The 128,169-nt window shown below is 40.2% G+C and overlaps 9 protein-coding genes, 1 long non-coding RNA gene and 3 pseudogenes across 12 annotated transcripts; 5 read left to right on the top strand and 8 right to left on the bottom strand.

Annotated features, from left to right (window-relative positions):
- Positions 1–7,826: 7,826 nt before the first annotated feature.
- Positions 7,827–8,768, top strand: Or11a4 (olfactory receptor family 11 subfamily A member 4). The gene has a single exon (NM_001001425.1). It carries the CDS (start codon positions 7,827–7,829, stop codon positions 8,766–8,768), a length of 942 nt encoding a protein of 313 aa, NP_001001425.1.
- A 6,216-nt stretch (positions 8,769–14,984) lies between these two features.
- Or1o2 (olfactory receptor family 1 subfamily O member 2) lies at positions 14,985–15,914 on the bottom strand. The gene has a single exon (NM_001001424.1). It carries the CDS (start codon positions 15,912–15,914, stop codon positions 14,985–14,987), a length of 930 nt encoding a protein of 309 aa, NP_001001424.1.
- RT1-M3-2-ps (RT1 class I, locus M3, gene 2, pseudogene) lies at positions 20,458–21,441 on the top strand (annotated as a pseudogene).
- Or11b1-ps1 (olfactory receptor family 11 subfamily B member 1, pseudogene 1) lies at positions 23,790–24,500 on the top strand (annotated as a pseudogene).
- Positions 27,197–28,093, bottom strand: Or1o2d-ps1 (olfactory receptor family 1 subfamily O member 2D, pseudogene 1; annotated as a pseudogene).
- Positions 35,150–39,317, top strand: RT1-M3-1 (RT1 class Ib, locus M3, gene 1). 3 transcript variants are annotated; one of them, XM_008772688.4, is made up of 7 exons: positions 35,150–35,277; positions 35,469–35,738; positions 35,941–36,216; positions 37,181–37,456; positions 37,561–37,674; positions 38,871–38,904; positions 39,133–39,316. In XM_008772688.4, the coding sequence occupies exons 1-6, from the start codon at positions 35,205–35,207 to the stop codon at positions 38,879–38,881; spliced, it is 1,020 nt and encodes a 339-aa protein (XP_008770910.2). In that variant the 5' UTR covers positions 35,150–35,204; the 3' UTR covers positions 38,882–38,904; positions 39,133–39,316. The 3 variants fall into 3 exon arrangements, with proteins under 3 accessions (XP_008770910.2, XP_063135029.1, NP_075210.2); NM_022921.2 differs by having other exon boundaries at positions 35,178–35,277; positions 39,066–39,317; XM_063278959.1 differs by having other exon boundaries at positions 37,561–39,316.
- A 4,577-nt stretch (positions 39,318–43,894) lies between these two features.
- Or1o2e (olfactory receptor family 1 subfamily O member 2E) lies at positions 43,895–44,824 on the bottom strand. The gene has a single exon (NM_001001423.1). The coding sequence runs from the start codon at positions 44,822–44,824 to the stop codon at positions 43,895–43,897; it is 930 nt and encodes a 309-aa protein (NP_001001423.1).
- A 20,938-nt stretch (positions 44,825–65,762) lies between these two features.
- Positions 65,763–66,653, bottom strand: Or12d14c (olfactory receptor family 12 subfamily D member 14C). The gene has a single exon (NM_001006599.1). The coding sequence runs from the start codon at positions 66,651–66,653 to the stop codon at positions 65,763–65,765; it is 891 nt and encodes a 296-aa protein (NP_001006599.1).
- A 5,101-nt stretch (positions 66,654–71,754) lies between these two features.
- Or12d2c (olfactory receptor family 12 subfamily D member 2C) lies at positions 71,755–72,681 on the bottom strand. The gene has a single exon (NM_001001422.1). The coding sequence runs from the start codon at positions 72,679–72,681 to the stop codon at positions 71,755–71,757; it is 927 nt and encodes a 308-aa protein (NP_001001422.1).
- A 561-nt stretch (positions 72,682–73,242) lies between these two features.
- On the top strand, positions 73,243–80,846 carry LOC134483840 (uncharacterized). Its single transcript, XR_010060934.1, has 2 exons — positions 73,243–75,768; positions 76,448–80,846. It is a non-coding gene; the product is annotated as an uncharacterized LOC134483840 (long non-coding RNA).
- Positions 80,847–88,216: 7,370 nt separating this feature from the next.
- Positions 88,217–89,143, bottom strand: Or12d2b (olfactory receptor family 12 subfamily D member 2B). Its single transcript, NM_001001421.1, has one exon. The coding sequence runs from the start codon at positions 89,141–89,143 to the stop codon at positions 88,217–88,219; it is 927 nt and encodes a 308-aa protein (NP_001001421.1).
- A 14,215-nt stretch (positions 89,144–103,358) lies between these two features.
- Or12d2 (olfactory receptor family 12 subfamily D member 2) lies at positions 103,359–104,285 on the bottom strand. Its single transcript, NM_001001397.1, has one exon. It carries the CDS (start codon positions 104,283–104,285, stop codon positions 103,359–103,361), a length of 927 nt encoding a protein of 308 aa, NP_001001397.1.
- A 12,381-nt stretch (positions 104,286–116,666) lies between these two features.
- On the bottom strand, positions 116,667–117,608 carry Or12d13 (olfactory receptor family 12 subfamily D member 13). The gene has a single exon (NM_001001119.1). The coding sequence runs from the start codon at positions 117,606–117,608 to the stop codon at positions 116,667–116,669; it is 942 nt and encodes a 313-aa protein (NP_001001119.1).
- Between the last annotated feature and the right edge of the window lie 10,561 nt (positions 117,609–128,169).

Genomic DNA, 128,169 nt, shown 5'->3' with positions numbered 1-128,169 from the left:
GGGGAACATGGGGCATAGGAAACACACAGACCATCATATCCTATCCAGAGTGGTGCATGTCAGGGGACAGAGCAATAATGGCTAGCAGAGTAGGTAGTAAATGGCACCACGGCAGTCAAAAACCATGTAGTTGGGACTGAAGAGAAGGTTCAGTGGTTAGAAGCATTAGCTGTTCTCACAGAAGACTCAGGTTCAGTTTACAGCACCAAATGGCAGCTGACCACTGTCTGTAACTCTCGTTCCCGAGAATCTGATGCCCCCCTTCTGGATTCTTTGGACATTTGCACATGCACATACTCAGGCCCATACACATGCATAAAATAATAAAAATAAATCTTTTAAAAGATCATGACAGCCAGAGGAGAAAAGATAGTCCTGAGTGTGGCAGCTGGGAACTGAGCCTGGTCCTATGGGGATTTAGAAAGTTGGAATGGACACAGAATTGTATGGGGGGCTTAACTAAGGAGAGACTGCAGAAGAAAATGCATGCAAGAGTGTGAAGGTTTGCAACCAGGGCTACAAGGAACATGACAAAGACATTGCCCTGGAATAGCAAGAAGGCAGCCAGTAGGAAGAGGGAGAAGAAAGTAGCTGGAGTTGTGGCAAATTGCAAAATCACAGAACGAGGAAGTCAGTAACTACTGTGTGGTTGACTTTCTCCATTCACCTTGAAGGTCTCGGATATTCTTAGATACATGAGCTCATGAAGCCATACATATATGAACTCACCTCTGTAGGCTTAGATTTCCCAAAACCTACTTTAATAAAGGTTCTTAAACACTTCAACCTCCCTTCTAGCCCACCACCCACCACAGGTAGTGGGAAAGAACAGTTAATAGGAAACGGGAGTTGTGGACCTGTTTAGATAGAGTTCTTTGGGAGTTGTGGACCTGTTTAGATAGAGTTCTTTGGGAGTTGTGGACCTGTTTAGATAGAGTTCTTTGGGAGTTGTGGACCTGTTTAGATAGAGTTCTTTGGGAGTTGTGGACCTGTTTAGATAGAGTTCTTTGGGAGTTGTGGACCTGTTTAGATAGAGTTCTTTGGGAGTTGTGGACCTGTTTAGATAGAACTCTTTGGGGGTGATTTCAATCTTTGTTGTTAGTAAAACACTAACACAAGTCAGCAGCCGCAGTCCATTCTACTTGGCAATTATCCCTCATGAATCAGCAATGGTGGTTTGATCCAGAAGAAAGAACGAAGCTCGGCCAATGGGCCTGAGTCAGAGGAAGTGGCAAGAAGTCACTGGAACATCATAAAAAGTTCTTTGGAGAGTTACTCTCCGTGAAGTCACAACAAGCAAAGACTATCGAGGTAGAGCAAGGCAAATCAATGCTCCTCCCACCCCCACTGTCTAGGGTCATATTTATATTCCTTCTAAACATTACATGTCCTCTCAAGTGTCTGCTTCAGCAAAACATCCTCTCACCTGGGTCTGCTTCAGCAAAACATCCCTTCACCTGTCCGACCCAGCAAAACGTCATTTGACATAACTTGAGCTTCCAAAGAAACCAGAAATTTCTGCTTCACATCTCTGCTCCTCCTCTTGGAACACACGTACGCTCAGAGTAGTTTTGCATTCCCCTTTAACCCACTTCTCAGCTCTCTCTCTATATTTCAAAATAGAGTACTCTAAAAGTAGAGTGTTGACTGTTCAGGGCCATTTCTTGCCATTCACTAGAATGCCAGTTTCCTGGTATTCTATTCAGATTGATTAGGGAAGACCACACCCACAGTTTACTAGCCTAGCCCACTCTTGGAGCATTTCCTGCTGACTTTTTCATTTCCTTTCCTCTCTTCTGTCCTCTCCATTCCTTCCTTCCAACCATTCTAACCTCTCAAAATAAGGGCATTATTCTGCTTTGAGCTATTAGAGGGCTCCCTAGCTCACAATCATTGCTTCAGGCACCGTTCCATTTCTGATCCGTTCTATGGGAGAAAGCCAGTGTCTTCCAGGCTCCAGGCAGGAGAAAAGAGATATGGATGCTTGGATGATGCTTAATTGGTTTTGTGCGACATCTATTGCCACCATCTCTTTCTCTCTCCCTCTGTCTTTCCCTATCTCTGTCTCCTCTACTTTCATGAAAAGGGAAAACATGCAAAGATTCACATCGGATTTTACATCAGTCAGATCGAGGAGACTGACAGACTAGAGGGGTGGTGGTTGATTTAGAGGCCATTACATTTTTGTCTCTTTTCCATTTGTTACATTGTATAAAATATATATGAACCCCAAGTGCTATGGGGCATGAGTTACAAGTGCCTTTGTTGGAGAATTACTGGAAGGAGTCTGGGAGTTGGTAGTCAGATGTCTTGGGGACTGCAGAGCATTTTTCCCTAATGGGACAGAAAGGAAAGTTTCTTGTAGCCATTTTAATTTCTGCTCCAGTTTTGGTCAAGCATACATTCAGGAATTCTTTAAAAAAAAAAGTAATAACGCCTCAGTGGGGATGCTTCACTTTGTTCATTTAAGGCTGGTCTGCAGTAAATCTATAATTTGTTCTCAAGGGCCTCTTCTGCCAGCCTTCCCTTATGATAAAAAGCTCACAGTGAGAGGGCAGGATGGCTTGGGAGCAAGAAGAGGCCATGGAGGCTCAGAGACGGAGGGTGACAAGGGAAATGTCTCTAACCACGGCTCTCCATTATTCCAGGCCGAGTACAAAACGGAAGGAGCTGAAGTTGGGAAATTGAGCCATTCTGAAGTCTTCAAGCGAACCTTATCTCATCTTCTCCAGTTTTGTCTGTGGAGAGCAGGCTGCTTTCTAAGGCTTCCCAGGTGAAGTCCTATTCCTGTATAAAGTTTCACTGCCTAGTTCATAGACCCTTTAAAAAAGCTGAAAGGGTATTTCGACAGACATTTCCCTCAAATTAGTAACGCATTTCCATTAACCCAGAGAGCACAAAAGCCATTCTGTAGCAAGCGTTTTAGGAAATCCCCTTCGATTCCTTCAAGGTCCTGTTCCTGCTGGTTCCACCACAGAATCCTTCAAAGAAGATTCCAATCTTTCCTCTGCGTTCCTGGTCATGTAGAGAAGCGGGTAGGCACCCGTGCTCCCCAGGCGCTGGTTACTGTGCTCCTCTGGACATACAGCAACTGATCTCGCCTTGACTCTTGTTCTTCAATCTCACGGTATGGGAAAACTTGAGTATGCTTGAAACGACATGATTTTTCCATTTAAAGCCTTTGAAAGTTATTTATTGTTTGGCAATTTATAAAGATAACATGTGTTAGCAGATACTGTTAAGTATAATAAGAGAGTAAAATTTTCTTATGGTTTAAAGGCAAATTACAAAGTGTAATTCAGCATAGCTTCCTGTAAAATATGTGTTCTTAAGTGTCGCCTGAACTCCTTTGCCAGAGTGGTGGTGATTTTTGCTGAGGGCTCTCTGCTGTCCCAGAGTCACTGTTGGTGGGGTGAGTGCTGAAGCTCTAAGTTAGGGTTGTTTTGGTGTCCTTGCTCATTAGACAATTAGAGAGGTGCTTTTCAGTATTTTCACTTTCTGACAAGTTGATATGATCAAAGGCATGCTGATTCTAAAACTGGAATCCATCCACCCATCCTGGGAGTTTCACAACTGCAAATTCTTTAATATCTGCTTAAGCCTATGCTAGCAACACACTTCTCTTTCCCCATTGCCTCTGCTATATCTTCCTCATTTTCCTGCAGTTTTTAAATCTCACTACTTCTCTTCTTCCTCTTTTTCCTAACTCCCCTACTCTTTGGACAGTAGGACTGGTTACGTCATGTTCTGAAAACCCTAAGTTTCTTCCTTTTCTATATGAAAACAGACTCTGTGTTGGGAACTTAAAACATGCTGAAGACCAGGACCATGAGAGCTTTTCAGGACTGATTAGTATACTTCCTGTCTGAAGAGTACAGACTGCAGATTTGATCTCGAGCAGATCAAGAAGTCATCATGGAGTGAGTGAGTGCACAATTCATACCACACAGGGCTACCGACGGAACAGTGGGCAGAGGGGACCAGGGAAAGAGCTAGAGACGGCAGTAGACTCTGTAAATCATAGGACCCCAGTCTAGTGAAGGCACATAGATTTGGATTAGAGGAGAAGTTATTTTACACATGAGGTATTTGTTGTAAGACTTTGTTCTTCGCTGTTGCAGACTGAAATTTTATTTCCTGTGATGCACGCCTTTAATCCCAGCACTTGGGAAGCAGAGGCCAGCCTGATCCACATAGCAAGTTCCAGGGCAGCCTGTGCTGAATGAACTTGGTCTTGCTTCTAAGAGGGGGGATATTGTAAAAAGAAAACCTGTGACTGTGTCTTATCATACCATCTCAGTGCGTTCTCTGTCTGTCTGTCTCTGTCTCTCTGTGTCTCTGTCTGTCTGACTCTGTCTCTCTCTGCTTCCCTCTGTCTCTCTGTTCTCTGTGACTCTGTCTCTGTGCCTCTCTCTGTCTCTCTTTGTCTCTGTCTCTCTCTGCCTTTGTGTGTCTGTCTCCTCTCTGTTTCTTTCTTTTTCTCATAGACTCTGTCTCTTTGTTTCTGCCTTTTTGTCTGTCTGTCTGTCTGTCTGTCTGTCTGTCTGTCTGTCTGTCTGCCTGCCTGCCTGCCTGCCTGCCTGCCTGCCTGCCTGCCACTCTGTTATGTTATCTTGGCTCTGGGCTTTCCTAATGTTTAGTTTCATCCTGGATATTCCACTATGCTGTCTGTCTAGAAGTCCCCAGCCAGGCTTTGAAGCCAACAGGGTAAAGTTGTAGATATAATTTGTTACCAGCAGAGGGGGGCCATGCTCCATTAGTGGCCACCTCTCTGATTCACCTGATTCTTGGTCAGTGTGATTCTCAAACTCCCTAATGCTGTGCATGACCCTGTCACCAACCTTAAAATCACTTCATTGCTACTTTATAACGATGATTTTTGTTAGTGTTATGGATGTCTGATACAAAAAAGAGTTGTTCACCCCGAGGGGTCGCGACCCAGAGGTTGAGAACCATTGCACTTTCATTTCCGTTAGAGATGAACTTCCCTGGGAAGCTCCCCTGTGACATTTCGTGCCTCAGAATGTAGCCATAGTTTTCTCCTATCTGGCATACTCTTCTCCTTTTCCATTTCACACAACTGTAGCGGGCTACTCAGTACCCCGATCCCAGAACTATTTCATTCAGGTTTAATTCATCAGTATGTTACAATTATCTGCTGATGTGTGTATCTGTAATATAATGCACCTTAAGCAATGGTCTAGTTTTTTCCTTTTGTTTTTGTTTTTCTTAAGGTTTATTTATTTATGTATTTGGGTATTTTGCATGCATGTATATCTGCACACCAGAGGACAACATCAGACGGGTGTGGGCTGCCATGCGGGTGCTGGGAATTGAACTCAGGACCTTTTAGAAGAGCAGTCAGTGCTCTTAACCACTAAGCCATCTCTCAAGCCCCCAAGGGTCCATTTTTATTTGAATGGGAATCCTCAAGTTTAAAATAATATCCTCTATACACTCAGTTTTACATTGCTAAAGAAACAAGCTTAGTCAAGGAGACCTAAGGGGTGGCATGCAAGTTAGGCTTTTTGATGATTACTTATCATCATTAGTGTTATCAATTATTACATCTCTGAGGATGTAGCACTGGTGCTATAAAGGAGTGGAAATTACAATTCCATGCAATATATAGATGCAGCCTGTGGCCGAGGGTTGAATCTGTATGTTTTCTCCTGAGACTCTTGCCTCTGAGCCATTCAGTTTCACCTTCTTAGGCAGCCTTTGTAGGGCGTTTGTGTTAGACAACTTGAATTCCATGCTATACGTGATATATACTTTCATTACTATTATGGGGTAGAAACAGTTTAAATTTTATGAGAATGTGTGCATGGTTTGCTCTTGCTTTCTCCTTAATTCTCCGTGCTCAGCCAGCTTATTTAGTCTCTCTGCAGTACAAACCATTCATCACTTGGTCAGTGTGTGAAGTCCCACCCAGCTATACAAGGATTGCTTCAGCTGTTCAGAAGTGCTGTGCGCCACCAAACCTCTGCATCAGGGTCACAGCACCCAGTTCACTGTCTTCTGCCTGGCCTACTGTTATCCAGCCTTTACAATTTAGCTTAGTATAGGCTTAAAAGCTACTGCCTAAGGGAAGCTTCCTGGAGCTAGATTCCCTCACCCTCTTCCCCACAACCCGAGTCTGGGTTTCTTTTCCTTCTGATCCCACAGCTCCTACACTCCCCTTCTCACCTTTACTTATCGCATATTAACTAAAACCTCTAGTGAGCTAAAGAAATGGTAGTTGTAGAAGGTTATTTTGATAAAAGATTCTAAATAATAGAGACAAGAAGGCTACATAGGAGTGGAATATAGAAGAAGAAATGATTCAAAATCAAAGGAATTGGCAGGACTTGCCAAGGATCAGCCTTGGCGCAGAGAGGGGTTCTGAGAGAATGTGTGTCTGGGAGTGGCAACAAGAAACAACTCATGGATCTAAGCTGATCATGGATTCAAGCTGACGACCGGTGTTGTGCTTAATACAGTGTTTCCAGTCTGCTTCCCTCTGTTTTGCTTTCTCTCTGGAGACTTCTCTGTCTATATTCTGCCTGCTTGCTATTCTAAGAGATCTCTGTGTCCATGTCCTGCTTGCTTGTGAGTGTGTGTGTGTGTGTGTGTGTGTGTGTGTGTGTATGTCCTCTAAACAGCTCTCTTTTCATCCTAAAAAAATTCTCTGGATAGCTCATCTCCTGTAGAGTACAGATTCATTCAGCCTTTTATTTTACATAGCAACCCAGTCATTTACTCCAGGTTTTCCTTTTGATTATCTTATGAATCAGCATCCTGTGATCCCAGCCCTTCGACTCTTGGGAGACAGCAAGCATACATTCCCCCCCCCCCTTAACATTGCAAAAGAATTCTGAGATCTGTCTGCCTTTGTTAAGCACAGATGATAAACTAGTTGGGTGGGACCTTGCCTTGAAATTTCCATTTCTGCTGCACCTGGGCCTGAACCTGCTGTGTCCCAGGCTGACCTTGAACTCAGGAATCTGCCTGCATTTGTATCTATCTGCCTGTCTTTCTATCTTTCTGACAAGCTGGCTCATAGTGTATGTATCTCTGTTCCTTTAGATTCATAAAGCCTCTCATAATTCATATTGCATAGTTGAGAAGTTATATATTTTCAAATTCATATTTTTTAGAGTGCTTTTCCGTAGTCTTAAGGGTCCTGAAGGGACTGAAGGTCCTAGCATTTACCATTTTGCTGTGACATAGTCACACCCTTGACTCCTGGACTCCAGTTCTTTGTAATTATCATGGAGTCATTAATATTAACAAGGAGGACATTCCCTTCATTGCTAATTGGCCCAGAAAATCAACAGTCCTGAGGCTTACACCTGAACCAGGGTCAGGAGCCATATGACTGTATCCCCACAAGGGCCATCTCAGGCTCAGCAGGGACTTCAGAGACTGCATAATGGAGACCATAATGGGCTGTTCAGGTAAAGATGACTAACAGTGATCATGGAATCCCTACATAATTCCTCCGTAATTTTTAATTCTTTTATAGCATTGATGGCTGTGGTTATAGAACATAAACGTTTCTTGTCAAGGGACACACAAGATGGTCACCACAAAAAGTTTTGCTTTCTATTGAAATCTTGAATGTGGATAAACTCTCCTAGGCCATTAGGTGTATGCTACCTTAAAAAGCACGGAGAAAGTGGAGATGAAGTGGTGATAGTTAAGAGAAGAAAGATAAAGCCTATTTCAATCCATCCTCATGTTGAATACCCTGCCGTCATTTTGTTTTAGCCCCATCGATCTTAGAATTGCAACAGAAAACAGAGACAAACTACTGCCAAGCCAAGCAGAAAACCGAATATCCCATGGAAATTGTCTCCACAGGAAACCGAACTGTCTCTGAGTTTGTACTTCTTGGCTTCCATGAAATCCCTGGGCTGCACCTCCTGTTTTTTTCTGTGTTCATTATCCTCTACGTCTCCATCATCACAGGGAACATGCTCATTGCCGTGGTGGTTGTGAGCTCCCAGAGGCTTCACACACCCATGTATTTCTTTCTGGTGAACCTGTCCTTCATAGAGGTGGTCTATACTTCTACAGTGGTGCCCAAAATGTTGGAAGGCTTCGTACAGGAGGCCACCATATCTGTGGCTGGCTGCTTGCTCCAGTTCTTCGTCTTTGGCTCTCTTGCTACAGATGAGTGTTTCCTGCTGGCTGTCATGGCATATGATCGATATCTTGCAATCTGTCACCCCCTACGATACCCACTCCTGATGGGGCCTCAGTGGTGCCTGGGATTGGTGCTCACAGTCTGGCTGTCTGGCTTCATGGTAGACGGACTAGTGGTTGCTCTCATGGCCCAGCTGAGGTTCTGTGGCCCCAATCTAATTGATCACTTCTACTGCGACTTCTCACCTTTGATGATCCTGGCTTGCTCAGATACTGGAGTGGCCCAGGTGACTACATTTGTTCTCTCTGTTGTCTTCCTGACTGTCCCCTTTGGGCTGGTTCTGATGTCCTATGCTCAGATTGTGGTGACTGTGCTGAGAGTTCCTTCTGGGACCAGAAGGACCAAGGCCTTCTCCACGTGCTCCTCTCACCTGGCTGTGGTGTCCACATTCTATGGAACACTCATGGTCTTGTACATTGTGCCTTCTGCTGTTCATTCCCAGCTCCTCTCCAAGATCATTGCCCTGCTCTACACAGTGGTCACCCCCATCTTTAACCCTGTCATCTATACCTTGAAGAACCAGGAGGTACAGCAGGCACTAAGAAGGCTTTTCTACTGCAAACCGACTGAAATGTGAGCTAAGAAGAAAGGCAGTAAAGATTTTCTATTGGTCTGTCAGTGTCTTGATTAAAAAGTCTTCCACAATGCGCTGGAAATGAGTAACCATGCTTTTTCTCAAATTCCCCTTTTGGTCTTCTGAAGCATGCCCAGGGGGAAAGATAATAGTTAAACAGTTTTCTAATGTTAGTTTAAAAGATTGTGTAAATCATCGTGAGTTGTTTTCTGAATGCACCGTAAATAGTGCTCTTGTTTGATCATCACACAGTGAACACATATACTGGATTGCCACTCTGTAGCCTGTTGCTGTATGCAGCACTGATGCTAATAACTAATGAAAACAAAGTTATAGAAACAAGGCACCATTACAAACACAAATCTAGAACAATGTTCATCTATGTTATTGTAGTATGACATTTGAAGAGTTCTTTCCTATTGTGTGTATTTGGATTGAACATACAAATTAGACAGTTGAGCTTGCAGTTTGCTTTCCCACAAAATGATATGTCATATGTATCATACATGTACACAAACAACAATAATAAATTATTTTAAAAGGAGACCTATAATATACTTTCTGAAGGATAGAATAAAATTATATTCTTTCTCATCCTGCTCCTATTGACCTGGGTTATTGTCAGACTTATCAACTTCCTGACCTCTTACTTGTTATTTAACTTCTGTGAACTCCAAAGCTCCCTTAACATGATTTGTCAGTGGCTTCTAGGTTCAGTTAGAGGAAAGATATCAGAAAAATACAGGAATGCTTTAATTCACGAGATCTCCAGAATAAACAATGCAGTAAAACCTATAAGGAAATCAGGGGCTGTTGTTACTAAACCACTGGTAGGAATTCTAACAATAATCACATGAGTGTAGTGCTAATCCCCCAAGACTGGAAGTCTATGGCAAAAGCAATACTAGAACCTGTGTTCCATTTACAATGGCTTTCATGGTGAGAAAAGAGGCAAAGGAGACAGCAAGACAAAATAGAGCCAGTGGTAGAGATATTTCCAAAGATCAGCTGCTTGGTGAAACTCGATTTGCTAAGATATGAGATAGAGGTGCAGGCTGTATATGATGAAGAAACCCTGGCATCTTGTCCCTTGGCAGCCTTAAATGCCTAAGACAAACTCTCAGAACCAGGGAAAAGAATTGAACCATTTCCTCAAGTCATGCAAAGTCCAAAGGAAACATTTCCTGACTTTTTGCAGAGGTCAACTTCTGCTGTAGAAAGAAGTATATCAGATCCATCAGTAAGAAAGGCAACAGTAGAATCCTTCGCCTTTGAAAATGTGAATGCTGAAAGCAAGGAAGTAATCAGACCGTTGGGGGCAAGGTCAACATCAATAGATGAGTGGATTAGATATACAGCTGATGTTAGGCCTCGTTTGCCTGATAGGACCTTACTAGGAGAAGCTGCCACTAGAGGCCTTGAGATGACCCAAAATTTCAAATGTTTTAATTGTGGTAAGTAGGGTCATCTCAGAATAAATTGCAGAGAAAGCCAAATTAATCCCAAAAGGGAGCCTATGCCTTTTGGAATATGTAAAAGATGTAGCAAAGGCTGGCATTTGACTAGGGAGTGTAGAATAACAATAGACAAATGGGCGATACCTTGCTAAAAAACAAAACAAAACAAAACAAAACAACCCCAACAAACTCCCAGGGGGGGCCTATTGCAGGTCCTAACACCAGACAGGAAGCATTCTCTTCCTCAGGACAATTAAACACCACTGCTCTAAAAAACAGATGTTGTGAGATCAGATAATGAAGCTGAGGCAAATTCTATAGACAGTTCAAAAAAACCTAGAAGGGGGCCAAAACCAAATATTTTAGCAAACTTCTATAGAGGATCAAAGGCCCATGCTAAGAATACTAGTATACAATATTGAGATTGAAGGAATGGTTGACACTGGAGCAAATGTCACCATTTTCTCTTCAAAATCTTGGCCTGCAAGTTGGCCACTTCAAGAAGTAGAAATCCAATTTCAAGGAACTGGAACTTTTTCCCAAATAAAACAAAGCACCAGATGGCTTAAATATATAGGACCTGAAGGTCAGATAGGAAAATTAAGGCCATATGTGGCTTATATAGCCATTAGCTAATGGGCAAGAGATCTGTTACAGGAGTGGAAAACACAAATTAATATCCCCTCAGTTTCAGAGGCTGGCCACAAAACTGGTCAGGCTCCTAAAAAATAAATTAAAGTAGTTAAGGAATGTTATCAAAGGCAGTTACAGACTGTCCAGGATGTCTATAAACAAGATACAGCAGGAGTTGACAATTTAGCTTTACCTCATGGAGACACTGCTAAGACACCAATGGTCTTACCATTAAGGTGGTTGATGACTAACCCATTTGGATTGATAAATGATGTATGACAAAACAAACAAACAAACAAACAAACAAACAACAAACCTACAGGCATATAAAACAGCTAGTCAGGAGCAGCTGGAGGCTCAGCATGTAGAGTTCATCAGCCCTTGGAATTCTCCGGTATTGGTCATTAAAAAAAAAAAATCTGGCGCCCTTCAACAGAGGAATGGATACAGAAAATGTGGTACATCTACACAATGGAATATTACTCAGCTATCAAAAACAACGAGTTTATGAAATTCGTAGGCAAATGGTTGGAACTGGAAAATATCATCCTGAGTGAGCTAACCCAATCACAGAAAGACATACATGGTATGCACTCATTGATAAGTGGCTATTAGCCCAAATGCTTGAATTACCCTAGATCCCTAGAACAAACGAAACTCAAGACGGATGATCAAAATGTGAATGCTTCACTCCTTCTTTAAATGAGGAAAAAGAATACCCTTGGCAGGGAAGGGAGAGGCAAAGATTAAAACAGAGACTGAAGGAACACCCATTCAGAGCTTGCCCCACATGTGGCCCATACATATACAGCCACCCAATTAGACAAGATGGATGAAGCAAAGAAGTGCAGACAGACAGGAGCCGGATGTAGATCGCTCCTGAGAGACACAGCCAGAATACAGCAAATACAGAGGCGAATGCCAGCAGCAAACCACTGAACTGAGAATAGGTCCCCCGTTGAAGGAATCAGAGAAAGAACTGGAAGAGCTTGAAGGGGCTCGAGACCCCATACGTACAACAATGCCAAGCAACCAGAGCTTCCAGGGACTAAGCCACTACCTAAAGACTATACATGGACTGACCCTGGACTCTGACCCCATAGGTAGCAATGAATATCCTAGTAAGAGCACCAGTGGAAGGGGAAGCCCTGGGTCCTGCTAAGACTGAACCCCCAGTGAACTAGACTATGGGGGGAGGGCGGCAATGGGGGGAGGGTTGGGAGGGGAACACCCATAAGGAAGGGGAGGGGGAGGGGGATGTTTGCCCGGAAACCGGGAAAGGGAATAACACTCGAAATGTATATAAGAAATACTCAAGTTAATAAAAAAAAATAGAAAAAAAATCTGGCAAATGGAGAATATTGACAGATCTCCAGGCAATTAAAAGATTATTCAGCTAATGGGTTCCTTGCAGCCTGGAATCCCATTGCATTCCTCGTTGCCTAAGGAATGGCCTATCGTAGTGATTGATTTAAAAGATTGCTTTTTCACAATTCCTCTACGTGGACAAGATAAGGAAAGGTTTGCTTTCTCAGTACTTACCTTCAGTAGAAGTTGTCCAATAAAAAGATATCATTGGAAAGTCCTGTTACTAAAGAATGTTAAATAGCCCTGTCTTGTGTCTATATTATACAACAGCCATTGGAGATGATTCAAAATTTCCCGAATTCATTATTCATCATTATATGGATGATATCCTATTAGATGATTCAGATATAAATATCCTGGAAAGAATGTCTGATGAAATAAAGAAAAAATTGCCTTGCTGGGGATTGTAAATTGTCCCTGAAAAAAAATACAAAGAGGCAATTCTATTAATTATATAGGATATAGAATAAGTCTGCAAAAGTTTAGACTACAAAAAGTGCAAATTAGAAGAAGCCAATTAAAGACTCTTAATGATTTTCAGAAGTTACTGGGAGATACTAACTGGTTTCGGCCTGTGATAGTCTTGGCTTCTCAAGAGCTAAGCAATTTATTTTAAGCCTTACAAAGTGATAAAGATTTAAATAGTCTGAGGAAATTATCAGCTGAGGCCTGGTAGAAAGGAAATTGCAAGATACATATCTAGATTGTACTGATCCAAAGTTGGCCTGCATCTTAGTTATCTTACCTCTACTCATTCCTCTACAGGAATTCTCATGCAAAGGGAAGATTATATCTTAGAATAGATAAACAGAGTTTTTTTTTTTTTAAAAAGATTTATTTATTATATGTAAGTACACTGTAGCTGTCTTCACACAAACCAGAAGAGGGCATCGGGTCTCATTACAGATGGTTGTGAGCCACTATGTGGTTGCTGGGAATTGAACTCAGGACCTCAGGAAGAACAGTCGGTGTTCTTAACCACTGAGCCACCTCTCCAGCCCAACAGAGTTTTTAAGAAATTAAAAACCTACATAGAGAAGGTCTCTGAATTGATACTAAAAGGAAAAATGAGACACTGACAATTAGCTGAATTGGATCCAGCTGAAATAGTGGTACCTTTTACTAACACAGAGATTGCCTCATTATGGGCACAAGATGAACAGTGGCAAAGAGTATGCAGTAATTTCTTGGGAGAGATTAGCAACAGATATCCTAAAAGCAAGTGACTTCAATTCATAAAAAGAACTAACTTGATTCTCTTATAATAAAGAGTTCCAACTTCTGAGCCCCAATATTTTCCAATGATGCTAATAAATCAGGAAGGGTGGCTAAGAGTCCCTATAAGTTGGTTCGAAAATCTGAATTATATGCAATGCTCATGGTGTTATCATATTTTTCAAGAGTCTCTTAATATAGTAACTGACTCTCAATATGCAGAAAGGGTTGTTTTACACATAGAGACTGCTGACCTTACTCAGGATGATTCTGAATTGACTTCACTATTTACTCAGCTACAACAAATGATTAGAAACAGGAGTCATCCACTACATATAACACACATAAGATCCCACACAAGTCTGCCAGGCCCTCTGGTGCAAGGTAATAATGACATTGACCAGATATTGATAGGAAGTGCACTAGAGGCTTCAGATTTCCATAAAAAATCACATTAACAGTAAAGGTTTAGAGAAAATTCTCTATTGCTTGGCAGGCAGTCAAGGAAATTGTGAGGCAATGTCCTACTTGCTCATTCTATAACCAAATTCCATTAGCTTTCAATTGGACAAAAAGGAGGAAATGTTGTGAATTGCCCTGGTGTTGTTTGTATTCTGATATTAATTTTGTTTCCTCAAGAGGGTTGTCCCAACCAGTAGTGCATCACTTACTCAGGTGATTTCATGTGAAGCTTCTCCCCATTCTAACTGGTCAAATGAAGGCTAGAGCCTGTGATTGGGCAGTAGAAGGGAAAGGTGGGGTTGGAGGTTTTAGAGAATAGAGGAAGGGTAGGGGATGATGGAGGAGAAGGACAGAGGAGGAAGAGGTGGAAGAAAGATGGGACAGAACCACCTGGCCTGGAGAAGCCTTGTAGCTGGGGAACAGATTAGGGTAGTGATAGACCCAATCTAGATGTACAGCTTATAAATATGAAAATTGAGTTGTGTGTTTTTGCATGGGCTTATTGGGGTTGGATGCTTACTTCAACAAATTGCAACAGATGTTCATGCATCAGGAATATGAGTCTAAGAAGACCAATTAAAGAATATCAAACCCAACATAGTATTCCTTCCAATAGATCATTTTATATGTTACTTGTCTTGCTGCTGTGGCAAAACACATGGCAAGCAATTTAGGAATGAAAGTTTCATTTTAATCATGGTTTAAAGAATACATATAACACATCAGGATGTGGAAAGCATAGAAGGAGGATGGGGTCACTGGTCACACTGCAGGTATGATCAACAAGCAAATAAAAGATGAATAATGATAGTAAGCTAGGTTTTTCCTTTTTCCCTTCCTCAGACTAGGATGATTCTATGGAATGGGTGGTGCACCCACATTCAAAGTGGATCCTTCCTCCTCGGTGAAATCTCTCAAGAGACATGCTCACAGACATGTCCTTAGGTGTGCATTGAAGGTGATTCCAAATCAAGTCCAGTTAACACTGAAGATTAGCCATAGCAGTCATGTAGTTCTCCCATGAGCCGTGGTGGTAACTGACTCACGTTGCATGTGTGTTAGTGATGTGGGCTGTGATCCTTCCTTAGTCTGGAGACTTCACCATGTTCAAAATCCTTCTCAAAGAACTCTTAACATCCTTATTTCTCAGACTGTAAATGAAGGGGTTCAGAGTGGGAGTTACCAAGGTATACATGACAGCAGCTACCACCTCCCCAGAGGAATAAGAGCTAGATGGGGGCTTCAGGTAGGTGGTAAAGACTGTGCTGTAGAAAAGGAGGACTACAGAGAGGTGGGAACTGCATGTGGCCAAGGCTTTCCGTTTCCCCTGTGCTGATGGAACCCTAGCCACGGCATAAAAAATACAACTATAAGAACTTACAATGCAGAGAAGTGCACTGATTCCGAAAACTCCAGCCAAAGCCATCATTAGACCCTCATTGAGGTGAGCATCAGAGCAGGAAAGCAATAAGAGAGGCCCAAAATCACAGAAAAAATGAGGAATCATTTGATTGGTGTGAAAATATAACTGAGAGAGCAGCAAAGTATGGGTCAGAGACACACAATGAGCTACTCCCCATGACCCACTGACCAGAACCCCACATCTACAAGGAGTCATGAGAAGTGGGTAGAGTAGTGGGTGGCAGATAGCAGCATAGCGGTCAATAGCCATGACTGCTAGAAGCAGGTTATCCATGTCCGCAAAAACAGCAAAGAAGTACAACTGAGTCAGGCATCCAGAGAATGAGATTGATCCATCTCCAGTCCACAGAGTCTGCAGAATTTTGGGAGCTGTGGTGGTGATGAAGCAAAGATCCACGAGTGAGAGCTGACTGAGGAAGAAATACATGGGGGTGTGGAGGTGGACATCAGCACCAATAGCTAACAGAAGGAGCAGGTTCCCTGAAAGTCCCAACAAGTAGAGAACAAGGAAGACGCTAAAGAAGAGTTGCCATTTCTCTGGATCCCTGGACAGTCCCAAGAGGATAAAGCCAGGAGCTTGACTGCAATTCATCCTTGGTCTTTTGCTTCAAGAAGAAATTGGTGTGAAGACAATTCACTAGCTTCAAGGAAGAATTGGCATCAACCTAGACCTGGTCCCTTGGCAATTTGTCTCCCTCACAGCATTGAGCAGTGGAAACTAGAATAGGAAAGGGAGGGACAAGACTTGGAGTTCATCAAAAATAGCTCCTCAAGAAACAAAGTCAATATTTTGAATGGCTTCCAGGAATTCTGTGGGTGAACGCGCTGCTATTTAACCATTCTTTCACAGGATAGAGTAAGCAGTTTCCTGTGAATCTTTTTGACTGCGATTCCTTTGAAGATAGAGCCTGCATCTTAGTACTTAGTGCTTTGCTGACAGTGAGATTTCAATAAATGTTCCTTTCCAACCATAGAGTCTCCAGTCTGGTTGCAGCTCTAGGGGACTAAGTAGAGTATGGCTGTCTCCTGGGTGACCTACTGTACCACTGTTGCCTCAATGAATGCGTTGTTCACAGTGCTGCCAAGGGAGTTCCTTCAAAAACCATAATCCTGTTACTTATTTGTTTAAAGGAAGTTACATGGATAAGCATAATTTTAATGAAACTGTATAAGATGCCTGGTTTGGCATCTAAGGCTCTTATTGGTTTGATCCGGCAATGCCTCATAAACAATATTGTGCCTCATGGCCCACATTCAAGGAGTTATCAGCAAGATTCACATTTCTCAGTACTAATTTTGTGTCTTGGTCAGTTTCTCCTGGTAGCATAATACTACAAGCTAAGTAATGAAAAAAAAAAAGATTTATTTTGGAACAAAGATCAAGTAAAGGAAGAGCTCCCTTTTGACCGGTTCTGAGACAGCAGAGAACAACACTCAGGATGATGTCGGAAGTGTGTGTCTGTTTCTTCTGGTAACTCTTCTAAAGTCACTAGTATCTAATCTTTGTGTGTTTATCTAACCCAAAAGACAGCCAAAGGTTCCACCACAGTCAGACTCAGTTTCTCTAATCTCAGTACCTCACTGAGCTGTGTTATGACCCTCAGAGATAGTACGTGGTTTCAAATCATAGGATTTACCCTTGCCTTCTCAGTTTCTCTCCTAGGAAGTCTTATGCTTCTTTGATTAGCAGATGTACCTTGTATCTTCCTAGATTACCACACTTGTGATATGGAGGATGTTACCATATATATTTTGTTTAAATGTTTAGTAAAGTTTTTAGTATTTGCTTCCTTCACAAGGAAATGAGACATACTATGATAGAGCAAAGCAGAATCTAATTCTCCTCTTCAAAGTATGCCTAGGGCTTGGCATTAAAAAAAAAGAAATACTTGTCATGAAATGGATAATTGCCTAGTAGTGATTGGAGGCAGGAGTGGGCACTGCATTGTCCCCTTCTGTGGTTCATTTTAATAGTTCAGCAAAGAAACACTTTTGCTCCAGGCATTGTCCTGCGGGTGTGACTTGAACACATGGTGCATCCATATCTTTCATTGCCACATCTGTAAATGGTGTTATAACATTGTTCCCCACAAACTGTTTTACATTTCAGCCCCTTGATCACGTTTTCTTTTCTTACCTTAACTGGACACTTTCTCATCAGTTCAATCAAAGCTTATTCCATCGACAGTGTAACTGGCTACACTCATTGTATTCTAATTACTATAATTCCAGGTGCAAACATTTCAGGTTTGCCTTGACTCTATTGCTCAAATACCTCTAGTGTCTCTTCTTTCCAATTAATTACATGTACTGCTGTACTGTGCCTGGTTACTGTGAACTACTAGGTGTGCCTCTGCCCACCTCTTCCACCCCTTGCTGGGCAGTCTTCTCTTTCTAGCTGGTCACCCATAGTTTTTCTAATTCTCACTCCTGACATCGTGCAATTCATAAATATTTCAATCGTATAGCATTCATCAAAGTCATCTAGGAACCATATTTAACTGTTTGAGATCACCAAGACAGCACGCGAAACTAGTAAAAGACCATTTAACTCTCTAATAAAGATGTGAAGAGGTTGGTAATATAGAGAAGAACTGGTGCATTCCCAAGATCACGAGAAAATAATATTTCTGTGTCTCTGGATATATATAGGTACCTGCTAGAACTGTGAAGTTCCAGTAATTATATTTCACCCTTGATCTTAGGGACCTGACTGAACTTGAGAATCAAGTTGGCCTGATTAACAGGAAGAAAATGTGTAAGTCTTTTCTAATGTACAGCTTAAGAGGCCTCCTAGGGAAGCAATGAACCATAGAAGGTCATGAAGTAGAAATCTCACAATTCTACTCTCAGTTATTCTAAGTATAGGTTCACATTTGTCTCCTTTGCCACAGCATAAAAATCATTGGAGATTTTTAAAAATTACAGTATATTTTTTCAAGTCTTTGCAATTCCTATACTATACAAAGGTTGGGTGGAATTAAAATGGTCAATCTTTTAGCCATAGGCAGCTGGTAGAAAAGTAATGTTCCTAATGCATTTGCTAATAAGTATAAAATACATATGGAGTCTTAAAATGATTTTATTTCCATTCATGTCCAAGTAAAAGTCATCTTAAAACCCACCTAGGATTACAGTTACCTGTGTCTAAAGTTCCGAGCTCTCCAGTGCCTCCCATAATATTGGAAGATCTAACATGCTGTGGTGAACTAGAAGATGCTGAACCACCTTCCCCCTCTTTCCTTGTGTATTTCTCTCTGCTCTTCAACTTCTTGTGTCAATGATACTGACCTCCAAGGCAGCACCAGTTCTCCACTGGGGTGAATATTCTGACACTTGATAAACTAACATGGTTAATTCCTTTGTTTTTGTTCTAAACTCTGTTTTTCTGACTCTCCCATGTAAAAACACTCACTCAAAGACACACACACACACACACACACACACACACACACACACACACACGCTGCCATATATTTACAACGTATCACATACTTGATCACACAACTTATCCTGAGGTCTGAAAATTCCAAACACACCATGAGTGCATGCCAAAAAATAATAATCTATTAACAAATTAGGAAAAGAAAAGATTTCCAGATAGTGAGCCTTCTCTGGCTATGGTGTAATTTTCACAAACTGCAGTCAAAGGTGGCCCCCAGTTACCCTCACTCACCCATTGCTGTGGTCTGAACTTCCTTTCATCAGAATGGGGGAAAAGACCCTAAAAGTCCATGTGAAGGCACATTCCACACAAGCCAAGCTCTCAGGAGGTGGGTGAACTAGGCTCTCTGCACATATGTAACAGCTACTCAGCTTGGTCTTCCTGTGGGGTTCCTAACAGCGAGAATGGGCTGTCTGTGACTGTTACCTGCCTTTGGATCCCTTTCCCCTCACTGGGCTGCCTTGTCTATCTTCAGTAGGGGAGATGTTCTTAGTCTTCAGTGCAACTTGAAATGCCTAGGCAGGTTGATATCCATTGGAGACCTCCCCTTTTCTGAGAAAGGCAGGGGAGGGGTGAGGGAGGGACTAGGAGGAAAGGAGGGAGGGGAACCTGTGATAGGGATGTAAAGCAAACAAGTAACTGAAACAATAGTTTCTTAGAAAAAAATAGTTCAAAATGTTCACATGGACTACATCGAGGTTTTCACACTAGCTTGGGCTTCAGCACACCTTGTCTGAGGAAGGGTGGGAATGAGGGAGTGGGAGAAGGGAGGGAAGAAGGGGGAGGAGAGAAAGACAAAAAGAGGAAATGAAAGGAAAATTTCTGCCGATATCATATTTGCTGTTAGTCTAAACAGCTGTGCATACTTTAGAATGGATATATGAACCTACTTATAATTACGATACTTAATCTCAGCAGGTCTCACTTTGTGTTGTGCCAGAGGGAAAGGCAGAGTGAACCCTCTCATACTTCCCCAGCAGCATCTTGGGCATTAACATCTTGGGCACTAACATCATGGGGTTTTCTCTCCAAGGAATCATTCTGTCCAAATTTCATTCCCATAAGAATCAATTTATTTATTTTCTTTTTGTTCTAGTCATTCTGTTGATGTTAAAAATAATAAAATTTTGGTAAAACCCTTTGCCAACTGGAAGGGAGAAAAGTGTGGTAATAGTGTCAAAGATTGGGCAGCACCTCAGCAGTCACTGAGAAACCCATCATTTATTAAGTGCAAAAGGCCAGGAAACTTAGAGCAATATACTGCAAGTTGAAAGGATGAGCTTTATGCTGAGTTCTACAGACCCTGTGGATCATTTATGATCAAACATGGAGATGGAGCCAGGCACAGTGGCACACACCTTTGATCCCATCTCTTGGGAGGCAGAGGTTGGAGAATCTCTGTGAGTTCAAGGCCTTCCTCATCTACAAAGTGAGTCCAGGACAGTTAGGGCCGAGAAACCCTGTCTCTAAAAACCAAAGAAGACAAAACCACATGGAGACTGAGCGATGTGGGTGAGAGTTTGGCTAACGTAACCTTGGGGACTGCTGTCTTTATACACGCAGGGCAGAAGTGGCAAGTGGGCCTATTGAAATACTGCAAACCATCTAATTCAATTGTGACATTGTGATTAATATTATTTCTGAGTGCAATATTGAGTAATGCTATATTTTATATCCACTTACCAAACTGCTGCTGCTGCTGGTGGTGGTCAATCTGGTTGTTACCCAAACAGGTGCTAGTGAGTTTAGGGGTCCAGAAGGAGATAAGCTCTGAGGGGAGGAGCAAGGGCATCGGGACCAGACCCGCTGGATCCCTTTTCTACAGTGTGCTGTGATGTGCTTCCTGCCCCATCCCCACCCCATTGCTTGCATACTGGCCTGGGGTTATCAGTGAAGGGTTTGGATGTAACCCTGCACCACCCCCAGGCCCACATTCACTGTGCTATTTCCACACTGCCCTGTCACAGCCGGGCTGCGGGGAGCCTCATTACATCTCGGTCTGCTAAGTGTACGACGTGCAGTTTCAGCACTGTGATAGCATTGCCAAGATACCAAGGATGGAGCCACCATGTGTACCTTGAATGGAGAAGGAAGGACCAGAGCATTGGGAGGAGCTGAAACTCAAGGTTGAGAACACTGCACAAAGAGCATGAGCAGGCCTTCAGACCCTGATCTGCTACTCCAACCAGAGTGAAGGCGGTGAGTGAGGTCTGGGTTGGACTCCTCTATGTCCCTACTGCCAAGCCAGATTAGCCCTGTGTCCCAGGTTTGAAGTTTGGAGTTGGGCTTCAGAGAACTCAGTAACCCTTAACTGGTTTCACTCTCAGTTTAGGCCAAATTCCTAAGTGTGGGCAGATTGCGATGGGGTGGCCCAGGCTGACAGCTTGGTTGTGGCTAGGTTCTCACATCCTGGCAGTGGATGGTTGCCTGCGAGGTGGGGCCAGACATGAGACTTCTTGGAGCACACTATCAGGAAGCATATGATGGCTTGGATTACAACACCCAGAATGAGGACCTGAGCTCCTGGACTGCAGCAGACATGGTGGCTCAGATCACAAAGAGCAAGTTATGTCAGAAGGTAGAGCAGAATACTTCAGAACCTATGTGGAGGGAGAGTGCCTGGAGCTGCTCCACAGATTCCTGCAGAATGGAAAGGAGACTCTGCAGGGAGCAGGTATGGGGAACAACTAGGAACCATTTTTAGTAAGCAAAGATATTCTCTCAACCATACAAGTGAGGTCCTTGTTGTCTGTGGAGGGAGGAAATACTGGATCAGCTGGAATACTGCATAAAGAAGAGAAAGAGCGCTACTGGTTTTCCTTTGATTTTGAAATTTTTTATTTATTTATGTTTTTGGATATTTTATGTATTTAAATTTCAAATGTTATCCTCCTATTCCTCCCCCATCCCCTATCCACTCCCTGTCCACCTGCTTGTTCCCACTCCCACCTACCCACTCCTGGGTCCTATAAGAATGCAAGTTGAGCAGGCCATAGGGTGCAAGCCAAGAAGCAGCACTCCTGTATGCCCTGTAGATCAGCAGTTTGAGTTTCTGTCCTGATTGCCTTCAATGATGAACAGTGCTGGAAGGGTAAGCCAAATAAACCCTGTCTTCCCCAACTTGCTTTTGGTCATGGTGTTTCTTTATAGCAATAGAAACCCTAAGACAGCATCAAGTAGGAGTCTTCAGATTTCCCATCTCTAGTCCTGATTGGGTTGAGCTGAGAGACTCAGCATCAGTGGAGTGTGTCCTCCAAAGACATTGGGGGTGAGCAGAGAACCAGGCTTAAGGGAGGCCATGGTTCACAATGAGTTGCAGACTGGATGGAAGGGTTTTCTCTTTCCATCTGGGACAGATTTAACTATTCTTCAAGGAGGGTCAGTCCTGGGGATAGACACTCTCTCATGTTGGATCAGGAAAGCCAGTAGCACTCTTTCTCCTCCTTATGCAGTATTCTAGCTGATCCAGTATTTCCTCCCCCCGCAGACAATAAGCCTCACTTGTATGGTTGAGGGGACATCTTGGCTCATGTAAAGACCTTTAGTTACATTTTGAAGAGGTGTTTACTTAAGGTGTATAAAGTATCACGGAGGCCACCTTATCCCATAAAATAGCATATAAGTTTGCATCCACAAGATCTCGGATACACTAATGAAAGTCATATTGATGTAGCATTGTGAGCAACATAAACTAAGAAGCAGAATCACAAACAAATGCTCACCTTGCCTGAGTCTATCTATCTATTGTGCATGGGGCCATGGAAAAGAAAAGCTGTAATCAGAGTGGAAGGTCCCTGCTGAGACAGATTCCAGAAGGCTTTATTACACTTCTTTTGTATCTCATGTGTTTTGCATTCTTCCCTGAGTCTGCAGTCCTAGTTTTAGTAGCTTCTTTGGGCTAGGATTAAGACTTTTCAGAGACCTTCATTGCTCTGCTGCCTTTCTGGCCTCTTGCCCACTGTTTTTTTCCACAGGAGAAAGATGAGCAGTTTATACTCAGACTGTCAGTGAGTATGGTGGGATATGGTCCCTGATACGTGATAGAGTAGACAGGAGTGCATGGGGCAACACTGTCAGCTCATTTTGTGGAGTTTGATAAAGTCTCATTTGTTCTGTTTCAGGGAAGAACAGTGATTATGGTTCTGATGCTTCTCTGACCATTTAGAAAGATAAGACCTTGCAGGGCCGAACCTGTAGAATGTGATAGAACAGAGGATAGCCTCCTGTGTTATGGGGACTCTAAACATTGGGACATTTTGAGTTTAGTTCTTAGAGTATCACCATTTCCAGAGAATAGGCTGAATATCTTGTTTTCTTCCCTGGTATGAAAGCACTGCTTTGTGAAGGACTAGAAGGCAAATAGGACCTGTCTCACAGGCAGCCAGAAGGAGTGTCTCAAGGGCAACCCCCACAGTGACACAGTTCCTCTGGCAAGTTCACACCTCCTCCAACTAGGCCACACCTATTCTAACCAGGCCACACCTCCTAGTAGGGCCACTGCCTGAGCCAAGCATATTGAAACTACCACAGAGATTCTCACAGAAAACAACTGAACCTAGAACAAAATCAACCAGTCACAGGGATCCTGGCTCCAATGGATACACCTACATCCCAGCTCCTGTGTCTATGGTCCAGGGAACATCTCAGAAGGAGGTAAGAAGATTGTAAGAGCCAGGCTATCAGGTGGTCTGTTCTGAAAAAGTGTCTGCTAGAAATGGCTCCATAAAAAGACAGGAACATTGGCAATATCTACATGCAAGGGTGAAACTTGTGTGGGCTCCCACCCCTACACAAAGAACTATGGACAGCTGATAACTTCTGGAGGAAGAAGAATTCGACTCTCCAGGAATAAATCCACACTGGTTTTCCAATGCAGGGTGGCCAGCCCTGAAACTATATATAATAAAGAACAGAATGGACTCAGCAGATTATATATATGTGTGTGTATAGTCATGCATACATATTTGCACATAAATACACATGTATGTATGTAACAATAACATTCAAAGAAAAAATGGTTAGCAAGTTGATCTATATCTTGAAATCTGACACCCCCTATGATACCCACTCCTGATGGGACCTCAATGATGCCTGGGATTGGTGCTCACAGTCTGGCTGTACAGCATCGTGGTAGATGGACTAGTGGTTCTGATGGTCCAGCTGATGTTCCGTGGCCCCAACCTAATTGATTACTTTTTTTTTTTTGAGCTAGGGACCAAACCCAGGGCCTTGTGCTTGCTAGGCAAGTGCTCTACCACTGAGCTAAATCCCCAACCCCCTAATTGATTACTTTTACTATGATTTCTTACCCTTGATGGTCCTGGCTTGCTCAGATACTGGATCCAGATGACTACTTTTCTTCTTTTTAATCTTCTTGACTGTCACCTTCGGACTGGTTTGATGTCCTATGCTCAGATTGTGGTGACTTTGCTGATTGTTCTATCTGGGAGCAGAAGGACCAAGGACCTTCAGCACATGCTCCTCTCACCTGGCTATGGAACACTCATGGTCTTGTACACTGCGCCATCTGCTGTCCATTTCCAGCTCCTCTCCAAGGTCATTGCCCTGCTCTACACAGTAGTCACCTCCATCTTCAACCCTGTCATCTATGCCTTGAGGAACCAGAAGGTGCAGTAGGCGATAAGAATGCTTCTCTACTCCAAACCAAATGAAATGCAACCCAAGAAGGAAGGCAGTGAAGTTTTTCTATTGGACTGTCAGTGTCTTGATTGAAAAGTCTCACACAATGGGCTGGAGATGAAGTAACTGCGTTCTTTCTCAGAATTTCACTTTAGGTCTTAATTGCTATGCCCAGGGGAAGACGATAATTAAACAATTTTCTCAAGTTAGTTTAAAAGAATATGAAAATTACCGTGAGCTGTTTACTGCATACAACATAAACAGATTGATCATCACACAGTGAAAAATACATGTACTGGATTGCCATACTGTATAGCCCACTGCTGTCTGTAACATTGCTGTGAATGATTAATTAAAAGAAAATTATAGAAATAAGACACCAATACAAACAGAACTCTAGAACAATGTTCACGTGTGTTATTGCAGTATGACATTGGAAGGGCTCTTTCCTATTGTGTATATTGGTTTGAGCATGCAAATTTTATGGTGGAACTTGCAATTTGATTTCCCACAAAATGAAATGTCATAAGTAATTTTATAAACATACACACAATAACAGCAATAATAAATTACTTTAAAGGGAATCCTGTAATATACTCTCCATTAGAAGATAGAATAGAATCATATTCTTTCTCATCATGTTCCTATTGTCCTGGGTTATTGTCAGACCAGCTTCTTGACTTCTTACTTGTGATTTGAGTTCTGTGAACACTAAAGATCCCTTTAACATGATTTGTCAGTGGTATCCAGGTTCAGCTGGAGGAAAGATATTAGAAAACGTCAGGAATACTTTAATTCACTACATCTCCAGAACAGGACATGCAGTAAAATCTATAAGGTTATCAGGGGGCTGTTTTTACTAAGCCACTGGTAAAAATTTTTAAAATTATCCCATGATTGTAGTGATTGCTGTAGATATTCACGCGTCAGGAATGTGAGTCTAAGAAGACAAATTAAAGAATATCAAACCCAACACAGTATTCTTTCCAATAGATCACTGTATTTAGTACTTGTTTTGTTGCTGTTGCAAACCACCTGACAAGCAATTTAAGAATGAAAGTTTCATTTTATTCATGGTTTGAAGAATACAATACATCAGGACGAGAAAAGCAAGGCAGGAGGGTGGGGTGGAAGCTAACATTGTATCTGTGGTCAACAATCAAAAGCAGATGCATAATGATGGTAAGCTAGGTTTTTCCTTTTTCCACTCAACAGTCTAGGATAATTCTATGGAATAGAAGGTGCCAGGCACATTCAAATGGATCTATCCTTTTTGGTGAAATCCCTCTAGAGAGACCTTCACAGAAATGCCCAAAGTGTGTTTAGGGTGCTTCCAGATCCAGTCAAGTCAACACTAAAGATTAGTCACAAGAATCACATAATTCTGGTCCTTGCTCACTACAGTGTAAATTGCATGGGATTCCTCCTTCTGTGCTCCATGTGATGTCTACATTCCTGAGAATGGTTTGGAGCAGCTAAAAGATGCCCAATAGTTTTTGAATGATACATAAATGAATTAGTATTTAAAATAATGTTTTATTACTTGATTTTCGGTATAGAGAGCTCATAGGAAAACTTGTAGTCATTTTTCGCCTTTGACATTTTAGTTCATGGTAACTGCACTCAGGTAGTTTAGCAAACACTTCGACTTGCTGAGTTATAGCTTTTTTTTTTAGTTTCTTTTTTATTATTATTATTTTTTTATTAACTTGAGTATTTCTTTTTTTTTTTTATTAACTTGAGTATTTCTTATATACATTTCGAGTGTTATTCCCTTTCCCGGTTTCCGGGCAAACATCCCCCTCCCCCCTCCCCTTCCTTATGGGTGTCCCCCTCCCAACCCTCCCCCCATTGCCGCCCTCCCCCCATAGTCTAGTTCACTGGGGGTTCAGTCTTAGCAGGACCCAGGGCTTCCCCTTCCACTGGTGCTCTTACTAGGATATTCATTGCTACCTATGGGGTCAGAGTCCAGGGTCAGTCCATGTATAGTATTTAGGTAGTGGCTTGAGTTATAGCTTTTTAACCCGTTTCTTTAACACTAGTTCTACTAGATTTGAACAATAATAAAAGCTGTTTCTATGAGAACAAATTTTGCTTATGCTAGTAGTACTTTCATACACATATTTTAAAGTTACAAGACATTTGTTAAAATATATAATAATATACTAATTGCTTAACATTAATTGCAATGTACAAATTTATCTATTGTTACTTGCTTTGATGTTTCATGGATTGTCTGCTATCCCAATATAGTTCTTAACCTCCACCTATGCAAATAATAATCAATGATTAAATATATGTGCTATTCTATTTTGAGAATAATAGTTCATTAAAAATGCTACTTGTAGGATGTAAGGCTTACAGGAGTTAATTCAATAATTCCTTAGACATCTGAAAACAGATCATTTCCTGTTTCTATAACTCTGATATCAATGACACAATTAATGACATGTCAAAGTTTCAATGACATACTTTACTTAGTAAATGAAAAATGATGATGTGTTTATAGTAAGGTGGTATCTCACATTAAATTTGAAAAGACAAAAAAAAATCATGTAATTCTCCCCTGAGCCTGGTGTTAACTGACTCACTTTGCATGTATAGTAGTGATGTGTGGGTGTTATATTTCCTGAGTGATCCTTACTCCCGAGACTTCTCCATGTTCAGGATCTTTCTCAAGGAACTCTTTTTTTTTTTTTGTTCTTTTTTTTTTTCGGAGCTGGGGACCGAACCCAGGGCCTTGCGCTTCCTAGGTAAGCGCTCTACCACTGAGCTAAATCCCCAGCCCCTCTCAAGGAACTCTTAACATCCTTATTTCTCAGACTATAAATGAAGGGGTTCAGAGTGGGAGTTACCAAGGTATACATGACAGCAGCTACCACCTCCCCAGAGGAACTTGAACTAGATGAGGGCTTCAGGTAGGCGGCAAAGATTGTGCTGTAGAAAAGGAGGACTACAGAGAGGTGGGAACTGCATGTAGCCAGGGCTTTCCTTTTCCCCTGTGCTGATGGAACTCTAGCTACAGCATAAAAAATATAACCATAAGAACTTACAATGCAGAGAACTGCACTGATTCCTAAAACTCCAACCAGAGCTGTCAACAGGACCTCATTAAGGTGAGTGTCTGAACAGGAAAGTGTTAAGAGAGGCCCAAGTTCACAGAAAAATTGAGGAATCCCTTGATTGGTATGAAAAATTAACTGAGAGAGCATCAAGGTTTGGGTCAGAGACACACAATGAGCTACTCCCCATGACCCACTGACCAGAACCTCACATCTACAAGGAGTCATGAGAAGTGGGTAGAGCAGTGGGTGGCAGATAGCAGCATAGCGGTCAATAGCCATGACTGCCAGAAGCAGGTTATCCATATCTGCAAAAACACCAAAGAAATACAACTGAGTCAGGCATCCAGAGAATGAGATTGACCCATCTCTAGTCCACAGAGTCTCTAGCATTTTAGGGGCTGTGGTGGTGATGAAGCAAAGATCCACGAGTGAGAGCTGACTGAGGAAGAAATACATGGGGGTGTGGAGGTGGACATCAGCACCAATAGCTAACAGAAGGAGCAGGTTCCCTAAAAGGCCCAACAAGTAGAGAGCAAGGAAGATGCAAAGGAAGAGTTGCCATTTCTCTGTATCACTGGATAATCCCAAGAGGGTAAAGCCAGGAGCCTGAGTGCAGTTCATCTTGAGTCTTTTCAATAAAGAAGAAATGGTATGAAGAAAATTCTCTCACTGCAGGCAAGACTTGGCCTCAACCCAGACTTGGTCCCTTGCCAATGGGTCTTCCTCACAGCATCGACTGAGCAATGGAATCTAGAATAGCAAAAGGAGGGACAGGATTTGGAGTTCATTAAAACTAGCTCCCTGGAAAATATCATCCTGAGTGAGCTAACCCAATCACAGAAAGACATACATGGTATGCACTCACTGATAAGTGGCTATTAGCCCAAATGCTTGAATTACCCTAGATGCCTAGAACAAATGAAACTCAAGACGGATGATCAAAATGTGAATGCTTCACTCCTTCTCTAAAAGGGGAACAAGAATACCCTTGGCAGGGAAGAGAGAGGCAAAGATTAAAACAGAGACTGAAGGAACACCCATTCAGAGCCTGCCCCACATGTGGCCCATACATATACAGCCACCCAATTAGACAAGATGGATGAAGCAAAGAAGTGCAGACCGACAGGAGCCGGATGTAGATCGCTCCTGAGAGACACAGCCAGAATACAGCAAATACAGAGGCGAATGCCAGCAGCAAACCACTGAACTGAGAATAGGTCCCCCGTTGAAGGAATCAGAGAAAGAACTGGAAGAGCTTGAAGGGGCTCGAGACCCCATATGTACAACAATGCCAAGCAACCAGAGCTTCCAGGGACTAAGCCACTACCTAAAGACTATACATGGACTGACCCTGGACTCCAACCTCATAGGTAGCAATGAATATCCTAGTAAGAGCACCAGTGGAAGGGGAAGCCCTGGGTCCTGCTAAGACTGAACCCCCAGTGAACTAGACTGTTGGGGGGAGGGCGGCAATGGGGGGAGGGTTGGGAGGGGAACACCCATAAGGAAGGGGAGGGGGAGGGGGATGTTTGCCTGGAAACCAAAGAATTATTATTAAGTATCAAATAAATTAAAAAAAAATAAAAAAAATAGCTCCCTGGGAAGACATAGAGTCAATTCATTGAATGTCTTCCGAGAATTCTCTAGGTGAAAGCTATGCTATTTATCAGGTTTTTTTTTCCCCCACAGAATAGAATAGCCAGTTTCCTGTGAATCTTTTTTACTTCAATTCCTTTGAAGACAGACGCTGCATCTTAGTTAACTTAGTGCTTTCTTACAGTAGGATTTCAGTAAATGTTCCTGTTCATCCAGAGAGTCTCCACTCAGCTCTAGGAGACCAAGTAGAGTACTGCTGTTTCCTGGGTGACTTACTGTGACCGTTGTTGCCTCAATGAATGGGTTGTTCACAGTGCTGCCAAGGGAGTTCCTTCAAAAAACATGTTACTCATTTGTTTAAAGGAAGTTACATGGACAAGCATAATTCTTATGAAATAGAATAAGTCCTTGTGTCTTCTAAGGCTTTTATTATTTTGATCTGAGAATGCCCCGTGCGGTCTATTGTGCCTCAGTGTGCACATTCAGTGAGTTATCAGCAAGACTCACATTTCTTAGAACTAATTTTGGGTCTTGTTCAGTTTCTGTTGCTAGCATAAGATTACAAGCTAAGTAATGAAAACAGGTTTATTTTGGATCAAAGATCAAATATAAGACAGATGAACTCCCCTTTCGATGGAGTCTGGGACAGGAGAGGCCAACATACAGGACGATATAGGAAGTGAGTAGTTGTTTAATCTGGTAACTCTTTTTTTTTTAGGTTTACAAAATACATTTACTAATCATTCAGTTGACCATCAGAACACAACATTAGCACAGTGTGTACAGGTCCAGGCTCCTCTAATCTGGCAAAGGAAGATATTCAAAAAGGTTATGCCAAAGTGAGGAGTGAAAGACTGTTAATACTGTGTGTTTGTATTTAACCCCATATATATATACATATATATATATTCACAAGTATTCTACTCTGTTTAACAATCTTAAGTATTCTGTGCACACTAATTTTGCATCAAATGATCATGTGAAGGTAAAAGCAAAGCGATGTTACACGCTTGCAGGTGCAAATAAAAAATTTCCGCCAAACAGACCCAAATACCGTTCTCTAACGTGAAAAATTGGGGCAGCCTCTTGCAAAGGCAATACCTTCTACATAAATGAAACAAACAGAGAAGAGCTGTTACATTCCTACGATCATGAGGGAATAATGTTTCTGTGTATCCGGGTATATACAGGCACCTGCTGGAACTGTGATGTTCCAGTAATTATGTTATTTCTTCCATTCTCTTAGGAACACGACTGAGTCCAAGAGTCAAATAGTCTAATCAGATTAACAAGAAGAAAATCTGTAACTATTTTCTAATGTATGGCAGAGGAGGCATCCTAGGGTAGCAATGAACCATTGAAAGTTGTGAAGTAGAAATTTTACCAATCCCACAGCCAGTATTTCTAAGTATAGATCCACATTTCTCTCTTTAGCCAGCGCATAAGATCATTGGAGAGTTTTTGAATTACAGGAAAAATTTTCAAGTCTTTGCAATTTCTATACTATACAAAGGTTGGGTGGAATTAAAATGCTCAATCTTTTTAGCCACTCATTGGTATCGTAGGGGACTGGTAGAAAAACAGTGTTCCTAATGCATTTGCTAATAAGTATAAAATGCATATGGAGTCTTAGAATGATTTTATTTCCATTCTTGTCCAAGTAAAAGTCATCTTCACGCCCACCGAGGATTACAGTTAACTGTGTCTAAAGCTCTGAGCTCTTCAGTGCCTCCCATATTATGTGAAGATCTAACACGCTGTGGTGAACTAGAAGATGCTGAACCACCTTCCCCCTCTTTCCTTGTGCATTTCTCTCTGCTCTTCAACTTCTTGTCTCAACCATACTGACTTCCAAGGCAGCACCAGTTCTCCACTGGGGTGAATATTCTGACACTTGATAAACCAACATGGAAAATGCCTTTGTTTTTTTTTTTTGTTTTTTGTTTTGTCCTAAACTCTGTTTTTCTGACTCTCCCATGTAAAAACACTCACTCAAAGACACACACACACACACACACACACACACACACACACACACACTCACACACACACAATTATTGCCCTTCCCTGTTATCAAAGGACTGTATCTTAATTTGGTGTATGAAGTCTTACAACATATCTTCAACTTAAATGCAAGTTCTAGGAAGAAACAAAAATGCTTTCTAATTTTTTTAATACTGTAACCCCAGAATCCAAAAAATACCTATCACTTTTACCTGCCCTCTGTGCATTTACTGGTCTTGCCATCAGCTTAATAGAACCTATTCAGTGTTTGTTAACAAACTTCCTGAGGTCATATTTATCTTTTATTACAGTTTGCATCTCCATTTTATCCATAAGATTCCCCTGACTATGATGCTAAATTTAATGATCATCAGAAGACATAACAGACAATCACACCAGTTCAGCAAAGCAATAATTAACCCAATAATCTGGGGGAAGAAATGTTGCTATTAGTTATTTTCATCCTATCCTTGGGCCCACTATCCTCAGACACAAGTGATCTATGTCCTGGATTGAGTAAAAGACTTCAGCAACAGTGGAACAATGGTTTTGGCATTCTGTTTTTCCTGCAATGATGCATTCAGATTAGTTAGCATCAGAAGCACTGTGGAAATTTCATTACATTATCAGTTCGTCAAGCCAGACAGCAAGGAGATGCTTTCCATGAACACATGCGGAGCAGAAATGTTGGAAATGTAACTGTTGATGGTGGGGCATTTCAAGAATCGTACTAACAGGCATACATGGCCAAGGATTTGGGATTGTGTACAGGAAATGATGCAAGACGAATATCCTACTCTAGTTCACAGACTTTTTTCATTTTTCTGATAATAAAATCATCCTTATTCCTTTAAAAACACTCCCACAGAGTCAAGTGTTTGTTTAACATCAAATATAACCTAACTTGATACCAACCCTGGAACAAAACTTGCTTCTCTGATAGACAAGACTTTAACAGATAATTCAGAGAAGAGATAAATGCTCTAGTTCTTTGCTCTCTCTCTCATTCTTGCATAACACATGTACCCATATTTATCACCAGATCACTAAAGTCACACACACACACACACGCACGCGCACACACACACACGCACACACACATACACACACGCACACACACACACACTTCCATATATTTATCTTGAGATCTGAAAATTCCAAACACACCATGAGTGCATGCCACAAAATTAAAATCTATTAACAAATTAGGAAAAGAAAAGATTTCCAGATAGTGAGCCTTCTCTGGCTATGGTGTAATTTTCACAAACTGCAGTCAAAGGTGGCCCCCAGTTACCCTCACTCACCCATTGCTGTGGTCTGAACTTCCCTTCATCAGAGTAGGGGAAAAGACCCTAAAAGTCCATGTGAAGGCACTTTCCACATAAGCTAAGCTCTCAGGAGGTGGGTGAACTGGGCTCTCTGCACATATGTAACAGCTACTCAGCTTCGTCTTCCTGTGGGGTTCCTAACAGTGAGAATGGACTGTCTGTGACTCTGTTACCTGCCTTTGGATCCCTTTCCCCTCACTGGGCTGCCTTGTCTATCTTCAGTAGGGGAGATGTTCTTAGTCTTCAGTGCAACTTGAAATGCCTAGGCAGGTTGATATCCATTGGAGACCTCCCCTTTTCTGAGGGGAAAGGGAGGGGAGGGTAGAGGGAGGGACTAGGAGGAAAGGAGGGAGGGGACCTGTGATAGGGATGTAAAGCAAACAAGTAACTGAAACAATAGTTTCTTAGAAAAAAATAGTTCAAAATGTTCACATGGACTACATCGAGGTTTTCACACTAGCTTGGGCTTCAGCACACCTTGCCTGAGGAAGGGTGGGAATGAGGGAGTGGGAGAAGGGAGGGAAGAAGGGGGAGAAGAGAGAGACAAAAAGGGGAAATGAAAGGAAATTTTCTGCCGATATCATATTTGCTGTTAGTCTAAACAGCTGTGCATACTTTAGAATGGATATATAAACCTACTTATAATTACGATACTTAATCTCAGCAGGTCTCACTTTGTGTTGTGACACAGGGAAAGGCAGAGTGAACCCTCTCATACTTCCCCAGCAGCATCTTGGGCACTAACATCATGGGGTTTTCCCTCCAAGGAATCAATCTGTCCAAATTTCATTCCCATAAGAATCAATTTATTTATTTATTTTCTCTTTGTTCTAGTCATTCCATTGATGTTAAAAATAATAAAATTTTGGTAAAATCTTTTGCCACTTAGGAGGGAGAAAAGCGTGGTAATAGTGTCAAAGATGGGGCAGCACCCCAGCAGTCACTGAGAAACCTATCATTTACTAAGTGCAAAAGGCCAGGACACTTAGAGCAATATACTGCAAGTGGAAAGGACGAGCTTTACGCTGCGTTCTACAGACCCTGTGGATCATTTATGATCAAACATGGAGACAGAGCCAGGCGTGGTGGCACACACGTTTGATCCCATCTCTTGGGAGGCAGAGGTAGGAGAATCTCTGTGAGTTCAAGGCCTTCCTCATCTACAAAGTGAGTCCAGGACAGTTAGGGCCGAGAAACCCTGTCTCTAAAAACCAAAGAAGACAAAACCACATGGAGACTGAGCGATGTGGGTGAGAGTTTGGCTAACGTACCCTTGGGGACAGCTGTTTTTATACACACAGGGCAGGAGTGGCAAGTGGGCCTATTGAAATACTGCAATCCATCTAAAGAATTCATTTGTGACACTGTGATTAATATTATTTCTGTGTGCAATATTGAGTAATGGCATATTTTATGTCCAGTCATCAAAGTGCTAACATCAATAGATTCATTAGACCGCATCTCAATATTTTTGTTTTAAGACTGCCTTTATTTTCTACCTGCCAGAGCTGTTTTCCCTACGGTGCAGCCAAATTGCCAACTGTGTTAATGAATCTGCATCCAAGTCAGTGTCCTGTCCCTACACTGACTTCAAGAACAGTCTCTTGTATCCCCAGTGGGATGGGAGGACTTTATAGCTTGCACATAAGTAAAACTCAAGGGCTTCCACTCTTTACAACCAAAAGGTTTGACTGTAAGTGCTCTTGGAAGATTTCTCACCAGAGCACCAATGAGCACTTAAGAGAGGAACAGAGGATCCCCTTTCTAGTGTGTTTAGTGACCAGATTGCAGACTTCCCATCTTAAAACTATGTTTTGCAGAGGTGAAAACTCTTCTCTGACTCTGGTATCAACAATATTTCCTTTTCTTTGTTAGTCAAAGCCATACATAGAACTTTCCTCTTTTAATTCATTTTCATTCTCATTTTCATATCCTCTCTCTCTCTCCCTCTCTCCCTCTCTCTCTCTTCCTCTCTCTCTCCCTCTCTTCCTCTGTAGCTCTCTGTCTCTCTCTTTCTCACCTCCCCTCTCTCCTTCTTTTTTCTCCCCCTTTCCTTCTCTCTTCCTCCTTCCCCTCTCCTTCCCTTCCTCTTTCCCTCCTTTTCTTCCTATCTCACCCTCTCTTTTCCCGTTCATTTTTTCTTCCTTCCTTATCCCACAGTGGTATTGACGCCTTCGCTGAAGACAACCTTGAACTCCTTCCAAAGCCTCTCTGGCCACGTGTCCTAGAGACTGGGTTTACAAGTGTGTGCTCCCAAGTAGAACCTTAACACTTCTAATTTCCAAATGTGATCATTATTTGCAGACCTAACCCATAAAAGTCACCAGAGGACCTGGGTTTTACTTCCAGCACTCATGTGGCAATCAATAGAACCAGTAACACCAGTTCCAGGCTGTCAGATACCCACTTCCTTCTAACCTCTGCTGGCACTAGGCACTCACGAGGTGCACATACAGAAATATAAGCAAAACATCAGCACACATACATTTTTTTTGTTTGCTTGTTTTAGAGAACATACTGATCCTGGAATATTAGAAATGTTCTAGGAAACATGACATTAAGTACTCAGTGTAGGAGAACAGAGGTCAAGTCCAAGGCTAGGTTTCAGGTTTGATCCTTCCTGGTAGGAGTCAAAGGAGGGGGAAACCCAGCATCAGAAATTCCCCCATTTCCTCTGAGGTTTCACTTTTGTTAGTCAAACTTTGTTGGGTAGTTTTGCATGGATACTGATGACGCTTCCCCGCTTCTCATTGTAATTGGGTGGAGTGTACCTAGAGCATCCAATCAGGGCTACCACGGGAAGGATGGCGACCTCAAACAAGTTCTCTCTCCTGCTGATGGTGGTGGTCGCTCTGGCTGTTAGCCGAACAGGTGCTGGTGAGTTCAAGGGTCTGGAAGGAAATAAGCTCTGAGGGGAGGAGCATGGGTGTCAGGACCAGACCCTCCGGATCCCTTCCTCACCTGTTCCCTAGCGCCGCTCCCTGCCCCACCCCCACCCTACCCTACCGCTCGTGCACTCTCTGGGGTTATCAGTGAAGGGTTCTAATGTAACCCTGCGCCACCTCCAGGCACACATTCACTGCGTTATTTCCACACTGCCCTGTCACGGCCGGGCCGTGGGGAGCCTCAATATATTTCTGTCGGCTATGTGGATGACAAGCTGTTTCAGCGCTGTGATAGCGTTGAGGAGATTCCGAGGATGGAGGCCCGTGCACCTTGGATGGAGAAGGAAGGACCAGAGTATTGGGAGGAGCTGAAACTCAAAGTAAAAAGCATTGCACAAAGAGCCAGAGCAAGACTTCGGACCTTGATCCGCTACTACAACCAGAGTGAAGGCAGTGAGTGACCCCAGGTCTGGGTTGGACTCTTATATGTCCCTACTGCTAAGCTAGATTAGCCCTGTGTCTCAGGTTTAAAGTTTGGTTGGACTTCAGAACCCTCATAAACCTTTAGTTGGTTTCACTTTCAGTTTTAGCCTAAATCTTGCTAGTGGGCAGATTGCGATGGGGTGGCCCAGACTGACAGCTTGGTTGTGGCTAGGTTCTCACATCCTGCAGTGGATGGTTGCCTGCGAGGTGGGGCCAGACATGAGACTTCTTGGAGCACACTATCAGGCTGCATATGACGGCTCGGATTACATCACCCTGAATGAGGACCTGAGCTCCTGGACTGCAGCAGACATGGTGGCTCAGATCACGAAGAGCGAGTTAGAGTCAGAAGGTAGAGCAGAATACTTCAGAGCCTATGTGGATGGAGAGTGCCTGGAGCTGCTCCATAGATTCCTGCAGAATGGAAAAGAGATTCTTCAGAGAGCAGGTATGGGGAACAACTAAGAACCACTTTTAGAAGCCAAGATATCCCCTCTACCGTACAAGTGAGGCTTGTTGTCTGGGGAGGGATCAGCTAGAATACTGCATAAGGAGGAGAATGAGTGCTAGTGGCTTTCCTGATCCAACATGAGAGAGTGACTGTCCTCAGGGCTGACCCTGCTTGCAGAATAGTTGAATCTGTCCCGGATGGAAGGAGAAAACACCCTGAAATAAACAAACGCACACACTTCCATCCAGTCTGCAACTCATTGTGAACCATGGCCTCCCTCAGGCCTGGTTCTCTGCTCACTCACCCCCAATGTCTTTGGAGGTCACCCTCCACTGATGCTGAGTCTCTCAGCTCAACCCAATTAGGACTAGAGATGGGAAATCTGAAGACTTCTACTTGATGCTGTCTTAGGGTTTCTATTGCTATAAAGAAACACCATGACCAAAAGCAAGTTGGGGAAAGACAGGGTTTATTTGGCTTACCCTTCCAGCACTGTTCATCGTTGAAGGCAATCAGGACAGAAACTCAAACTGTTGATCTACAGGGCATACAGGAGTGCTGCTTCTTGGCTTGCACCCTATGGCCTGCTCAGCTTGCATTTTTATAGGACCCAGGACCTCCCGTCCAGCCATGGCACCATCTACAATGAGTTGGGCCCTGAAGCATCAATCACTAATTAGGAAAATGACCTATAGACTTGCCTACAATCTGATCTTTTATTAATGGAGGTACCCTCCTCTCATATAACTTTAGCTTGTGTCAAGTTGACATAAAAACTATTTAGTACATTAACCCTGATTTTAGAACATTCCAAGGAATGGATTATGCTAGGTACCAGAATCGGTTCCTGTATGGTGCTTACATTCCTTTTGTAGCCTAATTCTGACCATCCCAAGGATGCTCACATGAGCTCCAATGACTCCCTTAAAATGCTTTTTTCTCCCAACACTTCCCCACCCAGATCCCCCAAAGGCACATGTGACCCTTCACCCAAGACCTGAAGGTGATGTCACCCTGAGGTGTTGGGCCCTGGGCTTCTACCCTGCTGACATCACCCTAACCTGGCAGTTGAATGGGGAGGACCTGACCCAGGACATGGAGCTTGTGGAGACCAAGCCTTCAGGGGATGGAACCTTCCAGAAGTGGGCATCTGTGGTGGTGCCTTCTGGAGAGGAGCAGAAATACACATGCCATGTGGAGCATGAGGGGCTGCCTGAGCCTCTTGTCCTGAAATGGGGTAAGGATGGGTAAGGGTAACAGAACTAAGGAAAGAAGGAGCCTAGATCAAGATCAGGGATGAGAACTGGGGATCGGGACCCTCACCCTCCACTTCTTTCCCAGGAGGATCGTCTCAGTCCTTTGTCGTCATCATGGTCATCATAGTAATCATTGTTATTCTGGCTCTCCTGGGAGGTGTGCTCACTGTTGTTTTGGTGTACAGGAGGAGGGGTGCAGGTAAGCAAAAGGGTAGCCTGAGTTATCTTCCTCACTTGTGGACTTCAGGTCTTAGGTGGAATTGGCCCTGCCTTTTCTGTAGGAAGACCTTTGACCCACCACCTCAAATGACACAATGGTTTATTTTACTTAATCATTGTATTTTATTGTGTATTTATGAGTGTATGATATAGGTACTTGTGTGTATAATGTAGTTATGTGTTCAGTGCATGTATGTATGTGTGTATATGTATGTTTGTGTGTGTACATGTGTACATGTGTGTATGTGTGTGTGCTTGTGTGTATGTTTGTGTGTGTATGTGTATATATGTGGGTGTATGTGTGTGTTTACGTGTATGTATGTGTAAGCTAGAGGTCAATACTGTGTCTTCCTCTATCCTTTCTGACTTTTCTTGAGATGGGATCTTACTAATTTGATTAGAACAGCTAGCCAAAAAAACTCCAGGGATTCTCCTATTTCTGTTTCCCTGCACTGAGATTATAGATGATAGATGTGAATCAACCAGTTGCAGACAGACTGGATATACACACAGTTTAAACAGTTTACATCTAAATCCAAAATAATTTAATCTTAAAAGATCAAAATTCTGGGGACTATTTTTTGACTCATGTAAAGACCTTCAGTTACACTTTGAAGAGGCGTTTACTTAAGGTGTGTAAAGTATCACAGGGGCCACTTTATCCCATAAAATAGCATATACATTTGCATCCACAAGCACTTAGGTGCACTAATGAAAGTCACACTGATGTAGCGTTGTGAGCAACGTCAACTAGGAAGCAGTATCACAAACAAACGCTCACCTTGCCTGAGTCTCTGTGGTGACAGTCTACTATGCAGGGGGCCATGTGAAAGAAAAGCTGTAATCAGAGTGGAAGCTCCCTGCTGAGAACAGAGTCCAGAAGGCTTTATTATACTTCCTGCATATCACCAGATTTTCAAATCCTTCCCTAAGTCTGCAGTCCTAGTTCTAGTAGCTTCCTTTGGGCCAGGATTAAGCCTTTTCATAGATCTTCACGGCACTGCTGCCTTCCTGGCCCCTTGCTCATTGCTTTCTTTCCATAGGGGAAAGATGAGCAGTTATACTCAGACTAGTGGGATACGGTTCCTGATATGAAATAGAGTAGACAGGAGCCATGGGGCAACACAGCCCGCTCATCTTGTGGAGTCTGACCATGTCTTATTTATTCTGCTATAGGCATGCTCTGATGCTTCTCTCACCATTTAGAAAGGTAAGACCTTGCAGGGCCTAACCTGCAGTATGTGGTAGAACAGAGGATAGCCTTTTGGGTTATGGGGACTCTTAAGGGTTGGGACATTTGAGTTTGGATCTTAGAGCATTACCGCTTCCAGAGGATAGGCTGAATATCTTCTGGTTTTTTTTTTCCCCCAGTATGAAAGCACTGAGTGTGTGGGACTGAGTCTGTTCCCCATAACCGTGTTACCTCCCTTTTCACCAGTACCACAGTGGAATCTGGGACTTCTTCATGCCTTGTGGAACTTTAGTTTTCTATGAGCGGCTTCTTCCCTGGTCAAAATAAGAATGTATATATAACTTTATTTTTTTTTACCTTCTTGTTATAAGAAGTTGGTTGTGTTATTAAAATTTGTAAATTTGAAAGGGAATAAAAGTGAACTTACAAACCCCTTGTGTTTAATGCACTCAGTCTGTTGTGGGTGGTTCAGAGGGCAGCTAGAGTGCAAACTGTGGCTGGGATTTAACAGTGGAGAGTCTTCCACGGACTTGGATGTTTTTATGTCCTCTACCATTGATCTTCAGGGTAGGAAATGGATTTGGACCAGGATGCCATGTGAGTTATGTATTCAGCATTGATGAAATTGCTTAGGGAATGACTAAAATGAGAAACGGAACAAAGACTGAGCCTTACAGACTAACAGTTTTATATCAGCAGTTATCTGAAATACAGTGATGGGTTATATTCTATTTTGTATGGATTTGGTTTTTATTTTTAAATTTAGTAATTTTAGTGCTTCGAGATTTAATGTAATTTGCTATTTAGTTCTGGTTTTCCTGCGGGTTACAAATAGATTGCCTTAAGTCTCATAGGAGACTTTGGACTTGGGTATTTTAAACTGTGTCAAGAGTGTGATAGAGGGCTGGAGAGATGGCTCAGTGGTTAAGAGCACTGACTGCTCTTCCTGAGGTCCTGAGTTCAAATCCCAGCAACCACACGGTGGCTCACAACCATCTGTAATGAAATCTGATGCCCTCTTCCAGTGTGTCTGAAGACAGCATCAGTGTACTTATATATAATAAATGAATAAATCTTAAAAAAGAGTGTGATAGATTATGGAAACTTTTGAAAATAGACTAAATGCATTTTACATTAGGATATGGCCACAAGGATATGGGCCCCATGGTGTAGAATGTGGTGATTTGAATGAGAATGGCCCATCTATGCTTGAATATTTGAACATTGGTCCACAGATGATAGAACTTGATAGGTGTCTTCACCTACAAAATAAATTGAATTGAGCCAAATTAAAGTATAAAGGCAGGTTCATTGGGAGCAGCTCTCAGGTGGGTTCCCTCGGTTCGTAGCTGGGCTTATTAGGGTCTTTTTGTAGGGGAGGGGAGGGAGGTGATGACATGCTGGCTAGGTACTGGGCTTATTGCCTTATCAGGTGAGTTTTTAGGGCCCTATAGGGTGGTCTTAAGTCCAGTTGACCACTTTGGAATCCAGAACTTGGAGCTGGCTTTATCTAGTATTCTATGAGGGCTTTTGCAAGCATGGGCTCCTGGTCGAAAGAGAAGGGAGGGGACCCCTTGGCCCCTACTATCTTGGCATTGTTCCCAAACTCCAGTGTATCAGAACTATTTGAGAAGGATTCAGAGAGTAGGCCTTGTCCAGGTGGTGGCACTACATCTCTTTAATCCCAGCGCTCAGTAGGTAGAGGCAGGTAGATGTCCCAAATGAAGGCCAGCTTTGTGTGGACAGCAAGTTCCAAGGTAGCCAGGGCCACACAGAGAAATTCTGTCTTGGATAGAAGGTGTAGAGGAGGACGGGGAGGAGGAGGAGGAGGAAGAGGAGGGTGAGGAAGAAGAGGAAGAGGAAGGTGAGGAGGAGGAGGAGGAAGAAGAAGAGGAGGAGAAGGAATCCTTGTTGGAGGAGGTGTGTTATTGGGGGCAGGTTTTGAAATGCTCAAATGTCCATTCCTCCACTGGCATTAGAACCTACTTCTTCAGGATTCTGGCACATATTGAACACCAGCTGAGACAGCCAGCCTCCATTCTCCTGTACTGAGGGTTTTTTTTTAAAGGGAGTGAGGGTCGTGGTTGGGTTTTAAAAAAATGAGACATGGAGACATTTGTATAATATAAGGTTTTAGCATTTTCTTTGGGGCAGTCTCCTGAGATAATCATCCCAACTCATCCCTTCTCCCATCCACCTCCTGTCAAGCATGTAGCTCTCAGATGGCCTTCCTGTTCTGCTTCTCTTCCAGCTCCAGCCTCCAGTTCTTCTTATTGTTGCACAGCAGTGGCTAACAGGGAAAGACTAAGGTGCCATAAGTGTGGTACTCACATATTGGTGGCAACCAAATGCTGTCTAATTGGACTTAAAGTCTGCTCATCAGGAAGAATGTCATACCTTGTACTGGAAACCTATCCAGCTTACCAGGGCTAGTGAGGTCATAGATCTTAGTAAGAATCTACTGTGGCCACTTTGGTAAACCAACATAATTCACGTTGGTAAACCAACATAATTCCTTACTACATTCGAAATTTTATCCTTATACCTATAGATAAGTGTAGCTACTACCCTTCATCAAAAAACCCTTTTTTTACAGTAAATGGAGACTTAGTTATGGTTTCTACTGCTGTGAAGAGACACCATGACCAAGACAACTTTTATAAAGGGCAATGTTTAACTGGGGCTGGCATACAGGGTCAGAGGTTTAGTCCATTTTCATCATGGCAGGAAGCATGACTGTCCAGACAGGCATGGTGCTGGAGGACCTGAGGGTTCTACATCTTGATCTGAATACAGATAGGAGCTGCCTCACACTTAGCTAGAAGGAGGGTCTCAAAGCCCACCCCACATTGACACAGTTCCTCCAGCAAGGCCAAACCTATTGCAACTTGGTCATATCTGCTTTAACAAGGCCACACTTCCTAATAGTGCCACCCTCTGGCCCAAACATATTTAAACCACTAGAGACCATTACAGAAAATCACAACTGAACATAGAATAGAAATCAACTGACTACAGGGATCCCAGCTCCAATGGATAAATCTACATTACAGCTCCTGCCTCTAAGGTTCAGGGAGCATCTCAGAAGGAGGTGGAATACCAGGTAGTACATTGTGAAAACATGTCCCCTAGAAATGACTCCATAAATAAGACAGGAACGGTGACAATATCAACATACAAGGGGGAAATTTGTGTGGGTTCTCACCACTAGACAAAGAACTATAGACAGCTGATAACTGTTGGAGGAAGAAGAATTAGAGGCCTCCAGGAATAAGTCCACTCACTGGTTTTCCAATACATGGTGGTCAGCCCAGAAACCATATACACATAAACAACAAAAATGCACTTGGATGATATTATATATGTGACTTTATAAACTCACATATACACACATACACACATATATACATACATACTTATTTAACAATAATAGTCAAAGAAAAATGGTTGTCGAATTGAGAGTCAAGAAAGGACCAGGGAGGGTAAATTGGAAAGGGCTGAAGCAGTGATTTTCATCCTTCCTAAAGCTGAAAAAACTTTTTTCTTTTCTTTTCTTTTTTTTTTTTTGGAGCTGGGGACCGAACCCAGGGCCTTGCACTTGCTAGACAAGCGCTCTACCACTGAGCTAAATCCCCAACCCCGGAAATTCTTTAATATAGTTCCTCATGTGGGTTTTTGACTGCCAACCATAAAATAGCTTTGTTGCTACTTCATAACTGTGATTTTGCTATTGTTATGAATCATAGTATAAATATATGATATGGGGGATGTTAGTTTAAAAGATTATGTGAACTACTGTGTGTTCTTTCCTACATACAGTGTAGTGCTCTGAGATGATCATCACACTAAAGACATGTACTGAATTGTCATTCTGTAGCCTGTTGCTGTATATAGCACTGGTGCTAATGACTAACGAAAACAAAATTATACCGTCAAAACACTGATACTTAAATCTCTCCTATTGTGTGTGTTTGGTTTGAGCATGCAAACTTGATGGTTGAACGTGCAATTTGCTTTCCCAACAAATGATGTGTCATAAGTAACTCCACACACACACAAACACACACACACACACCAATAAATTATTTAAAAGGAAATCTACATTGTACTCGTCATTAAAAGATAGAATAAAATTATACTCTTTCTCATCCTGCTCCTATTGACCTGGATTGTTGTTAGATTCACCAGCTTCCTGACCTCTTACTTGTGATTTAACTTTTATGAACTCTAAATCTCCCTTTACCGTGATTTGTCAGTGGCATCCAAGTTCAACTGGAAGAAGGATATTGGAGAAAGACTGAAATACTCAACTTCACTAGATCTCCAGAAGGAGATGCAGTAAAGCCTCTGAGGATATCGGGGGGCTGTTGTTACTAAGCCACTGGTAGGAATTTCAATAATTATCACACGATTGTGGTGATTGCAATGAATATTCATGCATCAGGAATATGAATATAAGAAGACAAATTAAAAGATAACAAACCCAACATAGTATTTTTTTTCTAGAGATCATTTTATTTGTTACTTGACTTGTTGCTGTGGCAAAACATCTGCCAAGCAATTTAGGAGTGAAAGATTGATTTTACTCATGGCTTGAAGAATGCAGTACATCAGGATGAAAAAAGTACAAAAGGAATATGGGGTCCTAGGTTACACTGCACATGTAGACAACCAGAAAAAACAGATGAATAATGATAGTAAGCCTGGTTTTTCGTTTTTTCCTTTTTCTTTCCAAGATTATTCTAAGGAATGGATGGCTCCTCCCACATTCAAAGTGGATCTTTCCTCCTTAGTGAAATCTCTCCAGAGACATCGTCACAGAAACTCCCAGATGTGTGTTTGAGGTGATTCCAAATTGCCCATAGGTATGCACTGAGGGTAATTCCAAATCCAGTCCAGTTAACACTGAAGATTAGTCACAGCAATCATGTAATTGTACCATGGGCCATGGTGTTATCTGACTCACTTTGCATGATGTGGGAGTGTGGTCCTTCCTGATAGATGATCCTTATTTGTGAGACTTCTCCATGTTCAGGATCCTTCTCAACGAACTCTTAACATCCCTATTTCTCAGACTATAAATGAAGGGGTTCAGAGTGGGAGTTACCAAGGTATACATGACAGCAGCTACCACCTCCCCAGAGGAATGAGAACTAGATCGGGGCTTCAGGTAGGCAGCAAAGACTGTGCTGTAGAAAAGGAGGACTACAGAGAGGTGGGAACTGCATGTGGACAGTGCTTTCCTTTTCCCCTGTGCTGATGGAATCCTAGCCACAGCATAAAAAATACAACCATAAGAACTTACAATGCAGAGAAGTGCACCGATTGTAAAAATTACAACCAAAACTATCATCAGGATTTCATTGAGGTGAGTATCTGAACAGGAAAGCAGTAAGAGAGGCCCAAGATCACAGAAAAAATGAGGAATCTCTTGATTGGTTTGAAAATATAACTGAGAGAGCAACAAAGTATGGGTCAGAGACAAACAATTAGTTACTCCCCATGACCCACTGACCAGAACCCCACATCTACAAGGAGTCATGAGAAGTGGGTAGAGCAGTGGCTGGCAGATAGCAGCATAGCGGTCAATAGCCATGACTGCCAGAAGCAGGTTATCCATGTCTGCAAAAACAGCAAAGAAGTAAAACTGAGTCAGGCATCCAGAGAATGAGATTGATCCATCTCCAGTCCACAGAGTCTCCAGCATTTTAGGGGCTGTGGTGGTGATGGAGCAAAGATCCACGAGTGAGAGCTGACTGAGGAAGAAATACATGGGGGTGTGGAGGTGGACATCAGCACCAATAGCTAACAGAAGGAGCAGGTTCCCTGAAAGTCCCAGCAAGTAGAGAGCAAGGAAGATGCTAAAGAGGAGCTGCCATTTCTCTGGGTCCCTGGACAGTCCCAGGAGGATAAAGTCAGGAGCTTGACTGCAGTTCATCCTTGGTCTTTTGCTTCAAGACGAAATTGGTGTGAAGACAATTCAGTAGCTGCAGGCAAGACTTGGCATCAACCCAGACCTGGTCCCTTGGCAATGGGTCTCCCTGAGGCATAAACTGAGCAATGGAAACCATAATAGCAACGGGAGGGAAAAACTTGGAGTTCATTAAAAATGGTACCCTAGGGAAACATGAAGTCAATTTGTTGAATGTTTACCAGGAATTCTCTGGGTAAAAGGTATGATATTTAACAATCGTGTTATATGACAGAATGAGAAGTTTCCCATGACTATTTTGATTCTGATTCATTTGAAGACGGAGGCTGCATATTATGTACTTAACTCAGTGCTGTGCTGAAAGTGGGATTTCAATAAATTCTTCTGTCCTTCCTGTCTACTACCCTTGTTGCACCTCTAGGAGACTAAGAAGACTACCACTGTTTTACTGGTGATTTTCTGTGATTAATATTGAGCCTCAGTTAATGTGTTGTTCACAGTGCTGCCCAGAGAGTTCCTTAAAAAAGAATCATATTACTTATGGACTCACAAGAAGTTACTGGGATACCGTATTTTTTTATGTAGTGTATATGCTTTGTGTGCCTTCTATGGCCCTAAATACTTTGATCTGGGAATGCTTCATTTATTCCATCATGCTCACTGCCCACATTCAATGAGTTATTAGCAAAGTCCACATTTCTCAGTACCAATTTTCTGTTTCTGTCACTTTCTGTTGCTTGTGTAGTGTTACCAACTAAGTAAAGTAAAAACGATATATTTTGCATCAAAGTTCAAGTAAAACATAAAAGAACCCCTGTGATGGAGTCTGAGCAGAGAGCAACACTAGATGGGGAAGGTTTCTGTGTGTGACTTCTGGTAACCCTTCTTAAGCCCCTACTGTCTAATCATTGTGTATGTACCTAATCCAAAAAGAACCAAAAGTTCCACCACAGTCAGACTCAGTTTCCCTAATCTTAGAACCTCATTGAGCTGTGTTATGACTCTGACAAATAATATATGGTTTCAAACCATAGTGTTTACCCTTGCCATCTCAGTTTCTCTCCTAGGAAATCTTAGGCTTCTTTCATTGGCAGATGAACCCTGCAACTTCCTAGATTACCACACTTGTGATATGGAGGATGTATATTTTGTTTAAATGTTTAGTGAAGTTTTAAGTTAGTATTTGCCTCCCTCAGAAGGAATTGGGCCATACTATGATAGAGAAAAGCAGAATCTTATTCTCCTCTTCCAAGTATGCCTAGTGCTGGGCATAGAAAAACCAAACAGAAACACTGGTTATGAAAAGGGTCATTGCTTAGTAGTGATTGGAGGCAGGAGTGGGCACTGCGTTGTCCCCTTCTGTGGTTCATTTAGTATTTCAGGAAAGAACCACATTTCTCCCAGTCGTTGTTGTGCTGGTGTGACTTTAACACATGATGGTGCGTCCATGCCTTTCATTCTCACATATATAAATAGTGTTATAAACTGCTCTCCACAAACTCTTTTACATTTCAACCCATTGATCACCGTTTCTTACCTTAACTGGACATTTTCTCATCAATTCAACCAAAGCTTATTGCATCAAGAGAATAACTGGCTACACTCATTGTATTCTCATTCTGTAATTCACTGAAAAGATTTCAGTTTTGCCTGGTCTTTATTGCTCAAATACCACTAGTCTCTCTTCTTTCCTCTTAATTACATATACTGTCCTGTCCCTGGTTACTAGGAACTCCTAGGTATGCCTCTGCCCACCTATTCCACCCCTAACTAGGCAGTCTTGTCTTTCTGCTGGTCACTCAAAGTTTTCTAATTCTTCCTCCTGACATCATGTGCTCTTGTTAACATCATCCCCATTGTTCTTCTTGCCTGATAATTCTTCATCTTTAGTCAAATTTTACCAGGACTACAAGACTATGTTGTAATTTTTCTTCTTCTCCATCATTAAACTATTGTTGAATACCTTAAAAGGAGAGAACATATAGCAGGTCTCCCTATATACAAGAAAATTGAAATAATTCCCTGCATCTGATGAGACCACGAAGGATTGAAGCTGGATATTAACAACAACCAAAACTAGAGACTCTACAAAGTAATGGAAACTGATCAACTCTCTATTGAATGAAAATGGGTCATGACAGAAAGAAAGAAATTAAAGATTTTCTAGAATTCAGTGAAAATGAACACACAGCATAGCCAAACTTATGGGACACAATGAAAATGGTGCTAAGAAGAAAGTTCACATCATTAAGTGCCTGAATAAAATAATTGGAGCAATCCCATACCGGCAACTTGACAGCCTACCTGAAAGTTCTAGAACCAAAAACTCTAATCATGCCCAAGAGAAGTAGACAATGGAAGAGGGGGAGGAAAGATTTTTGGAGTGGGGGGTAGAGGACACCAGGAGAACATGGCTCACTGAATCATTAAAGCAGGGTTCAGATGGACTCACAGAGTCTGAAGCAGGAAGCACAGGTCCTGCATGGGTTTACAGCATGTTATCAGTGCATATGTTATGACTGTTAGCTTGGTAGTTTTTTGGGACTCCCAAGAGTGGGAGCAGATGTGTCTGTGATGCTTTTGCCTGGTCTTGGGACTCTCCCTATATTGCCATGTTCAACCTCAATATGAGGGTTTGCCTTGCCTTGAATTGTGTGTGGTTACATCTTGGAGGCCTGCTCTTTTCTGAAGGGAAACTGAGAAGGAATGGATCTGTTAGAACAGGGGTGCAGTGTGTATATGGGAATAGGAAAGCTGAAGGGAGGAGAAGCTGAGGTCAGGACGTATTGTATGAGAGAATACTCTATTTTCAATAATAACACATATGGTACATGTTCATAATAAGATTTTAATCACTAATAAAGAATAGTGAAATAAAATTTTCAGGGAAGTGAATGATCTTCAGAAAAATGTATTAAATGAAGTGATACAAGCTCAGAAAAGTAGAAACCTCATGTTCTTACTCAAATGTGAATTCTAGCCTGTAATGTACACATGTATGTGCTTGAATTGGTGTAAATGCAGATAAAGCCTTCAAAACTATAAGGGGGACCAAAGGAGAAAGAGAGAGAGAGAGAGAGAGAGAGAGAGAGAGAGAGAGAGAGAGAGAGAGAGAGAAAGAGAGAAACACAGAGAGAGAAACACACAGAGAGAGAAACACACACACACACAGAGAAACACACACACACACAGAGACAGAGAGAAAGAGAGAGAGAGAGAGAGAGAGAGAGAGAGAGAGAGAGAGAGAGAGAAACACACACACACAGAGACAGAGTGGGAGACAGACAGAGAGGGAGAGAGACAGACAGAGAGATAGACAGACACACAGAGACAGAGACAGAGACACACACACAGACACACACACAGACACACACAGACACACACAGAGAGAGAGAGAGAGAGAGAGAGAGAGAGAGAGAGAGAGAGAGAGAGAGAGAAACAATCCAGTCTTTGTGGTGCATTAGGAATATACATTCTTCCCACAAACTATATGGGGAGTTAAATTCCCGCATATGGGGCAATGTTATAATTTTACTTGTTTCTGGTTCTTTTTTCATACTGCACAGTAAAGATCATCTAAGGCTCAGAATCAAACTTTTAAAAACAGAGCTGGGTCATGTTACACTAACTGTAAATGATGAGCTATATGTATGTGAAAGACAGAAGACATACGTTGGTATGACACAATTTCCTTTTTTTGCCTTTCTTTTTTCATTTCTATGTTCATTAATTTTTGATGCTCACAATAGGAGGTGGTCCAATGGATAAATGTTTTAGAGTAAGGAGACATGAGTTTTTCAGGAATATGTTTTTAAATGAGAATGAGAACCTCAAAGACTCACAAAGCTGAGACTCACCTGGAGACGCTGTTAAGTCACAAATGTCACACTCCAGCCCAGAAATTCTTACTTAGGAGATGTGGGAATCTGTATATATTTATATATAAAACATATTGAATGTATTGTATCTCAGAGCAACTGAGACTCAGCACTGAGGTTATCTGAAAACTACTGCAGCATCTCTGGTTGTATCTAAAGACTTAGCTTCTGATGGGCTACATAGTGATATGTGACGAATACCCTGGCTTGAAGAGCTATTACCTTATTTTTCTATTTCTTATGACATATTTATTCAAAAGCTCCTGTCTCAATTCCTAGTTACCTTCTAATCCAATAGTTTTAATTCAATTCTTTCTTGGACTCTTTTAAAGCAAGCACTTATGCTTGTATTTCCCAAAATAACTCTCATCAATGTCAGATTTAAATTTCAGTCCTTTAAGTTATTTGATTTTTTTTTCAAAAAGACAGCTCAATTGAAAAGCCTTTGTTTGACACTGTGGTTAGGACAAAACGGCAACCAACAGATTGGGAAAAGATCTTTACCAATCCTACAACAGATAGAGGCCTTATATCCAAAATATACAAAGAACTCAAGAAGTTAGACCACAGGGAGACAAATAACCCTATTAAAAATGGGGTTCAGAGCTAAACAAAGAATTCACTGCTGAGGAATGCCGAATGGCTGAGAAACACCTAAAGAAAGTTTCAACATCTTTAGTCATAAGGGAAATGCAAATCAAAACAACCCTGAGATTTCACCTCACACCAGTGAGAATGGCTAAGATCAAAAACTCAGGTGACAGCAGATGCTGGCGAGGATGTGGAGAAAGAGGAACACTCCTCCATTGTTGGTGGGATTGCAGACTGGTAAAACCATTCTGGAAATCAGTCTGGAGGTTCCTCAGAAAATTGGACATTGAACTGCCTGAGGATCCAGTATACCTCTCTTGGGCATATACCCAAAAGATGCCCCAACATATAAAAAAGACACGTGCTCCACTATGTTCATCGCAGCCTTATTTATAATAGCCAGAAGCTGGAAAGAACCCAGATGCCCTTCAACAGAGGAATGGATACAGAAAATGTGGTACATCTACACAATGGAATATTACTCAGCTATCAAAAACAACGACTTTATGAAATTCGTAGGCAAATGGTTGGAACTGGAAAATATCATCCTGAGTGAGGTAACCCAATCACAGAAAAACACACATGGTATGCACTCCTTGATAAGTGGCTATTAGCCCAAATGCTTGAATTACCCTAGATCCCTAAAACAAATGAAACTCAAGACGGATGATCAAAATGTGAATGCTTCACGCCTTCTTTAAAAGGGGAACAAGAATACCCTTGGCAGGGAATAGAGAGGCAAAGATTAAAACAGAGACTGAAGGAACACCCATTCAGAGCCTGCCCCACATGTGGCCCATACATATACAGCCACCCAATTAGACAAGATGGATGAAGCAAAGAAGTGCAGGCCAACAGGAACCGGATGTAGATCGCTCCTGAGAGACACAGCCAGAATACAGCAAACACAGAGGCGAATGCCAGCAGCAAACCACTGAACTGAGAATAGGACCCCATTGAAGGAATCAGAGAAAGAACTGGAAGAGCTTGAAGGGGCTCGAGACCCCTTATGAACAACAATGCCAAGCAACCAGAGCTTCCAGGGACTAAGCCACTACCTAAAGACTATACATGGACTGACCCTGGACTCTGACCCCATAGGTAGCAATGAATATCCTAGTAAGAGCACCAGTGGAAGGGGAAGCCCTGGGTCCTGCTAAGACTGAACCCCCAGTGAACTATATTGTTGGGGGGAGGGGGGTAATGGGGGAGAATGGGGAGGGGGAACACCCATAAGGAAGGGGAGGGGGAGGGATTAGGGGGATGTTTGCCCGGAAACCGGGAAAGGGAATAACACTCGAAATGTAAATAAGAAATACTCAAGTTAATAAAAAAAAAAAAGAAAAGCCTTTGTTTATACTTCAAACCTTTGTCTGACTTTCAAGGTACCTACACTACTCTCCTGATTTCTAGTGATCTTTCTGACTCACTCTCAGTCTCCTAATCTGGTTTCTCCTGCTGATTTAAATTTCTTTTAAATTCACTTTTTTTTAAACCTCTTTTCTATTTCCACTTTCGTGCTTCACTCTATTCAAGTTTTCAATTCTGGCTTTTTCCCTCAACATCTCTCTCTCTCTCTCTCTCTCTCTCTCTCTCTCTCTCTCTTTCTCACTCTCTTTCTCTCTCTCTCTCATATATGCATGTATGCATATGTACATAGTATCAGTACTTCATAAGAACAATTTTACTGTGAGAGATGTTTTCTTTTAGGTCAGGTTATTTACACACAACTTCGGAAATTCACGTGCAAATGTAATGATGTCCTACCTTCTATGTTCCAGTCTGAAATATGAGCTCGTATTCCATAAAATACCACACTTCACACTTACCCTTCTGACTTCTCTAACATCCACTCATGAGTGATGAACTTAGAAACATTTACTCCAGCCAATGTTCTTAGACCTAAAAGCATCCTGCCCTTTGCATGTATTGCTGAGACCATATCTGAGGGTAGACATGATGGAGTCTGCATGTCTAGTCTGTACTACCTCTCTTGGGATCAGAAAAGGTTACTAATACAAAAAAACCTTTCTGACCTTTGAGAGTCAGTTCCCAAAGTTACTCATTAGCAGCAATCTCTAATGAATTTCTACTGAGAATATACCTGTAGATGTATTTGAAAAATAAAATTACTAATTAGCTGTAAAATATTAACCTCAATACAGATGTGAAAGCAGAAAGATATTTATAGCTAATGGTGTATTTATAGTCATTAATCTACGTTTTAACTAAGGAAAACCTGAATCGTTTACATGTGCTGATATTTCCAGGCAATAGCTAAAAGGATTCCCTTCTAACTGATGTAGGAGTTTTAAAGTGTACTTTTCTAAATATATATAGACTCAGAAGTGTGTCACAGTCATTAATCACGTACCCTTAGATTCTGACAGCATTGCAAACCTAATTCTTTTTTTTTTTTTATTAACTTGAGTATTTCTTATATACATTTCGAGTGTTATTCCCTTTCCCGGTTTCCGGGCAAACATCCCCCTCCCCCCTCCCCTTCCTTATGGGTGTTCCCCTCCCAACCCTCCCCCCATTGCCGCCCTCCCCCCATAGACTAGTTCACTGGGGGTTCAGTCTTAGCAGGACCCAGGGCTTCCCCTTCCACTGGTGCTCTTACTAGGATATTCATTGCTACCTATGGGGTCAGAGTCCAGGGTCAGTCCATGTATAGTCTTTAGGTAGTGGCTTAGTCCCTGGAAGCTCTGGTTGCTTGGCATTGTTGTACTTTTGGGGTCTCGAGCCCCTTCAAGCTCTTCCAGTTCTTTCTCTGATTCCTTCAATAGGGGACCTATTCTCAGTTCAGTGGTTTGCTGCTGGCATTCGCCCTGTATTTGCTGTATTCTGGCTGTGTCTCTCAGGAGCGATCTATATCCGGCTCCTGTCGGTCTGCACTTCTTTGCTTCATCTATCTTGTCTAATTGGGTGGCTGTATATGTATGGGCCACATGTGGGGCAGGCTCTGAATGGGTGTTCCTTCAGTCTCTGTTTTAATCTTTGCCTCTCCCTTCCCTGCCAAGGGTATTCTTTTTCCTCATTTAAAGAAGGAGTGAAGCATTCACATTTTGATCATCCGTCTTGAGTTTCGTTTGTTCTAGGGATCTAGGGTAATTCAAGCATTTGGGCTAATAGCCACTTATAATGAGTGCATACCATGTATGTCTTTCTGTGATTGGGTTAGCTCACTCAGGATGATATTTTCCAGTTCCAACCAATTTGCCTACGAATTTCATAAAGTCGTTGTTTTTGATAGCTGAGTAATATTCCATTGTGTAGATGTACCACATTTTCTGTATCCATTCCTCTGTTGAAGGGCATCTGGGTTCTTTCCATTTTCTGGCTATTATAAATAAGGCTGCGATGAACATAGTGGAGCACGTGTCTCTTTTATATGTTGAGGCATCTTTTGGGTATATGCCCAAGAGAGGTATAGCTGGATCCTCAGGCAGTTCAATGTCCAATTTTCTGAGGAACCTCCAGACTGATTTCCAGAATGGTTTTACCAGTCTGCAATCCCACCAACAATGGAGGAGTGTTCCTCTTTCTCCGCATCCTCGCCAGCATCTGCTGTCACCTGAGTTTTTGATCTTAGCCAATCGCACTGGTGTGAGGTGAAATCTCAGGGTTGTTTTGATTTGCATTTCCCTTATGACTAAAGATGTTGAACATTTCTTTAGGTGTTTCTCAGCCATTCGGCATTCCTCAGCTGTGAATTCTTTGTTTAGCTCTGAACCCCATTTTTTAATAGGGTTATTTGTTTCCCTGCGGTCTAACTTCTTGAGTTCTTTGTATATTTTGGATATAAGGCCTCTATCTGTTGTAGGATTGGTAAAGATCTTTTCCCAATCTGTTGGTTGCCGTTTTGTCCTAACCACAGTGTCCTTTGCCTTACAGAAGCTTTGCAGTTTTATGAGATCCCATTTGTCGATTCTTGATCTTAGAGCATAAGCCATTGGTGTTTTGTTCAGGAAATTTTTTCCAGTGCCCATGTGTTCCAGATGTTTCCCTAGTTTTTCTTCTATTAGTTTGAGTGTGTCTGGTTTGATGTGGAGGTCCTTGATCCACTTGGACTTAAGCTTTGTACAGGGTGATAAGCATGGATCGATCTGCATTCTTCTACATGTTGCCCTCCAGTTGAACCAGCACCATTTGCTGAAAATGCTATCTTTTTTCCATTGGATGGTTTTGGCTCCTTTGTCAAAAATCAAGTGACCATAGGTGTGTGGGTTCATTTCTGGGTCTTCAATTCTATTCCATTGGTCTATCTGTCTGTCTCTCTACCAATACCATGCAGTTTTTATCACTATTGCTCTGTAATACTGCTTGAGTTCAGGGATAGTGATTCCCCCTGAAGTCCTTTTATTGTTGAGGATAGCTTTAGCTATCCTGGGTTTTTTGTTATTCCAGATGAATTTGCAAATTGTTCTGTCTAACTCTTTGAAGAATTGGATTGGTATTTTGATGGGGATTGCATTGAATCTGTAGATTGCTTTTGGTAAAATGGCCATTTTTACTATATTAATCCTGCCAATCCATGAGCATGGGAGATCTTTCCATCTTCTGAGGTCTTCTTCAATTTCTTTCCTCAGTGTCTTGAAGTTCTTATTGTACAGATCTTTTACTTGCTTGGTTAAAGTCACACCGAGGTACTTTATATTATTTGGGTCTATTATGAAGGGTGTCGTTTCCCTAATTTCTTTCTCGGCTTGTTTCTCTTTTGTATAGAGGAAGGCAACTGATTTATTTGAGTTAATTTTATACCCAGCCACTTTGCTGAAGTTGTTTATCAGCTTTAGTAGTTCTCTGGTGGAACTTTTGGGATCACTTAAATATACTATCATGTCATCTGCAAATAGTGATATTTTGACCTCTTCCTTTCCGATCTGTATCCCTTTGATCTCCTTTTGTTGTCTGATTGCTCTGGCTAGAACTTCAAGAACTATATTGAATAAGTAGGGAGAGAGTGGGCAGCCTTGTCTAGTCCCTGATTTTAGTGGGATTGCTTCAAGTTTCTCTCCATTTAGTTTAATGTTAGCAACTGGTTTGCTGTATATGGCTTTTACTATGTTTAGGTATGGGCCTTGAATTCCTATTCTTTCCAGGACTTTTATCATGAAGGGGTGTTGAATTTTGTCAAATGCTTTCTCAGCATCTAATGAAATGATCATGTGGTTTTGTTCTTTCAGTTTGTTTATATAATGGATCACGTTGATGGTTTTCCGTATATTAAACCATCCCTGCATGCCTGGGATGAAGCCTACTTGATCATGGTGGATGATTGTTTTGATGTGCTCTTGAATTCGGTTTTCCAGAATTTTATTGAGTATTTTTGCGTCGATATTTATAAGGGAAATTGGTCTAAAGTTCTCTTTCTTTGTTGTGTCTTTGTGTGGTTTAGGTATAAGAGTAATTGTGGCTTCGTAGAAGGAATTCGGTAGGGCTCCATCTGTTTCAATTTTGTGGAATAGTTTGGATAATATTGGTATGAGGTCTTCTATGAAGGTTTGATAGAATTCTGCACTAAACCCGTCGGGACCTGGGCTCTTTTTGGTTGGGAGACCTTTAATGACTGCTTCTATTTCCTTAGGAGTTATGGGGTTGTTTAACTGGTTTATCTGTTCCTGATTTAACTTCGATACCTGGTATCTGTCTAGGAAATTGTCCATTTCCTGAAGATTTTCAAATTTTGTTGAATATAGGTTTTTATAGTAAGATCCGATGATTTTTTGAATTTCCTCTGAATCTGTAGTTATGTCTCCCTTTTCATTTCTGATTTTGTTAATTTGGACGCACTCTCTGTGTCCTCTCGTTAGTCTGGCTAAGGGTTTATCTATCTTGTTGATTTTCTCAAAGAACCAACTTTTGGTTCTGTTGATTCTTTCTATGGTTCTTTTTGTTTCTACTTGGTTGATTTCAGCTCTGAGTTTGATTATTTCCTGCCTTCTACTCCTCCTGGGTGTATTTGCTTCTTTTTGTTCTAGAGCTTTTAGGTGTGCTGTCAAGCTGCTGACATATGCTCTTTCCTGTTTCTTTCTGCAGGCACTCAGCGCTATGAGTTTTCCTCTTAGCACAGCTTTCATTGTGTCCCATAAGTTTGAGTATGTTGTATCTTCATTTTCATTAAATTCTAAAAAGTTTTTAATTTCTTTCTTTATTTCTTCCTTGACCAGGTTATCATTGAGTAGAGCATTGTTCAATTTCCACGTATATGTGGGCATTCTTCCCTTATTGTTATTGAAGACCAGTTTTAGGCCGTGGTGGTCCGATAGCACCCATGGGATTATGTCTATCTTTCTGTACCTGTTGAGGCCCGTTTTTTGACCAATTATATGGTCAATTTTGGAGAAAGTACCATGAAAAGCTGAGAAGAAGGTATATCCTTTTGCTTTAGGATAGAATGTTCTATAAATATCCGTTAAGTCCATTTGGCTCATGACTTCTCTTAGTCTGTCGACATCACTGTTTAATTTCTGTTTCCATGATCTGTCCATTGATGAGAGTGGGGTGTTGAAATCTCCCACTATTATTGTGTGAGGTGCAATGTGTGTTTTGAGCTTTAGTAAGGTTTCTTTTACGTATGTAGGTGCCCTTGTATTTGGGGCATAGATATTTAGGATTGAGAGTTCATCTTGGTGGATTTTTCCTTTGATGAATATGAAGTGTCCTTCCTTATCTTTTTTGATGACTTTTAGTTGGAAATTGATTTTATTTGATATTAGAATGGCTACTCCAGCTTGCTTCTTCTGACCATTTGCTTGGAAACTTGTTTTCTAGCCTTTCACTCTGAGGTAGTGTCTGTCTTTGTCTCTGAGGTGTGTTTCCTGTAGGCAGCAGAATGCAGGGTCCTCGTTGCGTATCCAGTTTGTTAATCTATGTCTTTTTATTGGGGAGTTGAGGCCATTGATATTGAGAGATATTAAGGAATAGTGATTATTGTTTCCCTTTATATTCATATTTGGATGTGAGGTTATGTTTGTGTGCTTTCATTCTCTTTGTTTTGTTGCCAAGACGATTAGTTTCTTGCTTCTTCTAGGGTATAGCTTGCCTCCTTATGTTGGGCTTTACCATTTGTTATCCTTTGTAGTGCTGGATTTGTAGAAAGATATTGTGTAAATTTGGTTTTGTCATGGAATATCTTGGTTTCTCCATCAATGTTAATTGAGAGTTTTGCTGGATACAGTAACCTGGGCTGGCATTTGTGTTCTCTTAGGGTCTGTATGACATCAGTCCAGGATCTTCTGGCCTTCATAGTTTCTGGCGAGAAGTCTGGTGTGATTCTGATAGGTCTCCCTTTATATGTTACTTGACCTTTTTCCCTTACTGCTTTTAATATTCTTTCTTTATTTTGTGCGTTTGGTGTTTTGACAATTATGTGACGGGAGGTGTTTCTTTTCTGGTCCAATCTATTTGGAGTTCTGTAGGCTTCTTGTATGTCTATGGGTATCTCTTTTTTTAGGTTAGGGAAGTTTTCTTCTATGATTTTGTTGAAGATATTTACTGGTCCTTTGAGCTGGGAGTCTTCACTCTCTTCTATACCTATTATCCTTAGGTTTGATCTTCTCATTGAGTCCTGGATTTCCTGTATGTTTTGGACCAGTAGCTTTTTCCGCTTTACATTATCTTTGACAGTTGAGTCAATGATTTCTATGGAATCTTCTGCTCCTGAGATTCTCTCTTCCATCTCTTGTATTCTGTTGGTGAAGCTTGTATCTACAGCTCCTTGTCTCTTCTTTTGGTTTTCTATATCCAGGGTTGTTTCCATGTGTTCTTTCTTGATTGCTTCTATTTCCATTTTTAATTCCTTCAACTGTTTGATTGTGTTTTCCTGGAATTCTTTCAGGGATTTTTGCGATTCCTCTCTGTAGGCTTCTACTTGTTTATTAATGTTTTCCTGTGTTTCCCTAAGTGTGTTCATGTCTTTCTTGAAGTCCTCCAGCATCATGATCAAATATGATTTTGAAACTAGATCTTGCTTTTCTGGTGTGTTTGGATATTCCGTGTTTGCTTTGGTGGGAGAATTGGGCTCCGATGATGGCATGTAGTCTTGGTTTCTGTTGCTTGGGTTCCTGCGCTTGCCTCTCGCCATCAGATTATCTCTAGTGTTACTTTGTTCTGCTATTTCTGACAGTGGCTAGACTGTCCTATAAGCCTGTGTGTCAGGAGTGCTGTAGACCTGTTTTCCTCTCTTTCAGTCAGTTATGGGGACAGAGTGTTCTGCTTTCGGGCGTGTAGTTTTTCCTCTCTACAGGTCTTCAGCTGTTCCTGTGGGCCTGTGTCTTGAGTTCACCAGGCAGCTTTCTTGCAGCAGAAAATTTGGTCTTTCCTGTGGTCCTGAGGCTCAAGTTTGCTCGTGGGGTGCTGCCCAGGGGCTCTCTGCAGCGGCAGCAACCAGGAAGACCTGTGCCGCCCTTTCCGGTAGCTTCAGTGCACCAGGGTTCCAGATGGTCTTTGGCTTTTTTTTCTGGCGTCCGAGATGTGTGTGCAGGGAGCAGTCTCTTCTGGTTTTCCAGGCTTGTCTGCCTCTCTGAAGGTTTAGCTCTCCCTCCCACGGGATTTGGGTGCAGAGAACTGTTTATCCGGTCTGTTTCTTTCAGGGTCCGGCAGTGTCTCAGGCAGGTGTCCTGCCGCTCCTGGGCCCTCCCCCACGGGAGCCCAGAGGCCTTATACAGTTTCCTCTTGGGCCAGGGATGTGGGCAGGGGTGAGCAGTGTTGTTGGTCTCTTCCGCTCTGCAGCCTCAGGAGTGCCCACCTGACCAGGCGGTTGGGTCTCTCTCTCACCGGGTCTGGGAGCAGAGAGCTGCTGCGGGCCGGGATCCGCGGGTGTGGGACTTCCGGTAAACACAGAACGTGCCCGGTCCTAGAGAAATTCTGCTTCCGTGTGTCCCAAGCTCACCAGGCAGCTTTCTTGCAGCAGAAAATTTGGTCTTACCTGTGGTCCCGAGGCTCAGGTTCGCTCGTGGGGTGCTGCCCAGGGGCTCTCTGCAGCGGCAGCAACCAGGAAGACCTGTCCCGCCCCTTCCCCAAACCTAATTCTATATAAATGAGAATCCTTGTTCCAGTCTCCTAATTTCTCATTCAATTTTTACCATACTTTCACAATTCATGAATAGCTCAACAGTGTACCATTCATTGAAATCAACTAGGAATCATATTTAACTATTTGGGACCAGTAGGACAACATGTGAATTTACATGTGCTAAAGTAAAAATGCCCAGAGGTTGGTAATATAGAGAAGAGATGGTGCATTCCCAAGATCATGAGAGAATATTGTTTCTGTGTCTCTGGGTACAGGAACCTGCTAGGACTTTGATGTCCCAGTAATTATGATAATTTTTCTGTCCTCTTAGGAACGTGATTGAATTAAAAAATCAAAAACTGAGTCAGAGACTTACAAACTAGGTTTGGGGAAGGAAGGGGAAGGAAGCTGTGCATTAGCTACTTAAGTATGTTCAGAGTTAAAACACTGGAAGCCAGACCAATTCAAGGCTTTCTCAGAGGCCCTGATGGAAGGATAAGGGAACACTAATTGTTGCCCGAGGACAGATTTGGCAAGGTCCAGTCTGGAGCTGGGGTCGGGACCTTGAATGAGATAAAGTTTCAGTTCCTGGAAACCTAATGTTTTCTTACATGAAGGGCTGTGATTATCAATCCTCAGGCTGCTGTGTGCTAGTTTGTGATGTCCTTGAGACGTCCTGGGTTTTCTTCGTGCAACATTGCTTGATTAGCTTCTGGGAAACGTAATTCCATTGTATGATATCTTCGATTCTGTCCCATTTTTACTTTGCAGGTAGTATATAAAATGCTGTAATTATTAATAAACTCATTTATCATGAGATCAGCTCATTAAAAATCAACCCAAACTTTCTTTCCTTTCCTTTTCTTTTCTTTTCTTTTCTTTTCTTTTCTTTTCTTTTCTTTCTTTCCTTCTTTCTTTCTTTCTTTCTTTCTTTCTTTCTTTCTTTCTTTCTTTTTTTATTGGATATTTTTTATTTACATTTCAAATGTTATTCCCTTTCCTGGTTTCCCATCCATGAGGTCCCTATCCCATCTCCCCCCTTCCTCTATAAGGGTGTCCCCCCTCCTAAACTTCCCCCAGTCCCTCCTCCCAGCCCTGAAATTCCCCTACACTGCTTGGTCCAGCCTTGGCAGGACCAAAGGCTTCTCCTCCCATTGGTGCCCAATAAGGCCATCCTTTGCTACATATGCAGCTGGAGCCATGGGTCTGTCCATGTGTACTCTTTGGGTGTTGGATTAGTCCCTGGGAGCTCTGGTTGGTTGGTATTGTTGTTCTTATGTGGTTGTAAGCCCCTTTAGTTCTTGCAATCCTTTCTCTAATTCCTTCAACGGGGACCCTGTTCTCAGTTCAATGGTTTGTTGCTAGCATTTGCCTCTGTATTTGTCATGCTCCGGCTGAACCTCTCAGGAGATGGCCATATCAGTTTCTGGCCACCTCGCACTTCCTGGTTTCATCATTCTAATCTAGTTTTGGTGGCCGTATATATATATGGTTTACATGTGGAGCAGTCTCTGAATGGCCATTCCTTCAGTCTCTGCTACAAACTTTGCCTCCATATCCACTCCTATGTATATTTTTGGTCCGCCTTTTAAGGAGTGAAGCATCTGCACTTTGGTCATCCTTCTTTTGAGCTTCATGTAGTCTGTGGATTGTATCTTGGGTAATTTGAGCTTTGGGTTAATATCCACTTATCAGTGAATGCATAGCATGTGTGTTTTTTGTGATTGGGTTACCTCACTCAGAATGATATTTTCTAGTTCCATCCATTTGCCTATGAATTTCATGATATCATTGTTTTTGATAGCTGAGTAGTACTCCATTGTGTAGATGTACCACATTTTCTGTATCCATTCCTCTGTTGAAGGGCATTTGGGTTCTTTTCAGCTTCTGGCCATTATAAATAAGGCTGCTATGAATATAGTGTGTCTTTATTGTATGTTGGAGCCCAGAAGTGGTATAGCTGGGTCCTCGGTAGTGCAATGTCCATTTTTCTGAGGAACCTCCAGACTGATTTCCAGAATGGTTGTACCAATTTGCAATCCCACCAACAATGGAGGAATGTTCCTCTTTCTCCACATCCTCACCAGCATCTGTTGTCACCTGAGTTTTTGATCTTAGCCATTCTGACTGGTGTGAGGTGGAATCTCAGGATTGTTTTGATTTGCATTTCCCTGAAGACTAATGATGCCGAGCATTTCTTTAGGTACTTCTCAGCCATTCAGTATTTCTCTGCTGTGAATTCTTTGTTTATCTCTGTACTCCATCTCTTAGTAGGGTTATTTGGCTCTCTGGAGTCTAACTTCTTGAGCTCTTTGTACATACTGTATATTAGCCCTATATTGGATGTAGGACTGGTAAAGATCTTTTCCCAATCTCTTGGTTGCTCTTTTGCCTTAATGACAGTGTCCTTTGTCTTACAGAAGCTCTGCAGTTTTATGAGGTCCAATTTATTGATTCTTGATCTTAGGGCATAAGCCATTGGTGTTTTGTTCAGGAAATTTTCTCCAGTGCCCATGTGTTCGAGATGCTTCCCCACTTTTTCTTCTATTAGTTTGAGTGTATCTGGTTTGAGGTGGATGTCCTTGATCCACTTGGACTTAAGCTTTGTACAGGGTGATAAGCATGGATCGATCTGCATTCGTCTACATGCTGACCTCCAGTTGAACCAACACCACTTGCTGAAAATGTTATCTTTTTTCCATTGGATCGTTTTGGTTCCTTTGTCAAAAATCAAGTGACCATAGGTGTGTGGGTTCATTTCTGGGTCTTCAATTCTATTCCACTGATCTTCTGCCTGTCTCTTTACCAATAACATACAGTTTTTATGACTATTGCTCTGTAATACTGCTTGAGGTCAGGAATGGTAATTCCCCCACAAGTTCTTTTATTGTTGAGGATAGTTTTCAATATCCTGGGTTTTTCGTTATTTCAAATGAATTTGCAAATTGTTCTTTCTAGTTCTCTGAAGAATTGAGTTGGAATTTTGATGGGGATTGCATTGACTCTGTAGATTGCTTTTGGCAAATGGCCACTTTTACTATATTAATCCTGTCAATGCATGAGTATGGGAGATCTTTCCATCTTCTGAGATCTTCTTCAATTTCTTTCTTCAGAGATTTGATGTTCTTGTCACACAGATCTTTTACTTACTTGGTTAGAGTCACACAGAGGTATTTTACATTATTTGGGACTATTGTGAAGGATGCCATTTCCCTAATTTTGTTCTTAGCTTTCTCATCCTTTGAGTAGAGGAAGGCTACTGATGCGTTTGAATTAATTTTATACCTAGCCACTTTGCTGAAGTTGTTTATCAGGCTTAGTAGTTCTCTGGTGGAACTCTTGCAACCCAAACTTTCCTTTCTTTTTTCTTTCCTCATTCCTCATCCTCCTCTTTAGGAATCCATCACCGAAGAAGGGCCTACTGGTCCAGGTCATAAAAGGTAAGATTTATTTTAACATAATCTGTGGAAGATTCTTTCTGCAAGGACAAGTTGTGGCCATGATAGAAAAGCTTTTCCAGCTGTAATAAATCAATCTAAATTAAATATGCCATATCTTACAGACGTTCCCTATTATATGTGTATAGATAAGATGGGGAGTGCATCATTGAGATTAGGAATAGATGTTTATTGTTTATTGTATAAGTAACATAATTTGCTTTAGATACATGACACCAGTTAATATTTATTTAATTCTGTCACCTCATCGAATATTCTGAAATACTAAAACAATACATTTTGTAGTCTTTTTGTCTCCACTGGCATGTGGATTCAGGATTCTTCTTCTCATAACCCAGACAGATCTGTTTCTATGATACTGAACAGGATCTGTGATGAGGTAGGGGGATTACTTAACCTTCAGTCAATGAAAATATCCTAGATATTACAAGAGAATTACAAGGAGGAGGAAGCGGAAGAAGAGAAAGAAGGAGAAGGAGGAAGAGGAACAACAACAACAACAACAACAACAACAACGAGAAGGAGGATACAGAGAAGGAGGAGACAGAGATGGAAATGAAGATGAAGGAAGACAAAGATGAAGAAGTAGAAGAGGAAAGAAGCGTAGGAGGAAGAGGAGGAGAAGGAGGAAGAAGAGAAGAAAGAGGAAGAACTAGAATTTCATTTGGTTTATAGTTTTTGAGGGTCCAGGACATTGTTCTTGGTCCTGTCATTTTAGACAAATATCTAACTGGATGGAAGAGATTCTTACCTCATGCTCCACAAAGAGCATATAGAATGGGAGCTGGAGTAACTACTAAAGGCATATCCCTAGAAAGGAACTTCTTCAAGCAACATTCAACTTCCAAAAGTTTCCATAGTCTCCAAAACAGTGCCACTCCTTGAAAATAATGTCTTCATGTCAGTGCAGACTACTTTGACCTAAATTTTGATTCCCTCAAAGGCCCCAAAATGGTGGTTTTGCATTATTAAATTGAGTCTGAGATTTCAGTGGCAAGGTTGGAATATTATGGCTTAAAATGATGTGTTGTGTGTTAAGTTGATAAGAGATAGACTTGTGATTGTTCATCTTGAGAAGTTTTACAGGCATCAGAGTCACCCAGTGCCTATGTCTGTCATCACCCTACACACCCAACTAACAGGACCACACAGGGTCTCTTTCTCCTCCTCCCAGAGATTGATCTGCTGTTGCCAAACTACTGTCAGCTTTCCTCTGCAGCATAGTCTGCACCTTCAACCACATATAGCTTTATCTGTGAGTCTAAGCCACACCACAGAGAATTTCCTTGGCTCATCCTGACTTTCAGAGCTATCATTTAGTGAGTGTAGACTCCAAAGACATCCAAAGAGAAGTCTTTGACGCTTGGAGACATAAAAACTTAAGGGCATTTGACTATTCAGTTGGGTTTATCCAATCATGAGAATTCTAAATTCCTTGATCATAGATGTGTCCAATGACAAGGGCTGTTTTCCCAGCCACTTGAAAGGTTGACCAGGAAAGTAACACATTCAAAGCCTTCCCTGTCTCAAAAAAAAAAAAAAAAAGAAAGAAAGAAAGAAAGAAAGAAAAATCATTTCCAGGCTCTCTCTTTCCCTCTTCCTGGCAAGATTTCTCAAGATGAACACTTCTATAGTACCTACCAGTGAGCAAGCTGCAAAGGGCAGCACCCCATTCTACTGCATATTCTTGCTCCATGGACCAGCGATTTCCCATGAAATGTCATGTAGTCCACCTGTGAAGTACTACAAAGACTTTTCTTTCTTTTTTTATTTTTCTTATTTTATTTTATTTTATTTTTTGCTTAAAATCCTACTGATGTGGGGAAATGCACCCTCTCCCATCCTTTTGATTAGAATCCTACTTTGGATATTATTTCTTTTATAGACCTTAAGTTCAACATTTCTGGATCTATTTTGTTCTCTTCCTCCTGTTTCCTGTTGTATGCCATTCCCTTACACTACCCAAACCCCTGATGCTTTGTGAATATGCAGGACATTACTTGACATCTGCCATTTTACAGTTCTCTTTGTCATTTATCTCAATTATTTGCCTTCTCATTTGAAAAATCAGAAATTAGGACAAACTTTAAAAAATTACCCTTAACTCCTCTTTCAACTATATTTCTAGTTGGACAGCTGTAGCTGCTTGTATTCTAATGCTAATTATGTTCCCCCAAAAACCTGTTTGCATGGGACCTGCTGCTTCTGTGAACCTGCCCTCCCCTCTCCCCATTTGGTTCTAATTGGTAAATAAAGATGCCAATAGCCAATAGCTGGATAGGACAGACAGAGGCATGATTTTAGGATTCCCAGGAAGGAGGGAGAGAGAGATCTGCCATAACAGGACAGTGCAGAGAAGAGGAGAGACACCATGTCTGAGAAAATTGCAGGGCAGAGAGGCATAGCCATTTTGCAAAGGAGCCATGAGTGGGACTGAGAGGTCAGCCCAACTGGGTCTGGAGCAACCAAGATAGAACAAAATTAGTAAGTAATAACTGAGGATTAAGCACATGGAGGTTAGGCAGTGGTCTATCTATTGTGCTGTTTAACTTTTATTAAAATATAAAGGCTCTGTGTGTGTCTTTCATTCAGGGACATAAACGATTGGGTTAGCAGAACCCACTGCCAGGCTTTATGAACCATTATTTCAATGGCCCACAATGGCTTCACATTAAAATCTTCAAAATATAAAGTCATTATAATTTCATCATATTTTAGAGTAGTGGCTTTTTTATTGTGATTTATTCACATGCACATATCATTATACTTCGTTCTTCTATGCCCCATCCATTACCCAGAATTACAGTTTCTTGAACAATAGATGAATCCAATGAGATGGGCTGTATCCACAGTAACTTGAGAAGTTGACCAGGAAACCAGCACATTCAAAGCATTCTTAAGCATCAGTCAATTCCAGGTCAGCATGAAAATTTTGTGAAACCTTGTCTCAAACAAAACAAGACAAAACAGCAAAATGAAATCAAAACAAATCAGAAAGAGGCTTAGGGAAATAGTTGAGTACTAAAGTGTATAGCTCTCACTAAAGGCATAGCTTGTGTGAGATTTTGGGTTCAAAATCTCTTAAAGTTATTTTATTGATCACATTATAGAACTAAGGTGGCCTTATAGATAAATGTACCTATTAATATTCATCTATTCAAAACATGGGCAAAACTGGCATATTTTGTTATACCTCATCCATTGTGTGCTGTAAGGGAGGGGAGAGAATACACCAGTGGGCTCCTGAAACAGCAAAATCTTTCATACTCCCACTACATAAACAGAGTCACTGATCTATCAGGACCACCAGACAAGGACTCCTATTTCTTTTGGCAGTACCAAGCAGGGTCCAAAGCAGAGTCTATAAACACAAAACCTGCAAGCAAATGAGCCGTGTTTGTTACAGTTTTCATTTTTGCCAATCAGAACTCAGGGATTCTGGACTTTCACAAGTGTTCTATCATTGTCCTCTGACATTGAATGTAAATGGTTTTGCCAAAACAATCAAATGAACTTGTTGTTTCTTTTTATTAGGGGGTATTATATTTTGGATAATCATTGTCACTTAGAGAAGAGGTTGTTAGCAGATATGTTTTGGGCTAACTATTGTTGGTCAGCTTAGGTAAAATGAAGTCTGAAGTCAAAATGGCAGTACTTAAGACAAGCTCCCTTTATCTGCTCCCAGCAATTTGGATAATTGATTTTACATATAAACAAATAGGGAAGGATACCAAGTCGGGTTCATCAATGTTTATCTCCCAAACAAATTCAGAGTTGGCATTTTATAGGGAGTACCTGGTTTGTTCCAATTTCCATCTTGTATATAGATTGGAATTTTAAATACAGTTGAGCCACATTTACTCATGTATTCATTCTCTTACTTGGTCATCTTTTTATATACATCATACAGTTGCAGAATCAAAAAAGTTCACACTTCAGTATTCACATTAATTGCTGGTGTTTTAATATTCCAGAATAACTTAGTAGATTTCTTCGATTCAAAGCTGTATTCTGATTTTCCTATTCAGAGCACCCCTCACTTCCTTGTTCCTCAGAGTATAGATAAGTGGATTGAGTGCAGGAGTGACCACAGTGTACATGACAGCAATGATCCTGTCCTTTTCCAGGGAGCTCCTTGAATCAGGATTGATATAGATGAAGAGAACAGGAGCATAGAAAATAATGACAACCATGACGTGAGAGGCACAAGTGGACAATGCTTTGTGCAACATGCTGCAAGAACGGGTCTTTAGAAAGAGATAGGTGATGATGTAGAAATAGGAGAGAAATGTCAGAAAGAAGAGGGCAATGGCAACGGTCCCTGTGAATGTATTGAGCAGCCACCTGTTGAGTTCAGTGTTTCCACAGGCCAACTCCAATAATGGCTTAACATCACAGAAGAAATGATGGACGTGGTTAGAACCACAAAAACTTAATTGAGACGTCAATATGGAGTGAAGCAGAGCAGGAATAAAAGGAATGGCCCAGATGACAACAGTCAACTGGATGCACACATGACTATTCATGATGGAAGGGTAGTGGAGTGGTCTGCAGATAGCCACAAAGCGGTCAAATGCCATGACTGTCAGCAGCAGGGCCTCTGTGCTACCCAGGAAGTGGAAGAGATAAAGCTGAGTTATGCATCCCAAGAAGGAAATTGCTTTGCTTGTGGAGAAGAAGTTCTCAAGCATCTTTGGCACTGTCACAGTGGAGAAGCAGATATCTACACATGCTAGGTTTCCCAGGAAGAAATACATAGGTGAATGGAGTCTCGGATCCAAGATGACGATCATCAGGATGGATCCATTCCCAAACACATTGACAAAGTACATGACCAGGAACGTGAGAAAGAGAATAGGGTTTAATTCTTGAATGTCTGTCACCCCCATGAGGAGAAATTCAGTGACCAATGTTTGGTTCAGTAACGCTTAAAAAGAAAAGATAGAATAGTTTGTGGAACACTAACCTTTGTCCATCTGTCTTTCTCAGCAATACTTTTCTTGCCAACCCAAACACAGTTTGTGTGAGTAGTTTCTATAACCCACAAAGTTCCTGTGAAGAATTAATGTATTTGCCTATCATACTATTAAATATTAAGTCTAAATTTCTGCTGTATATTCCTATTCAAACGTATTTTAACTTGTTATATTTTTTTACTAATAATATCCTTTTTTTTTTCAGAGATGGGGACCGAACCCAGGGCCTTGCGCGTGCTAGGCAAGCACTCTACCACTGAGCTAAATCCCCAACCCCTAATAATATCTTTTTATTGGAGATGCAGAACCGGTACCATCCTACCATTTTCTCTAGCTGTATTTACATTTTGATCCAACTTTCTTTTCATCTCTTTTGTTGTCCCTAACTGGTAGTAGCTTTAAAAATATCCCACCAGGCAGACAGCCTCTAAAAGTAGGAACATTCTTGAAGGGTTTTAACATGAAGAAAGTAGTCAGGGATAAATTTGTTTCAATCACAGAGTTAATAGAAAAGTATAGACAGTTTTATCACAACAGCAATTCCACTTCATCGACGGATGTATATGGTGTAGACACATCTTTGCACTGATTTGTTTCTTAATCATAATTGAGCAAGATGAGGTGAGAAACATGACCACATTAATTTCTGAAGTCTAACCAGATCAGATTTGTTGTAGCAATAGTGTCTTACATTAATCTGAACCATTAAGAACCTTAGAAATAGATCCCTAAGATGTTCTCTGATCTCCAAATGCACCCACCACAACTCAAGCAGTTCCCTCCCTCCGTTTCTTGATTGCTGGGGTTAAAATCATACTGCTTTGCTGACCCAAGACACTTTCTGCATAATAAATTGTGCTTTATGATATTTCTATTCTCCAGCTTACACTGAGACTAAAGAAAACCCTTTCCAGGTCACAGAGTATTTGAATAAGAAAATGTCTGCTCTGTGGACCTAGCAAAGTTCTCTCATTTTATCAGGAGGAACTACAAATACCTATGGCTTTAGTAGTTTTGAACTCTTGGCTTCTCTGTTACCTATTTGAGCTCATTCTTCAAACATTGAGGAGGTTCACTTAACTCTCTGCTAGCATCACTAATGGAACCATGGTAAACAACTTTCTTGTGTTTTACCTTCCCAAAAGTCAGGCTGCCTTAAATCATTCTACTCTAAAGTTTCCAGGGCGGATCCGCCCTCCCAATTTTAAGACAGTTTCCTCTCTATGAAATTAATTCCTGGCATTCTTTCCTATCAAATGAAGCCTTGTTTTCTCCTACAGAAATAAATAATTTTCATTTTACCTGCATAATCAGAAAAGAAGTGTCTTCAATGAATATTAAATGTTTTGAAAAATAAGTGAATTGGAAAAGTTTTCCTACTTAATAGTACACAGAACTTACTAAAAGAAAGGTAACTTTTAAAATTGCCCTCAGTATTAAGGAAAGTACCTGTATTGCTTCCCCGAGATACACTGGTAGAAGCAGACATAGCTGTGAGAAGTGGTTCTTCTGGTTCCTTTCATCAAAGGTGTCCTGGATTCACTCTGTGTACATAAAAGAAGAATGAGAATCAGTGTGTGGAGCGTCCGTGCTGTTGGGAGGCACAGAGAAAACTCCCTAAACTGCACTGGAGTTAGACAAAGGCTGACACCAGGGAGAGTCCTACAAGAGAGGAACCACACTGGGTGAATATTCAATTTGTACATCTAAAACTATAAAGTTAATGAACTGGAGAAAATGTGTAAGGGGCCTGATGGATACTAAGCTTTATAGCTGGAAGACAGTCTGAGAAATGATGTAATCACCAGAGTCCCTTTGTGAAGGCTGCCTTCAAACAACTCAGGGCATTTTCTTTAATGATCATGCATATTTTTTCTGTTTATTAACACAACAGTTTGTTCTTCTTAAAAATTCAACTCCTCTGAGCATGGCTATTTATGAATCTTTAGACCAGAAAACAAAGCAGTTCTAAAAATATATATCAAAAACCCCATTTATCTAATTTTCAAGGAACTATAGCATTTGCAATGGTCAAAGCTACTAATTCTGTTCAGAACCTTCAATATTTGGGGATCTTAGTTTGCCTTTAGAGAGTGTTTAATTAAATATGGTGATGAATTGAGACAAAGTGCTGTAATACAATGCAGAATCCAAACAACTTTCGCAATCCTTACACACAGTGAGGAATTCATCTCAAGACTAACTCTAGGGGAACCAACACAGAACCCTCAGTATTGATGTTTGATGTTGCAGCCAGATAACCCTCAAAAGTACAAAAATTATAGGAAATTTCCAAGTTTACTTCTAGTGCATTCACTTACCTGACTATTATTTGTTAAGACCACAAGTGACAAAGATTCTAAACTTTGTGTACACAAATTGCACAGGTTGCAATATACTGGAAGTGACAGTTCATGTTGTGGTTCTGGACTACGTTTCATCTCCTGAATCCCTTTGTGCCATCAACAATCCTCCTGGTGTTTTAATGAGACAGATCTGGAGACATATAAACCCCAAGGGGGCTCATCCCCTGGTACTGAGTTGAATGAGTATGGAAATAAACAAGGTACATTTTCCCACTTGCAAAAGGAAGGTTTAATGTAGGGCAATTCCTCTGTGGTTCTCTATTTTTCCAAGCTACATTGGCACCTGTCCTATGAGATAAGATAAGCTAAGGCCCCAGCTTGGCTACTGCTTTGTAGAGACCGTCATGAAATATTTACTAGTACTTTTAGCATAGGATCTTTCATGTTTATTTTCTTTTAGTCCTCCAAATGTTGTAACTTTTACATTTGTTACACGAACAATTTCACATTTACTATGTTAAAGTTCAAGTTATTGCAAGTTATCTTTGTACTTGATGACTCAGTCAGACACACTGGGCTCTATTTTGTAGTTCTGTTTAACCCATGGATATTTTCTTTACATTCTTTCCCAATGGCATTTATTCACTAAATGTGGTATTAGGCTACATGAGGACCTTCACACTGAAGTAGGTGATAGCCATTGAACATCCTCTATCGTGCACATTCTTACGTGTCTCTTATTTCCTTCCTGTGCCCTCTTCCATCATGTTATTCCCTCTGGTTTCTCTAGAATCTAGATAGTTTTGCTTCTATTTCACGTCATATATACATACATGATATTCTGTGTCTATATAAAATGTAGATGTAATCTAGGAACCCCAACTGCTAGGTTTTTATGCTAACAACATAACTTTGTTTTTCCTTATAACAGAAAAGTTCTATTTGTGTGTGTGTGTGTGTGTGTGTGTGTGTGTGTGTGTTATGTAACATTTTCTTTATCCATTCCTCAGTACACAGACACCTAGGTTTGTTTTATACTTTACATATTTTAAATAGTGTTGTACAAGTGTCTATGTGATATGTTGATTTGGAATTCCTTCAGTCCTATCCCTGAGTGGAATTTCTGGGGTAACATAACAAAAATGTTTTCAGTTCACCTCTTAATCATGAATGTTGGGGAGGGGAAGTAAAAGCCTGTACTGAAGATTGGCTCAGCCTCAATAGCAGCCTCAGGTGATAGTTCCCATTGTCTCCCACAGTCATTCTTTAGTCCCTTTGCCTAGGGAGGTATGTAAAGCTCCTTATCTGCTTGCCTCAGGAAAATGTGACGAAGGAATTTCAAAATGACTCCTTTTCATCCCTCTGATTTAAAGAAATGATTCAAGAAGAAAAATTAAATTGGTTCTTTAGAATTGGAGAAAATTACTTTTTCTCCCCCAATCTGGTTTGTGAAACTTTAATCTACTGTATTTCCAGGAGAGAGAGAGAGAGAGAGAGAGAGAGAGAGAGAGAGAGAGAGAGAGAGAGAGAGAGAGAATATGAATGCATGACTAGATAGCTCAGAGACCTAAGGTAAAACCAAACAATACTGCTATAAAAACAAACAGACAAATAAAATGAATACATAAATAGTATCAATAAAATGACTCCTAATGTTATTCTGCTATACTCAAAGATCAGTGCCTAAATAATCATGACCAGAAAAGTTTCATTCTACAGCAGACAGAAAAAGATGCAGAGTCCCTTATCCAGACATTGCTCAGGAAGAGAATCCTTGGAGTGCATAGATCTAAATGGGATATCTCCATCAGATCCCTCCCATCAGAGCTCAAGGAGCCCCATTGGAAGAGGAAGCATAAAAGCCTTAGGGAATGGAGGACACTAGAACAAGACCCCCCTGAATCAACTAAGCAATGCTCATATGAACTCATAGATATGGGAGCAGGAAGCATGAAGCCTTCAGGGCTCTGCAAGAGGTCCTGTGCATACATAGTATAGCTTTCAGTTTGGTACTTTTATGGGGCTCTTGAGTGTGTGAATGAGTGGGTCTCTGATTCATGTGACTTGGGTTTCATTTCCTTTTTTGGGTTGCCTTGTCCAGCCTTGATGTGATGATTTTTGTTTTATCTTATTATTTTGCCATGTTTGGACAATAACACTTAGAAACCTACGATTTTCTAATGAAAAACAGAAAGGGAGTAGATCTTGAGGGGAGGGGAGTTAGGGAAGAACTGGGAGCAGTAGAAGACAGGGAAACTATAAATCGGATCTATTGTTATTGTATGAGAAAAGAGAAAAAAAAACATAATAATTTTATTCCCTTCACTAATATGTACTAACCAAAAGATACAAACAGAATACAAGTACAATTTATTTATCTTAAAAATGGATGGTGCACACATATTTCTTAACCTAACCCAATTACATTCAATAAAATATTAAAATCAGTTTAAGATAGGCAAAGGTTATAAACTGATACCCACAAATACATTCAAGAAAAAGATTCAGTGGCTAGTGCCATACATGGTCGAGGGTCCTTTGGATTTTCTGATAAAACATCATTTCATACCACCATAAATGTTTCCTATATATGTTTCTTTGTCCAATTTTCTTTATAACGTATGTTATTAAATTCGACAAATCTAGCTGTTTCTAAACCTTTTCACTCCCTGGTTATGTCTCACAAGAGTTCTTGCAATTGCTTCAAGTCAGAGCCATTTTCTCACCTTCCTATATAATGCACTCCTCACTTCCTTGTTTCTCAAGGTGTAGATGAGTGGATTGAGAGCAGGAGTGACCACACTGTACATGATGGCAATGATTCTGTCCTGATCCGGAGCACTGCCTGAGGTGGGACAGATGTAGGTGAAGAGAACAGGAGCATAGAACAGAATAACAACCATGAAGTGAGAGGCACAAGTAGACAGTGCTTTGTGGAGCATGCTACAAGAACGGGTCTTGAGGAAAAGATAAGTGATGATGTAGAAATAGGAGAGAAATGTCAGAAAAAAGGGAGTGAGGGCAATGGTGCCCGTGACTGTATTGAGCAGCCAAAGGTTGAGCTCAGTGTTTCCACAGGCCAGCTCCAGCAATGGCTTAATATCACAGAAGAAATGATGGACATGATTGGGACCACAGAAGCTCAGACGAGATGTCATTACAGAGTGAAGCAGGGCATGTAAGAAGCCCATGATCCAGATAGTCACAGTCATGTGACTACAGAGCTGGCGATTCATGATGACAGAATAGTGGAGTGGTCTGCAGATAGCCACAAAGCGGTCAAATGCCATCACTGGCAGCAGCAGGGCCTCAGTGCTACCCAGGAAGTGGAAGAAATGAAGCTGAGTTATGCATCCCAAGAAGGAAATTGCTTTGCTTGTGGAGAGGAGGTTCTCCAACATCTTTGGCACTGTCACAGTGGAGTAGCAGATATCTAGACATGCTAGGTTTCCCAGGAAGAAGTACATAGGTGAGTGGAGCCTTGGATCCAAGATGACAATCATCAGGATGGCTCCATTCCCAGTTATATTGACAGAGTAGATGGTGAAGAAAATCACAAAGAGAATAGGGTTTAATTCTTGTATGTCTGTTACTCCTAGGAGGAGAAATTCAGTGACTGAGGTTTGATTGGACATCACCTGTAAGAAAGCACAATTATTATACAATGCTACTCTGCATGTTGATCAGTCTTTCTGGCCAGAGATTTTCTTTTCATAACCAAAGATTTTCAGAGTGAATTATTGTTTTCCATGATGTCTTTTCAAGTTTTTCCTAATATTTACCCATTATTATGTTAAGTAAAATGTTACATAAGTGTCTGTCATGGGTTGTGATCAAGCAACTTCTAATTTACTACATTATCCCTAATCACTTCCTTTTTGGTTAGTGACTTTGAGTAGAACACAAGCCCATCACACTTTCTTTATGTGAACCTTTTTTCTTTTTAAGCAAAAATCTGTTCATTATTCACTCAAATTAAAGCTATATGAACTATGTTATCTTGCATTGTGTGTTTCAGAGCTCTAGAGACAGTGACCACATGGTAACTGTTCTGAGTCTCCAGAGATCAGCTGACTACATAGCGCTTTCTATTCAGTGAAGCAAGGATCTTTGAAGACATCAGTGCTTGCAGTTCAGTTCAGAGAGAACTTATACAAAAAGAAGCCGAAGACATCTAGGCAGATCAGGTAAGAGAATGCTCACCCATGGTATCATTGTATCACCATCTTTAAAAGATGCAGGAGCTGATTGGAAGGGCTTGCACTGGTCTCTAAAGAAGGGACAGTGGGATAAGGTCTGCCTTGAATGCAGCGAAATATGCAATGAATGACTTATAAAATGCAGCAAATAGGCTTAAAAATCTCAAAATGTCACAAGGTGAACCTGGTACTTGGGAACATGGTGAAAGGATTCAATTACTTCATGCTTTATTATACACATTGCACTTCAGCGTGGCTAATTATTGATGAAGCATTTCTTATTTTAAGAAACATTTTTGCTGTTAAATGTAGGGAGAATGTTAATCTCCTATGAAGTAACAGAAGTACATGATAGTCACAAGTGACTGCTGGAATCAGTAAGTGTGGCAGAGCTCTTTTTTTTTTTTTATTGTTGAGGATAGTCTTAGCTATCCTGGGTTTTTTGTTATTCCAGATGAATTTGCAAATTGTTCTGTCTAAGTATTTGAAGAATTGGATTGGTATTTTGATGGGGATTGCATTGAATCTGTAGATCGCTTTTGGTAAAATGGCCATTTTTACTATATTAATCCTGCCAATCCATGAGCATGGGAGATCTTTCCATCTTCTGAGGTCTTCTTCAATTTCTTTCTTCAGTGTCTTGAAGTTCTTATTGTACAGATCTTTTACTTGCTTGGTTAAAGTCACACCGAGGTACTTTATATTATTTGGGTCTATTATGAAGGGTGTCGTTTCCCTAATTTCTTTCTCGGCTTGTTTCTCTTTTGTGTAGAGGAAGGCTACTGATTTATTTGAGTTAATTTTATATCCAGCCACTTTGCTGAAGTTGTTTATCAGCTTTAGTAGTTCTCTGGTGGAACTTTTATGTGAACATTTACATTTTGACCCTATCTTCTCTTTATCTCTTAAGTTGGCTCCAACAAGGAGTAGCTTTTTTTTTCCTATTTTCTTTTTTTGTCCTTTTTTTATTGGATATTTCTTTATTTACATTTCAAATGTTATTCCCTTTCCTGGTTTCCTGTCCATAAGGTCCCTATCCTTTCCCTCTCCCCTTCTATAAGGGTGTTCCCCTCCCTATCCACTCCCCTTATGGCCTCCCAACATTCCCTTACACTGGGGGTCCAACCTTGGCAGGACCAAGGGCTTCAAGGAGTAGCCTTTAAATAGTCCCTTTAAAGAAAAGAACTATTGCACTGAAGGAATTGACCAATGTCATTCCATGAAATTAAAATATCCTGCATAGCAAAGATGCTATCCATAGAGTCTAAAGAATGAGCAAAAGTATTCTCTAGGTATACTTCAGGCAAAGGATTAGTAGCTAAAGTATGTAATAGATTGCAAACCCAGAAAACTCTACTAATCAATAAATGAACCAAATATCCAAATGGACATTTCTCACAAAAAAGAGAGATGAATGGCTAATACATAGTTTTAAAGTGTTCGAGTTCTTTAGCTACCAAAGAAATGCAAGTTAACCTACTTTCAGATTTCTCTCATTCTGGACAGGATGGCCTTCATTAAGAAAGCAGTGGACAACAAATGCTGGTGAGGAATGTAAAGTTGTGTGTAGTCACCATGGAAATCAGGCTGGTTGTTTCTCTAAAAATTAAATGAAGAACCACCATGTGATCCAGCTCTATTGAATCTGGGATGAACCCAATGGACTCTACATCCTATTACAGACATAGTTGCACATGCATGAACAATCCTGCTGCATTCCCTATGGTCAGGATAGTGAATCAATCAGCCTAGATGTTCATCAACTAACAATGAATAATGAAAACATGGTACTTATGCACAATGAAATTTTGGATTTGCAGGAACTGTGATGTTAACCAGGCAACTAAGGCACAGACAAGCAAATGCCATATGTTCTCTCTCATATTCAGTCCTACTTAAATATGTAGATCCAAGTGGATGTAAACATGGGTAAAAAAACAGAAAACTAGAAAGAGGACCATGTTACTAGGAAAAGAAGAGCTTTAAAGAAAGGAATGTGGAAGAGAGTGGAACAATGTGGAAGGGAAATACAGGGGACCAACATAAGAGGAGGAGACAGGGAGATGGGGGTAGGGAGAGTCAACCAAAATAAAATGTTTGAAAATCCCATGTGTATATCCATTATCTTGCAAACTAATTTAAAGGACAAAATCAATATATTTTAATGCATAAAAATGCAAAGAAAAGGGGTTGGGGATTTAGCTCAGTGGTAGAGCGCTTGCCCAGAAAGCGCAAGGCCCTGGGTTCGGTCCTCAGCTCTGGAAAAAAAAAGAAAGAGAAAAAAAATGCAAAGAAAAAGCTATGTTTCGATATGGTAGTAATCATACTTTGTCTATGTAAAATGAAGAGAAAATAAAAATGTCCTAATTCAGAATTTTTTTTTTCAATCCAGGAAACATCATCAAAGCAGATGATCACAGTAGCCAAAGATTCTGACAGTATTTGCGTATATTCTTCCCAACTTTATTTGATGTTGGGATTCAAGTTTCATAAAATAAACATTTCCAAGTTAAATTTCTAATGGTATGTCAATGCATGTAAATGCAAAGCACTGCTATAAGATGTCTTCCTAAATCTTATTTATTTATTTATTCATTGATTGAGGTACAGTGACCTTCTAAAAATGTAGGTCATTGATTTGTCTTGACTGACTTGACATAGAGCTCCAGAAATGCTCCCTGTATTTCTCCAGGTCCCTGTTCTCAAACAGAGACTTCCACATCCATTCTTTATTGCTGAGTGTTAAGGATCTAAACCTGCGTTTTCCTGCTTGTGTAGTGAGCACTTAACACTTCCCCAGAGCTCTTCCTCTGTGGCTTGCTTTTTTGTTTGTTTATTGGGTCATAGTCTCCATATAAGCAGTTTTCCTGCCTCAGCTTTCCAAGTGCTGGTCTTACAATCCTGTGTGGCTCAGACAGGTCCAAGTTACTTCTTGCATTATACATTGGGCTTTCTTGTGCTTTTGTTTTCCAAGATGTCCTGAAGTTTTATTTTAATCCCAGGGACCCTAGATCAGAAAAGCTCTTCCTATGTAGACTCAGTAGTCCCTCCCTCATTGCACCAGCAGCAACTGCCAAATCCTCATTTTAGTATGCTTGAAATCCTGTCTTTTTTGAGGTCTAGCTTCTTGGGCCCTTTGCCCACTAATCAAAACATAGTTTACTTGACAGGTACTAAAGAACTCTCCTCTTTTCTCTTCTAGCTCCATCAGTGTGACAATGGTATTTATGTCCTCTTCTTTGATCCCAGAACCTTGTCTGCTTCATCAGTTTCCTCCTCAGATTATGGAAATATCCAGCTCTTTGATCATCAAAAAACATGTTTTCAAATACAACCCCTCCATTCCCTTCTTTCTTTCTTTTTTTTTTTTTTGGTTCTTTTTTTCGGAGCTGGGGACCGAACCCAGGGCCTTGTGCTTCCTAGATAAGCGCTCCACCACTGAGCTAAATCCCCAGCCCCTCATTCCCTTCTTTCAAAAGTCATTTTCTGTAAGTGTCTATTTTTTAAGTGTGTAATTAAAATAATAGTGCTCCTTTCAATGAAAATAAAATTAAGTAAATATGAATACATTAATTGTAAAACATTTAATATTTGATTACAATTTCAAAGTTTACTAAAAGGCTTTTTGTGTTGTTTTCCTTTCTCCTCAATATTAAGAAAGTACCTGAATTACCTCTCTAAGATAGAGTGATCAGAGCAGACATCGTTATGAGAAGCGGCTTCCTCTACTTCCTTTCTTTCAAAGGTGCCCCGGATTCACTCTGTACATGAACAAAGAATCAGAATCAGTGTGTGGAGAGTCAGTGAAGCTGAGAGTCACCAAGAGAACTCCTTAGCTTCAGGGGAGTTGAATATAGGTTAACACTGGGTGATTCCTACAAAGGGGGAATCATCCAAGCTGTAGAAATAACTAGATGAAGAAAATAATTAATGAACTGGGGAAATCTTATAAGGATCCTGAGAAATTCTAAGCTTTATAGCTAGAAGACATTCTGAGAAATGGGGTTATCAATTGTGTAATTCTTTCAAGGGTTGGTTTCAAACAATTCAGTGTGGCTTCTTTGAGTGTGATACATATTCTACGAGTCTATAAATACAACAGGTATTCCTGTTTAAAATCTAGCCTCATGGAAATATATATTTATCATTCTCTGAGCTGGAAATCAAAATAATAGCACCAAAACACATGTGGGGAAATACTTACCTATTAAGGAAAACTGTCAACCCAACTGTTCTGTACAACCAGAATGTTTTTGTTAGCAACACTTTTAATATTTAGAGCTTTCCAATTTGGAGAATGTTTAGGGAACCAAGTACAGTGCAATTAAATGAGACATAGCAGTGAAGCACAAAAGCTAAAGAAGTTTCATGAACATCAACCATAGTGAGGAGCCCATCACTAGAAAGGAAAGCAGCCTGAATCCTGCCTGCTGATGTTTAATGTTACAAACTGTTAGGCTAAAGAATGAGACATTTTAATCCTAAATCACTCTCTTACCTGACTGACTTTTGAAACACTTTTTTCAAGTGCATGTCAAGAAATTGAGCAAGTTGGGAAGTATTTGAAGCGACAGTTCATGCTGTACCTCTGGCTTACTGTCTTCATCTGTAGATACCTTGCTACTGCCCTGAAATTCTGCAAGTACGCTAAGAAGAGTGAGCTCTAGACATAAAAGTCCCAAGGGAGCTTGTCCCTCAGGCTGAGCAGGATAGATGTGAATATTAATAGGGTATTTTTCCCCACCTGTCATAGGAGAAATGTGCTTGCATAATTCTTCTGTGATCCTTGTGTTTTTCCTTATTTTTTCCCACAGTTTTAGTTACATGGACAAGAGGATAAGGTGGCCATGTACATCAACACAGTCAATTTCCTTTTATCTCTTTACAGTTTTGAGTTCATTCCCTCACCCATACAATTTCTCTGGAAATGCACTGTAAATTTAATGGGAATATAGACTTTAAATATTTTTAATTGATGGCAGATAATTGTTTTGATTTGTGCTATTGAATAGTTTTCCACATTTGTGATGGTTTGTATATGCTTGGCCAAGGGAGTGGGACTCTTAGAAGTTGTAGCCCTATCTGAGTAGGTGTTGTCTTTTAGGAGTTGGCATGGCACTGTAGTGTGGACTTTAAGAGCCTTATCCTAGTTGCCTGAATGTCAGTATTCTGTTAGCAGCCTTCAGATGAAGATGTAGAACTCTCAGTTCTGCCTGCACGATGTCTGCCTAGATGCTGCTATATTCCCTCCTTGAAGATAATAGACTGAACCTCTGAATATGAAAACCAGCCCCAATTAAATGTCATTTGTAAAACTTGTCTTGGACACGGTATCTGTTCACAGCAGTAAAACCCTAAGACACCATTTTTTTCTCTTGTCTTCATCTCTCAAGTGCTGTAGTTTCAGAGATGTACCACTCTCACTGACTGAAGGTCTGTCCATCATCCATCTGTGGAATGATATCATGTTTCCTTAGCATCATTTGTCAAATAGTCTCTCTTTTCTCCAACATATGTGTTAAATTTAATGTTGGTTTGTGAGATAACTCAGTGTTTAGGGCACTTGCTGTGCAAGCATAAGCAACATAGTTTTTAATCCCAAGACCCACCTAAAAGCCAGACTTGAATTGTCACAACCCGAAATACCAGCATTCAAGAGACAAAAACAGGAGATTCATATGTAATGTTGGCTATCTTTCAGACATATCAAAGAGCTCCTGGTTCAGGGACAGGCCTTGTTTCAATAATGTGAAAACTGTTTGAATAAGGCAACCAAAATAAATTTTAAACCTTCACAAACAATGACCTGCACATTGAATCTGTGCAGAAATAAGGGAACCAAATAATTTTGGGTCATTAGGTTTACTTCTGCAACCTCGATTCCATTTCACTGTTGTATATCTCTGTTTTTGTGCTAGGAACATCATTGTCAATATTTCTCTGTAGAGTAACTTGAATCAATGTTGGAACACCTCTAGCATTGTTCTTTCTTCCCATTCTTGGCTCTTCATGGTCTTTTCAAGCTCGGTATGAAATTCTTTCCTTTTATATCTGCCAATAATATCACTTGGATTTTGATGAGAAAAGTGCAAAATCTGTACATGGAATTTCTGTGGGAAATATAGCCAATTTCAAAAGATTAATGCTACTAAAATGTGCATAGCCAAGAATCTCTCATAATCAGCTGTCTTCTTCAACATGTTTTCTTTACTTTTCTCTCACACAATAAATCTCAAATAGAACATCCCTTCCATAGAGTTCAAAGGAGTCTCCACAGAGACAACCACATACATCTATATCCTAGTATCTACTCATTTATGTCCCAGTTTGCTCACATGTCTCCAAACCATCTCACTTTCTTTTTTTTTCCAGAGCTGGGGACCGAACCCAGGGCCTTGTGCTTGCTAGGCAAGTGCTCTACCACTGAGCTAAATCCCCAACCACCATCTCACTTTCTAATCCCCTTCAATTTATGCTTTCATTAATACATATATTATACAACATAAGAGGTAAAAATACCTCCCTATATACTAGTGTTCTCTGCTACCTTTAAAAGCCTTTCCCCATGTAGGGAGCTAATAACTAACAACTAGCAGGTGATTTTCCTGGGTTGGTCTGCCTTGGATGATAATCCACAACACATTTTCTCTCATTGGCAAGGCCCAGGAGAAAATAATTTTAGGGAAGAATCCTGTATTAATATACTTTCCTGTTATTATTAAATATATATAACAATCAGTAGGTATTAGCCTACCCTTCTGAGCAGATCTCCGCAGATCTATGAAGATGTACTGTCTTGTAGTGATGCTATATAGACAAACAAATGTTTAATTTTTAATGATGCTCCTATAAGATTTTTAAAATTATATCAGTATTTATTAAGCTTTTAAGTTTTATAGTGTGATTGCTATTAGATACTTTTCTGATATGCAAAACTGCTATGGGAACTCTGTCAGTTTCCTGTGTTACTAGTTAATTGCTTCTAGATAGTAACCAATCTTTCTACTACCCAGAGCTCATTCCAAGAGGTTGTAATACAATTAACCAAAGCTCATAAAAAGGGGAACTAATGATTTAATATAGGTGCTAGGACAGATGATATAATTTTGACTGCATTTATCGATACAAAACCACTAATAACTTAGTCTTTGTTTTTAACTTTCAATGACGTATTGGATCTGTGACAGGTGAAGGATGTTTAGTCAGATAATTCTACAGGATATGCATTCAATCATTCTTTGTTGTAAATTTCTCTTTCAATTTATGATTTGATTTTATGTGTGAACTCGTGATGAACTTTTTAACATATGAGCATGTATTTTGAAAGCTGTTTATGGGCTGAGGACAAAGAGGAGAGAGAGGAACTGAACTGAGGAGAAGTTTTTTAGACAGAACATTCTAGACAGTACTGAACTCAAGAAGAACTTAGAAGGAAAGGGATAGCATTGGGGAAAATGGCATTGAGAGTAAAAGCATTATTGTGACATCAGAGCAGGAGGAGACAGCAAGATTAGGAGAAAACAGAGGGCAATAGCTTAGAAACTCTGAGTAATAAAAAACTAAGAGAGCAATGTGCATAATGCAGAGGGAAAGAGGAAAAAGGAAGATTCTGTAGCAAGCAGAAGGAGCAGGCAAGCTTCTCCTTAAAATGGGACAGACAGGTCTTTTTATATTAACACGGCAGATTTAGTCTTATTAAAGGAACAAATCTTTCTTCTTACAAACTTGGGTTTGATTAATTTAGCATTAAAAGGGTAGAAGCTTTTTTTTCTCTAAGCAGTAAAGATTGGAGCTCAATTTTTACCCAGGATGAATGAATTATTTCTGTACTGTTGCTGGGTCTTTTGCTCCATAAGCATATGTTAGTATGCATATGTATGTTTATGTAATTGTGAGAATATATGCTTGTGTGTGTGTGTAAGTATGTAATTATGAGACTGTATGCAAGGTGGACCCAACTGGTTGAATGGAAATATATAAATGTACATGCATGGACCTGTATATGAATTTATATGTTCATGTATCTTTGCTTATGTAAAAGTTTTTCCTTTTGCAAGCATTATTCTCTTCTCCTGGTTCAATAGAAGTTTATTGTGCCAAGCTTCCCCTTGGCCTGACAATTTAGAGGCATCTGGACAAAGGGAAAATTCTCTAGCAATTAATCCTTTACTTAATCTTCCTGCTGTTTTAGGGTGATGTGCTAAGTGCCAGACACTGCAGTTTCTGACCTCAGAGGATCACAGAAGGCAGGTCAGCGACAGTAGCAAAGTAACTTAGACTTAGATAAGTAAACTTTTTGTTATTATACAGCCACCCTACGTATCTCTTAATACAAAGATTTACTGTCCACCAGTGCTCTTCCTCCCTTCTATTCCTCAGGAAGAACCAACAAGAAAGATACTCCACTAGGGTAGAACCAATCATACACCCCCATCTATAGCTTCTTGTGCCTTAAATTTCATATATACTGAAATCAGCTTCACAGAACAAAGAGAGCTAGGCACCACAGTTTCTTGTCCATAGCGAATGCAACTTCCATAAAGTATCCATATATCTTCCAGTACTAAAGGACAGTACCCCTGGGCCCATGGGCAAAGAAACACCTTATGTAGTGTGGATATGGGTCAGAGGCAGAACAAATGGCAGTTTTCTCATCCTAGTTTGATGCTTGGCTTGATGGTCAAAATTGTTTTATACCTAGAACACATAAAAATCAAATAAAGTCAAATCCAGGCAGTGCAGTATAGGAGGAGGAGGACAGAAATAGAGATCTGCATTCTGCCATGTCTCATGGCAAGTCTGCGGGAAATGGTCAGAGACATGCCCTTCAGCAAGTGTGAGTCATAGATACAAGGAGCTTTGCCTACCATATTGTAGAGCAATCATGACACCAACAGACCTGCCTTCCAGGGCTTAGCACAGGTGAACTATAGACACTTGGGTGCCACCACACCATTGCAGCTCAATCAGAAGTCACTCAGGGGCTGATCAGACAAGGTACTAACCTGCAGCAGGATCCTCCACAATGCAAGTATGTGGTGGACAGGTCAGAGAGAAAGATAAGTGGAGCAGCTTCAACATTATGAGCCTAGGTATAACTGGAGACTCAAGGGCAGAAAGAAGAATCCTGTTGTGAGTGGCCATCCCTGCCACTTTGTGCCTTGGTAAGGTTCAAGCCAGAACTGCCACTGAGTTTCATGACTAGATCCTTGAGTAAGCATCAGCAAGAGCTGGTGTAAATGTCCATGATTCATATTATCACTAGAGAACACAGGGTTGTTCCTGGTTAGGTCAGTGGCAGGGGAGTATTTAGGTTTCCAGTAGCTGTGTACAAGTGACCATGTGCCTCACTGGTTGCAGTGCTTTTGAGAACTGGCCCCATGACTCACTGGTAGTTGCACTGTAGGTGCAGAATTTTGCCTGGAAGCACAGTGAAGCTGACTGTGCTGGTGTGGTATGGATGAAGTGGCTCTGAAGATGTGAATGTGGGACAACTGATCCTATCACCACTAGTCCGCTATATGGTAGCACAGATGCGGTAGGCCATGCTACCAATGGGATCATGAAAAGGGAATAGGTTCTCATCAATTACAGCACTGGGAAGAGAGGGCAATGTGTCTGGCCTGAACTTCAAGCAGTGCTGACTCTGGGGGTGGGGGCTGCAGTGAGTGGAGTTCTGTGGTTTTGAGGGATGAAGATCTGGTTCCACCACTCCTCTACCATGAGGTTGTGTGAGTATGGAGTCGATGCCCTCCTCCTCCTCCTCTTCCTCTTCCTCTTCCTCCTCTTCCTCCTCTTCCTCCTCTTCCTCCTCCTTCTCCTCCTCCTCCTCCTCCTCCTCCTCCTCCTCCTCCTCCTCCTTCTCACCATCTGTAACACTTGGGGAGCAGGCCTTGCAGTTCACCTTAGCAGCATAGTAGAGCTGTGGATAGGGCAGAGTAATTTAGTCATGAGGCCAAGAGCATTGGAGAACTGGCCCCTCCACACCTCTTCTGTGAGTTGCCATCAGGGGCCTGGATGCTCTTTGGTGTTGAGTCAATTGTGTAAGCTGGTCCTGGTGGGATCAAGAGGGCAAATGAGCTAGAGAGCTGGCCTTTTACCTTGCCTGGACTTCACAGTAGAGCTGGCCCTGGTTTAATGTGCACCTGTGAGCCATCCCATCACAGGACGCAGTAATCAGGTGAGCAGGCCCTGTGCTTTGACTGGGCTGCCCAGTGTGGGTGGCTGGATGTATGGGTGTGGTTGAGCTGGCCCAGAGGGCATGATTATCGGAGAACTGACCCTCCCTTCTCCAGATGGCATTGGGTGTCTTAAGCAGAGCTATGCTGGAGAGCTTACCCTGATGTGCACTGACCAGCTTAGCTTATATCCAGGGTGCTGAGTTGGCCTACCCCATGTCTACTCCATGTAAAAACAGTTGGACCTTGCTAAAGGACCAGTCCTGCTGATCCAAAACTGCAGGATTTCCAAAGCATTGGGCAACAAGAGGATAAGCAGCAAGAGGCCCAGTGAGGATCCAATATTATTGTTAGGTAAGCCAGAGATGGGGAACCAGATCAATGACTCATTGCAATGAACAAGTGTAAGTGAAGCTAGGTGGACCTAGGAATATACTGTGGGACAGATACTGTCATACTACAGATTTCTTATTGAGATGTTTTCTATGCTTGTGTGTGTGTGTGTGTGTGTGTGTGTGTGTGTGTGTGTGTGTGTGTTATTTGGTGTTTAGGTTAAATGGGCAAGTGGGAATTGGGATGAATAGGAATTGTGTTTGTAATGTGAAACTCACAAAGAATCAATAAAAAAGTTGTTTTTAAAATGTCATTATAAAAAAAGGTCTTTAAGAAACTTTGGAAACATGGAACCTTCACTGTACATAGTATGTATGTGTGCATCATGCACCACTGAGCAGGAATCCTGATGTTACTTAAATTAGGAACCACAGCTAACTTTTCTGAAAATGAGAAAATCAGAGCACATTGGATCCCAGAGAAGTGATTTGGGGTACCCAACTTCACCAGGTAACCCTGCAGAAAACATAAGTGCATAAATAAACAGATGAATAAATACCCCTCACTCAAGCTGTGCAACTTAAATAGAAGAAAGATCTCTCCTCTATGAGTTTTCTTTTTAAAAATAAAATCTGAAGTGTTTTCAAAAGATTTTATTGCTGTTTTAATGTGTGAGGAAGAATGGAGTTATTGTTTGCATGTTTGTCTGTAAACCACTCTCATTCAGGAGGCCAGAAGAGGGCATCAGATGCCTTAGAAATGGAGTTACAGGCAGTTGTGAGTCCCCATGTCAGTGCTTGGAATTGAACCACATTCAACTGCTAAAGCAGCCAGTGCTTTTAAGCAATGCACCATCTCTGAAGTCCTTCAAAAAACATTGTGAAGCAAAAAGTGGATAGCACTAATTTGAAAAAGAAATTCTTTTTTTTTTTTTGGTTCTTTTTTTTTCGGAGCTGGGGACCGAACCCAGGGCCTTGCGCTTCCTAGGCAAGTGCTCTAACCACTGAGCTAAATCCCCAACCCCTGAAAAAGAAATTCTTATAAGGGTACAATCTCTCATTCAGAAGCAAATGTTAACTTGGATGGAATTCAAACTGAAACAACTAGATAGCAAGGAAATAGACACATTCATTAAATGATACTGAGAAAAACTTCGACTCTTTAGATCAAAACTATGGGGAATTTTGGTTCAGCATGAAGGGTTTTTGCTGGTTGTGACCATCTCCATGGGACCTGCCCTATCTTATCAGCAAAGAGCTTTCCTACCCAGATACAGCTTCTGCAGCCTTGTGGCCCAGTTGCATCAACTGAAGGAAGGAGCTTTTTATCTTTGTTCAAGAGCAAAGACACCTTCCACCCTACAGTTAATCATTTTCTTTTTAATATCTTAGTTGTTTTGTTTGTTTGGAGGGGAAAGTTCATGGACTTTTATGAGTATATACTTTCATTGAGTATACACTGAATCTATTTTGTGCTGCTTTTATGTGCATATGTGTACTCATATACTAGAGCATCTCCCATATTCCTGAAGTAAAAATACATTCCTTCTCCCAGGAGCTATTTACTACCCAAGCTCTTCATCTAGGGGTGGAAATTTGTACATAGACATCTAATCTTTCATCAGAGAAGGTACAGGAAGTTGTATGAGAAGCATGAAGGGTATATAAGCGCAGAGTTGGAGAACAGGGAATACTGGGTAGATTGGATACAAACACATTATATGCATGCAAATATTAAATAAAGATAGTTGACAAATAAAATCGGTTTGATAAAAATCTAACCACAAGAAGCATTCTCACCTTGGACTGTATTCCATCACTTGAATATTGGTAGCTAAGGTTCTCAACAGTGTGAGTGTTGGTGTAAAAAGAGAATCTACTAACCAGAGTTTGAAGAGTATAGCCAGTCAGATGTAAAATATGACAACATCTTTCTGCTGTTTTACATTTGATATGTTTTCTTAATGAAACATTATCTAAACTGTTTATCAAGCTAGGTGTGTGTCACAAGCCATTACGGGACTGGCAGGTAATCTTCCTGAGATGATCTGCCTGGGTTATAGTCAACAACAGATTTTTCTCCCAAAGGTAGACCCAGGAGAAATTAATTTTAGGAAAGATTCCTGCTATTAATATGCTTTTCTTGTTATTATCACATAAATAATAATCACTAGGCATCAACCCACCATTTTGAACAGATCTCTGGGTATTCATGATGATGTGCTGCCTTGTAGTCATGCCAAATACACAAATAGATGAGTTCTCAATTCTTAATGGTGATCCTATAAGAATTCCTAAAATTATAATGGTATTTATTAAGCTCATTTATAGTGGGGCTGCTATTAGGTCCTTTTCTAATAGTCAAAACTGCACATGTGAGAATTATGCCAGTCTCCCTATGTGTCACCAGTTATTTGCTTCTATATACTATCTAGACTTTCTAATACGCAGAGCACATTCCAAGAGGCTATAAAATCATTAACCAAAGATAATAAAAGGGAAATAATGATTTATTATTGGTGCTAAGACACAATACAAAGTATTGACAAAACTTCACTGATGACTTAGTTATGGTTTTTAACTCTCGATGAACCTTTGAAGCTGTGATAGGTGATGAATGTTTAGCCAGACACATACTTCTAATGGATATGCATGTAATCATTCTCTGTTGTAAGCTGCTTATTCGATTTATGATTTGATTTTATGTGTGAACTTGTGATGAAATTTTAAACATGTGATCCTGTATTCTGAAAAATGTATAAGGGCTAAGGACAAAGATAAGAGTTATAACTGAGCTGAGGAGAACTTTTTAGACAGAAGTGAGGATCCATGTTTTATTCAGGACTCAAGAGAACTTTTTAGAATGAATGGAACAGAAGAAGAACTTAGAAGGAAAGGCATAGCATTGGGAGAAAAGGCATTGAGAGTAAGAGCGTTATTGTGACTTTAGAGTAGGAGGAAAGGGCACAATTAGGAGAAAACAGAGGGCCATAACTTAGAAACTTGAGGGAACCAAAAACTAAGAGAGCAATGTACATAATGCAGAGAGAAAGGGGGAAAAAAGAAGCGGCAGAGAGCAGAAGGAGCAGGCAGGATTCACCTTACCATGGGACAGAACAGGGTTTTTCTTAATAACAAGTTAGGCTTAGTCTTATGAAATGGAAGCAGCTTTCTACTTAGAAACTTGGTTTTAATTGATTTAACATTAAAAGGGTTGAAGCTTTTGTCCCCCTATACGCAATAAAGATTGAAGGACATTTTTCATCTAGAATGAGTGAATTTTTTCTGCACTGGTGCTTGGTCTTTTGCTCCACATGCATGTAGATGTAAGTGTGGATGTGTGTGTAAGTATGTAATTGTGAAAATATATGCAAGTTGGACCCAACTGTTTTGGAAATTATAAATATGCATGCATGCATGAATATGTATATGAATTTATGTGTTTTTTGAACATTTTCCTATGTAAATGTTTTTTCCTTCTGTGAGCACTATTCTCCAGTTTAAATAAAGTTTATTGCTTCAAACTTCCCTCTAGCCTAACAAACAAGAGTCAAGTGCACAAAAGGGAAAATGCTCTGGTAATTAATGCTTTACTACAGTTGTTAGTGTTTAAATCATGGGTTTTTAACCCTTAGAAAGAGCAAGAAAGATCTCACAACATTTTACAACTTATCATCAGGATTTCAGTATATTTAGAGAGCCAGAACATCTGGAGACAGTCTTTAAAGCCACATCAGAGTCCTACTTTGTTTCTCCCCTCAACCCTTATCAGGCCTGGAAGCTGAGGCAGGTGTGGTAGGTATAGAACTATAATTCCAGCAATTAAGAGTTGTAAGGTAGTCATGACGATTTCAAGGCCAGCCTGAGCTACAGGAGACCCCGTCTCAAAAATAATAATCAGTAATAAAATTTTAAAAATAAAAACTTATCCACTCACTACCAACAGCCCAATATTAAGAGAATCAGATTAGGTTTACAATAAATGTTTTGTCTCTGAAACTTTTAGTAGCTAATTCATAATTTCAACTAACTTTTCAAATTGAGAAACCATAGTTTTAATAATTCCTCAAAATAAGGAAGCATAATGATGTTCATCCAAATAATATGAGTTGAAAGATGAACAAGCTTAAGTGCCTAATTATATTAGACATGGGTAGTATACACAAATTTCTATACCCAGTTACATAAGGACACATTACAGTAAGTTATAAGTCAATGCTATCAACTGATATGCCAAAATCAATTCAGGTAATGAATCCTATGATTGGAGCCCCACAACTTAATTAAATTTCCCTTGCTGTAAAAGATCAATATGTCTAGATATTTTTACATCATTCAATCTAATCAGTAATATATGTGTACATCTATTATATTAGAACAAATCTTAATTTCAGAAATATATCTTAATTTCTCATTGCCTGGTTATTTACATCTCAGCTGAGTTTGTTAGATTTCTTCATGTCAGAGCCATCTCCTCACCTTCCTATTCAATGCACTCCTCACTTCCTTGTTTCTCAAGGTGTAGATGAGTGGGTTGAGAGCAGGAGTGACCACACTGTACATGATAGCAATGATTCGCTCCTGATCCAGAGAGCTGCCTGAAGAGGGCCGGATGTAGATAAAAAGAACTGGAGCATAAAACAGACAAACTACCATGAAGTGAGAGGCACAAGTTGACAGTGCTTTGTGGAGCATGCTGCAAGAACGGGTTTTGAAGAGAAGATAGGTGATGATGTAGAAATAGGAGAGAAATGTCAGAAAAAAGGGAGTGAGGGCAATGGTGCCTGTGACTGTATTGAGCAGCCAAAGGTTGAGCTCAGTGTTTCCACAGGCCAGATCCAGCAATGGCTTAACATCACAGAAGAAATGATGGACATGATTGGGACCACAGAAGCTCAAACGGGATGTCATTACAGAGTGAAGCAAGGCATGTAAGAAGCCTATGATCCAGATAGTCACAGTCATGTGACTACAGAGCTGGCGATTCATGATGACAGAATAGTGGAGTGGTCTGCAGATAGCCACAAAGCGGTCAAATGCCATCACTGGCAGCAGCAGGGCCTCAGTGCTACCCAGGAAGTGGAAGAAATGAAGCTGAGTTATGCATCCCAAGAAGGAAATTGCTTTGCTTGTGGAGAGGAGGTTCTCCAACATCTTTGGCACTGTCACAGTGGAGAAGCAGATATCCAGACATGCTAGGTTTCCCAGGAAGAAATACATAGGTGAGTGGAGCCTTGGATCCAAGATGACAATCATCAGGATGGCTCCATTCCCAGTTATATTGACAAAGTAGATGGTGAAGAAAATCACAAAGAGAATAGGGTTTAATTCTTGTATGTCTGTCACTCCTAGGAGGAGAAATTCAGTGACTGAAGTTTGATTGGACATCACCTATAAGAAAGCACAATTATTATAGAATGCTACCCTGCATGTTGTCCAGTCTTTCTGGCCATAGACTTTCTTTTCACACCCAAAGTATTTTCAGAGTGAGTTATTGTTTCCCATGATGCCGTCTCATTTTTCTTTTTATTTACCCATTGTTATATTAAATAACAATGTTACATAAGTGTCTGTTGTGGGTTGTGATCAAACAACTTCTAATTTACTACATTATTCCTAAAATTTTTTTTGAGTTAGTGATTTTGAGTAGAGCAGAAGCCCAGCACATTTTCTTTATGTGAACATTTCCATTTTGACTCTGTCTTCTCCTTATCTTTTAAATTCGCTCCAACAGGAAGTAACTATTAGTCTACTAAGTAGACATCTGGGAGGTAAGTACACTTGAAATATTTCAGGTAGAGGAGAATAAGGATAGATGGTCTCATTCCGATCATTGACTTTTAAAGAAAAAAATGGCATCGAAGGAGTTGGCCAAGGTAATTACATGAAATTAAAATATTTTGCATAGTAAAGATGCCATCTACAGAGTCTACATAATGGGCAAAACTATTGTTTAGGTGTACTTCATGCAAAGGATTAGTAACTGAAGTATGGAATAGATTGCAAAGTTTAGCACAGAAAACTCTACCAATCAAAAATGGACTAAATACCTAAATAGACATTTCTCAAAAAAGATTTGAATGGATAAATAAATAAATAGTTTTAAAGTGTTCAGCTTCCTTCACTACCAAAGCAATATAAGTTAACCTACTTTGAGATTTCTCTCACTCCAAACTCGATGGTCTTCATTAAGAAAGCAGAGGAGAACAAATAGTGGTGAAGAATGTAATGTGGTGTAGCCACCATGGAAATCAGGCTGGTTGTTTCCCTATAACTTAAAATTAGAACCACCATGTGACCCAGATCTACTGAATCTGGGGTGAACCCAATGGACTCTACATCCCACTACAGGGATACTTGCATATTCATGTTCAATCCTGCTGCATTCACTATAGTCAGGAAAATGAATCAGCCTGGATAGTCATCAAGCAACAATGAATAATGAAAATTTGGTACATAGACACAATGAAATTTCTTCCATCTGTAAAGTAAAATGAAATCATGGATTTGCAGGAACTTTGATTTTAAGCAGGCAATCAATGCACAGAAGGACAAATACTATATGTTTTCTCTTGTATTCTATCCTAGTTAAAAATGTAGATCCAAGTGGGTGTAAAAATGGGTAAGAACTTGAAAACTAGAAAAGGGACCATGTACCTAGGAAAAGATGAGCTTTAAAGAAAGGAATGTGGAAGACAGTGGAACAATGTGTAAGGGAAATATGGGGACCAACATAAGATGAGGAGACAGGGAGAAGACAGTAGAGGGCAGCAAAATCAATCAAAATGAACTATGTTTAAAAATCCCATGTGTAAATACACTGTCTTGCAAGCTAATTTAAGAAACAAAACCTATACATTTTAATGCTTAAAAGGCAAATGAACACTATGTTTTAATATAGCAGCAAGTGTTCCTTGTCTAAGTAAAATGTAGAAAAAATAGAAATGTACTTATATAGACTTTTTTTCCCCTCATTCACAACATAGGGAAACATCATGGAAACAGATAATCACAGTACCCAGAGATTCTGACAGTATTTCTGTATATTCTTCTCAACTACATTTGATGTTGGCCTTCAAGTTTCATACATATAAGCCATTAAATATTTCTACGTTAAATTTCTAATGGTATGTGAATGCATGTAGATGAAAAGTGCTGATATCCGATATCTTCCTAAATTTTATTTATACTTCTGTATTTTTTCTTTATTTATGTAGAGTGTTCTACTGAATCTGGATGTCACCGATTATTTAGACTGACTTGACAGAGAGCTTCAAAAATTCTCCTTCCTCTATTTCCCCAGTTCTCTGTTCTCAAATGCAGATTATCACATCCATTCTTTATTGCTGAGTGTTAAGCATCTAAACCTGGGTCATGCTGCTTGTGTAGTAAGCGCTTAACAGTTGGGGCCACTTTCCCAGAGCTCTTCCTCTGTTGTTTGCTTATTTGTTTGTTTACTGGGACATGGTCTCCATATAAGCAGTTTTCCTGCTGCAGCCTTCCAAGTGCTGGTCTTATAATCCTGTGTTTATCTGACTGGTCCAAGTTACTTCTTGCATTATACATCGTGCTTTCTTGTGCTTCTGTTTTCCCAGATGCCTTGAGGTTTTACTTCAATCACAGGAACCGTAGATCAGAAAAGCTCCTCCTATGTGGACTCAGCAGTCATTCCCTCATTTCAGCAACTGTCAAATCCTCATTTTAGTATGCTTGAAATCCTGTCTTTTCTTGTGTTGTAGCTTCTTGGGCCCTTTTTTCCAGTTATCATAACATAGTTTACTTGACAGATACTAAAGAACTTTCCTCTTTTCTCTTCTAGCTCCATCAGTGTGACAATGGTATTTGTGTCCTCTTCTTTGATCCCAGAACCTTGTCTGCCTCATCAGTTTCCTCTTCAGATTATGGAAATATACAGCTCTTTGCTTATCAAAAAACATGTTTTCAAATACAACCCCTCCATTCCTTTCTTTCAAAACTCATTTTCTGTAAAAGTGTATCTTTTCTTTTTAAGTAAATAATTAAAGTAATAGCTTTCCTTTCAATGAAAATAAAATCCTTAAGTAAATATGAATACATTAATTGTAAAACATTTAATATTTAATTATACCATCAAGGTTTACTAAGAGGCTTTTTGAGGTGTTTTCCTTTCTTCTCAATATTAAGAAAGTACCTGAATTACCTCTGTAAGAAAGAGTGATTTGAGCAGACATTGTTATGAGAAGTAGCTTCCTCTGGTTCCCTTCTTTCAAAAGTGCCCCGGATTCACTCTGTATATGAACAAAGAATCAGATTCAGTGTGTGGAGAGTCAGTGGTGCTGGGAGTCACCAAGAGAACTCCTTAGCTGCAGGGGAGTTGAACATAGGCTAACACAGGGGTGATTCCTACAAAGGGGGAATCATCCAAGCTGTAGAAATAACTAGATGAAGAAAATAATTAATGAACTGGGGAAATCTTATAAGGATCCTGAGAAATTCTAAGCTTTATAGCTAGAATAACCCCATTCTAAGAAATGGGGTTATCAATTGTGTAATTCTTTCAAGGGTTGGTTTCAAACAATTCAGGGTGGCTTCTTTGAATGTGATACATATTCTATGTGTCTAAAATACAACAGACATACCTGTTCAAAATCTAGCCTCATGGAAATATATATTTATCATTCTCTGAGCCAGAAATCAAAATAATAGCACCAAAACACAATGGAAAATAATTAGCTATTAAGGAAATCTATCAACCACACTGTTTTGTATAATCAGAAAAAAATTTAAAACAACACTTTTAATATTTAGAGCTTTCACATTTGGAGAATGTTTAGGGAACCAAGAACAATGGAATTAGATGAGCTGTAGCAATGAAATACAGAAGCTAAAGACCCTTCATCAGCATCAACCACAGTGAGGAGCCCATCACTAGGAATGAAAGAAGCCTGAACTATGCTTATTTGTGTTTAATGTTACAAACTGACAGATTAAAGAATGAGATATTTTAATCCTAATTCACTCTATTACCTGACTGTTGAAACATTTTTTTCAGGTGCATGTCTAGAAATTGCACAAGTTGGGAAGTATTTGAAGCGACAGTTCGTCCTGTACCTCTGGCTTACTGTCTTCATCTGTAGATATGTCTCTACTGTCCTGAAATTCTGCAAGCATGCTAAGAAGAGTTAGCTCTAGACATAAAAGTCCCAAGGGAGCTTGTCCCTCAGGCTGAGCAGGATAGATGTGAAAATTAATAGGGTACTTTTCTCCACCTGTCATAGGGGAAATATGCTTGCATAATTCTTCTGTGATCTTTGTGTTTTTCCTTATTTTTTTTCCCCATAGTTTTAGGTACATGAACAAAAGAGGTCAAGGTGGTCATATACATCAACACAGTCAATTTCCTTTTATCTCTTTAGAGTTTTGATTTCATTCCCTCATCTATATAAATTCCCTGGAAATGCACTGTACATTCCATAGGAAAATGGTAATAAATTTTATTTTCATTGATTACAGATACATTGTTTTGACTTGTGCTGTGGAATAGTCTTCCACATTTTTGATGGTTTGTATATCCTTGGCCCAGGGCAGTCTTAGAAGGTGTGGCCCTGTTTGAGTAGGTGTGGCCTTTTTGGATTAAGCGTGGCACTGTGGGTGTGAGTTTTAAGATTTTCATCCTAATTGCCTGAAAGTCAGTATTCTGCTAGTAGCCTTCAGATGAAGATGTAGAACTCTCAGCTCTGCCTGCACCATGCTGCCATACTCCCACCTTGATGTTAATGGACTGAACCTCTGAATCTGTAAACCACATCCAATTATATGTCCTTTACAAGACTTGCCTTGGACATGGTGTCTCTTCACAGCAGTAAAACCCTAACTAAGACACCATTTTTATTCTCCTGTCCTCATCTCTCAAGTGCTGTAATTTCAGAGATGTAAAAGTATGACTGACTGGAGGTCTGTCCATCTTCTGTGGAATGATACCATGTTTCCTTAGCATCATTTATTCAGTAGTCTTTCTTTTCTCCAGCATATATCTTAATAACTTCAATGCTGACTTGTGAGATAGCTCAGTGTATAGGGCACTTTCTGTGCAAGCATGAACAGCATTGTTTTAATTCCCAAGACCCACATAAAATCCAGACTTAAATGGTGGGAACCTCAAATACCAGCAGTCAGGAGACAAAGATGGGAGATTCCTATGGAATGTTGGCTATGTAGACCATACATATCAAATAGCTTCTGGGTCAGGGCCTGGACTTGCTTCTATACTGTGGAGAGTGATTGAATAATGCAACCAATATAAACTAAACCTTCACAAGCTAATGATCAAACACAAAGACACATATGTGCCCACACACATGGAACCTGTGTAAAAAGACAGAAACCAAATAATTCTGGGTGCTTAGGATTACTTCTGTGGCCTCTATTTAATTTTAGTAGCATATGTCTTTGTTTTTGTAATAGGAACATTGTCAATATTTCTGTATAGAATAATTTGAATCAAATGTAACACCTTTAGTAATGTTCTTTCTTCCCATTGTTGGCTCTTCATGGTCTTTTCAATCTCTATATGAAATTCTTTCCATTTATCTCTCCCAATAATATCACTTGGATTTTGATGAGAAAAGTGGAAAAATCTGTACATGGAATTTCTGTGGAAAATATAGCCAATTTCAAAATATTAATGCTACTCAAATGTGCATAGTCAGGAATCTCTCATAATCAGCTATCTTTTTCAACATGTTTTTCTTTAGTTTTCTTTCACACAATAAATCCCAAATGCAACATCCCTTCCCTAGAGTTCAAAGAAAGCTCCCTAGAGGCAACCACATACATCTATATCATACTATCTTCTCATTTTTATCCAGTTTGCTCACGTTCCTCCAAACCATCTCCCTTTCTAGTCCCCTTCACCTTCTGTTTTCATTTGTATATACAGGTTATACAACTTAAGATGTAAAATTACTTCCCTATATATTGTTATTCTCTGCTTCTTTTAAAAGCCTTCCCCCATGTCAGGAACTAATAAGTAATAACTAGCAGGTGACCTTCCTGGGTTGGTCTGCCTTGGATTATAATCCACAACACATTTCCTCTCATAGGCAAGATCCAGGAGAAAATCATTTTAGGAAAGATTCCTGTATTAATATACTTTCCTGCATATAGATATATAGATATAGACATATATATCAACCCGTAGGTATCAGCCTACCCTTTTGACCAGATCTCTGCTGATATACAAAGAGGCACTACTTGTAGTAATGCTATATAGACAAACAGATGATTTCTTAATTCTTAATGATGATCCTATAAGAATTCCTAAAATTCTACCAGTATTTATTAAGTTCTTTTATAGTGGGACTGTTATTAGATACTTTTGTGATATGCGAATGAAAACTCTGCCAGTTCCCCGTGTTTTACTAGTTAATTGCTTCTAGATAGTAATCTGTCTTTCTACTACTCAGATCTCTTTCTGAGAGGTAATACAATTAACGAAAGCTCATAAAAAAGGAACTAATGATTTATTATAGGTTCCAGGACAGAAGATAAAATTTTGACTGCATTTATATATACAAAACTTCACTTAGTTATGGTTTTTAACTTTTAATGAAGTATTGGATCTGTGACAGGTGATGGATATTTAGTCAGATAATTACTCCTAAAGTATATGCATGTAAACATTCTCTGTTGTAAATTTCTCTTTCAATTTATGATTCAATTTTATGATGAACTTTTTAACATATGATCATTTATTCTGAAAGATGCATAAGGGCTGAGGACAAAGAGAAGAGGGAGGAATTGAGCTGAGGAGAAGATTTTTAGACAGAATACTTTTTAGACAGAACTGAACTCCAGAAGAACTTAGAAGGAAAGCAGTGGTAAAAAATGGCATTGAGATTAAGAGCATTATTGTGACATCAGAGCAGGAGGAGAGAACAAGATTAGGAGAAAACAGAGGGCAATAACTTAGAAACTCTAGGTAACAAAAAACTAAGAGTGCATGTAACTATGTAATTGTGAGAATGTATGTATGTGTGTGTGTGTAAGTATGTAATTATGAGAATGCATGCAAGGTGGGCCCAACTGGATTGAATGTAAATGTATAAATGTGTATGCACCAACCTGTATTCATATTCATGTATTTATACATATGCATAAATATGCATATTTGCTTATATAAAATTTTTCCTTGAGCAAGCATTATTCTTTTCTCCTGGTTAATTACTCCTGGAAGCCTGACAAGTATGAGGGATCAGGACAAAAGGGAAAAGTCTTTAGCTATTAATCCTTTACTTAATCTCCTGCTGTTTTAGGATGAGGATCTAAGTGCCAGAGACTTACAGTTTCTGACCTCAGAGGAATATAAAAGGCAGGTCAACTATACTAGCAGAGTAACTTAGGTTTAGATAAGTAAACTTTTTAAAAATATTATACAGAAACCCTAAATATCTTGCAAGACAAAGTTTGATGCTCTTCCCTCTCCTATACCTCAAGAAGAACCAATAAGAAAGAAAACACCACTGGGGCTAGACCCAGTCCCCCTCACAATCCATAGCCTCTTCTTTCTTAAATTTCATATATACTGAAATCAGCTTAACAGAACAAAGAGAGCTATGCCCCACAGTTTTTTTTGTCCTCAGGAAATGTAACTTCCTTAAAATATACCATACTATATCCCTGTGGCAAAGAAACATCTTATTGATGGTGTGGTTCTTATATAAGTCAGGGGCAGAGCAAATGGCAGTTTTCTTATCCTAGTTTGAAGCTCGGCTTAGTGACCAAAATTGTTTGATGCCTAGGATACATCAAGATAAACTCAAATCAAATCATATCAAATGAAATCAAATCAAGGCAGTGCAGCATGGGAGGATGACGACAGACAGAGATCTGCATTCTGCCATGACTCATGGTGAGTCTGGGGAAAATGGCCAGAGACATGCCATTTAGCAAGTGTGGCCATAGACACAGAGTCCTGCCAAACACAATACAGAGCAGTCATGCTGTGCAGAGACTGGCTTTCCAATGCTTGGCACAGGTGAGCTATAGACACTTGGGTAGCCTCACATCACTGCAGCTCAATCAGAGGAAGTCACTCAGGGGTTCATCAGATAAGGTACTAATCTGCAGCAAGAGCCTCCACAATGCAAGTATGTGGTGGATAGATGGGAGAGAAAGAGAAGTGGAGCAGCTTCAACTTATGAAGGCAGGTGGAACTGGAGACTCAAGGGCAGAAAGAAGTATCCTGTTGTGAGTAGCCATCCCTACCACTTTGGGCCTTGGTAGGGTTCAAGCCAGAACTGCCACTGAATTTCATGACTGGATCCTTGACTAAGCAATAGCAGGAGGTGGTTTAAATGTCCATGGTTCATATTATCACTAGAGAACACAGGGTTGTCCTTGGTTAGGGCAGTGGCAGGGGACCATTTAGATTTCTAGTAGCTGTGTACAAGTGGCCATGTGCCTCTCTGGTTGCAGTGTTTTTGAGAACTGGTCCCATGTCTCACTAGCAGTTGCACCAGAGACAGCAGGCCTTGAATCTTGCCTGGCATTATAGGGGATTTGGGCCTGGTGGTGCGGTGTGGGTGATCTGAATATAAAAATCTGAGTGTAGCACAACTGATCCTATCATCACTGGTCTGCTATATGGTTGCCCAGGTGCTGTTTGCCATGCTGTCCATGAGATCATGAAAAGGGAACAGCTTCTCACCAACTATAGCACTGGGGAGAGAGGGCAGTGTATGTGGCTTGAGTGTCAAGCAGTGCTGACCCTGGGGTTGATGACTGCAGTGAGTGGAGTTCTGTGCTTTTGACAGATGAAGAGCTGACTCCACCATTCCTCTACCTCGAGGTGGTGTGAGTATGGAGTTGATGCTCTCCTCTTCTTCCTTCTCACTACCTGTAACGCTTGGGGAACAAGCTTTGCAGTTCGCCTTAGCAGCACAGTAAAGCTGTGGATAGGGCAGAGTAATTTAGTCAAGAGGCCAAGAGCATTGGAGAGCCGGCCCCTCCACACCTCTTCTGTGAGTTGCCATCGGGGGCATGGATGTTCTTTGGTGTTGAGTCAATTGTGTAAGCTGGTCGTGGTGGGATCAAGAGGGCAAATGAGCTGGAGAGATGGCCTTTTACCTTGCCTGGGCTGCACAGTCAAGCTGGCCCTGGTTTAATACTCACGTGTGAGCCATCCCATTGCAGGACGCAGTAATCAGGTAAGCAGGCCCTCTGCTTTGACTGAGCTGCCCAGTGTGGGTGGCTGGATGTATGGGTGTGGTTGAGCTGGCCCAGAGGGCATGGCTGTAGGAGAACTGACCCTCCATCCTGCAGATGGCATTGGGTGTCTAAAGCAGAGCTATGCTGGAGTGCTTACCCTGATGGTGCACTGACCAGCTTGGCTACTACCCAGGCTCATATCCAGGGTGCTGAGTTGGCCCACCCCACATCTCCACCATGTACAAAGAGTTGGAACTTGCTAAAGGACCAGTACTGCTTATACAAAACTGCAGGATTTCCAATGCATAGAGCAACAAGAGGATAAGCAGGAAGAGGCCCAGTGAGGATCCAATATTGTTGTTAGGTAAGCCAGAGATGTGGAACCAGATCAATGACTCATTGCAATGAACAAGTGTAAGTGAAGATAGGTAGATCTAAGGATACACTGGAGGACACACTGTGTCATACTACAGCTTACATAGTAAGATGCTTTCTATGCATCTGTGTTTGTTTGTGTGTGTGTGTGTGTGTGTGTGTGTGTGTGTGTGTGTGTGTGTGCGCTATTTTATTTTTAGGTTAAACAGGCGAAGGGCAGATAGGTGGGGATAGGGATGAACAGGAATTGTGTTTGTAATGTGAAACTCACAAAGAATCAATAAAAAGATGTTTTTTAAATGTCATTAAGAACAAAGGTTCTTAAGAAACTTTGGAGACATGAAACCTTCACTGTGCATAATATGTAGTGTCCATCATACACCACTGAGCAGGAATCTTGATGCTACTTAATTTAGGAATCACGCTAGCTTTCCTGAAAATGAGAAAATCAGAGCACATTGGATCCCAGAGAAGTGAGTTGGGGCACCCAACTTCACCAGGTAACCCTGCAGAAAACATAAGTGCATAAATAAACAAATAAATAAATACCCCTCACTCAAGCTGTGCAACTTAAGTAGAAGAAAAATCTCTCCTCTATGAGTTTTCTTTTTAAAAATAAAATCTGAACTGTTTTCAAAAGATTTTATTGCTGTTTTAATGTTGAGGAAAGATGGGGGTTATTGTTTGCATGTTTGTCTGTAAACCACTCTCATTCAGGAGGCCAGAAGAGGGCATCAGATGCCTTAGAAATGGAGTTACAGGCAGTTGTGAGTCCCCATGTCAGTGCTTGGAATTGAACCACATTTAACTGCTAAAGCAGCCAATGCTTTTAAGCAATGCACCATCTCTGAAGTCCTTCAAAAAACATTGTGAAGCAAAAAGTGGATAGCACTAATTTGTAAAAGAAAGTCTTATAAGGGTACAATCTCTCATTCAGAAGCAAATGTTAACTTGGATGGAATTCAAACTGAGACAACTAGATAGCAAGGAAATAGACACATTCATTAAATGATACACAGAAAAACTTCGAATCTTTAGATCAAATCTATGGGGAGTTTTGGTCCAGTGTGAAGGGTTTTGTTGGTTGTGACCATCTCCATTGGACCTGCCCTATCTCATCACTAAAGAGCTTTCCTAACCATGTACAGCTTCTGCAGCCTTGTGGCCCAGTTGCAGGGACTGAAGGAAGGAACTTTTATCTTTGTTCAAGAGCAAAGTATCTTCCACCCTACAGTTAATTATTTTCTTTTTAATACCTTAGTTGTTTTGTTTGTTTGGAGGGGAAAGTTCATGGACTTTTATGAGTATATACTTTCATTGAGTATACACTGAATCTATTTTGTGCTGCTTTTATGTGCATTTGTGTACTCATATACTAGAGCATGTCCCATATTCCTGAAGTAGAAAGACACTCCTTCTCCCAGGAGCTATTTATTGCCCAAGCTCTTCCTCTAGGGGTGGATTTTGTGCATAGACATCTAATCTTTCATCAGAGAAAGCACAGGAAGTTGTATGAGAAGCATGAAGGGTATATAAGCGCAGAGTTGAAGAACAGGGAATACTGGGTAGATTGGATACAAACACATTATATGCATGCAAATATTAAATAAAGATAGTTGACAAATAAAATCAGTTTGAGAAAAATCTAACCACAAGAAGTACTCTTACCTTGGACTGAATTCCATCACTTGAATACTGGTAGTTAAGGTTCTCAACAGTGAGAGTGTTGGTGTGAAAAGAGAAGCTACTAACCAGAGTTTGAAGAGTATAGCCAGTCAGATGTAAAATATGACAACATCCTTCTGTCGTTTTACATTTGATATGTTTTCTTAATGAAACATTATCTAAACTGTTTATCAACCCAGGTGTGTGTCAGAAGCTATCACAGGACCAGCTAATACCTAGCAGGTGATCTTCCTGGGAAGATTTGCCTCAGTTATCTTCCACACAGATTTTTCTCACATAGGTAAGACCCAAGAGAAAATGATTTTAGGAAAGATTTCTGCTAGTAATATGCTTTTCTTGTTATTATCACATAAATAATAATCACTAGGCATTAACTCCCCATTTTGAACAGATCTCTGGGTATTTATCATGATGTACTCTCTCATAGTCATGCCAAATACACAAATAGATGACATCTCAATTCTTAATGGCGATCCTATAAGAATTCCTAAAATTATAACAGTATTTATTAAGCTCATTTATAGTGGAGTTGCTATTAGGTCCTTTTCTAATGGTCAAAACTGCACATATGAGAATTATGTCAGTCTCCCTGTGTGTCACCAGTTATTTGCTTCTATATACGATCTAGACTTTCTAATACACAGAGCACATCCCAAGAGGCTATAAAACCATTAACCAAAGATAATAAAAGGGAAATAATGATTTATTGTTGGTGCTAAGACACAATACAAAGTATTGACTAAATTTATATCTACAAAACTTCACTGATGACTTAGTTATGGTTTTTAACTCTCGATGAACCTTTGAAGCTGTGATAGGTGATGAATGTTTAGCCAGACACATACTCCTAATGGATATGCATTTAATCATTCTCTGTTGTAAACTGCTTATTCGATTTATGATTTAATTTTATGTGTGAGCTTGTAATGAACATTTTAACATCCAATCCTGTATTCTGAAAGATGTATAAGGGCTGAGGACAAAGAGAAGAGTTATAACTGAGCTGAGGAGAACTTTTTAGACAGAACTGAGGATCCATGTTTTATTCAGGACTCCAGAGAACTTTTTAGAATGAACTGAATTCAAGAACTTAGAAGGAAAGTCATAGCTTTCGAGAAAAGGCATTGAGAGTAAGAACATTCTTGTGACATCAGAACAGTAGGAGGAGCACAATTAGAAGAAAAAAGAGAGCAATAACTGAGACACACTAGGTAACAAGAACAGCAACAAAAAAAAAACCTGAGAGCAATGTGCATAGTGCAGAGAGAAAGAGGAAAAAAATAGCTGCAGCAAGTAGAAGGAGCATCCAGGATTCACCTTACCAGGGGACAGAACAGGTCTTTTCTTAAAAACAAGCCAGGCTTAGTCTTATTAAAAGAAATACAACTTTGTACTTACAAACTTGGTTTTAATTCATGCAGCATTAAAGGGGTAGAAGCATTTTCCCCCCTTTTTTTCAATAAAGATGAAGGTCATTTTTCATTCTGAATTAGTCAATTCTTTCTGCTCTGGTGCTTGGTATATGTAAGTGTGTGTGTGTGTGTGTGTGTGTGTGTGTGTGTGTGTGTGTGTGTGTGTGTGTGCGTGTGTGTGTATAAGTATGTAATTGTGAAAATGTATGCAAGTTCGTACCAACTGTTTTTAGTGGAAATGAATAGGTATGCATGTATGAATCTGCATGTGAATTCATGTGATTTTTTTGGTATATTTTCTTCTGTGAACATTTTTTCCTTCTGTGAGAATTATTCTCTTGTCCACATTCAATAGAAGTTTATTGCTTCAAACTTCCCCTGAGCCCAACAAGTGAGAAGCATGTGGGCAAAATAAAAAGGGCTCTGATAATTAATCCTTTACTACAAGTGTTAGAAGCCAAAATGACGGGTTTTTAACCCTTATAAAGAGCAAGAAAGATTTTAGAACATTTTAGAAATTATCATCAACATTTCAGTATATTTAGAGAGCTAGAGCATCTGGAAACAATCAGTCTTTAAAGCACTTCGGAGTCCTACTTGGTTTCTCCCCTTAACCAGCCCCAGGCTTGGAAGCAGAGGCAGGTGTGATAGGTGTAGAACTATAATCCCAGTAATTAAGAGTTGTAAGCAAGTCATGAGGATTTCAAGGCTAGCCTGAGCTACAGGAGACCCAGTCTCAAAAATAATAATCAGTAATAAAAGTTTAAAAATAAAAACTTATCTACTCACTACTAGTAGCCCAATATTAACAAATAAGAATTAGGTTTAAAAGAAATGTTTTGTCTCTGAAACTTTTAGTAGCTGATTCATAATTTGCAACTAACTTTTCAAATTGAGATACCATAGTTTTAATATTCCTCAAAATTAGGAAGCATAATGATATTCATTGATATAATGAGTTGAAAGATGACCTAGTATAAGTACTAAATATATTAGACATGGGGCGCATACACAAATTTCTTTTTTTTTCAAAATATAAGCAAGCATTTAATGTAAAATGGACAAATACTAAATATAGAAAAATAGCTAACAGCCAAACGAGCATAAGCACAAAGACTGAGCTGTACAAACCCAAGAAAAATGGGAAGGAAATCATTTTGAGCAATTCTTTTTCCCTCAGCCATGTTAATAAATCAAGTGTTGAAATTCCTCTATCTCCTTCTTGTTTGTCATTGAGGATAAGGATAATATAAATACTTGCAAGAACTTGATTAAATGTGCAGACGGAACTCCATCCTAGTCTAGCAGCAGAGGAGTTTGAAGCGTCTCTTTTTTCCAAGTTACACAATCCCATATCCTTTCTAAACAATATCCCCAATTTATGGGTCAGGAATGCTCCGATCTTTAAAGGCAGCTTAGTCTATGAACTTAAAGAATAAAGATGGATCTAAATGTTAACAGATTTTCCTGGGTGTTTATACGAAACTTGAAATGATGAAGCTGATTTCTACCTACTGTTGGATTTTTGGAGATGGCATTATAGACACTAAAATTGACAGTGGAGGTTCTTTGAAATTCGGATCAATGTACTAACACAAAGAATATAGTAATATTAACACATATGCATGCAAATAAATGAACGTATACACAAATTTCTATACACAGTTACATAAGGACACATTACTGTAAGTTACAAGTCAATGCTATCAACTGATATGGCAAATCAAATTCAGGAAACGAATCCTATGATTAGTGCCCCACAAATTATGTTTCCCTTGCTTTAAAAGATCAATACATTTAGATTTTTTCCACCATTAATTTTGATCAGTAATAAATGTGTACATCTATTATCCATAAGAACAAATCTTAATTTCAGAAATATATCTTAATTTCTCATTGCCTGGTTATTTACACCTTAGGAGAGTTTGTTTGATTTCTTCACATCAGAGCCATCTCCTCACCTTCTTATTTAATGCATTCCTCACTTCTTTGTTTCTTAAGGTGTAGATGAGTGGATTGAGAGCAGGAGTGACGACACTGTACATGATGGCAATGATTCGCTCCTGATCCAGAGCACTGCTTGAGGCAGGACGGATGTAGTTAAAGAGAACAGGAACGTAGAGCAGAATAACAACCATGAAGTGAGAGGCACAAGTTGACAGTGCTTTGTGGAGCATGCTGCAGGAATGGGTCTTGAGGAAAAGATAAGTGATGATGTAGAAATAGGAGAGAAATGTCAGAAAAAAGGGAGTGAGGGCAATGGTGCCTGTGACTGTATTGAGCAACCAAAGGTTGAGCTCAGTGTTTCCACAGGCCAGATCCAGCAATGGCTTAATATCACAGAAGAAATGATGGACATGATTGGGACCACAGAAGCTCAGACGAGATGTCATTACAGAGTGAAGCAGGGCATGTAAGAAGCCCATGATCCAGATAGTCACAGTCATGTGACTACAGAGCTGGCGATTCATGATGACAGAATAGTGGAGTGGTCTGCAGATAGCCACAAAGCGGTCAAATGCCATCACTGGCAGCAGCAGGGCCTCAGTGCTACCCAGGAAGTGGAAGAAATGAAGCTGAGTTATGCATCCCAGGAAGGAAATTGCTTTGCTTGTGGAGAGGAGGTTCTCCAACATCTTTGGCACTGTCACAGTGGAGAAGCAGATATCTAGACATGCTAGGTTTCCCAGGAAGAAATACATAGGTGAGTGGAGCCTTGGATCCAAGATGACAATCATCAGGATGGCTCCATTCCCAGTTATATTGACAAAGTAGATGGTGAAGAAAATCACAAAGAGAATAGGGTTTAATTCTTGTATGTCTGTCACTCCTAGGAGGAGAAATTCAGTGACTGAGGTTTGATTGGACATCACCTGTAAGAAAGCACAATTATTATACAATGCTACCCTGCATGTTGTCCAGTCTTTCTGGCCATAGACTTTCTTTTCACACCCAAAGTATTTTCAGAGTGAGTTATTGTTTCCCATGATGGCTTCTCATTTTTCTTTGTATTTACCCATTGTTATATTAAGTGACAATGTTACATAAGTGTCTGTTGTGGGTTGTGATCAAACAACTTCTAATTTACTACATCATTCCTTACCATTATCTTTTTAGTTAGTGATTTTGAGTAGACCAGAAGTTCAGTACATTTTCTTTTTTCTATTTTCTTTTCTTTTTTTATTGGACATTTTTATTTTTATTTCTAATGTTATTCCATTTTCTGATTTCCTGTGCATAAACTTCCTATCCCATCCTTCCTTCCCCTTTTTGTATGAAGGTTTTCACCCATCTGCCCACCCACCCCTTTCTCCTTCCCCTCACTGACCTTCCCTACACTGTAGGTTCCAGCCTTGGAGAACTGAAGGGTTCTCCTCCCATTGGCTGGGAAATTTGCTTTATGTGAACATTTCCATTTTGACCCTATCTATTCCTTATCTCTTATGTTGGGTCCAACAAGTAGTAGCTTTTAGATCATTTACCAAGTAGACGTCTGGGAGATAAATACACTTGAAATATTCCAACTAGAGGAAAATAAAGGTAGATGGATTAATTCCAACCACTGACTTCTAACAAAAGGAACAGCATAAATTGAAATGGTCAATGTGATCATATGAAATTAAAATATTCTGCCCAGCAAAGATGTTATCCACAGAGCCTACAGAATGGGCAAAACTATTCCCTAGGTATACTTCAGGCAAAAGATTAATATGTTAAGTACATAATGGATTGCAAAAGTTAACCACAGAAAACTCTACCCATCAAAACGGGCCAAATATCTAAATATACATTTTTCACAAAAAGATATTTATGGCTCCTAAATAGTTTTAAAGTGTTCAGCTTCCTTAGCTATCAAAGAAATGCAAGTTAACCTACTTTGAGATTTCTTTCACTCCTTATTTTTCATTAAGAAAGCAGAGGACAACAAATGATGATGGTGTAGCCTTCATGGGAAAAATTAGAAGTAGAACCACCATGTGACCCAGCTATTCTGAATCTGGGATGAACCCAAAGGACTCTATCCTACTACATGGAAACTTGCACATCCATGTTCAATCTTGTTGAATTCACTATAGTCAGGAAACTGAATCAGTCTAGATATTCATCAAGTAACAATGAATAATGAAAATTTGGTACATATACACAATGAAATTTCTTTCATCTGTAAAGTAAAATAAAAATCATGGATTTGTAGGAACTGTGATTTTATGCAGGCAACCAAGGCACAGAAGGACAAATGCCACATGTTTTCTCTTATATTCATTTCTAGTTAAAAATGTAGATCCCAGTGGGTGTAAAAATGAGTAAAACCCAAAAACTAGAAAGGGGGCCATGTACCTAGGACAAGAAGAGCTTTAAAGAAAGGAATGTGGAAGACAGTGGAACAATGTGTAAGGGAAACATTGGGACCAACGTAAGATGAGGAGACAGGGAGAAGACAGAAGAGGGCAGCAAAATCAATGAAAATGAAAGATGTTTAAAAATCCCATGTGTAAATCCACTATCTTGTAAGCTAATTTAAAGGAACAAAATCAATACATTTTAATGCATAAAATGCAAATGTATGCTATGCTTTAATATAGTAGTAACTGTACTTTGTCTATGTAAAATGTAGAAAAAATTGAACTGTTCTTATATAGACTTTTTTCTTCTTCACAATGTAGGAAACATCATGGAAGCAGATGATCACAGTAGCCAGAGATTCTGACAGCATTTGTGAATATCCTTCCCAACTGTATTTGATGTTGGGCCTCAAGTTCCCTAAAATATAAGCCATTAAATATTTTAAGTTAAATTTCTAATGGTATGTGAATGCATGTAGATGAAAAGTACTGATATCAGATGTCTCCCTAAATCTTATTTATATTTCATTTCTTTACTTATTTATGTTGAGTGTTCTCTCTCTCTCTCTCTCTCTCTCTCTCTCTCTCTCTCTCTCTCTCTCTCTCTCACACACACACACACACACACACACACACACTGAATCTGTATGTCCCTAATTATTTACGCTGACTTGACAGAGAGCTCCAGAAATTCTTGTGCCTCTACTTCCCCCGTTACCTGTTCTCAAAGATTACCACATTTATTCTTTATTGCTGAGTGTTAAGGATCTAAACCTGGGTTTTCTTGCTTGTCTAGTAAGCACTTAACAGATGGGTCCATTTCCCCAGAGTGCGTCCTCTGTTTTGTGCTTGTTTCTTGTTTCTTGGGACATGGTCTCCATATAAGCACAGTTCTCCTGCCTCAGCTTTCCAAGTTCTGGTTTTATCACCCTGTGTTGCTCTGACTGGTTCAAGTTACTTCTTGCATTACACATTGTGCTTTCTTGTGCTTCCATTTACCCAGATGCTCTGAGGTTTTATTTTCAATCCCAGGGACCCTAGATCAGAAAAGCTCTTCCTATGTGGACTCAGCAGTCCCTCCCTCATTTCACCAGCAGCAACTGCCAATACTCATCTTAGTATGCTTGAAATCCTGTCTTTTTTAGAGGTCTAGCTTCCTGGGCCCCCTTTCTCCACTTAAAATAGTTTCCTCATCAGATACTAATGAACTTTCCACTTTTCTCTTCTAGCTCCATCAGTGTGATAATGGTATTTGTGTTCGTTTCTTTGATCCCAGAAACTTGTCTGCCTCATCAGTTCCCTCCTCAGATTATGGAAGTGTCCAGTTCTTTGCTCATCAAAAAATACATTTTCAAATACAACCTCTCCATTCCTTTCTTTCAAAATTCGTTTTCTGTAAAACTGTATCTTTTCTTTTTAAGTGCAAAATTAAAATAATAGTGTTCCATTCAATGAAAGTAAAAATTCTTAAGTAAATATGAATAAATTAATTGTAAAACATTTAATATTTGGTTATACTTTCAAAGTTTGGTAAAAGGCTTTTTGAATTGTTTTCCCTTTTCCTCAATATTAAGAAAGTACCTGTATGACCTTCCTAGGCAAGAGTGATTAGAGCAGACATTGTTATGAGAAGTAACTTCCTCTGGTTCCCTTCTTTTAAAGGTGCCCAGGATTCACTCTGTACATGAACAAAGAATCAGATTCAGTGTGTGGAGAGTCAGTGAAGCTTGGAGTCACCAAGAGAACTCTTTAGCTGCAGTGGACTTGAGCATAGGCTAACACAGGGGTGATTCCTACAAAGGGGGAATCATCTACTAGATGAAGAAAATAATTAATGAACTGGGGAAATCTTATAACAATCCTAAGGGATTCTAAGCTTAATAGATATAAGACATTCTAAGAAATGGTGTTATCACTTGTGTAATTCTTTCAAGGGTTGCTTTCAAACAATTCAGTGTGTCTTTTTTGATAACGATTCTCTTCTATATGTTTATAAACACAACAGATATTTGTGTTTAAAAATATAGCCTCATGGAAAATATATTTATCATTCTCTGATGTAGAAATCAAACTATTAGTATGAAAATTAAGTACCAGTATTGCCAATTAAAGAAATCTATCAACCAGACTTCTCTGTACAATCAGAACTCATTTTTGTTCACCACACGCTTCATACTTAGAGCTTTCTGATTTGGAGAATATTTAGGGAACCTAGTTCAATGGAATTAGATGAGACAAAGCATTGAAGCACAGAATTCAAGGAGCCTCCATGATCCTCATACACAGTGAGGAGTCCATCACTAGAAAGGAAACCAGCCTGAGAACCATGCCTATTGGTATTCAATGTTACAAACTGACAGACTAAAGAATAGATGTTTTAATCCTAATTCACTCTCTTACCTGACGTTAAAACATTTTTTTTCAGGTGCATGTCCAGAAATTGCACAGGTTGTGAAGTATTTGCAGTCTCTTACTTGACTGTTGAAACATTTTATTTTCAGGTGTATGTCCAGATCTTGCACAGGTTGGAAGGTATTCGAAGTGACATTTCATGCTGTATGTCTGACTTACAGCCTTCATCTGTAGATACCTCTCTACCATCCTGAAATTCTGCAAGCACTCTAAAAAGATCAATCTCTAGACATAAAAGCCCCAAGGGATCTTGTCCTTTAGGCTCAGCAGGATGAATGTGAAAATAAATAGAGTACTTTCCCCCCAACTTGCCACAGGGGAATGTGCTTGCACAATTCCTCTGTGCTCCTTGTGTTTTTTTCCATTTGCTCATTCCTTAATTTCAGATACATAAAAAACAGAGATCTAGGGGTCATGTCCCTCAATGCTGTCAATTTTCTTTTATTTCTTTAGAGTTTTGAGTTTACTCTCTCACCTTTACAAATTCCGTGAAAATGCACTATACATTTAAGGGAAAAATGTTCATAAAATGTTTTTAACTCATGGCAGATATGTTCTTTTGATTTGTGCTATTGAATAGTCTTCCCCATTTGTGATGGTTGTATATTCTTGGCCCAGGGAGTGATACTATTAGAAGGTGCAGCTCTGTTTGAGTAGGTGTATCCTTTTTGGAGTAGGCATAGCAATGTGGATGTAGGCTTTCAGACCCTCATCTTAGTTGCCCGAAAATCAGTATTCTGCTAGCAGCCTTCAGACGAAGATATAGAACTCTCAGCTCTGCCTGCACAATGCCTGCCTAGATGCTGCCATACTCCTACCTTGATAATAAAGGACTGAACCTCTGAACCTGTGAACCAGCCCCAATTAAATGTTGTCCTTTAGAAGATTTGCCTTGGTCATGGTTTCTGTTCACAGCAGTAAAACCCTAAGAGCATTTTTATTCTCCTGCTCTCATCTCCCAAGGATTATAATTACAGAGATGTAACACTATGACTGACTGAAGATATGTCCATCTTCTCTAAAGTGATACCATGTTTCCCTTAATATCATTTGTCAAATAGTCTCTTTTCTCCAACATATGTCTTGATACCTTCAATGTTGGCTTGAGAGATAGCCTAGTGGATAGGGAGATCACTGTGCAAGCATGAGCAACAAGCAACATGGTTGTTATTCCCAAGACCCACATAAAAGTCAGAATTGAAGGGTGGCAACCTGAAATGTCGGCACTCAGGAGATAAAGATTGACGATTCCTGGGGGAAAGTGGCAAGCTAGATGGAACATATCAGAGAGCTCCTCTTCAGGAAAAGGTTTCACCTCAATAAAGTGATTGAAGAAGACATCCAATGTGAATTTCAACCCTTGACAAGCAAATGAACAAACCCAAAGATACATGTGCCTGCACATATTCAATCATGTATACATGTGTGCAAAAAGAAGAAAACTAAATAACTCTGTGTGTTTGGATTTACGTAGAGGCATCTATTCCATTTCACAAGTCTATGTCTCTGTTCCTGTGCTAGAAACATCTTTTCAATATTTCTTTATAGAGTAACTTGGATCAAATATTACAACACCTCTAACATTGTTCTCTCTTTCGATTATTGGCTCTTGGTGGTCTTTTCAAGCTCTGTATGAAATTCTCACCTTTTATCTCTGCCAAAAATATCACTTGGATTTTGACGAGAAAAGTGGAAAATCTGTACATGGAATTTCTGTGGGAAATACAACCAATTCCAAAATATTAATGCTGCTAAAATGTGCATAGCCAAGAATCTCTCATAATCAGCTGTCTTCTTCAACTTGTTTTTCTTTAGTTTTTCCCTTACACAATAAATCCCAAATACAACCTCCCTTCCCTAGAGTCCAAAGGAGGTTCTATAAAGACAACCACATGAATCTATATCATAATATCTACTCAATTTTGTTCTATATTGCTCACAACCTTCCCAACACCTCCCTTTCTAGTCCCATTTACCTTCTGCTTTATGTATATGAAACTTATGGGGTAAAATTCCCTGCTAACTTTAAAAACCTTTCCCCATGTCAGGAGCTAATAATTAATAACTAGCAGGTGATCTTCCTGAGATGATCTCTCAAAGATGTCTTGGTAGTAATGCTTTATGCATAAACAGGTGATTTTTTAATTCTTAATGATGATCCTGTAAGATTTCTTAAAATAATATCAATGTTTATTAAACTCTTTTATAGCGGTATTGCTATTAGATACTTTTCTGATATGCAAAACTACAATGAGAACTCTGCCAGTTTCCCACATGTTAGTAGTTAATTGCTTCTAGATAGAAACCAGTCTTTCTACTACTCAGAGCTCATTTTAAGAGGTTGTAAAACAACTAACCAAAGCTCATAAAAAGGGAACTAATGATTTATTATAGTTGTTAGGACAGAAGATAAAATATTGACTGCATTTATTTATACAAAACTTCACTAATATCTTAGTTACGGTTTTTAACTTTCAATGAACCTTTGCATCTGTGACAGGTGATGAATGTTTAGTCAGATAATTACTCCTAAAGGATATGCATGTAACCATTCTCTGTTGTGAATTTCTCTTTCAATTTATTATTTGATTTTATGTGTGAACTTGTGATGAATTTTTAACCTGTGATCATGTATCCTGAAAGATGTTTTAGGGCTGAGGACAAAGAGAATAGAGAGTAACTGAGCTGAGGAGAAGTTTTTAGACTGAACACTTTTTAGACAGAACTGAACTCAAGAAGAACCTAGAAGGAAAGCATGGTATTGGGAGAAAATGCATTGCGAGAAAGAGCATTATTGGAACATCAGAGCAGGAGGAGAGCAAAATTAGAAGGAGAATGAAGAGTGGAATAACTTAGAAACTATAAAGTACCATAAAAACTAAGAGAGCAACGTGCAGAATGCAGAGAGAAAAAGGAAAAACAGAAGATGCTGCAGACAGAGCAGAAGGATCAGGCAGCTTCTTAGCACCGGACAAAGCAGGTCTTTCTTACTAACAAGGTAGGCTTAGTCTTAATAAAGGAAAAAAATCTTTCTTTTTACAAACTTGGGTGTAATTCATTTAGCATTAAAAGAGTAGAAGCTTTTTCTTTCTCTAGGCAATAAAGATTCGAGCTCATTTTTCACCTAGAATGAGTGAGTTCTTTCTAAACTTGTGCTTGGTCTTTTGCTCCATAAGCATATGTAAATATGTGTGTGCGCGTGCGTGTGTGTGTGTGTGTGTGTGTGTGTGTATAACTATGTAATTGTAAGAATGTATGTATGTGTGTGTAAGTATGTAATCATGAGAATCAGCCCAATGGCTTGAATGGAAATGTATAAATGCTCATGCACAAACCCGTATATGAATTTATATATTTATATATATTTGCTTATGTAAAAGTTTTTCCTTCTGCAAGCATTATTCTCTTCTCTTAGTTCAATAGAAGTTTATTGCTCCAAACTCCCCCTTAGCGTGACAAGTAAGAGGCATCTGAACCAAAAGGAAAAGGCTCTAGCAATTAATCCTTTACTTAATCTCCTGACATTTTAGGATGAGGTGGTAAGTGCCAGAGATTTACAGTTTCTGACTTCAGAGGAACACAGAAGGCAGGTCAGCTACAGTAGCAAAGTAACTTAGATTTAGATAAGTAAACTTTTTGTTATTATACAGGAACCCTATATATCTCATAAGACAAAGTTTTACCATCCACTGATGCTCTTCCCTCTCCTACACCTCAAGAAAAACCAACAAGAAAGAAGACACCACTGGGGCTAGACCCAGTCACCACCCCCCATCCAAAGACTCTTCTTTCTAAAATTTCATATATACCGAAATCAGCTTAACAGAACAAAGAGAGCTATGCACCACAGTTTTCTTGTCCTCAGCACATGTAACTTCCATAACGTATCCATATATATTTCACTACTATAGAAAAGTATATCCCAGGGGCCATGCGCCAAGAAACACCTTACTGGTGATATGGTTCTTATATGAGTCAGGGGCAGAACAAATGGCAGATTTCTCATCCTAGTTTGATGTTTGGCTTGGTGGCCAAAATTGTTTTATGCCTAGGACACGTAAAAATCAAATCAAATCAAATCAAATCAAATCAAATCAAATCACATCACCTCAAATCAAATCAGGCAGTGCAGTATGGGTACAGGAGGACCGATAGAGAGATCTGTATTCTGCTATCCCTCATGGTGAGTTTGGAAAAAAATGGCCAGAGACATGCCTTTCAGCAATTGGGAGCCATAGGTACACAGCTCTGCCTATCACAATGTATAGCAGTCTGTATAGCCACAGACCTGCCTTCCAGTGCTTGGCAGAGGTGAGCTATAGATACTTGGGTAGTACCACACCACTGCAGCTCAATCAGAGGAAGTCACTCAGGAGCCAATCAGACGAGGTGCTAACCTGCAGCAGGAGCCTCCACAATGCAAGTATGTAGTGGACAGATGGCAGAGAAAGAGAAGTGGAGCAGCTTCAACATTATGAACCCAGGTGTAACTGGAGACTCAAGGGCAGAAAGAAGTAACCTGTTGTGAGTAGCCATCCCTGCCACTTTGGGCCTTGGTAGGGTTCAAGCCAGAACTGCCACTGAGTTTGAGTTTCATGATTGGATCCTTCACTAAGCAGCAGCAAGAGGTTGTGTAAATGTCCATGGTTCATATTATCACTAGAGAACATAGGGTTGTCTTTGGTTAGGGCAGTGGCAAGGGACCATTTAGATTTCCGTAGCTGTGTACAAGTGGCCATGTGCCTCTCTGGTTGCAGAGCTTTTGAGAACTGGTCCCATGTCTCACCAGCAGTTGCACTAGAGACAGCAGGCCTTGAATCTTGTCTGGCAGCATAGTAGAGATGGCCCTGGTTGTGTGATGTGGGTTATCTGGCTGATCCTATCACCGCTGGTCTGCTATATGGTGGTAAAGGTGCAGCTGGCCATGCTGCCCACAAGATCATGAAAAGGAAATAGCTTCTCATCAGCTATAGCACTTGGGAGAGAGGGCAATGTGTCTGGCCTGAACTGCAAGCAGTGCTGACCCTGGGGGTGGGGATTGCAGTGAGTGGAGTCCTGTGGATTTGAATGAGGAAGAGCTAGCTCTACCATTCCTCTAACATGAAGTGGTATGAGAGTATGGAACTGATGCCCTCCTCCTTCTCCTCCCTCTCACCACCTGTAACACTCGGGAGAGTAGGCCCTGCCATCCACCTTGCAGCACAGTAGAGCTGTGGATAGGGCAGAGTAATTTAGTCCTGAGGGCAAGAATATTGGAGAGCTGGCCCCTCCACACCTCTTCTGTGAGTTGCCATCAGTGGCATGGATGCTCTCTGCTCTTGAGTCAGTTGGGAAAACTGGCCCTGGCTGGGGTAAAGAGGGCCAGTCCTGGAGACCTGGCCTTTTATCTTGCCTGGTCTACACAGTAGAGCTGGCCCTGGTTTCATAGGCATGTGTGAGCTATCCCATCACAGGATGCATCAATCAGGAGAGCAGTCCCTGTGCTTTGACTGGGCTGCCCTGTGGGGTTGGCTGGATGTATGGGTGTGGTTGAGCTACCCAGAGGGCATGACTGTAGAAGAATTGACCATGCCTCCTGAAGATGACATTGGGTGTCTTAATGAGCAATGCTGCAAAGCTTACAGTGATGGTGTACTGACCAGCTCAGCTACAACCCAGGCTCATATCCAGGGTGCTGAGTTTGCCCACCCCCAAGTCTATACCATGTACAAACAGTTACAATTCGTGAAATTAGAGTCTTGCTGATCCAAAATTGCAGGATCTCCAATGCACAGGGCAAGAGCAGGATAACCAGATTTGGGCCCAGTGAGGCTCCAATATTGTTGTTAGGTAAGCCAGAGATCTGGAACCAGATCAATGACTCATTGCAATGAACATGGGTAAGTGTAAATAGGCAGACCTATGGATATACTTGGGACACACTGTTTCATGATACAGCTTCCATAATGAGATGTTTTCTATGCATGCTTTTGTGTGTGTGTGTGTGTGTGTGTGTGTGTGTGTGTGTGTGTGTGTGTGTTATTTGGTGTTTAGGCTAAATGGGCAAAGGACAGATATATGGGGATGGGGATGAGCAGGAATGGTGTGTGGAATGCAGAACTCACAAAGAATCAATAAAAAGTTGTTTTTAAAAGTCACTATAAACTAAGGTATTTAAGTAACTTCATGTCTCTTTAAGTAAGAGACATGAAACCTTCACTGCGCATAGTATGTAGTTGTGCATCATGCACCACTGAGCAGGAATCCTGATGTTACCTAGGAACCACAGCTTGCTTTCCTGAAAATGAGAAAATCAGAGCACACTGGATACCAGAGAAGTGAGTGGAGGCACCTAACTTCACCAGGTAACCCTGCAGAAAACATAAGGGCATAAACAAACAAACAAATAAATACACCTCACTTAAGCTGTGCAACTTAAATAAAACAAAAACCTTGCCTCCATGAATGTTTTTTTAAAAAATAAAATCTGAAGTGTTTTCAAAAGATTTTATTGCTGTGTTAACGTGTGACAAAGGGCGGGGTTATTATCTCTATATTTGTCTTTAAACCATACTCATTCAGGAGGCCAGAAGAGCACATCCATTGCCTTGGAAATGGAGTTACAGGCAATTTTGAGTCTCCATGTCAGTGCTTGGAATTGATCCACGTTCAGCTGCTAAAGCAGCCAGTGCACCATCTCTGCAGCCCTTCAAAAAGATTGTAAAGCAAAAACTGGATAGCACTAATTTGAAATAGAAAGTCTTATAAGGGTACCATCTCTCATTCAGAATCAATTGTTCTTACTTGGATTGAATTCAAACTGAAATAACTAGATAGTAAGAAAAGAGACACATTTACTAAATGTTTCTGAGAAGCACTTCAAATCTTTAGATCACAACTATGGTGAATTGTGGCTCCACAGAAAGTGTTTTGTTGACTCTAAACACCTAACAGTGTTGGCCATCTGCAGTGGACCTGCCCTAGCTCATCATCAAAGTGCTTTCCTACTAAGGTACAGATTCTGCAGCCTTCCTGCCCAGTTGTAGGAACTGAGGGAGAGAGCTTTTCTCCTTTTACCAAGAACAAAGATATCCTCCACCATAATGTCTACTGTTACCTTTTTAATGTCTTTAGTTGTTTTGTTTGTTTGGAGGGGTTAGTTTGGGGACCCCATGGGTTCCATTAAAAATATCATTGAATACACACTGAATCCATTTCATACTTCATTTATGTTCATCTGTGTGCACTCATACACTAGAGAATTGCCCACATTACTGAGGAAAATAGACTCTCCTTCTTCAAGCTAATGATGTCCAAACTCTTCAGATAGGGGTGGAAATTAATGGAATTTTGTCTGGCTTAATCTCGTGAAAGACCCTGCATTCAGGCCCAGTCACTGTGACTTCATGTGCACAAATGTTTTCTCATGCCTAATGTCCAGCAAACATCATATGCAGACATCTACTCCTTCATGAGAGAATGTACAGAAAGGGTGGTAAACATGAAGAGTATATAGGGGAGGAGTTGGATAATAGGGAATGAGGGTGGACTAGATATAAACACATTATATGAGTATAAATATTAAATATAAATATTTAATGAATGAAATTGGTTTAAAAAGCATCCAACCATCACAAGAAGCACTCTCATCTTGGACTGTATTCTATTACTTAAATGGTGGTAGCTAAGGCTATTCAATGCTCAGCATATTGTTGAAACAAGAGAAGTTACTAAACAGATTTTGAAGAGTATAGGCAGTCAGATATAAAATAACGCAACCTCCTTATGCTGATATATATGATGTTATTTAATAAAATATATTTTCTAAATTGTTTATAAGGCTGGGTGTGGTAGTATATACCTATAATACCAGCAAGTGGGATGTGAAAACAAGAACATGAGGAATTCAAGGACAGTCTGAGCTATAGGAGACCTGGACTCAAAAATAATAGTGACTAAGAAAAATTTTGAAATGAAAACATATCCACTCATCCACCACCAAAAGCCCAAGCTTAGCTGAACCAGAATCAGGTTTAAAAGAAATGTTTTACCTCTAAAATTTTTAGTTGGTCATTTGTGATTTGCAACTAACTTTCTCAATTGAGTAATTATAGTTTTAATAATTCCTCAAAATAAGAAAGAGTATTGATATTCATCTAAGTAATATGAGTTGACAGATGAACAAGTATAATTACTAATTATGCTAAACATAGGTATATATGCATATTTCTATACCCAGTTACATACAAGACACATTAGAGAATGTCCCAAGTCAATGGTATCAAGTAATATGCCCAAATCAAATTCACGAACCAGATTCTATGATTAGAGCTTGACAAGTTTATATTTCCCTTGCTTTATTTGTTTAAACTATTAGAACATATTTTCCATTTATTTCCTATCATTCAATTTGTTCATAATATATGTGTACATCTATTATACATAAGAACATATCTTAATTTCAGAAATATATCTTTATTTTTCATTGCCTGGTTATTTATGCCTCAGAAAAGCTCTTTAGATTTCTTCAAGAAAGAGACATCTCCTCACCTTCCTATTCAATGCATTCCTCACTTCTTTGTTTCTCAAGGTGTAGATGAGTGGGTTGAGAGCAGGAGTGACCACACTGTACATGATGGCAATGATTCTGTCCTGATCCAGAGAGTTGCCTGAGGCGGGACGGATGTAGGTGAAGAGAACAGGAGCATAGAACAGAATAACAACCATGAAGTGAGAGGCACAAGTGGATAGTGCTTTGTGGAGCATGCTACAAGAACGGGTCTTGAGGAAAAGATAAGTGATGATGTAGAAATAGGAGAGAAATGTCAGAAAAAAGGGAACTGAGGCAACAGTACCTGTAACTGTATTGAGCAGCCAAAGGTTGAGCTCAGTGTTTCCACAGGCCAGCTCCAGCAATGGCTTAACATCACAGAAGAAATGATGGACATGATTGGGACCACAGAAGCTCAAACGAGATGTCATTACAGAGTGAAGCAAGGCATGGAGAAAAGCAATGGTCCAGATGGTCACAGCCATAAGGATACAAATCTGCCAATTCATGATGATGGGATAGTGGAGTGGTTTGCAGATTGCCACAAAACGGTCAAATGCCATCACTGCGAGCAGCAGTGATTCTGTGGTACCCAGGAAGTGGAAGAAATGAAGCTGAGTTATGCATCCCAAGAAGGAAATTGCTTTGCTTGTGGAGAGGAGGTTCTTTAGCATCTTTGGCACTGTCACAGTGGAGTAGCAGATATCTAGACATGCTAGGTTTCCCAGGAAGAAGTACATAGGTGAGTGGAGTTTTTGGTCCAAGATGACGATCATCAGGATGGCTCCATTCCCAGTTATATTGACAAAGTAGATGATGAGGAAAATAGCAAAGAGAAAAGGCTGTGGTTCTTGTAAGTCTGTCACTCCCAACAGGACAAACTCTTTGACAGAGGTTTGATTCAACATCACCTAAAAAGAAACATGACATAGTTTGCAGAACACATCCAGGAATAAGTTTTTCTAGATTAGAATTTTCTTACTTAGACAGGGGAAAGAGGAGGAGGATGAGGAAGAGGAAGAGGAAGAGGAGGAGGCCAAGGAAGAAACTCAATGCTTTGTGTAAGCCAGCCTCAGATCCTGTGTAATATTTAGTTGTTTAGATATTGAATAGCCATGGTTTCTGACTTTAATTTTTTTTAATTTAGATTCATCGTTAACATTTTCATTCTCTGAGATTTTCATGCCATTTTGTCCACACAACATGTTCTTTGGCTATGAACATTTACATTCGAATAAAATTTTCATTTATATATAACTCAGCTGTGTGATACATTGCTTTTTAAAATATTCTGCTATATCATTCTTCTTTCTCTGGTGAGTATAATCATCAAATGAGAATAAATTCAAGAATATAATAATTTCACCATAAGGTGTCTGAAGAAGTAGAAGTGCCCTAACATAATGGTAGTCATTTGTTCTTAGTTTATTAATGCTGAAAATATTATTTTATTAATCTCATCTTGGCCCACATACCTAATAAAGTCAATGGGCCCTATTTAATGGAAAGGCAGAGGGGACCTCAAACTCACATACTCTTTATCAATTTGAGGTATTTTGAAAATCTCATTGCTATAGTAGATGATTGGCTTATTGTCTTTCTATATTTTGAGCCTGAACATTTTCTCAAACAAGAAATCAAGTGACATCTTCAATGAAAAATGTTGCTGTACATATCTCTTGTTTACTTGTGGTCAGACCTTTTCTTGAGATCCTTAAATGCAAAACTCCTTTCTGTGAGCTCCAGTTCCTTCTTTGTTTCAATAAAAATTGTCTGCTTAAGTATCTATGCCTTTAGTCTCTAGAAATCCTCCTTTTATCTTAAGACATATTTTAAATCATTTCACTTTGCCAGAAATAAATCTACCCTTTAGCTCTGAAGGTATGTTCCAAGTTAAACTCACCTTCACCACAGTTTCTCTAGTAGGTCCCTGGTAGGCGTTGTATCATGCCAAAGTAGACTGTCTTTCTTTCTTTCTTTTTTTTTTTTTTTTTGGTTCTTTTTTTTTCAGAGCTGGGGACCGAACCCAGGGCCTTGCGCTTCCTAGGTAAGCGCTCTACCACTGAGCTAAATCCCCAGCCCCTAGACTGTCTTTCTGCTTCATTCCAACTCTCTTCAAAGTTGCCATAGGTTGCTAGCTTTCCTTGATTTTTTTTCTTTATCTAACCTTACTTTTCATAATAAGAAACTCTTACTTTTTAGTAAAGAAATACATTCATCTACATTTTTTTTTTGCTGAATTGACCTAAAATATTTTTTCAGTGAATGATTTAACTCTTTAGGAATTATAAATGAGCAGTTCATTATAAGATACAACTTAAAACTAAATCTATACTAATTACTGCAATAAAAACTTCTTTTGGCTATTTTATCAAGGGACCTGAACTACCTTTGGCAGTACTGGCAGTGGCAGATAGGATTAGTGAAGCAGCTTCCTTTCTGCTTCTTTTCATTAAAAAATGCCCTGTGTAGCTTTTACATCTTACGAAAGACAAGCCAGGACATGTGAGACACTTGAAGACTTGGGACACATAGGTAGACAGTAGGAACTAGAAGGAAATCTGCAAAGACTGACATACATAGTCACTTCTTATAAAAAGAAATGGTTGGAGTTGAGAGGAGGTTGCCACCTCTTAAAAACCTCTTACATCTTCCAACAGAGTAACTTTCTTTGATAGCTAGGCATAGTATATTCAAAATCCTTACTACTTTAAAAATGCAAATAATCTTCTAAACACTTTCATTTTAGTTTTCCTGATCCATATAATAGAATTGCATCAAGAATATATTTGAAAAAACCCAAAACCTCAAGAAACAATAACTCAAACAAGAGACCAACCTTTCCTGAGTTTTAGAGAACATTTTATTTTTTGCCACACTTCTCTCTGTGGCATGATTTCTTTCACTATAGTTTCAATATTTAGAGATTACAGATTTGCCTTGGATAATGCCTAAAGGCCCAGGCATTTTGGATTGAGAATAAGACATGATGGTAAAAATGTGGAATAGAAAGTGTCTTTTTATGACCCGTAATAGGGAATTTTTCCATTATAAAATGGGAAACTAGCTTTTAATCTTAAACAATTGTTTTAATGCCAGCAGGAGGCTGATCACAACACAGAAAGTATGGGCAGCTTTCCAGCCTGCCTCTGGTTTCATTTTCTTACCTGACTGGACAGGTAAAAGGTAATTTCAGGGCTCTGCTTCTCGTGATTGTAAATTATAAAAAAATATGAGGCAATAGTCCAGGGATCAGTCCACTAGGAAGAGTTATTTGCACTGGATCCAAAGGGATCATTTGATTTTGGAAAATTCTTTCTCACCTTCTGAAAAATATTCTGGCTCTAAAAATCACGAGACTCTAAAAATAAAAGTCCTGAGAGAGCTTGTCCCCTGGTGCTAAAAATTATTCTAAGAGTAAGCAAGGAGCTGTCTTATGAAATCACCACTTTCCTGTTGTGCTTCCTATTGTATTATTATGGTTTATCCTTAATAGAAAACAAAGGGCAATTCAAGTCTCTGTGGCCTAATCAGTTTTCTTAGCAAAACTTCCCTTAATTTCTTTAGATAGAGGTGGGACTTCACTATCTGTTCCTGAGGAATCCCTGGAAAAATACCATAAAATTTAAAGTGGAAAGTTGGAGATGAAAATTAACCAATTGATTGTGTCATGCTGAGAGTTGCTAACCACTTACCACAAATCAACAGTACTAATTTGTTCTAGGTATCATGATATAACCGTTCAACACTGGGTCCCACACCCAAATGGAGTGATCTAAAGTATTGTTTTATTTTAATGTTTTTAATAACCTACATATTAACTTATTTATTTTCAACAGAAAAGGCCATATATTTTTTTTCATGTCAAATGTCTATTTATTTCATTTACTTTTTTTTTATTAACTTGAGTATTTCTTATATACATTTCTTTTTTTTTTAAAGATTTATTTACCTATGAGTACACTGTAGCTGTCTTCAGACACACCAGAAGAGGGTATCAGATCCCATTACAGATGGTTGTGAGTCACCATGTGGTTGCTGGGATTTGAACTCAGGACCTCTGGAAGAGCAGTCAGTGTTCTTTTTTTTTTTTTTTTTATTAACTTGAGTATTTCTTATATACATTTCGAATGTTATTCCCTTTCCCGGTTTCCGGGCAAACATCCCCCTCCCCCCTCCCCTTCCTTATGGGTGTTCCCCTCCCAACCCTACCCCCATTGCCGCCCTCCCCCCATAGACTAGTTCACTGGGGGTTCAGTCTTAGCAGGACCCAGGATTCCCCTTCCACTGGTGCTCTTACTAGGATATTCATTGCTACATATGGGGTCAGAGTCCAGGGTCAGTCCATGTATAGTCTTTAGGTAGTGGCTTAGTCCCTGGAAGCTCTGGTTGCTTGGCATTGTTGTACTTTTGGGGTCTCGAGCCCCTTCAAGCTCTTCCAGTTCTTTCTCTGATTCCTTCAACGGGGGTCCTATTCTCAGTTCAGTGGTTTGCTGCTGGCATTCGCCTCTGTATTTGCTGTATTCTGGCTGTGTCTCTCAGGAGCGATCTACATCCGGCTCCTGTCGGTCTGCACTTCTTTGCTTCATCCATCTTGTCTAATTGGGTGGCTGTATATGTATGGGCCACATGTGGGACAGGCTCTGAATGGGTGTTCCTTCGGTCTCTGTTTTAATCTTTGCCTCTCCCTTCCCTGCCAAGGGTATTCTTTTTCCTCATTTAAAGAAGGAGTGAAGCATTCACATTTTGATCATCCGTCTTGAGTTTCGTTTGTTCTAGGGATCTAGGGTAATTCAAGCATTTGGGCTAATAGCCACTTATCAATGAGTGCATACCATGTATGTCTTTCTGTGATTGGGTTAGCTCACTCAGGATGATATTTTCCAGTTCCAACCATTTGCCTACGAATTTCATAAACTCGTTGTTTTTGATAACTGAGTAATATTCCATTGTGTAGATGTACCACATTTTCTGTATCCATTCCTCTGTTGAAGGGCATCTGGGTTCTTTCCATTTTCTCGCTATTATAAATAAGGCTGCAATGAACATAGTGGAGCATGTGTCTCTTTTATATGTTGAGGCATCTTTTGGGTATATGCCCAAGAGAGGTATAGCTGGATCCTCAGGCAGTTCAATGTCCAATTTTCTGAGGAACCTCCAGACTGATTTCCAGAATGGTTTTACCAGTCTGCAATCCCACCAACAATGGAGGAGTGTTCCTCTTTCTCCACATCCTCGCCAGCATCTGCTGTCACCTGAGTTTTTGATCTTAGCCATTCTCACTGGTGTGAGGTGAAATCTCAGGGTTGTTTTGATTTGCATTTCCCTTATGACTAAAGATGTTGAACATTTCTTTAGGTGTTTCTCAGCCATTCGGCATCCCTCAGCTGTGAATTCTTTGTTTAGCTCTGAACCCCATTTTTAATAGGGTTATTTGTTTCCCTGCGGTCTAACTTCTTGAGTTCTTTGTATATTTTGGATATAAGGCCTCTATCTGTTGTAGGATTGGTAAAGATCTTTTCCCAATCTGTTGGTTGCCGTTTTGTCCTAACCACAGTGTCCTTTGCCTTACAGAAGCTTTGCAGTTTTATGAGATCCCATTTGTCGATTCTTGATCTTAGAGCATAAGCCATTGGTGTTTTGTTCAGGAAATTTTTTCCAGTGCCTATGTGTTCCAGATGCTTCCCTAGTTTTTCTTCTATTAGTTTGAGTGTGTCTGGTTTGATGTGGAGGTCCTTGATCCACTTGGACTTAAGCTTTGTACAGGGTGATAAGCATGGATCGATCTGCATTCTTCTACATGTTGCCCTCCAGCTGAACCAGCACCATTTGCTGAAAATGCTATCTTTTTTCCATTGGATGGTTTTGGCTCCTTTGTCAAAAATCAAGTGACCATAGGTGTGTGGGTTCATTTCTGGGTCTTCAATTCTATTCCATTGGTCTATCTGTCTGTCTCTGTACCAATACCATGCAGTTTTTATCACTATTGCTCTGTAATACTGCTTGAGTTCAGGGATAGTGATTCCCCCTGAAGTCCTTTTATTGTTGAGGATAGCTTTAGCTATCCTGGGTTTTTTGTTATTCCAGATGAATTTGCAAATTGTTCTGTCTAACTCTTTGAAGAATTGGATTGGTATTTTGATGGGGATTGCATTGAATCTGTAGATTGCTTTTGGTAAAATGGCCATTTTTACTATATTAATCCTGCCAATCCATGAGCATGGGAGATCTTTCCATCTTCTGAGGTCTTCTTCAATTTCTTTCCTCAGTGTCTTGAAGTTCTTATTGTACAGATCTTTTACTTGCTTGGTTAAAGTCACACCGAGGTACTTTATATTATTTGGGTCTATTATGAAGGGTGTCGTTTCCCTAATTTCTTTCTCGGCTTGTTTCTCTTTTGTATAGAGGAAGGCAACTGATTTATTTGAGTTAATTTTATACCTAGCCACTTTGCTGAAGTTGTTTATCAGCTTTAGTAGTTCTCTGGTGGAACTTTTGGGATCACTTAAATATACTATCATGTCATCTGCAAATAGTGATATTTTGACCTCTTCTTTTCCGATCTGTATCCCTTTGATCTCCTTTTGTTGTCTGATTGCTCTGGCTAGAACTTCAAGAACTATATTGAATAAGTAGGGAGAGAGTGGGCAGCCTTGTCTAGTCCCTGATTTTAGTGGGATTGCTTCAAGTTTCTCTCCATTTAGTTTAATGTTAGCAACTGGTTTGCTGTATATGGCTTTTACTATGTTTAGGTATGGGCCTTGAATTCCTATTCTTTCCAGGACTTTTATCATGAAGGGGTGTTGAATTTTGTCAAATGCTTTCTCAGCATCTAATGAAATGATCATGGGGTTCTGTTCTTTCAGTTTGTGTATATAATGGATCACGTTGATGGTTTTCCGTATATTAAACCATCCCTGCATGCCTGGGATGAAGCCTACTTGATCATGGTGGATGATTGTTTTGATGTGCTCTTGAATTCGGTTTGCCAGAATTTTATTGAGTATTTTTGCGTCGATATTCATAAGGGAAATTGGTCTGAAGTTCTCTTTCTTTGTTGTGTCTTTGTGTGGTTTAGGTATAAGAGTAATTGTGGCTTCGTAGAAGGAATTCGGTAGGGCTCCATCTGTTTCAATTTTGTGGAATAGTTTGGATAATATTGGTATGAGGTCTTCTATGAAGGTTTGATAGAATTCTGCACTAAACCCGTCTGGACCTGGGCTCTTTTTGGTTGGGAGACCTTTAATGACTGCTTCTATTTCCTTAGGAGTTATGGGGTTGTTTAACTGGTTTATCTGTTCCTGATTTAACTTCGATACCTGGTATCTGTCTAGGAAATTGTCCATTTCCTGAAGATTTTCAAATTTTGTTGAATATAGGTTTTTATAGTAAGATCTGATGATTTTTTGGATTTCCTCTGAATCTGTAGTTATGTCTCCCTTTTCATTTCTGATTTTGTTAATTTGGACGCACTCTCTGTGTCCTCTCGTTAGTCTGGCTAAGGGTTTATCTATCTTGTTGATTTTCTCAAAGAACCAACTTTTGGTTCTGTTGATTCTTTCTATGGTCCTTTTTGTTTCTACTTGGTTGATTTCAGCTCTGAGTTTGATTATTTCCTGCCTTCTACTCCTCCTGGGTGTATTTGCTTCTTTTTGTTCTAGAGCTTTTAGGTGTGCTGTCAAGCTGCTGACATATGCTCTTTCCTGTTTCTTTCTGCAGGCACTCAGCGCTATGAGTTTTCCTCTTAGCACAGCTTTCATTGTGTCCCCTAAGTTTGGGTATGTTGTATCTTCATTTTCATTAAATTCTAAAAAGTTTTTAATTTCTTTCTTTATTTCTTCCTTGACCAGGTTATCATTGAGTAGAGCATTGTTCAATTTCCACGTATATGTGGGCATTCTTCCCTTACTGTTATTGAAGACCAGTTTTAGGCCGTGGTGGTCCGATAGCACGCATGGGATTATTTCTATCTTTCTGTACCTGTTGAGGCCCGTTTTTTGACCAATTATATGGTCAATTTTGGAGAAAGTACCATGAGGAGCTGAGAAGAAGGTATATCCTTTTGCTTTAGGATAGAATGTTCTATAAATATCCGTTAAGTCCATTTGGCTCATGACTTCTCTTAGTCTGTCGACATCACTGTTTAATTTCTGTTTCCATGATCTGTCCATTGATGAGAGTGGGGTGTTGAAATCTCCCACTATTATTGTGTGAGGTGCAATGTGTGTTTTGAGCTTTAGTAAGGTTTCTTTTATGTATGTAGGTGCCCTTGTATTTGGGGCATAGATATTTAGGATTGAGAGTTCATCTTGGTGGATTTTTCCTTTGATTAATATGAAGTGTCCTTCCTTATCTTTTTTGATGACTTTTAGTTGGAAATTGATTTTATTTGATATTAGAATGGCTACTCCAGCTTGCTTCTTCTGACCATTTGCTTGGAAAGTTGTTTTCCAGCCTTTCACTCTGAGGTAGTGTCTGTCTTTGTCTCTGAGGTGTGTTTCCTGTAGGCAGCAGAATGCAGGGTCCTCGTTGCGTATCCAGTTTGTTAATCTATGTCTTTTTATTGGGGAGTTGAGGCCATTGATATTGAGAGATATTAAGGAATAGTGATTATTGTTTCCCTTTATATTCATATTTGGATGTGAGGTTATGTTTGTGTGCTTTCATTCTCTTTGTTTTGTTGCCAAGACGATTAGTTTCTTGCTTCTTCTAGGGTATAGCTTGCCTCCTTATGTTGGGCTTTACCATTTATTATCCTTTGTAGTGCTGGATTTGTGGAAAGATATTGTGTAAATTAGGTTTTGTCATGGAATATCTTGGTTTCTCCATCAATGTTAATTGAGAGTTTTGCTGGATACAGTAACCTGGGCTGGCATTTGTGTTCTCTTCGGGTCTGTATGACATCAGTCCAGGATCTTCTGGCCTTCATAGTTTCTGGCGAGAAGTCTGGTGTGATTCTGATAGGTCTCCCTTTATATGTTACTTGACCTTTTTCCCTTACTGCTTTTAATATTCTTTCTTTATTTTGTGCGTTTGGTGTTTTGACAATTATGTGACGGGAGGTGTTTCTTTTCTGGTCCAATCTATTTGGAGTTCTGTAGGCTTCTTGTATGTCTATGGGTATCTCTTTTTTTAGGTTAGGGAAGTTTTCTTCTATGATTTTGTTGAAGATATTTACTGGTCCTTTGAGCTGGGAGTCTTCACTCTCTTCTATACCTATTATCCTTAGGTTTGATCTTCTCATTGAGTCCTGGATTTCCTGTATGTTTTGGACCAGTAGCTTTTTCCGCTTTACATTATCTTTGACAGTTGAGTCAATGATTTCTATGGAATCTTCTGCTCCTGAGATTCTCTCTTCCATCTCTTGTATTCTGTTGGTAAAGCTTGTATCTACAGCTCCTTGTCTCTTCTTTTGGTTTTCTATATCCAGGGTTGTTTCCATGTGTTCTTTCTTGATTGCTTCTATTTCCATTTTTAATTCCTTCAACTGTTTGATTGTGTTTTCCTGGAATTCTTTCAGGGATTTTTGTGTCTCCTCTCTATGGGCTTCTACTTGTTTATTTATGTTTTCCTGGAATTCTTTCAGGGATTTTTGTGATTCTTTCAGGCATTTTTGCGATTCCTCTCTGTAGGCTTCTACTTGTTCTCTAAGGGAGTTCTTCATGTCTTTCTTGAAGTCCTCCAGCATCATGATCAAAAATGATTTTGGAACTAGATCTTGCTTTTCTTGTGTGTTTGGATATTCCATGTTTGTTTTGATGGGAGAATTGGGCTCCGATGATGCCATGTAGTCTTGGTTTCTGTTGCTTGGGTTCCTGCGCTTGCCTCTCGCCATCAGATTATCTCTAGTGTTACTTTGTTCTGCTATTTCTGACAGTGGCTAGACTGTCCTATAAGCCTGTGTGTCAGGAGTGCTGTAGACCTGTTTTCCTCTCTTTCAGTCAGTTATGGGGACAGAGTGTTCTGCTTTCAGGCGTGTAGTTTTTCCTCTCTACAGGTCTTCAGCTGTTCCTGTGGCCCTGTGTCTTGAGTTCACCAGGCAGCTTTCTTGCAGCAGAAAATTTGGTCTTACCTGTGGTCCTGAGGCTCAAGTTCGCTCGTGGGGTGCTGCCCACGGGCTCTCTGCAGCGGCAGCAACCAGGAAGACCTGTGCCGCCCCTTCCGGGAGCTTCAGTGCACCAGGGTTCCAGATGGTCTTTGGCTCTTTCCTCTGGCGTCCGAGATGTGTGTGCAGGGAGCAGTCTCTTCTGGTTTCCCAGGCTTGTCTGCCTCTCTGAAGGTTTAGCTCTCCCTCCCACGGGATTTGGGTGCAGAGAACTGTTTATCCGGTCTGTTTCTATCAGGTTCCGGCGGTGTCTCAGGCAGAGGTCCTGCCGCTCCTGGGCCCTCCCCCACGGGAGCCCAGAGGCCTTATACAGTTTCCTCTTGGGCCAGGGATGTGGGCAGGGGTGAGCAGTGTTGGTGGTCTCTTCCGCTCTGCAGCCTCAGGAGTGCCCACCTGACCAGGCAGTTGGGTCTCTCTCTCACCGGGTCTGGGAGCAGAGAGCTGCTGCGAGGCCATATATTTTTAATATGTTCATCATGGAGCACCACTGACTTTTTTAAAAGTACAATTGGCCAGAAGATTAATGTTGTTCAGATTTGAGTATTTGACAAAACATTTTGCCAAAAATAAATGAAGTCCTTAAACTAAGTTCTTGCTTATAAGTATAGCACTTAGTTGGGTTCACTTAAAAATCTGGGAGTAGCTGCCTACCTGTGTAGTACTGAGTAAGAGGCAAAGACTAGAGAATCTCTAGGGCTTACTAATTGTCAGCCTATGGCTGGGTGTGGGGACAGGGGAACTCCATGTTCAGTGAGACATTCTGTCTCAAGGGAATAACAGAAAGTGATAGAATACACACACACACACACACACACACACACACACACACACACACACACACACACACACAAACCACACAGGTCTAAGGGTTAGTATTGCTATGATGAAACAATATGACCAAAAACAACTTAAGGGATGGAAAGGGCTTATTTCAATCAAAATTCCATATAATAGTTCATCATTCAAAAGCAGTGAGGGAAGAAACTCAAGAAGGGTTTGAACCTACAGAGTGATGCAGGGGCCATGGAGGGGTGATGCTTACTGGCTTGTTCCTCATCGCTTGTTCTACATACTTTTTTTTTAATAAAAAAATTGGTTAATTTATTTATTTACATTTCAAATGTTCTTCCTGTTTTAGGTTTTTCCCCCTACAGACATCCCATTCCCCCTCCCCTTTGTCTCTAAGAGGGTGCTCCTCTACCCACCCACCCACTCCCACCTTACTGCTCTAGCATTCCCCTACACTGGGGCATCAAGCCTCCACATGACCAAGGGCCTCCCCTCACATTGATGCCAGATAAGGCAATGCTCTGTTGGAGCCATGGACCCATCCATGTGTATTCTTTGGTTGGTGATTTAGTCCC

This window comes from Rattus norvegicus, chromosome 20 (genome assembly GCF_036323735.1).
Source record: "Rattus norvegicus strain BN/NHsdMcwi chromosome 20, GRCr8, whole genome shotgun sequence".
NCBI lineage: Eukaryota > Metazoa > Chordata > Mammalia > Rodentia > Muridae > Rattus > Rattus norvegicus.
The sequence above is the reverse complement of the archived record's forward strand: the minus strand, read 5'-3'. Positions and strand labels throughout refer to the sequence as shown.

Excerpts from the sequence above, each read along its gene's own strand:
- RT1-M3-1 (XM_063278959.1), top strand. The coding sequence starts at position 35,205 with ATGGCGACCTCAAACAAGTTCTCTCTCCTGCTGATGGTGGTGGTCGCT. Across the intron at positions 35,739-35,940 it reads CTACAACCAGAGTGAAGGCA|GTTCTCACATCCTGCAGTGG; the intron begins GTGAGTGACCCC and ends GGTTGTGGCTAG. Across the intron at positions 36,217-37,180 it reads AGAGATTCTTCAGAGAGCAG|ATCCCCCAAAGGCACATGTG; the intron begins GTATGGGGAACA and ends TTCCCCACCCAG.
- Or12d13 (NM_001001119.1), bottom strand. The coding sequence starts at position 117,608 with ATGTTGAATCAAACCTCTGTCAAAGAGTTTGTCCTGTTGGGAGTGACA.
- Or1o2e (NM_001001423.1), bottom strand. The coding sequence starts at position 44,824 with ATGAACTGCAGTCAAGCTCCTGACTTTATCCTCCTGGGACTGTCCAGG.
- Or11a4 (NM_001001425.1), top strand. The coding sequence starts at position 7,827 with ATGGAAATTGTCTCCACAGGAAACCGAACTGTCTCTGAGTTTGTACTT.
- Or1o2 (NM_001001424.1), bottom strand. The coding sequence starts at position 15,914 with ATGAATTGCAGTCAAGCTCCTGGCTTTATCCTCTTGGGACTGTCCAGG.
- Or12d2b (NM_001001421.1), bottom strand. The coding sequence starts at position 89,143 with ATGTCCAATCAAACTTCAGTCACTGAATTTCTCCTCCTAGGAGTGACA.
- Or12d2 (NM_001001397.1), bottom strand. The coding sequence starts at position 104,285 with ATGTCCAATCAAACCTCAGTCACTGAATTTCTCCTCCTAGGAGTGACA.
- Or12d2c (NM_001001422.1), bottom strand. The coding sequence starts at position 72,681 with ATGTCCAATCAAACCTCAGTCACTGAATTTCTCCTCCTAGGAGTAACA.
- Or12d14c (NM_001006599.1), bottom strand. The coding sequence starts at position 66,653 with ATGGGGGTGACAGACATTCAAGAATTAAACCCTATTCTCTTTCTCACG.